The sequence below is a fragment of the Phyllostomus hastatus genome, unplaced genomic scaffold (assembly GCF_019186645.2).
Source record: "Phyllostomus hastatus isolate PE091 unplaced genomic scaffold, TTU_PhHast_1.1 phas_contig_699, whole genome shotgun sequence".
Classification (NCBI taxonomy): domain Eukaryota; kingdom Metazoa; phylum Chordata; class Mammalia; order Chiroptera; family Phyllostomidae; genus Phyllostomus; species Phyllostomus hastatus.
This window is the reverse complement of record NW_025333941.1, coordinates 659,312-803,490: the sequence shown is the minus strand read 5'-3', so window position 1 is coordinate 803,490 and position 144,179 is coordinate 659,312. Positions and strand designations below refer to the sequence as shown.

General features: G+C 39.1%; 1 protein-coding gene across 1 annotated transcript; it reads right to left on the bottom strand.

Annotated features, from left to right (window-relative positions):
- Positions 1 to 47,205: 47,205 nt before the first annotated feature.
- On the bottom strand, positions 47,206 to 131,719 carry LOC123825902 (carcinoembryonic antigen-related cell adhesion molecule 1-like). The gene is made up of 5 exons (XM_045849553.1): positions 131,620 to 131,719; positions 113,297 to 113,650; positions 110,098 to 110,343; positions 50,990 to 51,343; positions 47,206 to 47,504 (listed from the first exon to the last, which is right to left on the bottom strand). Exons 1-5 carry the CDS (start codon positions 131,717 to 131,719, stop codon positions 47,206 to 47,208), a joined length of 1,353 nt encoding a protein of 450 aa, XP_045705509.1.
- Positions 131,720 to 144,179: the final 12,460 nt, after the last annotated feature.

The following is a 144,179-nucleotide window of genomic DNA, read 5'->3' as shown; positions in this document are numbered from 1 at the left end:
TGCTGGATTCAAGAGTTGGGAGAATGCAAAACAGGTTAAATTTCTTGGGTTTGATGAAAATTAAAACAATAGACATAGTGCTTTTTTTTTTTACATTGATGGGTACAGGATAGTTAGCAGTTGATTAATATGATAACAATAACAATGAAAATTTATGTAGTCTCTTCTCTGGTGCAGTGAGGTTTCTAGAGAAACATGTCATTCTGACATTTTAAGGTTCTATTATCAAAGAGATGCAAAAGACACTAGACAAAACAAAGACTGATGCTTTTTATAGAAGAATCCAGAAGAAAACATGTCTACCTTCCATGATTCAGTTTCATTTACTAAGTTTTAATTTCCGACCATTTTATGTAGTTACTTTAGGTCTCGGTGTTCATAAGGTTCACTGCACAGGCCTCCACTGAGGTTTTCAGATTTAATATATGTATTTTTATTCATATACTTAAATTCTCCAAGATCTTTAAAAGGTAGAGGAGCTATAAATAATTAATATCGTCAATGATTTATTCAATCATAACAACAAGAAGAAATCTCCCAGAAATGCCACCCCTAAACATAAGGATCACGGAGTTTCTCAGAGGGTGGGGACCAGGGAACATATGGAAGCTCCATCACTCTCACCCAATGCCTACCTAGCCCACTGTGTCTCTTCCACGTTGCTGATCCTGAGTGACGTCTTTATAATAAACTAGTAATAGCAAATAAAGCCTTTTCTCATTCTGTGTGTTTTTATAGAGATTTATAATACCTAAGGGGAAGTAATAACAATTCCCAAATTTGTAGTTGATTAGTCAGAAATGTGGGTAGCCTGGGCACCCTACTTGCAATTGGCATCAGCAGTAATGGCAGTCTTGTGTTACTGAGTCTTGAATCTGTGGGGTCTGCATGCACTCTGGGTACTCAGTGTCAGAACTACATGGAATTGTAGGACACGCCATTGGAGAATTGATTGTTGATGGAAGATGAAAACCCTTTATCTCACAGGAAAAAACATGGTTGGTGTGAGGCTAGAATTGATTGAAAGAATACAATCTGCCTATATCAGGTGCTCAGGGAATTTGGTAAGATTTTCTGTTCACTCCCCTCTCTCCCTGAGAAGCCACACTTTAAGAAGCCACATTTACTTTATTATGTTCTCTGTTTTCAGAGCAAGGCCTGAGGCAGTGTGCCCCCACCCAGGAGGAATGGAGGTACAGGCCTGTAAACCTGTACACACTGTTGTCTACCCTGAAGTGGGGCTGTTTGCCTGATTCCTAAAAAGCCAAACACACACACACACACACACACACACACACACACACACACACACACCCAACAAAAGGGTTTCAGGTTGCAATGAAAGGAATAAAAAACATGCGAGTATACCAGAGGAACTTTGAAATAATGGGTAGCTAAAACTCTTAAAAGAGAACTGCCCAGTGATTCCCATTTAAGGTCATTTAACAGAATGAAGTGAAAATAATAATAAAAAAACATGATTGGGGGTTTCAAAAACATGGGATATAAGAATTTATCAGTAATAATATAAATTTGTGATGATCCTTTAATTTGAATTATTTATTCCCTGGCATCAATTCGGTTTGGGGCTTACTGATTATTGGAGTTGGAGGTCTTTTTTCTTTCCAACAACACAAAGTTCTGCCATCAGTTTGGGGGCTGTGCTGGTGATGTTAATTTAAGAGCAGAAAACAGATCTATCCACTTTGTGTTTAGCAGGCTACGTCCTTTTCTTATCTTAAGGAAAATATCTCTTGCAACCTGTTTTTCTGATAAGTTTCTACGTTTTTACTCACAGGGACCAGGTTGTTTTTCTTTTACCTTATATTTTTAATTGATTGATTGACTGATTGATTTATAGAAAGGTGAAGTGATGGAGAAAGAGAGAGAGAGTAACACTGATTTGGGAGAGAAATATCGATGGCTTGCATCCTGCGTGGACCCTGACATGGACCAAACTTACAACACAGGCATGTGCCCTGACCTCTAATCAAACCAGGGACATTTTTTGCTCTGTGGGACAATGCACAAGCAACTGAGCCATGCCAGTCACATTCCCATTTTTTCTTCAACTAGAGATCATGACAGCCAGCTGTGGGAGCAAATATGTTTTTTCTCTCATCATTTCAATTCCTCTATTTTAGCTATTAATCAGATTAGCAGAGACGGATTAACAGAAGACAAGGTACAAAGTGTATTATACTAATGGATATTCTGAAGTGGAAAATATAGAAACCCAACAAAATATTCAATAATTAAGACTTATATGCTATCTTGAAGATAAAGAACAAAAAGCATTGTGAACAGACTTTGTAACCAGAAAAGAAACCAGCGTTCGGGCTGCCTGTCACTACCAAATGCAGTAAGCAATGACAGCCATTGAATCTTTTATGGTCTCCTTTATTCAGATGCCCAGTGATCTGAGAGGATGGTGGGTTCATACCCTAACAGACCATTTTGTCTTTTCTTTCCAGGCCAGACCTTTTATAAGGCGCATGGGGTGGGGGTTGGTGATAAACAAGGTGCCATGAGGGCTTTGTAATTCAGAAACTGCAACATTCCTGTTCTAGGCAGTTAGCTGTCCCCAGGGGCAGTGGTGTCTGTCTCTCCCTGGAACAGGAAGGCCAGGATACATCCAACTTGTCCCCAGGTGGTAATCTCTAGCAGTGCCCCAGGAGGTGGGCTGTTTTCCCAGGCGCCAGAACTGGCCTTATCTGTAGTTTCTGAAACAAAAGCTTTAATATACACATTACTTGCTAGACTTATAACTTTTTACCTTAAGCTAAAATTTTCCAAGTCTTGAGTCCCCTATCAGCTTCAAAATGGAAAAAAAAAAAAAGCTATTTGCAGGGAGATTCCAAAGCAAGTGAATGGTAAATAAATATTAAAATATTAGTTTGGCATTTGCATGTCAGTGTTCCTCCTTCAACTGGCCCTCCATCTAAATACTTTCTAGGAAGTTAAGAGGAGAGTTCAAAGTTTATTTTATTTTTTCTGAGCCTTGTGTTTCCCAATAACAAGATCAGAATCAATATTCTAAAAAGACATCTGGCGTGACAACTATGCTGCCCTTCACAGCAGAGCCATGACCCTGAAGCTGGTTTAACGTGACTAACTGAAAACTTAATTCTACTACACCTAGTCATTTAATTAAAGTCATTGAGTCCCTAAAGTATTACCAAACAAGATAAAATACTGAAACATAGTTCATCCAACTTAGTGTATCAACTTTGGATTACTTATTATAGAAAACTTAAAACATACATTTAAATCTGCAAATAAAAAAAAATCTGTGCTGTGGTGTTCACAGCTTCCTTTTGTGGGCATCTTAATTCCTGGAAAGTAACTCAGTGTGTGCTATGATGTACACCCACTGTTCACAGCTATTATGCACAGCTGTTATGCATAGCTGTTCAGGAAGAAATAGGAATCCTGTTGAAACTGGAAAAGACACTGGTGTTTAGGCTGCCTGTCACTACCCACCCCAATAAGCAAGGACAGCGATTGAATCTTTTATGGGTGCTTTATTGAGATTGTTGGTGGTCTGAGAAGATGGTGGGTTCATGCCCTAACAGACCATCTTGAGTTTTCTTTCCAGGCCAACATTTTTATACCAATGAATACACAAGGATAGGTGAGGGGTTTTGAAATTCAGGAAGGATTAGGTAGAAGAAGCATCAACATTCCTGTATTAATCAGTTAACTGTTCCCAGGGGCAGGTGGTCATCTGTCACTCCCTGAAACACAAAGGCCCTGATGCCTCCACTTGCCCCCAGCTGGTAATATTTAGCAATGACCCAGGAGGTCGGCTGTTGTCCCAGGAGCCAAGATGGGCCTTATCTATCTTCTGTAGTTTCTGAAACAAAAGCTTTAACATACACATTACTTGCTAGGCTTATAAATTTTTACCTTAAACTAAAATTTTCCAACTCTTGAGTCACCTATCACTATGACCCCAACTCATGTCTCAGTTTAGTCTTTATGCTATCAGTACTTATGGCTGAATAAGATCTTTTGTTGTGTTTCAGTGTCATTCAAGTACTTTTACGTTTAACTTAATTTAGTTCCTAAATTGCCTACAGCAGGAATACTCCAGAAAGGTCCTGCTATCACTACAACAATGGGTTTATAAGGGCCCCTGCAGTCACGGTGACTTTGTGGAATTGATAGGGTACTCAAGACTTGGAAAATTTTAGCTTAAGGAAAAAATTATAAGTCTAGCAAGTAATGTGTATATTAAAGCTTTTGTTTCAGAAACTACAGATAAGGCCAGTCCTGGCTCCTGGGAAAACAGCCGAGCTCCTGGGGAACTGGTAAAGATTACCGCCTGGGGTCAACTGGAGGATCCAGACTTTTGTTTTTGAGGGAGAAACAGATGACCACCACCCCTGGGAACAGCTAACTGACCAGGACAGCAATGTTACAGCTTCTATCACCAAATCCTCCCTGAATTTCAAAGCCCTTACCACACCTTGTTTATTACCTGGTATAAAAACTCTGGCCTAGAAAGAGAAGGCAAGATGATCTTTTAGGGTATGAACCTGCCATCTTCTCAGATCACCAGACATTTCAATAAAGCACCCATAAAAGATTCAATCACTATCATTGCTTATTGGGTATGGTATGACAGGTAGCTCAAACGCTGGTATCTTTTTCAGTTACAGAATTGCAGTATTTTCTTGGTCAATAAGAAATATTGTGTATGGGTGTTCAGGAGACATTTTGATTGTTCATTACTTGTTCATTTGTAGATTTTGTAAATGTGTAATGAACTCATAAAATAAACTGAATGAGATGTTTGTTGGGAGCAAGAAAATTAGGAACTAAATGTGACCTTAGTAAACAGGAACCACATAGTAGCTAAAGAGAACTAATAAGGGAGACAGAGTGCAGGATGTAGTTAAGCAAACATCCTATGTCGGGCAGATGCTCTCCCCTGGGTATGCTAGATAAGCAATGCTTTGTTCATGTGTTGAGCAGATGCTCTCCCCTGGGTAGGCTAGATAAGCAATACTTTGTTTAGTTTTAAAAATATGAATTTTACCCTGTTCCCACGCACGGTCTCTATAAGCAAATAGCTAACTGCCACATCAGCTTCTGTGATAACACTTGCTTGCTTGCTCGTGCCAAAAACCCTATATAAGGGCCTAACTATAAGCTCTCAGGATGACTCTTGTCTGCAGCCTTTGTGGGTACTGTGTCTCCGGACACTCTGAGAGTTCGCCCCTGCGCAGGTTAAAACTTGGCCAATAAAGTAACATCTTTGAAACCCTGAAAGTCTCTGAAATTTGTTCTCGCCTTCGCTGGATGCTACAATGTTGAGCTAGAAGTCCCTGAAAATGGAGAAGTCCCCTACAAACCTGATCAGGTGGACAGAAATCTAACCACACCTAAGTAAGAATCAGGAAGAACCAAAAGAGGCAGAAGGCTCTGTGAGAGATAGTGAAACTAGAAAAACTGACTTTCATTTTTCTTGTCACTTACCGAACCCAATCTGCAGAGACAGGGACTGAATCTTTATAGGCCCTTTATTCTGATGGCCAGTAATATGAGAAGACAGTTGGTTTATATGTTATCTGACAATCTTACATTTCCTTCCAAGTCAGCCTTTTTTTGTAACAGAGAACAAAGTATGGTGAGGGGTTTTGAAATTCAGGGAAAATAAGATTAAAAACTGCAGTATTCTCACTCAAGGCAGTGAGCTGTTCCCAGGGCTGAGTCCTCCTCCATCTCTCCCTGGAACACAATGGCTGGGATGCCTCCACTTATCCCCAGGAGGTGATCTTTAGCAGTACCTCAGGAGGTCTGCTGTTTCTCCCAGGGGACAAGATGTACCTTGTCTGCAGTTTCTGAAACAATGGATTTAACATTTGCATTACCTACTAAGCTTATTAACTATTTACCCTAAACTAAAATTGTCCAACTCGAGTCCGATATTGCTAGCCTACATTATTATGGTCGCTGTTGTTTGCGTTATACTGTGACCCACCCACTGGCAAGTCAGGCCTATGAGGACTGAGATTATGTCTGTTTTCTTTACAGTGACTGCAAGAGAATCAACTAGATGGTCAGCACAAGGCTGGTGTTCTTTGATAAGTGAGTAAAAAACTACAAATGTGATCATGGTTAAAAGGGTAAAATATGGAGCATGATGACCTCACATAACAGGAACTTCAAAATGAAGGACCAGTTAAGGTTTTTTAAAGTGAAATATAAAATGGAGAATGAACCCAGGCTCATGAGTGGCAACAATGACAGGTCCAGGCAGTGGGTACCATGTACAAAGGACAGGAAACAGGGACATTTAGTGAAGTAATGAATTTTACTGATTCATTTTGTTGGTTAAGAGAGCTAATACAATTCAGGCACCTTGTACACAGTGACTGCTGAAAAGGGATCACTATTATCAATATTGTACTCCCATGGGTACCCATTTCAGATCTACCCTCTTGAGAACAGCAGTAATAAGAAAACACTACCTTCTCCTCCTGACCACACATGCAATTCATGACATTAAGTATAGATTACAGCTTGACTGATGTGTAAGTGACAGACAATAAACCAGAAATATGTAAAGTGTACAGTCTGATGAATGTTGGCATGTGTACACACACCATGTGAATCCATTTCATCCAAAAGTTTCTCACAAGCCTTTGTAATCTCTTCCTCTTCTCCACACCCAATCTCCAGAGTTTGCAGGGAATTACACATTTTCCTTCTTTCTCAATAAATAAGTTTGTATTTTCTGAAGTTTTATATAAGTAAAACTATGTAGTATGTTTTTCTTTTAATATGGCTTCTTTAATTCAGCATAATTATGTTATGAGGTAAATTTTACACAATAAATTTAATAATTATAAAGTGAAAAATTCAGTGTCATTTACTGTAGTCACATGTTGTATAGCTATCATGTCTACCCAGTACTGAAATATTTCAAAAACATACAACACTATACCTGCCACTACCAGTGTGGATAGAGCTGTCAGGTCCCGAGGGAAGGTGACAGGGGATTGAGAAATAAAGAGACAAAGTCTAAGCGGGGTCAGGTGGAGTCCCTTCTCTGGGATGCAGAGGAGGGAACTGTTTATTGGTGAAGTCAGGCTGTGTATAATGAGCCAGCTTTGAAGCAGAGGATGAGAAAGACAAACTGCAAGGCTAGATCCAATGTATTTTTCAAGAACATTTGCTGCTCCTTCTCAGTACAGTGACAGCAAGCAGCCAAGTCATTCTTTTCTTACAACAATCTATCAGGTAGTCTCTTGTGGCCTGGGGAAGCTATGCTGAATCTGAGGTCTGCTTCTAACTCCCTTGCACACATTATCCTTCTTGACTCTCCTCAATACCCATTGAGAGATTGCTCCCTATTACCCCATACCCTAATTCATGGAAAGTACCAACCTTAATTCTGTCTTTGTCCACTCTTCATTTTCTGTCCCATACACCCCGTGTCAGGACCCCTGCCAACTTGTACATCTGGTGCTCACACTTATCCCAAAATCAGGAAACTAATTTGAGTCTTCAAAACATTGTCCTTTCTCCCAACTCTGTGTCTTACCATTATGCTCATTCTACTCTTAAAGAAAGGCATTCCCCCTTTTCTACAGGAGCTCCAGTGTCTCTCCCTGAACAGGTAGGTCAGACCCTCACTCATATTATTCAGCTTCATTCTGAGCCTCCAGAACAAAGTCTCCTGGATGACACCTGTAGGGCCCCTTGAAACCTTAAAATGCCTAGTACCTTAACACATCCCAGCTTTTACAATTTCTCATCCTGACTCTGAGCAGACTCCAATCCTCCGTGACTTTGATCTGCTTACACACAATTCACTTCTGGCCTGGTCCCCAAGGATCTCTTAAATATACCAGAGGCCACCAGGATCTAGAAAGGAAATAGAACTAGAAAAGAGATTTCTCATTTCTCAATTCTGGTTGCAAGCTCTTTAAGGACAGACACATGGAATTTGTAAAAATAATAAAGAGAACAAAGAATGAGGACAGTGATGTCTGCCCTGAGCTGCATGTCAAAGTGAACTTGAAAGAGGCTCATTCAGCACATGTCTGTGGGTAGCTGATGTCAGGGAGACCTGCGTGTTCACTAGAGTAGTTGAGGTTAATGTCAAAATCTTTTAAAATCTCTGTGATCTTGTTTCTTGAAGGTGCAGAGAAAATGTATGTGTAATAAGAGCACACTTGATGGTAAGGGTGTTGTGGAATTGTTATCTTTCATGCTGGCACGTCTTCATGGATTGTGAGGAAAGCTGCATGAGGCAACCTGGGGCCCCATGAGGATTTGGGAAGTCAGATCATCTCTTACTGTGAATATCAAGTCAGAAGAGAGGGGGAAAATGCAAACCTTTTTTTTTAATTACAAGAAAAGAAAAAATTGGAAGATTTAAAATATGTTAAGGATCAACACTTAAAGTAAGATGACATGATTAGCTACTTACTAGGAAGTTATATTAAAGTAAAACATGTATTAAACAGGTTTAAAAATAAAAGTAAGACTATATTAAAGACCATGTGTTAGGGCACTGAGACAGGATTCAACACCCCTGATTAAAAGGCTGGAGAGATTTTAGAACAGAAAGGTCCATGGGCATTTTTGTTTGCTAATTGACTTTATACAAAAGAAAAACAAGACTTTTAATAGAATGCTGACTGGAGGTCCTCACACTTTGTATGAAAAGGTCCTGGAACAAGGTAGGTTTCTACTCTTCCTCCAGATGGGGCAGAGATACACCAGGAAGATTAAAATTCAAAGCAATAGGTCCAGGTATTTGAGACAGATAGTCTTTGGTGCTTAACACTGTCAAAAGGTGTTGATAAAGACTTGTATATATTTCATAACACCAGATAAAGAATCAGGAATTGCAAACTGCAATCACATTTCTAAAGGAATTATCTCAAAAATAGATGTCAGAGGCCTATAGTCAGAAAGAACCTGTCTAAAGGTTTCTGACTGTGGAAACATTAAGGCCTTTAAGTCATAACGAAAATCCTTTCTTCACAGTGGAGGGAACCACAACTAAATCCCTTTCAGTGAAGGCCAAGTTTGCATTTCCATCAGGTCCTGCAGTAATGGAGGGGAAAGAGGGAAGGGTTTTCAGGAACAAGTATAAAGGACACATGGAGAAAAACAAGTGGAGTAGGGTCATGGTGGAAAGTGGGGATGGCTGGAGTTGCAGTGGGAGTGGTAGGGGGAAAATGGAGAAATTGTACTTGAACAACAATAAAAAAATGTGAAAAAAAAAGAGTTGTCAGTTCCTAGCAATGTAGACACAAGTGCAAACTTGCTAAGAATCATTGAATTGAGCCAGGATTGCATGAACCAGGAGGCTGTGCTTTTCTCTCTCTCTGCAGTCACCTTTCATTTTTTTTTCACTAAATATCATATCAACCAAACAAGTGTATTCTATATTCTATGACATGACTACTGTGATTTGCATTGCCCTGATTAGTTACTGAAGTGCACAGAAGCTGACATTCACCACACAGTTTGCTCTGATGAACTTTTAAAAAGTAAAACCTAAGATGGGAGTTTAAACAGCCTCTTTAAGTTAATAGGCTTCACCTTCACACTTTACCAACAGTCTTCCTAGATTTGGGTGATTCCTTCTTCAACAAGAAATATCAAAATAACCTTCAGGTCAAAGGTAGCTTCATAAAGATTGTGGTTATTTCTAATTCTGTGGACACCAGTCTGAACAAGGACATTTGATCCAAAACCATGTTTGTATTACCAATAATTCCAATTATATTCTATTGATAAAAGGGAGAGAGCCATGCTAAATTTATGCAAATGAGCTTACTTCCATGAAGCTAAGACACTAAAAAAGACATTAGAATTTATGGAAAGAAGTCAAACAGAGAGAAAGAGATCAGAGTTACTACCCACATATTTGTCTTTTAGCAGCTTCTTGTTGTTCACAGCAGTGTCTAGATGCCCTCCATACAGCCCCTGGAATAAGGACAGAAATTAAATTTATACAAATCTATCATTTGCTTCCACTGGAAACCACATGACAACTGCCCATACTTTAGGGACACTCTGTCAACCACACTGTAGAGATGATGCATGTGAGACCCACCAATGGTGAAATCTGGTGTAAAATGCAACCTTAAGTCAACCACAATGACAATGTCACCTTTTATTATTGAACATTTATGACTCATTGCAAGTCCTCTAACAATTCTCCATTTTTACAGCGTATCTACTTGAAAAATACAAAAGATTTATTCAAAGTTTAATAACAGGTGAGGAAAAAAAGAGTTACTCATATTTTACACCCATATTGAGGGTCTCACTTTCAAAGAAACTATGGTTTTCATGACATAAAACTGATCATTCCCACATCTTTTCTCCTGACAAAGTCCATGGTGAAAGTTCTGTAGCCACAGGAGTGCTTCATTTTTTAAAACAGCTTTAGGTTCTCCCTATTGTACAACGACTGAGTGGAAGTCACACTTGTATAGCAACCAGCACCACAGTGTCCTCATGTTGCATGACTGGTGTTGTTGACTGGAAAGTTAGCACACTCACAACTTCTGTGGGAAACAAAGGATGGGACAAAGAGAGAGAGTGGACTTGGGACCAAGGCCACTATGTACCTCCTGAAATATCAGTCACTCACTGTCCATATTTAAGTTTGTAAATGTCACTTGAGGATGGTCCTAATATCTGCAGAAAAATAATAGCCTTTGATGAGATGACAATGTGTAAAGGGAGGGCTGGACATCTTCTCTGACCCCAGATTACCCCAGAATGAACCCTGAGATGTTCTCATGGACATCTCAATGTTCTCATGTCCTATAACCTAATCATTAGGTGAAATTTTCTTCTCTGGAGATTGGGTGGGGAAGAGAGGAAGGGATTTCAAAGCCATGTGAGAAACTTTTGGGTGAAATTGATACACGTGGACTGTGTAGGTATGCCAACACTCATCAGATTGTAAATTTTACATATATGTGGTTTATTGTCGGTCACTTATACATCAGTCAAGCTGCAATCAATGCACGATGACATGAATTGCTTGTATCCTCCTTCCGGAGCATATTGTTTTCTTAATAATGTTGTTTTCACGTGGGCAGACATGGAATGGGTACCCAGAGGAATGCAATAATGACAACACTGGCCATTTTAGTACTGACTATGTATTGAGTACCCCAGGCACATTAGCTCACTGAATCAACAAAATTAATCATCAAAATTAATTTTCTTCACTCAATGTTCCTACCTCCTAGCCTTTGCCCATGCTGTGTCCTCTGCCTGGCATTCCTGCTCCCAACATGAGCACAAAGTTTACCTGGGCTCATTTATATTAGATGTTTCTTCATAAAATAAATAAATAAATAAATGCCTGGTCTTCAACAGGTCAGAATTGCATTTCTGTGGGGTCATAATGTTCTATATTTTACCCTTTTAACTATTATTATATTTGTTATTTCTTTACTCATTTATCAAAAAACACCAACACTCTCCTCACCATCTACCTCTTCTAATCACAAGAAAGAAAACAAAATCTTCATCCTCATAGACCTGACTTGGCAGTGAGGGAGTCACACAATAATCCAAACAACAGTGACAACAAAATTGTATGACAGTGTGTAAGAATAAAGTAAGGCATACTTGGGGTGATATTTTTTGTCCAATTCAAATGTGTAGGCTCAGCACAGAGGATGAGAACTTATTGGAGCAGAGAGACCAGAAAATAATGGTATATGAAGTCATAAATAATGAAACCAGCAGCCAGAACTTTGGCTTTGCTCTGAGTGAACTGGGGAGACACTGGAAGGTTGAAAAAAAAAAACAACAACAACAAAAAAACACAGATGTGAGTAATCTGTGTTTACGGAAGGAAATGAATGTTTTGCCACCCTGAAATTTTGTTTTAAAGATATAGCTTTTAAGCTGTTTATTAGGAAACAAAACTTAGAGACAACTGTTGACCCTCTTGATATTTGTGCCAAGTGATTCAGAATGAAATTATGCATCATGAGAAAAATTGCTATGTTCACTTTAGGTTAGTTTGATTACATATGGGAAATAAAATTGCTTCAAGAAAGCACCTGTAGGCTAGGTAGCCCCTGTGCCCTAATGATTCTGAGTTGCCCAGAAAAAAGTCCGTTGCCATGTAGGGTCTAGTCTTCTCAACTACCTGCAAAGCACTCATTCTGACTTCTGAAACAAAAGACCCCTTTTTCCATTTTTCTCCTTGGTCCAGAATGTTTATAACTCAATTTTTCCTTACAGTCATTGGGGTTTTAATCTTCTTTGAATTCTCTATGATTATTTATTAAAAACTTTATTTCCTTCTGCTAATTGTCCTCTCTTAGTTTGATGATTAGGTCAACCAAAAAAACTTAAAAATTTGGAGGGACTGTAATCCTATTTTTAGCCAGGATTTGTGAGGCTGCTGGGTTGCAAGCAGGGGGTTTGGTGAGAAGACATGTATAGTCATTCAGGTAACAGGTGAGGATAGTTGGAGCAGTGTGAAGAAAAAAGTGTCAGTTTCTGGATTTATTCTCAGCACTGAGTCAAAGAATTTTCTGAAGAATTTAATGTGGGTTGTAAGAAAAAGTGAGGGGTGATGAAAATACACAGATTAAGAAAAATTCTCCAGGAGCACATTCAGGTCAATGATTTGCCTGGGATTACAAACCCTCAGACATTCTGAAGTAAGTGCCTTTGAAATATTAGTTGTCCAGTAAATAGTTGGTCATCAATAATCATGTCCAGTTCATCTCTATAATGCACTACCATGCCCCAAGTGCCTCAGACAGTGCCTGAAAATTTTAAAGTATGAGTTCATTACATGTTTACAGAATCTGCAAGTGAACAATCAAAGTGACTCCTGAACTACCATACACCACATTTCTTATTTACAAGGAAAATACTTTAATACCACAGTTTTACCATTAGAACAGGGGACCCTTATAAATTTATTTGTTGATGTCAATCACATGAAGACCTTTCTTGAGCATTTGTACTGTACTTACTTTTGGAAATAAATGAATTTGAACATAAAAGTACTTCAGTGACATTGAAACTGAACAGGCACCCTTTTAGGAGAATTCTTGGGCCCTTTTTCTCAACAATGGAAATGAGACTGGAGTCTTTCAGGCAACAACAAGCTCAGCAAATATTAATTGAAATTAGGAACATGTAAAAACAACAACACAAATTATTAGGCAGTAGTTAATTATAAGATGTGTTTACTTCATTTTATTCAATATGAATATCTTTTATTTCTTTTCCTTGTCTGATTTTTGTGGCTAGGACTTCCTATACTATGTTGAATAGAAGTGTTGAAAGCCCACAGCTTTGTCTTGTTTCTGATCTTTTGGGGAAAGCTTTCAGTTGTTGCCCATTCAGTATGATGCCGGCTCTGTTTCTCATACATGGCCTTTATTTTGCTGTGATGTGATCCCACTACTACAACTTTGCTGAGTGTTTTTTTTTTTTTTAATCATAAGTGGATGATGTACTCTTGTTACAGAGTGCAGCCTAGAGGGGGGTCCCAAATGGGCATTTGAAGTGGGGTCCAGAACTTAAAGTGTCCAGAAGATTTTAAGATGTCTCAATCCCCCCACCCAAGGTGTGGGTTGGGGGAAGGGACAAATGGAGCAGGGCCATTGAGAGCTGTTTTGCATAGCAACAGCCTTGCAGCTACCCTCTGGCGTGGTCATTTAACATATCTATAGCTTTTGGCTGGTCGCTTAGATATGTTAAATAGCTGTGATCATCTCTAAGCCAGGGGAATGGAAGTAACTTCCCCACCAAGACGTGACTGGGGGCAGATCCCCCAAGCTACAGCGCCTGCATGGGAGCTCGGAGAAGATTGGCTCCAGGACACGGGGCCACACCTGCCCAGACTCATGATGGCAGCCCAGTAAAGCTGGAAGGATATGAATTCTGGCATGTGAAGCCGAGTGTGGGAGGAGTGGGAAATGAGGCTGCAGAGGAAGATTGGCTGCGGGGATTTAAAATCCAGACTTGGCGGCCATTGAAAAAGAGAACCGTGCTGCTTTAGGAGAGAGAACGGTGGTGCTAATTTAGGAGGGAGAACCATGCTGCTTTGAGAAGGAGAGCCATGCGCAGCCCTGAGAGAAGAGAGAACTATACGTCTTTAACAGAGTGGAGAACCATGCGCAGCCCTGAGAAGGAGAGAACCACGCGGCTTTGGCAGAGTGAGGACTCTCCCTTCCCACAGCCACAGGAGAGAGAACCACACGGCTTTGACGGAGTGGAGACTCCTGCATCCCAGAGAGAACCGTGCTGCTTTAGGAAGGAGAACCACACAGCTTTGGCAGAGTGGGGACTCTCCCCTTCCCGCAGCCCTGAGAGGGAGAACCACGAGGCCTGGACAGAGTGGGGACCCCCACAGCTTTAGAAGGGGAACCACCACCTGGTTTTAGCAGAGATCCTGGCGACTCAGCGGAGGGTGCCGGGAACCCAGGGAGGTCTCCCAGTCGAGAGGGAGTACTAATTGGGAAGAGCCAGAGGACTGCCTGAGCTGTGGACTTCTATTTCCTTTCCTGAGATATGGTACTCTGGACTGGGCAAAGGGGGAAGGAAGGAAGGACTGTGACTGTGTTTGTGGGTGTTTTAAGGGACTTTGGGATTTTGATAAAGACATTGGGTCACTACTTTAAGTTAGTATAGCATTAAATAAACATTTCCTTTCCTTTTCACGAATCTCTGGCATTGAGAGACGTCTTTCCTCTGGCAGCGGACATAACGGACCCAGGGCCTTCTTTCAATAATAGTATATCGTCCCAGGCCCCCCTTGTCTGTTCTGTAACACTCTAACAAATGCTTTTTTCAGCGTGTATTGGTATACTCATGCAATTTTTGTCTTTCCTTCTGTATATGTGATACATTACATTTATTGATTTGAAAATACGGTACCATCCTTGCATCCCAGGGATGATTCCCAAATGACCATTGTGTGTAATCTTTTTTATTGTATTTCTGGTTGTGGCTTGCCAATATTTTGTTTAAGATTTAGCATCTTGTTGCGTGGGTCACCGGCCAGCAGTGATCACGGAATGCTGCAGATGGCTCGACGATAAACACGTGAGAAAAAACATGCACAAACAAAACTAGTTTCTGTGGAGAAGTAGGGACGAAATGGCCACCCCTTCTAGTGAGGAGCGCACCGATTTACAGTCCATACCTGCTTTTATTGGGCTCATTCTGCATAATAATTCAGGTAAAGTACAGTACTCATTAGGGGGAAGTAAGGAACTATAGAAAACAAGGAACTCTGCTGGTCTATTTTGAGTCGGGGTCAAAGAGCTGTAAGACTGTGAGAAACAAACTAACTTCCTCCTTGGACCCCTCTCATTCAACTGAGAGCATTCTAAACAAAGAAGGTTTCACAGTAATTTACATGTTCTTTCTTAGGCCTGATCACCCGGGGAATCCGCCCTTTTCAGCACAGAGCTGCACCACCCTGTCATTGTTTCAGGCTTAGCACGGGAACTAAGGCAACCAAGAGACAAGGAGATTTAAATAAGGAGATTTTCTCCCAGATGATGAGGACTCAGGCTATGTCAAAGCTGAGGAGCGAGGGTCCATCACCCCCTTTTGCTGCAGCCCTCCAAGTCCTTCTTTTGGGGGGCTCCCAAAGTGATTGTGCCTGTCTTAGGTCTTTCCCCCCTTGGGGAATCTTACCCGTCTTTGGCTAACCGACCAAGCTTTTTGGGGTTCAGTTATGAATAAAGCAGCAGAAGCAGCATTCCTGCGAGGGAGATAAGCTTTTGTCTCCTTGCTGGCTTACGCCCTGGTTCCAAGGGTGTTCCCTTAGCCTTAGCCTAGGCGGGGGTTTCAGCTTCTGATACCAGTCAGGGCAGTTCCCAACAGCATCTATGTTCATAAGCAATATTAGCCTTGATTTTCTTTCTTTGTTGTATCTATATTTGGCTGGAATTAAGCTGATCTGGCTTCATAAAAAAGACTTTGGGAGTTCTCTGTTATCTGGAATTTTTTAAATAGTTTGAGGAGAATAGGGGTTAGCTCTTACTTATTTATTTATTTTTTGTAAAATTCTCCTGTGAAACTGTCCTATCTATGGCCTTTGTGTGCCAGCAATTTTTAGCTTACTCCATCAATTTCACTTACTGTTATTGGTATTTTCAGGCTTTCTGCTTCTTGATTCAGTTGTGGAAGATTTTATGTTTCTAGAAATGTATCCATTTCACCAAAATTTTCAAATTTCTTGGCATACAGTTTTCATAATTTCTTACAATCCATTGTATTTCTCTGGTATCGAGTGTAATCTCTCTGTCATTTCTGATTGTGTTTATTTGGGTCCTCTCTCTTTTTGTTTTAATGAGTCTGCTTAAAAACTTACCAGTTTTCTAATGTTTGGAAAGAACCAGCTCCTGCATTTATTGATCCTTTAAATTGTTCTCTTAGATGCTTTGTCATTTAATTCTGATCTGATCTTGATTATCCCATCTCTTTTACTGACTCTGGGCTTTGCTTGTTGTTGTTCCTCCAGTTCTTGTAGATGAAGGGCAGGTTCTTTATGAGAAATGTTTCCGTCTTTTTTAGGTAGTCCTGGATTGCTAGGAACTTCCCTCTCAAGACTGTCTTTTATATGTCCCCTAGGCATTTAGGCTGTTATGTGTTGATATTCATTTGTTTCCAGAAACTTTTTGACTTCTTAATTGATCTCATTGTTAACCCATTAATTGATTAATAATGTGTTATTCTGTCTCCATGAGTTTGACTGTTTTTGAGTTTTTCCTGTGTAGTTGCTTTCACATTTCAAGTCATGTGGTCTGAAAAAATGTCTGATGTGATTTCAATTTTCTTGAATTTGTTGAGGCTTATTTAATGACTCATCATGTGGTTCATCTTTGAAAATGTTTCATATGTGTTTGAAAAGAATGTGCATTTTTCTTCCTGGGGATGAAAGGTTCTACATATATCTAGATTTTGAAGATACACATCTTCATTTTGAAGATCTAGTCATTGTTGACAATGAGGTGTTAAAACCCCTAAATGTGGCTGTCTATATCTTTCTTGGGGCTCTCCAAGATGTTTGTAATAAATTTGCATGCTCCAAAATTTTGTGCATATATGTTCACAATGTTTATTGCCTTCTTGATTGATTCTGCCATTGAATAGTTTGATATATCCTTCTGTGTCTTTTATTATTGCCTTTGTATTGATGTCTATTTTTTCTGATTCAAGTATTGCTACCCTGGCTTATATTTTCTGTCCATTTGCTTGGAATGATTTACTCCAACCCTTCACTTTCAGACTGGGTAAGTCTTTTCTTCTCAGGAGGGTCTCTTGCAGGCAGCATAAGTGTGGGTTATGCTTTTTTATCCATTCAGCTACCCTATGTCTTTTGATTGGTGCAGTTAATCCATTGATATTTAAGGTTATTATTGATAGGCACTCATTCATTTCATTTACTCCCTCTGTACCTTTGTTCCTCTCTCACTCTTTTTCTTCATCTTCATTTTTTAAGATATTTTTTTAATTTATATTTAGAGAGGGGGAGGGAGAGAGAAAGTGAGGGAGAAATCATCAATGTGTTGTTGCCTTTTGCACGCCTCCTACTGGAGATCTTGTCAGCAATGCAAGCATGTGCCCTAGCCTTGGAATTGAACTGGTGACCCTTTGACTCATGGCCAGCACCCAAATGCTGAGCCACAGCAGCCAGGGCTTTCTTCATCTTCTTAAATCCATTGCTGTGAATATCTTGTCATGTTGGTTTGGTAGAGATGTATTCTTTTAGCCTTCTTTATTTCCTTGGAAAGGCCTCATTTCACTTTCCTTTTTAAATGAGAGCCTTGCTGAATAGAATAGTGTTGGTTCCAGGCCTTTGCTCTTCATTACTTGCAGTTTCTTGCCATTCCCTTCTGGCTTTTAGTTTTCCTATTAAGAAGTTAGCTGCTAAGCTTATTGGAGCTCCCTTGTATGTTACTTCTTATTTCTCTCTTGGTGCCTTTAAGATTCTCTTTTTGTCTTTGACTTCTGCCATTTTCATTATGATGTGCCTTGTAGTGGGCCTCTTTGCATTGCTCTTGATTGGGACCCTCTGTGCTTTCTTGACTTGTGTGGCTTTTTCTCTCATCAAATTAGGTAAGTTTCCCATGATTGCTTTTAAAAAGAGGTTTTCTATTCCTTGCTCCTCTTCTTCTCCCTCTAGTATACATGTTTATAGATATTTTTATGTTTCATTTTGTCCAGCAGTTTCCTTAGTCACTCTTCATTCTTCTGGAGTCTTATTTTCCTTTTGTTTCTCTTTTTGGTATTTTTTTTCTACTTTGTCCTCCACCTTGCTGATTTGATCCTCTGTTTCATCTAGCCTGCATTTGACATCTTCTACTGTAGAGTTCATTTTAGAAATTGTATTTTTCATTTCTTCTTGTCTCTTGTTGATTACTTTTATATCCTTTACATGTTGATATACTTTGAAGTAATTTCCTTGTAGTTTCTCCCTGTGGTTTTTGGTAAATCTCTGTGATCTCATTGATCTTCCTTATAACCACTATTTTGAACTAAATATCTGGTAGTTGACCTGCCTCTATTTTATTTAATATTCCTTCTGAGGATCCCCCCCCTTTCCTTCCAATTTAGGGTTGTCTTCCTGTTATTTGTTTGACCCTTTCTGTTTACTTCTACTTTTTAAATTGTTCTGTTTTGACTTTCTGACTTTGTGATGAGAAGTTCAATGTTAGGAGGCCTGTGCCATTCAGTTGTACAGTTTCCTCGGATCACCTGAACTAGATGCTCTCGGGATGCTCTTTATGCCTGTTATGTTGGTTCTCTGGATGTAATTGAGTTTTTATTGTTTTGGGGTGTTTCTTTGGTGGGTGCTTTCCTCCAGCTGGTTAACTAAGGGTCACTCCTCCTGCCACATGTTATATGCTATTGTGAAGGTACTGCCAGAACAAAACCACAAGGCCAGGAAACAAACCTACACCCACAAAACAACTACCCCCCACCATCCCTCTATCAATAGTAAATGAACTAGTACCATTATTTTCAAACTATAAGACACACATCCCCCCACTGAATTTAAGAGAAATAATGGTTGTTAATGATGCTGTTCAGTTCTGTTTACATTTACATGGATGAAATCTTATGTTATTTTTGTTATTAAATACTTTACCACATATTTATTCACATTTCCCCCCTTTTCCCTCTAAAACCTAGGTGCATCTTATGGTCTGAAAAATATGTTATATAAAAGGGTATAAATAGATGAAGACCGTTATAAGAAATGAGAGGGGATATGGGGTGACTTACTGAAAGAAAAATTATTTTGAGAAGGTAAACGGAGGAACACTAATAAGAAATAGGAGTTGGAGCAATGAAAAGAGAGGAAGTAGAATTTACATCATGAACTGAAAAGGGAATGAAAATTCCACAATGGAATATGAGGGGGGAAGTGTATACTATTAGGTTTAAAAAGAAATTGAAATAATATTATAAAGTAAGAGAAAGAAAAATGGGAGGAAGTATTAAATAATTAATAAAAATATTGGAGCCAAATTGAAGAGAAAGATCCACCACAGTACTATCAACAGAAAATGAGGTAAAACTGATATAGGTGGTATGGGAATAGGAGGGAAAAAAGAAACTAAAAAGTTTAATACATGTCTAGATGAATGGGAAATGATTTTGAAATGATAGAGGGAAAGGGAATCCTTTTCATGCCCTCTTGTGATCTCTTTATTCTTCATCTCTCTACCTCCTTTTGTAGTGTTAATAAAACTCTCATCAGCTTCTTTTATAATAATTTCATATACATTTTAAGGATTTTCCAAATGTTTAATCATGAAGTATGTAATTTGAGGCCGAAGTTGGCTTCTTGACTCAACAAGATTATTTTGGCATAGCTCATTCTATTTGAATTCTAGTTATCTGTCATTCTAAGGATGCATTAGTTTTTTTCTTCCATTCACCCTTTATGGACATTTGCATTGTTTCCAATTTTGGGCTCTTACAAGTAAACCTACCATGTACATGAATGCAGAAAATTCTAGAAGGCAAAGAATTAGTATTTGTAAAATAAATTAATAGCTAGAGAAATAGAAGTTAGGATGTTACCACTGGAAGTCTGGTTTCAAGGTCCCACTGCGACAACCCCACCCAGAGGTAAAGAAACACCTGCTTCTTCACGTAAAGCTGTGTCTGCCACAGGCTGCCCATCAGTCAACACAGTAACAAAAATAATGGTTCCATCTCAGTTCCACCTTCTAAATTATGAACCAGTGCACCTCAGAAACTACATTTAATTCACATCTGGATTGTCAATCACTAGGAGTAGGGGAAAGGTAGTGTTTAACTTTTAGTCCCTCTGATATAAAAGGAAATCTAATAAAATGAAGGACATATGCCAAGTGTAACATGATATTTCTGAGCCCACCTGCAGGCTGTGTGACTCTGGGTGAGTGACCCCACCTTGACAAGAGTCACTTCTTTCATGTGATGTAATAAAAATATGTTTAGTCTTCTTTCTTGGATTTTAGAAAAAGACATCTAAAACTCCTAGAATTTTGTAAGTTACATGGTTGGTAAGTTGACTTTTGTTGTGATGACACAATTCCTGGCTGTCCTCTGGATAGTTGCAATGAGGGCAGGTCACCAGAAAGACCAAGTTCTCATAAGAAGTTTGGGATTTTCAGCTGTCAATGTAAGAAATGTTTCAACTTGAAAAGCATTTTTAAGAGTCTTTTTGATCCAAACATGACGATACTTGCAGGAAGCACAATGGACTGAGAAAATGTTCTGAAGAATGACAATTTGCCTCTTAGTTCATACTGTACCTTCAAAAGCTGGGGCCTAAGGGGTTACATGAAATCCATTGACAATAGATTAGAGATGTTGGAGAAGGAAAAGTGTAGGAATTTCTGAGATTGTTAAATACTAAAATGAATAGACACAATTTTGAGGTTGGTCATACTGGAAAGTCAGCAGTTAATGATGAACACAATAACAATAGTAATGAGAATGTCTGTTGTCTCTGCAATGGTGCAGTGAGGTGTCCAGAAAACAGAAAATTACTCTGACATTTTAAAGGTATATTATGTTTGAGGCAAAAAGACAATGAACACTCTTAGTTAAGGTAAAGATTGACTTTTGTCAGAAAAGATACCAGGCTAGGATATGACTACCCACCACGGCTCACTTTGGTTAAGAGTTTTAATTTCAGACCAACCTCTGTGGTTGCTTAAGTTTATGTGTTTCACATCCTGCTATGCAGGCCTTCTCTGAGCATGTCAGATTGAGGATGTGGCCCCTTTTTTGTCCACACTGCTTTGGTTATAATTCAGCCTAAACACTGCATTGGTGACTGATCTTTTGGTTAGTCAAAATTGTCTCAAGTGCTAGGAAAAGATTTTTAGGAAGTCTTACTGTCAGTGTTTGTCTTGCTGAACAATAAACCATCTTTGATGCAGCAAGTCATTAACCTTGGATGGAAGTGAAAGTCAAATGATCTCAAAAGAGAAAAGCAGGTAAATGGGAGTAGTCAGTCCCACAGGTCTTTATTAGACAAACACTCTGGATCATTTCTAACCTATAAGCTATGATGATCTCAGTTTTTGTGTCTCATTTCTCTGTATTTTGCGCCTTGTATAACATTTACTTACAGTTTGAGGGCACACTATAGACCAAAGCACTTTTCACAATCTGACCATGTGATTGGTTATTATCTACTATGGCACACCTATTATTAATTATTAATTAGTTAATATAAATTTGATTTCTGCTACTTTTACACTTCAAAGCTGTAACCTTAAGGCTTTTTTGTGAACCAGGTTGTGAGACATATTTGTATTCTTGAGAGGGTAGCATTTAAATAAAATTCAATTACCACATTTTCAGTGGATCTGAAGAAAGTGGGAAATTTTGTGGGTCTAGTTGAATGATTTTCCAGTGTCATATTTGGACAGATAGAACATCTGCTACAGACTTTATGAGCTATAGTAAGAGGTTTCTGGTAATATTGTTTACTTCCTGGAATCATATTTTAAAAAACCCAATGTGTTAACTCATGCACATGTTAATGTGTCAGTGATTGAGTCCCCTCAGGTAAGACTGGTTTCTGTTTGACAACATATATGTTTCCCTGGTTCCAAGTTGCACCATTAGTTGTCAGACCCCCCTGCTTTTTCTGCAGTGGTCCACTAGAACTGTGAAAGAGAGTCTTTCATTGGTTTAATAGGAAGCAACACACATTCTCAGGTCAGAATAATTTAGCTATTTAATATTCCCAAACTAGCTGCATCATCAGATGATTGAATTCCTTTTGCTTTTGTGGTAGCGGTTTTAGAAGTCTTCAAATTCTGATAATTGCCCATTGTTTCCATATCTGTATAACATCTAACAATTCTGCTACCTATTTTCTCTCTTTAAAGTACTTCCATGAAAAAGTTCAGAAGACTCGCTGCTTCCACAATATCGAGAGTTTTATACCACATCAAGGTCGAAGCTACTATTAGTGCAATTATGGGGAATTTAATTTTTTGAAAAATGACAAGACCAAGTTAGAACAATCTTTTTTCAGATCGTTTGGAGTTTCTTACTGAAGGAAATAAAAACTTCTAGTCATGTTGATCATAGACGTTATTGCCTATCTGTCTTACTCATATTACTGTTCATCGTTCACATATTCATATGTAAAGCACATCAGCGAGGAGTTTCCTGTGAACCATCCCTGGAAACAAAGAGATGGTCAGAGAATAAAATGCAGCCATGGATGTCTTTATTCTGCAAGGAAGGCAGCAAACTTTCTGTGATAATACTTTTACATCAAGTTGAAAACAATAGGTGCAGAAAGTGAGACACTTACGGAAGTGTTGAGTATGGTGGGAATTCAGTGAAGATTGAAAAGAATGAAAAGATAAAAATGGAGAGCCCATAGCTATCTTTTCTGTTTGTTCACATAATGTGTTGATAGCAGAGATGACTGTCAAGCAAGGAAAGATCTATTTTTGCTTCTAAGTCTAATTGCTGCCAATTATATCCTATAGGTCTATGGTACTCTCTATGTATTATAGTTAAAACTTTCTAAGTGTTTTAGTATAAAAATTGAGAAAATTTGTACTAAGTATGTGTCAGAATGTGTGCTTTAGATAATTATTTAGACATTTTACATCTTGCTTTCCTTTGTGGAGGGGTAGTGGGAGGCAGATTCTATGAATTAAATAAGGTCAATTTGACTTTGATGAAACATATAAAAACTGGAAAAAAATTTAAACTTATGTAACAATACCCAATGACATGCAGGATCCTCTAAATTTCTTTCCCTATGAAAAAAGAGGGAAAATAGATTCCATTGAGTCTTTCCAGGATAATTAATATCCATCTTTAGTTATGAGATGGTCAATCTATTTCACTTGAGGTTGCAGAATGAAAGCTTATCCTTTGAGATCTGATGTCCTTTCCTTGGGAGCTGTTGTAATAGGAAAATTGTGTTCTTCTGTAAGTGTAATAATTTCTAACAGCATAAAAGAAAATGAAATTGTAATATCTGGGAGAAATAGGTGGGGTTCTCTGTATTTCCCTGAGGCATTTTATTTTAAGTAAAATTGTCAATCTTCCCAAGTGAAGGCAAATGTTTGTACATTATTTTTTACTGAAGTCATGAACAAGGTACTACATAAATGTATTACCTAAAATATTTGCAGTCCTCAGGAATGGTTGATAATAAAGTATGTGGATTTGGAATCACAGGATATCTGGAAATAACTATTTTATTTATAGCTCTGAGATTATGTACAAACTCCATCCTTTTTATTTGATTTATTTACTGACAAGTTGGGATAATTACAGAAACTTCTATATAAATTATGTCTCCTTTTAAAGTAATTTGATATAATGGGCTTCATTCCAGCTAGTGCATCAGGTCTTCAAGTAAAATGGCATATATTAGGCAGAGGCAATGTATCATCAATAGTTACTTTACTAGGAGTGGCTGATTGATCTCAACAATATCTATACTGGAAAAAATCCAAAGTTCCATTGAAACATCCTGAAAGAAACTTTTAGTCTCAAGATTTCTTCTCTTCTTGTGGATTTTTTTAATAATTATTTTCCCAAGTGTTTCAGTATTCAAATGCATTTTATGCTTCCAGGAACAAATATGTGGGTGCCATGAGTTTAAACAAAATCTCTCTGTTAGGTAAACAGCCTGATTAGACTAATAAAGTCATAAGGTGCCTCATAAAATTTGTAGTGGTAAAGGGACAGGTGGTGATTTAAGAATAGTAGCCCTGGCTGGCGTAGCTCAGTGGATTGAGCACGGGCTGGGAACCAAAGTGTCCCAGGTTCGATTCCCAGCCAGGGTACATTCCTGGGTTGCAGGCCATAACCCCCAGCAACCGCACATTGATGTTTCTCTCTCTCTCTCTCTCTCTCTCTCCCCCTCCCTCCCTTCCTTCTCTAAAAGTAAATAAATAAAATATTAAAAAAAAGAATAGTCATTAGTTGAAAAGATATCTCTGCCACTGGCACCGAAGCTTCACTCTTAATTGGATGTTGTTAAGAACAAATAAATGAGTTCTAGCACCTAAAAGGGCCTTAGGAACTTCCCTTATGATAGTGATGTTATTTTCTTTTTGACTGTTACTAAGGAGAAAATGAAACACCCTTATAGTCCTCTGAGCAACCTTATGCTTGCGTTTATGTTTTTTATCCTGTTTTCAATTGTTTTAAAGTTTTCTCTATCCCTTTTTAAAGTGAACAGACTTCTCTACAGGAGTTTCCTAGTGAACGTTATTTGGTGAATCTGTTGCTTTACTCATAGGAACCCATAGGTGCATTCACTGGAGGAGGTCAGAATAGCAGTGATCTTGTGTCCCAACAGTTAAGTTAGAATTTTTTTACAAACCCATCAGAGTCCTAGAGAAAATTTTTCAAAATTTTAGGTGGATTTTTATATTCTGTTCTAGTTTTAGGAATATATATATATATATATAATCCCTCACTACTTTCTGAATAAAATGTTTTATTTTTCTGTTTTCTGAAGTGGGTTGATAAAATTCCTGGATTAATTTTTGTCTAAATTTCTAGTGTTATTTTGTTGAAGATTATTAGGGAATGGTAGTGGACAATGTATAAAGGAGATAAAAAATAAAATAAGAAATAAAGAGGGCAATATGGACTAAATTAAAAAAAAAAAAACCTCAGAGGCAAAGAATATAGTGAAGGGACTTATAGAAGGAGGAGGTATGTGGTGCTGGCATTCATTAGCTATTGGAGCTTTTCTTAGTTCAGAGAAAGTCCCTAAAAAAATTTATTGCTTTTTTAAAGACAGGACTTACGTGTGTTTCTTCTAGAAGCTTCTAATTTCCAATAAAGATATCCTTGCTATTTATTCAGTTAAAATTTAGAGCTCTATTTTTTCTTCATTTTGGAAGCCTAAATTAATTAAATGTCAAAAGATTTCTACTGTGGCCCTCCTAAATTAATAATTCTTCTAATAAAGCCTTTATTTTTGTGTAAGTACATACACAATAAATAAATCTTCTTTTATTTTGTTCATCACCAGAGTAGTGACAAAGGGGCTGGGGCTGAAAGTTTGTAGCTTTGGAGACTTGGTTTCCCACATCCATTTTACTATTTTTATTATCCATTAGCTTTTATTTATTATTCTCCCCTGGTATCATTCTTTTGGGGTTATTGGTTACTAGAGTCCAGAGGTCTTCCAGCATGCAGACAACACAAAGTACTGCATCCAGTTTTGAAACTGTATTGGTGATGTTAATTTAAGAACAGAAAACAGATCTATACACCTTGTGTGTAGTAGACTACATCCCTTTTTTGCTTGTCAATATACCTTTTGCAACCTGTTTTCTGACAAGTCTTGATATTTCTACTTACAACTCCCAGGTGTTTTTCTTTTGCTTTTTAAACTTTTAAGAAAACTATTTATCTGTTTGCTTATTGATTGATTGAGATTGATTGATTGATTTATAGATGGGGAAGGAGTAGAGAAAGAGACAGAGAGAAACACTGATGTGGGAGAGAAACATCACTTGGTTTTCTATTGTGTGAACCCTGACAAGGGACCAAACATGCAAAACAGGCATGAGCACTGACCTCTAATCAAACCAGACACATTTTTTGCTCTGTGTGAAAATGCCCAACTAACTGAGCCTGAGCAGTCAGGTTTCCATTTATTTATTTTCCTGTGCATTATTTTTTTATTTTAATTGTCCAAGTACAGTTTTCTGTCTTTTACTCCCACCCCAGCCCACCCCCTTGTGCTCACCACCTCCCTCCCATTTCCACCCCCACCCCTAGTTTTTGTCTATGTGTCCTTTATACTTGTTCCTGTAAACCCTTCCCCTTTTCCCCTGAAATTCCCTCCCCTCTCCGCTCTGTTGATTGTCAGCCTGTTCCCTATTTCAGTGCCTTTGGTTATATTTTGCTTGTTTGTTTGTCTTGTCGTCTAGGTTCCTGTTAAGGGTGAGATCATATGGCATTTGCCTTTCACTGCCTGGCTAACTTCACTCAGCATAGTGCTTTCCAGTTCCATCCATGCTGTTGCTAAGTGTAGGAGCTCCTTGTTTCTTTCTGCTGCATAGAATTCCATCGTGTAAATGTACCATAGTTTTTTGATCCATTCATTTACTGATGGGCACCTAGGTTGCTTCCAACACTTGGCTATTGTAAATTATGCTACTATGAACATTGGGGTGCATAGATTCTTTTGGATTGGTGTTTCAGTGTTCTTAGGACATAATCCCAACAGTGGAATTGCTGGGTCAAAAGGCAGATTCATTTTTAGTTTTCTGAGGAAATTCCATACTCTTTTCCATTGTTGTACCAGTCTGCAATCCCACCAACAGTGCACTAGGGTTCCCTTTTCTCCATAAACTCTCCAACACTTGTTATTTGTTGCTTTATTATGGCCATTCTGACTGGTGCAAAGTGGTATCTCATTGTGGTTTTAATTTGCATCTCTTTGATAGCTAGCGATATTGAGCATCTTTTCATGTGTCTCTGGATCCTCTGTATGTCCTCCTTGGAGAAGTATCTGTTCAAATCCTTTGCCCATTTTTTAATTGGGTTGCTTGTCTTCTTAGAGTGGAGTCATGTAGGTTCTTTGTATATTTTGGAGATTAAACCCTTGTCTGAGGTATCATTGGCAAATATGTTTTCCCATGCAGTTGGTTCTCTTTTTATTTTAATGCTGTTTTCTTTAGCCATGCATAAGCTTTTTATTTTGATGAGATCCCATTTGTTTATCTTTTCCTTTATGTCCCTTGCTCTAGGGGACATGTCAGTAAAAAAGTTTCTGTGTGAAATATCTGAGATTTTCCTACCTATGTTCTCCTCTAGGACTTTAATGATGTCCTGGCTTATATTTAAATCTTTATCCACCTTGAATTTGTTTTTGTGTAAGCTATAAGTTGGTGCTCGAGTTTCATTTTTTTGCACATAGCTGTCCAGTTCTCCCAACGCCATTTGTTAAGGAGGCTATTATTACTCCATTTTATGTTGCTGCCTCCTTTGTCAAATATTAATTGACTGTACAGACTTGGTTTTATTTCTGAGCTCTCTGTTTGGTTCCATTGGTCTATGTGTCTGTTTTTATGCCAGTACCAGGCTGTTTTGATTACAGTGGCCTTGTAATAGAGTTTGGTATCAGGTATTGTGATCCCTCCTACTTTGCTCTTCTTTCTCAAAATTGCAGCAGCTATTTGAGGTCATTTATGGTTCCATATAAATTCTTGAAGTGTTTGTTATATGTCTGTGAAATATGCCATTGGTACTTTAATAGGTATTGCATTGAATGTGTAAATTGCTTTGGGTAGTATGGACATTTTGGTGATGTTAATTCTTCTGATACATGAACATGGTGTATGTTTTCATTTGTTTGTGTCTCCCTAGATTTATTTCCTCAGTGTTGTGTAGTTTTCTGCACACAGGTCTTTTACTTCCTTGGTTAGGTTTATTCCTAGGTATTTTATTCTTCTTTTTGCTACATTAAATATGATTTTTTTCTTGATTTCTGCTTCTGCTGTTTCATTGTTGGTGTACAAAAATGCCTTTGATTTCTGGATATTGACTTTGTATCCCGATTTTTTGCCAAATTCATTTATTAAGTCAAACAGTTTTTTGGTGGAGTCCGTAGAATTTTCTATGTACACTCTCATGTCATCTGCTAAAAATGACAATTTTTTTTCCTCCTTTCCAATTTGGATGCCTTTTATTTCTTTTTCTTGTCTGATCGCTGTGGCTAAAACTTCCAATACTATATTGAATAGAAGTGGTGAAAGTGGACAACCTTGTCTTGTTCCCAATCTTAGTGGAAAACATTTTAGTTTCTGCCCATTGAGTATGATGTTGGCTGTAGGTCTCTCATATATGGCCTTTATTATGTTGAGGAATACTCCTTCTATTCCCACTTTCCTGAGTGTTTTTATCATAAATGGGTGCTGTACCTTATCAAATGCTTTTCCCCATCAATTGATATGATCATATGTTTTTTGTCTTCACTTTTGTTTATGTGATGTATTACATTTACTGATTTGCAAATATTGAATCATCCTTACATCCCTGGATTGAATCCCACCTGGTCCTGGTATATGAGCTTTTTAATGTATTGTTGGGTTCGTTTTGTCAATATTTTGTTTAGGATTTTAGCATCTATGTTCATCAGAGATATTGGCCTGAAGTTTTCTTTCTTTGTTGTGTCCTTATCTCATTTGGAGATTAGGATGATGTTGGCTTTATAAAAACAGTTTGGGAGTCTTCCATCATTTTGGATTTTTTGGAATAGTCTGTGAAGGATTAGCATTAGCTCTTCCTTAAATGTTTTGTAGAATTTTCCTGTGAAACCGTCTGGTCCAGGGCTTTTGTGTGTCAGGAGTTTTTTGGTTACTGCTTCAGTTTCATTTGCTGTTATTGATTTGTTTAGGCCTTCTGCTTCTTCTTCATTGAGTTTTGGAAGATTATATTTTTCTAGAAATTTGTCCATTTCACCTAGGTTTTCAAATTTCTTGGAATACAGTTCTTCATAGTAATTTCTTACAATCCTTTGTATTTCTGTGGTATCAGTTGTAATATCTCCTCTTTCATTTCTGATTGTGTTTATTTGGGTCTTCTCTCTTTTTTTCTTCATGAGCCTGCTTAAAGGCTTGTCAATTTTGTTTATCTTTTCAAAGAACCAGCTCCTGGATTCACTGATCCTTAGAATTGTGCTTTCAGTCTCTATGTTATTTAATTATTTTCTGATCTTGGTTATTTCCTTCCTTCTACTTGGTCCAGGCTGTCTTTGTTGTTGTTCCTCAAGTTCTCGTAGGCTTAGGGTTGGGTAGTTTGTTTGGAATGTTTCTATCTTTTTTAGGTAGGCCTGTATGGCTATGAACTTCCCTCTCAGCACTGCCTTTGCTGTGTCCCATAAGTTTTGGGTTGTTGAGAGTTCATTTTCATTTGTTTCCAGGAACTTTTTGATTTCTTCCCTTATTGCAATCTTGACACATTCATTGTTTAATAACATGCTATTTAATCTCCATAATTTTGAGTGTTTTGTTTTTTCCTTGTGGTTGGTTTCTAGTTTCAGACCCCTGTGATCCAAGAAAATGCTTGGTATGATTTCAGTTTTCTTGAATTTGTTGAGGCTTGCTTTATATTTTATCATATGGTCTATCTTTGAAAATGTTCCATGTTCATTTGAAAAGAATGTGTATTTAGTTTCTTTGGGATAGAGGGCTATATATATCAGTTGAGTCCATTTCATCTAGGGCATTGTTCAATGCCACAATATCTTTGTTGATATTTTGTTTGGAAGATCTGTCCATTTTTGAAAGTGGGGTGTTAAAATCCCCCACTATAATTGTGTTGCTGTCAATATCTTTCTTGAAGTCCTCTAAGATTTTCTTTATGTATCTGGGTGCTCCTATGCTGGGTGCATATATATTTACAATGTTTATGTATTCTTGGTGGATTCTTTTCTTGAGTGTTATGAAGCGACCTTCTGGGTCTGTGTTTTTGGCCCTTTTTTTTTTTTAAGTCTATGTTGTCTTATATGAGTATTGCTACCCAGGCTTTTTTTTTTTTGCTGTCCATTTGCTTGGAAAATTTGTTTCCAGCCCTTCACTTTCAGCCTCTGCAGGTCTTTTATCCTGAGGTGGATCTCTTTTAGGCAGCATATGTGTGGGTCATGCTTTTTTATTCATTCAGCTATTCTATGTATTTTGATTGGAACATTTAATCCATTTACTTTTAAGGTTATTATTGATAGGTACTTATTCATTGCCATTTACATACATGTGATCCTGTGTCTCTCTCTCTCTCTTCCTTACTTTCCTTAAAGCAGTCCCTTTAGCATCTCTTGCAGAGCTGGTTTGGTGGAGGTGTATTCTTTTAGACTTCCTTTGTCTGGGAAGCTTCTTATTTGGCCTTCTGTCTTGATTGAGAGCCTTGCTGGGTAAAGTACCCTTGGTTGCAGACCTCTGGTTTTCATTACTTGGAATATTTTTTCCCATTCTCTTCTGGTTTGGAGCGTTTCCATTGAGAAGTCAGCTGTTAGCCTTATTGGGGCTCCCTTGTATGTTACTTCCTATTTCTCCCTTGCTGCCTTTAAGATTCTCTCTTTATCTTGAAATTTTGCTATTTTAATTATGACGAGTTTTCAGGTCGGACTCCTTGGGTTCCTCTTGTATGGGACTCTGTGTGTTTCTTGGATTTGTGTGAATTTTCCTCTCATGAAATTAGGGAAGTTTTCCATCATTACTTTTTCAAATATGTTTCCTACCCCTTACTCTTCTTCTCCTCCTTCTGGTATCCCTATGATATGGATATTATTATGTTTCATATTGTCTTTCATTTCCCTTAATCCTTCTTCATTCTTTCTGAGCCTCTTTTCCTTTTCTTGCTCTTTCTGCATGTTTTTTTTTACTTTGTCCTCTAATTCACTGATCCAATCTTCTGCTTCATCAGTTCAGCTTTTGATTCCTTCTACTGTGTTCTTCAATTCAGAAATTGTATTCTTCATTTCCTCTTGGCCCATGTTGATATTTTCTATTTCCTTTCTCATGCTGATATAGTTTGCAGTGAGTTCATTGTAGTTTCCCTGTAGTTTCTGGTAGCTCATTGTGAGCTCATTGAGCTTCTTGATAATCATTGCTTTGACCTCAATATCTGATAGTTGAGTTGCCTCTATTTCATTTAGCATTCTTTCTGAGGCTCCCCCCTTTCCCTTCATTTAGGGGTTGTTTCTTTGTCTTCCCATTGTTCATGAGACTGTTCTTGTTAGCCTCTGCTTGTTAAATTGACCTGTTCTGGCTCCCTGTGTTTATGGTGTGAACCTCTGTGTTAGAATACATGAGATTCAGTGGTTTAGTCTCCTTGGGGTATCCTGGCATTCACAGCTTCCACCTATTCTTTTTTGTGATTAATTGAAGGGGGAAGGCAGAATGGTTTAAGACAGCAAGAGAGTATTCTATGATATTTGCATTAGCAGCCAGTAGAGAAGAAATAGGAGATCCTTTGGCTATGTATAGAGTTAACCGTGATCTTCCACCCAACTAGCCACTATTTAGAAAGGATGGAAAGAAGATAAGGCTCTTGCTAAGGAGGGAAGGATTGTGACTTGGGTCTAGAAAGCAGTGAGATTGTGGGAGGTCGGATTTTGAGGTAAGGTGAGTAAAGGATAGTATATAGGTATAGTGTGTGAGAGAATATAGTTAACCTCTATAGTAACAGAGTTCAGAAAACTGTGAAGAGAACTAAGATCTGGGTGGAGTATTGTGAAGTATTTACACTTGTGTGGAACAACTATTATTTACAATAATATTTTGAGCAACAATCATATGACAGAATCTATGTGATCTGGGTAACAAGAATAGGGAGTATAGGACCTTAAGTAGTGTGCTGAAGGAACACAAGTAATGTGAAGGACAGTAAATTTGCAATACACTATGAAAGCAAGAACAGGGGAAACCTGTAAAATGATACAATATAATCAGCCAAGCAATGAAGAATCAGAAAGAAGAGGAGTACGGAAATACTATTAAAATAAAAGATGTAAAAATAATGAAAAATAATAATACAAATATGCAATAACTTGCAGGTTCTCTGTAACAGCAAAGCGAATTTTGTCTCACTGTCTCAACTGTTGGGATGCCCCCTGTTTGGGTCCAACTCTGGTCTTTTCACAGTTTCAGGTTTTTGTTGTTGTTGTTTTGTCTCACTTGTGGCTGTTTAAAAAAAAAAGGCAGACAAAGGGAGAAAGAATACATAAAATGGGAAAGAAAGGAAGAAGAAATAAAACAAGAAAGAAGGAAAGAGGAAGTGTTGAAAGATAAAACAATAATAAAAATGTAAAAAAATGAAATACTTCTTAAAAACAAAAACAAAAACCTCTTGTTTGTTTCAAACTGGCCAACCCCATTTTTCTGGTCTTGCTGGCTGAGGGGCAATTGGTATGGCTTTTCTCCCTTCCTGTTCTACACTCAGCCAGTCTTGTGCCTACTCTTCCCAGAGATAGGCTAACGCCTCTCCCCAGAGCCTTGGATGTAGGATTCAGGTCTTCCTGAGAGTGCTCTTCCTCCCGGGGTTACTGCTGTGGACTGGGGTGCAGCACCCTCTCACTGGGTCAGGCTGTCTCAGTGCCCCAGGCTCAGGCACGGACCCTTAATGGTATGGAGGTGAACAGGGTCTTCTGCACCATCTTCCCCACCGCATTGGGATCACTGCCCTGCTAGTTGGGGATGAGGCCGAGTGTGTTGGGAACCTCCCTGGCTGGTATCAGAAGCTGAAACCCCCGCCTAGGCTAAGGCTAAGGGAACGCCCTTGGAACTGTAAGCCAGCAAGGAGACAAAAGCTTATCTTCCTGGCAGGAATGCTGCTTCTGCTGCTTTATTCATGACTGAACCCCAAAAAACTTGGTCGGTTAGCCAAAGACGGGTAAGATTCCCCACGGGGGGAAGGACCTAAGACAGGCATGATCACTTTGGGAGGCCCCGCAAAAGAAGGACTTGGGGGGGGGGCTGCAGCAAAAGGGGGGTGATGGACCCTCGCTCCTCGGCTTTGACATAGCCTGAGTTCTCAGCGTCTGGGAAAAAACCTCCTTGTCTCTCGGTTGCCTTAGTTTCCTTGCTCCACCTAAGCCTGAAACAATGACAGGGTGGTGCAGCTCTGTACTGAGAAGTGCGGATTCCCCGGGGTGATCAGGCCTAAGAAAGAACATGTAAATTACTGTGAAACCTTCTTTGTTTAGAATGCTCTCAGTTGAATGAGAAGGGTCTTAGGAGGAAGTTAGTTTGTTCCTCAGTCTTACAGCTCTTTGACCCTGACTCAATAGACCGGCAGAGTTCTTTGTTTTCTATGGGTCCTTACTCCCCCCTAATGAGTACTGTACTTTACCTGAATTATTATGCAGAATGAGCCCAGTAAAAGCAGGTATGGACTGTAAATCGGCACGCTCCCCACTGCGGGGGGGGGGGGTGGCCATTTCATCCCTACTTCCCCACAGAAACTAGTCTGTCTCTGTGCATGTTGTTTTTTCTTGTGTGTTTTTCATCGAGCCATCCACAGCGTTCCGTGGTCACTGCTGGCCGGTGACCCATGTGCAACAGCTGGCGCCCAACATGGGGCAGCGATTTGGGACCACAGAAGTGTGGGACCCCATTCGCGACCAACTTGGAACCAGCGGCTACGAGCCAACGCTGTGGACAACACATCAACTTTGGGTGGATTTGCGTGCTAACAGCGCAGGTAAGGGCCGATGACCTTGTACTCTTTCTCGGGCACGTCGCAGGATGCGTTGAATTTTCAGGGAAGTAGGTCTTTCTTTTCTAGGTTGTTTCTCTCTTTGCGACCACCTATAATTGGGTAAATGGTAATTTAATTCTCAAGTTTGGAAAAACAACCAATTTGCCTTGAAAAATGTAATCAGGTGATTTATTTTGGCCAATTAAAAGTAAATAAAAGTAAGCTTTTTCTTTAAATAAAAGAAGGAAGGTAAACATAGGTTGTAACTTATCTAAAGGGCAGAAATCTTTTCTGCGTATATTACAACAAGTTCTTAAAGAAGCAAGGTATAAGGTGAAAGAAAAGCATCTGGTTCAGCTTTTCCAATCTATAAGAAAATATTGTCCTTCATTTCCTGATAGAGGGATGTTAGACATTGATGTTTGGGAAAAAGTGGGTGAAAGGTTGAATTCTTTGCAAAACAGTGGTATATCTATTGGTGTACACACCTTTGTAACCTGGAGGCTTGTCAGGGATTCTCTTGAGTTCATTTGGACAAAGAAAACAGAGCTAGATGATGAGGAATCTGATTCTGACAGTGAAACGGTGTGCAAATTGAGTGAGCAGATCACGGAGGCCCCACCTTCACCCCCACAGAGAAGGATGGATTTTGCTCTGTATCTGCTCTGAAAAAGAAATTGAGGATTCCAGGGAAGGTTGAAACTTCACACTGTAGGAATGTAAATGGGAAACTGTAAAGATAAATGGAAAAGTAAAAGTTTTAGGAAAGAAGTTATGTGATGTTAGTTAATAATTGAAGGTATAAGGCATGGAAATGTAATCTTGGTGGATATCAGAAAGTATGGAAAAAGGAACAGAAGGTTTGTGAATGTTGCAGAAAGTCTTTGGAAGTAAATGTTTTAAGAAAGAATTATGTGGTGTGCATTAGTAATGGAAGGTATAAGGCATGAAGATGCAATCTTGGTGGATATCAGAAAGTGTATGAAAACGAATAGAGAGTTTGTGAATGTTTCAGAAGGTCTGTGGAAGTGAAAGTTTTCAGAAGCCTTGTAGATATCAGAAGGAAAAGGATTTTCCTTCACACTTTATATTTTTCTCCCTACCTGATCCCTCCAGAATTTGGCATTCTAAAGGAGTAAGTAATGACATAAGGTTTCTTTGCATAAATCTAACAAGACCAGTCGTTAATAGTGGTTATGATTTAATTGTGCCTTCCAACTATTTCCAAATCTGTCATCTCCAGAACATGACCAGAAAATGAATGAATCCAAATGGCATCATAGCATTTAACAATGCACTGCCCTCCTTATGAGTCCGACAGTTTGTTAACACCTGGTTGCACTTATTGTTTAATCAATGCTACTTCAGAATTAGTCCAACAGGCTCAAATAGATCAGGAGATCCTGACCCGCCTTTCTGCAGTTGAATCAGCACTGGACTGGACCGGTGAATGCCAGGACACTCTCATGACTCGTCAGCACCTAACCTGTGACCCTGGTTTCTCCAGACTGTGCGTCACACCGCTACAATGGAATTCCAGCCAACATACTTGGGCTGATATACAACATCGCTTGAGGGGAGCTTTCTCCACTAACTTAAAAGGACAAATTGATAAATTGCAGTTGGAGTTACACCAGCAGCTGCAGGACATTCAAGGTTTAACCAAACAGGACATTTTTCGAGCCCTTAATGAAAATATTAATTGGCTGAATCCTAAAACATGGTTTGATGGAATTAATTTGAGAATTTGGGTTTTTGGAGCTGCTGGTTGTTTACTGATTTTAATATTGATTTGTGTACTTCGGTGTATTTGCAAATTGTTTTCCCAGGGTTGTATCGGAGACCAGCAAGTAGCCACCTTTATGGAACCCTTAGCAGTCCTAACTGAAAACAAGGGAGAAGGTATGAGAAACCACTCCAGCAGGAGTAAAATTAAAACTCAACATCCACGTAAGAAAGTAGGTGATGAGTCAGTGCGCAGAACTGTACCTGTTAAGAAATCCTCTCGTAAAAGGTCAGGCTTGCATTATGTTCAAACTACCATGTGATTTGCCTTTCCTGATATCTATGTAATTTCTCTCAAAGATTGAAATGTAATCAGACCTATTACTTTTGTTTTTCCCTTAATATGTGTTCTTGCACTGAATTTAGAAATTTAGGTATTCACAACCCATAGAATTTAGTTTCTGCTTTAATTTCTATTATTGCCTTATGATGTATGTAGATGTTGCTTTTCTTCTGATTTGCATTCGAAAACAGCAAAAGTAGGTTTCACAGGCTTAACAACCACAATTGATTTTAAAAACTAAAAAAAAGGGGAGATGTTGGGAACTGCCCTGACTGGTATCAGAAGCTGAAACCCCCGCCTAGGCTAAGGCTAAGGGAACGCCCTTGGAACTGCAAGCCAGCAAGGAGACAAAAGCTTATCTTCCTGGCAGGAATGCTGCTTCTGCTGCTTTATTCATGACTGAACCCCCCAAAACTTGGTCGGTTAGCCAAAGATGGGTAAGATTCCCCACGGGGGGAAGGACCTAAGACAGGCATGATCACTTTGGGAGGCCCCGCAAAAGAAGGACTTGGGGGGCTGCAGCAAAAGGGGGTGATGGACCCTCGCTCCTCGGCTTTGACATAGCCTGAGTTCTCAGCGTCTGGGAAAAAACCTCCTTGTCTCTCGGTTGCCTTAGTTTCCTTGCTCCACCTAAGCCTGAAACAATGACAGGGTGGTGCAGCTCTGTACTGAGAAGTGCGGATTCCCGGGGTGATCAGGCCTAAGAAAGAACATGTAAATTACTGTGAAACCTTCTTTGTTTAGAATGCTCTCAGTTGAATGAGAAGGGTCTTAGGAGGAAGTTAGTTTGTTCCTCAGTCTTACAGCTCTTTGACCCTGACTCAATAGACCGGCAGAGTTCTTTGTTTTCTATGGGTCCTTACTCCCCCCTAATGAGTACTGTACTTTACCTGAATTATTATGCAGAATGAGCCCAGTAAAAGCAGGTATGGACTGTAAATCGGCACGCTCCCCACTGCGGGGGGGGGGGGTGGCCATTTCATCCCTACTTCCCCACAGAAACTAGTCTGTCTCTGTGCATGTTGTTTTTTCTCGCGTGTTTTTCGTCGAGCCATCCACAGCGTTCCGTGGTTACTGCTGGCCGGTGACTCACGCGCAACATGATTGGCTGATGCTGGAGTATTCCCCAAACAGGTTTTCTTTTTGTGAAATTGCTCCTACTCATCCTGTGGCTCCTTAAAGCCCAATTCTCCAGCCAGACCAATGATTATCCTGGTCAGTTCTCGTTACTGCAGGACTCCCAACTCTCCCAAGCCAGCGTCCATAGACTCTGCCAGTGACCCCCTCTCTGCCACTTCAAGCAATCAGGTGTCTCCCAGTGCTGTTTAAACCTTTATTGGCAAGGAGGGAGGGACCAGTTGACCTGGCTCTCTCCCAAGAATTCTGCAGCAGGACCAGTGGTGGGCACCGGGCCTGGGGCCATGGCTTCCCTGTTTCCGGAGCTGGTCCCGCAGACCTTATTGATCTGAAGCACTCTCCTTACCATCTGATCTGTCAGTGTCTGCTACAATTTCTGGTCTCTTATTTTCATATGCTAGGGTACTGTTTGCTGTTTGCTCTGTTCCTCTGTAGATCAGCTAGGTTTTTTTCCCCTGTATAGGAGGAAGTGGAATCTGCTCCCTCCTACCAGGTCGCCATCTTCCTCCATCCCTCATTTATTCTTCAACTAGAAATCATGACAGTCAGCTGTGGGAGCAAGAGATTTTTTTCTCTCACCTTTCAATTCTTCTAGCTGATCTAATAATTAATTACTAGAGGCAGATTAAGAGGAGACAACGTGCAGAGTTTATTACTCTAATACATCTTCTGAAGTGAAAAACAGAGAGACCCAAAAAAGTATTGGATAGTTAAGACATATGCTGTTCTGAAGATAAAGAAAAAAAAAAGCATTGTGGTTTGAAGCTTCAGGACACACACACACACACACACACACACACACACACACACACCATAGCATGGAGATTCCAAAGCAAATGAATAGTAAATAAATATTGGCTTGGCATTTCCATGTGAATGTTCCTCCTTCAGCTGGTTCTCCTTCTGAATACTTGCTAGGTTGTTAAAAGGAAAGTTGGAAGGAGTTTTTGAGCCTTCTAGTTCCCAATAGCAAGATCAGAATCAATATCATAAAAGGCACATCTGTGGTGGCAGCTATGCTTCCCTTCACAGCCCAGCCACTACCCTCCAGCTGCCTTAACGAATCTAACTGATAGCTCAATCCTACTACACCTAGGCATTAATTAAAGTCACTATGTACCCAAATTATTATCAAATGAGATAAAACGCTGACATTCTTTTGTCATCTAAATATAGCAACTTTTGACTTCTTGTTACAGAAAATTTAAAAGATACATTTGAACCTACTAATAAAAAATATTCCTAGCTTTGGTGCTCATCACTTCCCTATCATGGGGACCTTAATTCCTGAAAAGTAACTAAATATATGTGTTGTAATATTATCTACAGCTGTTCAGGAAGAACCAAAAGTCCTGTTACCCTGACTCATGTCTCAGATTAGTGTTCATGCTATCATTATTTATTACTTTATCAGATCAGTGGTTTTTACATGTCCCTAATTTAATTATTTATTTTCATTTTTATTTACATTGTATCGTTGTTCAAGTACAGCTGTCTCCATTTTCACTGTTCCCCATATTCCTGTCCTACCCATCACTGCCTCTCACTCTGAAGCCTACCCTCTTTGGCTTCTTCCATGTGTCCTTTCTACATGTTCCTTGATGACGCTTTCCCTGTTTTCCCACATTATCCCTCTTCCCCATACCACTCTTGTTACTATTAATTATTCTTTGTTTCAATATTTCTGATTATACTTTTTTGGCTTTTTTTTTATTATTAGGATTACTGGTGGGCACTTAGGTTACTACCAGAACTTGGTTGTTTTAACTCATGCTGCTGTGAACATTGGGATGCGTAGGATCTTTTGAATGGATGTTTCAGGATTCTTAGGGTATAATCCTAGCAGTAATAATGCTGGGTCAAAAGTCAGTTCCATTATTAGTTTTCTGAAGATATTCCACACTGTCTTCCACAGTGGCTGCACCAGTCTGCATTCTTACCAACAGTTCACTAGGATTCATTTTTTTCTACAACTTGGCCAGCACTTGTTTGTTCCTTTGGTTATGATGATCATTCTGACCAGTGTGAAGTGGTATTTCATTGTGGTTTTAATTTTCAACTCTCTTATGGCTAGTGGTGCTGAACATCCTTTCATATGTCTCTGGGTCCTCTTCATGTTCTCTTTGAAGTGTTTGTTCGGGTCCTTTTCCATTTTTTAAATTGAGTTGTGTGTCTTCCTGGAGTGGAGTCAAATGAGCTCTTTATGTATTTTGGAGATCAAACCCTTCTCTGAGGTATCATTTTGAAAGTACATTTTGCCATATGGTTGCTTCTCTTTCCATTTTGCTGATGTTTGCTTTAGCTATGCAGAAGATTTTATCTTGATGAGATCCCATTTGTTTATTATTTCCTTTATGTGCATTGCCTTAGAGGACATATCAGTGAAAATATTACTGCATGGAATATCTGAGATTTTCCTGCCTATGTTCACCTCTAGAACTTTTATAGTATCCTGAATTAATGTTTAAGTTTTTTATTCATCTTGAATATATTTTTGTTTATGTTGTAAGTTGGTAAACAGGTTTCATGTTTTTGCACATAGTTGTACACACTTGTCAACACCATTGCTGAAGACAGTATTTTTATGCCATTTTAAACATCCACCTATTTTGTCAAATATTAATTGACCATAGAGACTTGGGTATATTTTTGGGCTCTTTTATTCTCTTCCATTGGTCTATGTGTCTGTTCTTATGCCAGTACCAGACTATTTTGATTGCAGTGGCCTTGTAATATAATTTGGTTTCAGGTGTTGTGATCCCTCCTACTTTGCTCTTCCTTCTCCAAATTGCTGAGGGTATTTGGGGTAGTTTATGCTTCCATATAAATTTTTGAAATGTTTGTTCTGTACCTGTGAAATATGTCATTGGTATCTTAATAGTATTTGTGTTGAATCTATAAATTGCTTTGGGTATTATGGACATTTAGATGATGTTAATTCTTCCATTCCATGAAAATGGTATATGGTTCTATTTATGTGTTTCTTTCATAATTTCTTTCTCAATGTTGTGTAGTTTTCTGAGTATAGGTTTTTTACCTGCTTGGTAAGGTTTATTCCTAGATATTTTATTTTTTGTTGTTATAGTAAATGGGAAACTTTTTTTTCTATTTTCTGTTTCTGATCTTTCATTGATGGTGTAAAAAGATGCCTTTGCTTTTTGAATATTGACTTTGAATCTGCTGTTTTGCCAAATTCACTTACTACATCATGTAGTTTTTTGGTGGAATCTATAGGGTTTTGTATGTACATGATCATGTCCTGTGCAAACATTGGCAGTTTTACTTCCTTTTTTTCCAATTTGAATGCTGTTATTTCTTTTACATGTGTGATCACTTTGGCTAGGACTTTCCATAATACTTATAATAGAAGTGGTGAAAGCAGACATCCTTGTCTTTTTCCTGATCTTAGTGGGACTAAGATCTTAGTGGGATCTAATATCTTAGATCTCTGAAAGACACAAATTCAAGGCTGGAGAGATTTCAGAACAAAAGGAAACATGGGAATATGTGCTTCCTAAAGGACTTTAGACAAAGAAAAGCTAAACTTTTCATAAACCATGAAAAGGGGGTCATTTTATGTTTTGGTTGTAAAGTTACTCAAGTATGGTAGGGTTCTACTCTTCTTCCGAGACTGGATCACCAGAAATATTAAAATTCAATGTAATGAGCCCAGTACTTGAGTACATATTCTTTGGTTCTTAATACTGACTAGAAGCTTCCAAAAATACTTAGGTATGTTTCAAAAGGCCAGATAAAGGGTCAGCCATTACCAAATTATAATGATATTTTCAATAGATTGGTCTAACAGATATCAGAGGCCTGTAGTCAGGAACAAACTATATAAAGGTTCCTGACGGTGAGGGAACATTAAGTCCTCTAGATCATAACATAAATGCCTTCTTCACAGTGGAGGGACCCACAACTAAATCTCTTTCATCCAAGAGCCAGTTTGCATCTCCTTCAGTTCCTGAAGTTTATAAAGAGGTGTCAGTTCATAGCAATGTAGGCACAGGGGCAAAATTGATGAGATTCCTTGAACGGTCCCAGTATGCTTTACTTTTTTCATATTTCTGCTCTCACATTTTATTTTTTTCTCAAACATCATGTAAAATGAACAAGAGTATTCTTGATCCTATAAGATGGCTCAGGTAATTTACTTTGTCCTAATTAGTTACTGAAGTGAGGAGAAACTGACATTAATTACATAGTTTGCTCTGATACAGATTTTCCTATATAACATGGCAGTATTTTAAATTTATTTATTTTTTATTTTTTATGTTATATTTTTCTATTGTGTTTTTCCTGCTTTTTTCTGCATTGCTCACCCCAATCCCATCCTCCTCATCTCCCACAGTCATCCGCCACCATGGTCCATGCCCATAAAATCTCTATTTGTGTTCCTTTACTTTACTTGTTTCTCCATTTTTCCCTTCCTACTCCCCTCTGGTCACTATCATTTTCTACGTTTGTTAAAAATGCCTGGTTCTATTTACCTCATTTGTTTGTTTTGTTGATTAGGTTATACTTAGAGAGGAGATCACATGGTATTTGTCTTTTACCACCTGGCTTATCTCACTTAGCATAATGCTGTCCAGCTCCACATGCTGTCATCAATATTGGGAGCTCCTTTTCCCACTGTCTAGGATTCCACTGTTTAAAAGTACCATGGTTTTCTGATGCACTCATTTACTGATGGGCACTTAGGCTGTTTCCAGCACTTGGCTATTGTAAATAACACTGCTAGGAACATTGGGGTGCATAGGTTCTTTGGAATTGGTGATTCTGGATTCATAGAGTCTAGTCTCAGCAGTGGGATTGCTGGATTGAAACGCAGTTGCATTTTTATGCTTCTGAGGAAATTCCATACTATTTTTTACAGTGACCACACTAGTCTGCATTCCCATCAACATTATATTAGGGTACTCTTTTCTCCACAACCTCGCCAGCATCTGCTGTCTGTTGATTTATTAATGATGGGCATTCTAACCATTGTGAAGTGGTATTTCACTGTGTTTTTTTTTTAACTGTTTTGATTATTGTTCAGTCCAGTTGTCTCCATTTCCCCCACCACTCCCTCCACCCCAGCAATCCACACTTCCCACACTCGATTCTACCCCCATCTGGTTTTGCACGTGTCCTTTATAGATGTTCTTTAAAACCCATTCCCCTCCACAACCCCAGTATGCCCTCCCTTCTCCCCTCTAGTTACTGTAAGTTTATTCTTAATTCCAGTATCTCTCTAGTGTCTGCTCATGCTGAGCCCTCTCTCATATGTCTGTGTTCCCTCTGTATGTCTTTCTTGGAGAAGTGTCTGTTCAGATCCTTTGCCCATTTTCTAACTGGATTGCTTGTCTTCTTGGTGTGGAGTTGTGTGAGTTCTTTATATATTTTGGAGGTTAAATTCGTGTCTGAGATATCATTGGCAAATATGTTTTCCCATACAGTTTGTTTCCTTTCCATTTTGTTGTTTCCTTTAGCCATGCAGAAGCTTTATAGTTTGATGTAATCCCATTTGTTTATACTTTCCTTTCAATCCCTTGTCATAGGGGATGTATTAGTGAAACTATTGCAGGCTAGGATATCTGAAATTTTCATGCCTAGGTCTTCCTCTAGGACTTTTATGATGTTATGACTTACATTTAAGACTTTCATCCATCTTGATTTTATTTTGCTGTATGTTGTAATTTGATGGTCTAACTTCTTTCTTTCTTTCTTTCTTTCTTTCTTTCTTTCTTTTCTTTTCTTCTTCTTCTTTTTTTTTTCATGTACTAATCCAGATCTCCCAACACCATTTACTGAAGAGGTTATTTTTACTTTTTTATTTTCCTGCTCCCTGTGTCAAATAATAATTGACCACATAGACATGGATTTATTTCTGACCTGTCTATTCTGTTCCATTGGTTATGAGTCTGTTCTTATGACAGTACCAGATTGTTTTTATTACAATGGCCTTGTATTATAGTTAGATATCAGGTATTGTGATCACTCCTACTTTGATTTCTTTTTTCTCCAAATTGCTGAGACCATTCAGATGTATTTATGGTTTCATGTAAATTTTTGAAATATTTTTTCTATATCTGTGAAATATATCATTAGCATTTTCATATGGATTGAATTGATTCTATAGATTGTCTTTGGTAATATGGACATTTTAAGGGTGAAAATTCTTCCAGTCCATGAACATAGTATGTGCTTCAATTTATTTGTGTCTTCATTAATTTTTTTCTTCAGTGTTGTATAAACCTCTGAGTAGAGCTTTTTTACCTCTGTGGTTAAATTCATTCCTTAATATTTTATTTTTCTTTTTGCTATAGTAAATGGAATATTTTTGCTAATTTATATTTCTGATATTTCACTGTTAATGTACAAAATGCCTTTGTTTTTTTGAATGTTGACTTTGCATCCTGATATGTTGACAAATTCATTTATTAGATCCAGTAGTTTATTGGTGGTGTTCATAAGGTTTTCTATTTACATTATCATGTCATATGGAAACAGAGAAAGATTTACTTTCTCCTTTCCAATTTGGATGCTTTTCATTTCTTCTTCCTGTAGGAGCACTGTGGTTAAAGTTCTAACACTATGTTGGATAGAAATGGTTAAAATATACACCCTTGTCCCTGATCTTAGTGGGAAAGCTTTTGTCCATAGTATTTTCATATGATCCTCTGTATTTCTGTATTGGTTGCAGTTTCACCAGTTTCATTTCTAGTTTTATTTATTTGAGTCATACGACTTATTTTGTTGATGAGCCTGGTTAAAGGCCTGTTGGTTTTGTATGTCTTTTGAAAGAACTAGCTCCTGGATTATTTTTTAGTTTCTATTCCATTTAATTCTGCTCTATCTTGATTATTTCCTTCATTCTGCTTGCTTTGGGACAAGATGGGAGTTTTACCAGCCACTCAGTATTAGGAACATTCACCATCATACCACATCTGCATTCTACCTAGTTTTGCATGGTTCTCTGTTTTCCTTGGTTTTGGTACTTCCATAGACTGTGATTTTCTGGCAGTTCTGGTTGTATTTTGGTTTTACATTTCTTGTTACTGTCCTTATGTTTGTGTGAGGAGACAACATGTGTATATCTACACCTCCTTCTTGGCCAGAAGCCCAAAAGGAAGCTTTTTAACTAGAGTGGCTAACAGGTTCGCTGATGGGAAGAGCACCCACCCTTCCATCTCTTTTGAAAAGGTTTTGCCCTGGCAAATACAAACTTCAAAATTCTTTTCTAAAAATTAATGAAAAGTTTAGTATTATGAATGAATAAATTAATCTTATTACAACAGTTATATTAATGTGTTTTTTGCATTTTTATATCTGGGTCATGGGTAAATTTTTATTTATTTATGTTATAAAATATATTATTAAGGCTTATTTAAGTAAGTATCCTCTGCATCAGCTATAGTTTAAAAGCAGTTACATGTGTGTGATTTGAGAAGAATGATGTATATTCAATAAGACTCCCCTGAAACCTTTCTTTTATGGACATTCCGTCTTTCTAGTTAGCAATACAAGATAGTCTTCAGTTCATATGAACAGCATGTTAGTATATAAATAGCACTAGGCATTTCCTAAATAAGTCACAGGTCAATAAGTTCAATTGTGCAGTTGTGAAGTATAATGTGAAAGAGGTTTTGAAACCTTAACGCTAGGTAATCTGCTATGTTTCCAACATGTTTTTGGCTGCCTGAAGAGAGTGGTTTCCTTCTTATCTGCAAAATGGTAAACTCTGCTTCTTTGACTAGCTGCCCAATTAGCATATTTTATGTTGTACTTTTTTTTTTTTTGCTTTTGCACTTGCTTTTGAATTAGAAGCAATATGGCTTGCTCATATGTCTACTATGTAAAGTCCAAACAAACCTCTCAGATTATTGTTGTTCAAATTGTGAAAAATATGTTCTTAAAATTAAAATGTTTCCAAGTCCACCTAGGGTATATTTAACCTCATCATACTGCTAACCGTATAAGTGGCTGTGTCAAAACATCATCATAAGCTTCTCTGAACAAAATGTTGCTTTAACAGAGTCACATTCAATGATATAAAGCCCTGCAAGTTCATGCCAAGCTGCTTGTTCACAGTAAGTTGTCTCAGACCCTTATTCAGTTCATGACTGGGGTCTAAACTTTCCCCCTGAGCATTTCCTCTATGGCATTCAAATATAAATATTATTTTATGAGATTTCTTTTCTCTATATTTTAACTTTTTCTTGAATTGTTTCTTGAGACATTGGAAAGCCCTGAGACCTTCCTAATATTCTCAGAATGTTAATTGGTTTTAAAATTAAACAATCAGGTCATTGGTTGTTTCTCCCTGTATAGATGTCTTTAATGTCCACCCCTTCAGGAAATAATTAGAATTTGTTCATATAATTTTTTCTACTTTATTGGCTCACATAAATTAAAAATATAACAAAAACTAATCCAATTTCTAGTTCATTAGTGGCCAATATTTTTGCATGAATAAAATTATGTTATTTTTTACTAAATCTCTTAATAACATATCTAAAGGATGAGTCAATGACATCATAGTATTGATGTGCACATATACAATTGGAGTGCTTGTTTGTTTCTAATGAGAATGGTATGGTACCATGCAATAGGCTTTATTGTTCACATTACAAAAAAAAATATCAAATATTTCTTTAAGGAGACACTTCATAAACTAAGTGTGCCAATGTGGTTTTAAAAAACTAAATATCTATAATGGATAAATTGCTTGCCTTTCTCCATCCTAATTGAAGGAATTGTAATTATACATTGAAAATATTTGTAATTCAAAAATTACTTTGACAACATTCTATTTACATAGCATCCAATGTAGTAGATAGAACAAATAAGAACATAACAATTAAACAATATTTTTAAAGCCTCAGTAGTATATGACCTGTTTCTGTGAAAAAAATCTGTGTGATGTCCTGCCCAGGGTCTGTGCCTTGGGCCCCACAGGATAGCTAAGGTAGTTGAAAAAAGCCCACCACATGAGGTGGAATTGGGAAGCGAATATCCCTGCAATAGAACAGCTCCCCAACCAGGCACTTAAAGCTGGATTGATAATAGGAAGAGGTAAGGGTGGGGGAAAGTGCATTCCCAATGCTAAAACTGTAAACTTAAGAGCCTGCATGGCTTTGCCAATGAACTGCTTCATAGGACAAAGTCCAGGGAGGTTGAGTCCACACTGTGAATGGTTTGAAGGGACAAAGGCTCACCTGAGGGAGGGACATGGAAAGAAATCAGAGTAGAAATGAAATCTTACTGGGTAAAGCAGTTGAATGACTAAATCCAAGAGAGACCTCCCAAAGCTTTCTTTATAGTGATAAGCCCTCTAAAGAAGAGCAAGGTGGGAAGCAGTAGAGAGAGTGGATGGGTTGCAGGGTTTACTCTCTCATGTACTATGGTCAGGGAAAACATCCATGTCTCTGTGACATTTGAATGAGACCTAAACAGAAGTAGAGGGGGTTATGGAGGACTTAAACCCATCTGAGGTAATGGCTGGTGACACCTGATTTGGCCTGATTAGTTACCTAAGTGCAGAGGAATTCACTTTCACCACATATTTTTCTCTGGTGGAGTTTTTTTCTATAAAAGATAAGATGAAAGTTTTAACAGTCACCTGAGTTCAGAAAGCTTCACCCCGAGAATTCACCTGCATTATCTCTAGATCTGGGTGGTGTCCTCTTCTCCAAAAGATCCCAAAGAACCAGGAGGTCAAACTTAGCTTCATAAGGTGTGAGGTCATTTCTAATTCCATGGACATTTGTCTGAACTAAGAAAGATGACCTTTAGTGTTGGTTTTATTACAAGAGCTTCTAAGTAGATATTACTAACAAAAAGAACAGAAATGTATTGAAGTTATGGAAATAATTTATTGACATATAAATAAGAATAATCAAGGCTTTAGAAATGTCTTAAAAGAAATAGAAACACAAAGATCAGTGTTAATACTGACAGAAGTGTCCTTTTGTCCATTCTCATTGTCAACAACAGTGTCCACGTGCCCTCCACATGTTTACATGAAGGATAGAGCTCAGATTCTATGAGCTCATCACCTGCTGCCACTGTATCACAGGACCAGTGCTCACCTTGTGTAGGACACAATGTCACCTCCACTGTGGACATGGTACAAATGAGACCAACCCACCGAGATGACAGTTGTTTGGAATATGACCTTAATGCAATAATAATGACAATGTCTGCTTACATTTTTGAGTGTTTATTGATTCAATGCAAATCTTTTAAGAATTATTCATCTTCAACAAAACCTATTATAATGCTGCAAAATATTTTATTTATAATTTAATAACTTATGGCAGGAAATGAGTGTCACTCAATTTCACATGCAACACAACAGGAAAACTTGTAGTAGACATGATGGGGTTGAAAACTTCACACTGGTAAGTCCCAGCATCTTCCCTCTTCACAGGGTCTATGGTGAGGCTTTGGTGGACTTTTGACACCTTCATGCGCTCATTGAGCTCCAGATTCATGCCATTGAACAACCACTGAATGGAGAGTGCATTTGTGTTGCAGGTCAAGACCACAGTATCCTTATTCTCTGTGACTGTGGTGTTGCTGGCACCCAGGGAGACCATTAAATCAGGTTCTGTGGAGGAACAGGGAATGCGATGGATTGAGAATTGGCTTGAAACATGGAACCATCCTACTTACTCAGATCTCAGCCACTTACCATCCACAGTGAGCTATGTAAGGCTTACCAGAATATGTTCCTGACATTTGCAGACAGATAATTGTCTAAGTTCATGTGAAATTATGTATGGAGACAGCTGCAGCTCCACTCTGACCATATATAATCCCAGGGTGATTCCATTCATATTCCCTCAATCATCTTCATTAGCAGCTCTCAAAATCCCTTTGCAACCCATAGGTGCTATAACCACATTATCAGATAGAATTTTACTCTCTTGAGCTTTCATTGATCTTTTCCTAAAACATTTTTTTCCCTCAAAACATTAGATCCTAGTCCTTATGCGAACTTTTGTCCATGTTGTGGAAGGCAGGCTTACCACTTTGTCTATCTCTGGAGCCAAGGAAAACTACAGTAAGCAGAAAAACATTTAGCTTTTGTTAAATAATTTACTAGGTGATAAAGACTATTCAGTGGAGAAAAGATAGTCTTTTCAACAAACAGTGTTGCACAGCAATATTCACATGCAAACAAGTGACAGGGGTCATTGTCTGACACCGCACACAAAAATTCAATCAAATAGATCAAATTCTTGAGGTTAGACGCCAAACTATAAATGCTTAGAAAAGTATGGGGAGAAGCCTTATGGCATTGATTTGGCAATGATGTATGAATATGACACTAAGAACACAAGAAGAAGATAGACAATTTGGATTTTGTCAAAATGAAAATTTTTTCTTCATGAAAAATATAAAGAAGTTGAAAGGTGTCCTATGAAATGGGAACAAATATTATGCAAATCATATGGAAAATATAAGGTTAATGTCTAGAATATACAAAAGGTTTTCTAAAATTCAACAGCAATCACAAAAGACATGTAAAGTGACTTAAAAATGAACAAAACACTTCAATAGACATTTTTCCAGAGAATATATGCAATGGGCCAAAAGTCACAGAAAAAATTCTCAACACCACTGCTATTCACAAAAATGAAAGTCAAAACTCCCCAGGTTGAATACCTTGCTTGTGATGTTGGTATGGTTAACTTTGCTCTGCAAGTAAAAAATAAAAATTGCCCTGTGTAGTACCTTTCCTTTCTCCAAAAGCTTCTTCAACCAGAGTTGGCACCTCTCACATCTCATCTCAGTCAACTTGGGTCTTTGAAAGCACCCAGGACATCTGTGAATCACTAAAAAATGCATTGGAATCTGGGTGCTCAGAGAATGTATGGCCTCCAGCTATATGTATGGGGAAAAGTACCAATTTTCTCAGGTGTCATTTAAAATTCAATGTTTGATTAAGGAAAGACATAAGATTGCGAGTCAGATATACCCCTGTAATTCTGGTTGTTCACAGACCACCTGACTGTCTGGTTGACAAGAATTGTTTCCTTTTAGCTGCACAGACTTCTATTGCTCAACTGAAGTGTGTTTCTATGAGGTATCATTTCCCAGGACACCCTGGAGACTGTGGTTTGTGCATATATAACACAGAGAGAGCAGGGACAAGTGAAAGGTAAGATGACTACTCAAGATTCTGGGCCAAGAGTTGGGTCAGGTATTTTAAGGTGAGTGTGAACCGAATTAGTCAATGAGCCCAATGGGTCAGTGGGCCACAAAATTATTGAGCAAAATCCAAGAAGTGATTTAGGAAAGAGGAAAAAGGGCAAGCAGAAGCTGATTAAGGCAGCAGAATCAAGTGTTCTGCCTTTGACCTTTAAAGTCATTCTCTCTCCCCTGTGGGAAGGTAAAGACTGGTGCAAATGCAAAACAAGGATCTTATAGAAAGTGGTGTCATGGACTTGCTGAAATTTTGACCTTGTGGACAATATGTGTCAGGTGTCTATGAGATAGAAATTTGGAAAAAAAAACTTAAAATTCTTCTGTATGTAAAAATTATTATTAACAGCCCATGGCCTTAGAGGTATTGCAGAAAGACTATTTTATTAGAGAAAAATAACTGATCTGAGATGATGGTCTCAGTTCCTGGAGGAACAGAAAGCTTGTCCCTCATGTCAAGAATTTAAAAGATTCTGAATCCAGGTTCCAGGATCTGAAGTGATTTTGGATAATTCACTCATTCATTCACTCATTTTATCACCATTTATTTCTTCCTAATTCAACAGCAACTGAATGTTTGTTACATATTGGTCCCTGAGTTTGTTTCAGGCATAGAGTGTGGAGTGAAAAGGCAAAGTCCTTTCTTTATACCTTCATGGGGTGACTATACCAAAAACAAAAAGCAAGTAACTAAGTGATGTGAAGTCCAGTGGCTGAAGGTGTAGATAGGCCATGTGAGGGGGACACCTGTGCAGTGATTCTGATTGTTACTACAGGTAATTTGTTCTAGAGTAAAAATACATTATTCCCCCTTTTTGTCACTACACAGGCCAAAAGGTACTCCTGTGAGATAAGCATGCTTAAGACAAAAGAATCTGTACCAACTTGTTAGTGTAAAAATCCAAAGACACCCTCATATGGTCTCTAGGGTAGAGAAATTAAATCTGAGGCCACAGTCTCACTTTGAGAGACTCTGATCAGCTGTTCATGGTCTATGTGACTCTGCTGTAATGAATGTATCTCTGGGTTCCTCTGTTTATCCACAAGAAATATTTGGCTGCTAAGTTGTGAGTGTACAAACTGTACAATATTTACAGCATCTGACCTTAACCAGGGAAAGAAGAGCTGTTCAATTAAGGGACATCTCTTATTGATCAACTCCAAGAGAGAATCTCCTAGTCTGATCCCTGGTGAAAAAGGAGCTGTCAAGAGCATCTTTTCTTCTCAGTTTCTTTCTGGGGATGCTGACCTTCTTCTGAACCTTTCTAAGATCCCCAGGACAGTAGGTTATACTGGGACATTGCTTAACTGTGCTCTCCACATACAGACTCAAATGATACCAAACTCCATTTTTGCCAAAATGTGACTCTTGGTCCTGAGTTCTGACTGGTGACCAGATCAAAATCTGTGTGTCTTGGGAACCCATTAAACCCTTTGTCATTTGGCCTTTCCCAGGAGCTCAAACACAATTTGGCACAGGCCCACCACAGTCCCTGGGTTCCAGATCCCTAAGACAAGGTTCTAGGGAGGAATTTCTGAGCTGATCTCTATAAGAATTTCAGGGGGCCTCTCAGACCATGCTTTGATCTAGTACATCAAAGTCATTCACAAGGTCAAGTTTATAGGCAGGTGCTCAGGGGGGCTGAATGAGATGGGACTCCCTCTGCAGAGTAATTTCCACCACAATGATCCTTCTGTCTGCAGTGACTGTCCACAGGGGTACAATTTGAGAAGGGAACTGATAGCTTAGGAAATTTGTCTATACAAAATCCAACCTGGAACAAAATGGGGAGAGAATAAAAGCAGAATTCAGGGTTGTCTGTCCTGGGTATGAAGAAGAATCCACCCCACCCAATACCGAGTGTTCAGAGAGTAATCACTCACCATATACGATAAGCCGCCCCGATCCAATTTCTTTTATTACATCTGCAACGTAGACTACCACGGTGTACATTCCTTCATCTTTTATGTAGACATTATCTATCAGCAAGGATCCATCAGCGTTTATTCTCTCCCGTCCACTGTATGCAGGACCTTTTATGTCATATCTTAGGTATGTTACAAGAAATGCAATCATATGACTTCTATCAGTCTTTTGCCCCCTGTACCATACGTAGGCTGTAACATTGGGAGGTGTATTGTGGAGAGGTAGAAGCGCAGCTTCCCCTTCAGCAATAGAAGTCGGTACAATAGAGACTTCAGCTGTGGTGGGCTGGCACCAGAAGTGGAAGAGTGAGACTGGGAAAGAAAAAAAAAAATATGTTTGTATGTATACATTGTGATGGATAGATGAGTCTGAATCCTGAGAAGGTTTCTTTATTTCTGAGCCTTGGTCTACAGGTGAGTGTGTGTCTCCCAGGGTCAAGATCCACAGCATGGCCACCATTATTTCAGCACCTCTGAAACTGTTACTTTTTTTGGTTTCAAGCAGTCTTCTCTAGGTGTTTTCGTGCTCATCCCCTCATTATGCTCAGACTCTTTCTTATATTCAGGGCCATTTTTTGGAAGACACTATGCTGACAACCTTCTCTAAAGATTCTCTCTCTTTGCTACTTTTTTCCCATGGGTCTTATGCATATGTCACATAACATCTAGGTCTTTCCTTTTCCCCCCTCTACTCCTGAACATGGCCTCAAATTAAAGCAGGGCCTTGTTGGATCTTGTACCTCCAGGGACTAGACAGGCTGCAGGTACTTGGACTAGAATGAAAAAGCAATCTCAGGGTTGTACCATGTAGGGTATATTTGAGCATTTGTCAGGTTGGTGGTAAAGACAATGCCTAGCACCCCTGGTTAAGATTTTATTTTTTATACTCTTCCCTGACAAAAATTATTATTATTATTATTATTATTATTATCATCATCAGTTTGTATTATTCATACTCAATGATGAATAACAGGAAAAGAACAGCAATTGAGGTTTTCCTGCTTCTCACCACTTCTAGATTACGAGATTTTTCTCTTTCTGACCCCTTTCCTAATCCTACTCTGCTACTTGTCCTTCACCCTCAGGAGCAAACCAAAGCCTTCCCTCTTTTCTCTGAGGACTGGTCTCTCAGCAGATCCCAGGCAACCTCTGTGTCAGATCCTTAGTCTACACCAAGGAATTGTCACCTACTTACCAACCAGTAGGAGCCCTTGCCAGTGGACATGTCCTCTGTAGGTAGAAAATGATAGGGATCCCATGGTGTATGTTGTCTGCTCTGAGTTGCCTCCTAGAGAAAACCTGAGGTTCTGTAAGGCTCACAGGCACCTCGGTCCTGAATGGTGCAATCTGCTGTGTGTCCTGTTTGTAGGCTGAGCTTTATTCTGGGGCATGTTTACTATTCTTGTCATGTGGGCTGGGGGCTGGGTCTCTGCACAGGATCATCTCACTCCCTGCCTTCATTATGCCTCCCCAGTCCCTGCTTACCAGTACTGCTCCTCTGCATTTTGGTTCCCTGAGAAGTCCTGCAGTTTCTCAACACCACACACATGCACACATGCATATAAACCCACACATAAACACATACTTTCATGCTGTGTGTGAAAAGTAATAGACTAGGTTGCCTGTATTTCAGACATTCCCAAGAACTTTCTGTCAGCTGCACATAGGCCTTTCCCTCAGCCCTCTCCCTATCACATTTGAGTTTTCTTTTCAGAGCAGGTGTTCTGAAGCTAGGTCAGAAAAACCTGTCACAACCATATCAACCCAGCTGTGCATAAGATCACCTGTGAAACTTAGTGAAGATTACAATGCCGAGGTGACACCTTAACAATGCAGCTTTGTCAACTGTACAGCTAATGTGGGTGTCCATTCAAAATGAGATGTCTTCTTGTGAAGGTTGAACCACTTTTGATGTCCTCTCCACAGAGAAAGTCTCCAGATTCTGTTAAATTACAGATTCTAAAGGGGAGGAAGTGGGCTAGAGATTCTGCATCTGACAAACTCTCAGGAGACGTAGATCTTCCTGCCCTGTATGTTGCACTTGCAATAGCAAGGCTAATGGGAGCAATTTTACCCCTGAGAGGAGGACCCACTCATGCCAGCACTGACTTGCGCTGTGTCTTAGTCTGTGGTCTCTCAGCAGAGAACAGGGAGTCCTTGCTGTCCTCAAAATATGGGGATCATTTCTGTTTGTGACACAGAAACTCAGGTGGGAATCCAGTCTTCCTTATGTTCTCAAATTCTCTGCTCTGAGAAGCTTTTCTTTCTTCTCAGCAGGAAGGTCACAAAAATGAGTCTGGCAGTGATAAGGGTCAAGTATGGTGATATTTACATAGAGGACCCTTCTTCTATCTCAGGTTGTCACCAGACTGGATTTTGCTTCTAGGGACAAAGATTCAAAGACAGAAGTCTCAGTAGGATCTGCAGATTTTTAGGAGTGAATTGTTAGGTGTCCTGTGTGTCTCATGAAGAAAGAATTGTGGGGAATGATCATGTGCCTGTGGGTTTCCTGGTATTCCAAAGAGTTTCATGTGTCTCCATGTCTGTTTATTGGACCTGATCTTGTGTTTCTGACTGTGGGACAACCTCTGATTTCTGCCTGAGAGGTCAACAGACCTCTCTTCTTGTGGTCAACAGACTTGACCATGGATGATGCCAGACATAGTAGAGATAGCAGCACAGAAACCCCTGAGGGAGAAGGTGATCCCAGGCCCTGTCAAAGTAAGAAACTTCTAAACCTGAAAGCAATGCAATGTGTTTATCTGAGCAAAACTGACTTCATACACCTGGGAGAAAGGACTCAAATCCTTTGAAGAAAGGCAATTTTGCAGCTTGTTTTGTACATGATAATCAAAGTACAAAGTGAAAATATTGCATAGGATGCATTAGAAGTTGAGAGATAAAATAGCAGGGAAATCTCCAGAGTTGGAAAAAAGCAGAAAAGGGACACACATACTTTTTACATCAATGGATACAGATTACTCAAATTTACAAGATAGAGAGAAGGTATTTAAAATACTGGATAACATAAAGGGTTCTGTGTTATACTTTTGCTCCAGATTCTGTCAGTTTGATTGGTCCAGCAAAAGATATCATTGTGATCTGTCAAAGTTATCCTCTCCAAGATGCAGAAAAAAAGGATCAGGGCTCACTCAAGCAGAATATGGAACTTGCCTAAGGAAAATATAGGCCTGGGATGTGGCAACCTGCGATCACCTACTAAGCTAGAAATTTCTGATTAGAATATCCTGAGAGGCTTGTCAGGCCTGCCATGTGGCCCCCTAAGCTTCTCAGGGTTTCCACAGAGCCCCTTTCTGTAAATAGTCTCTAGAAGTAGCAGGCGGGACAGAGCAGTCAAGAGGGAGGGCCCAAGAAAAGATCATTGAATCAGGGCATGAAAATCATGCTCCTTCTCCATCTTCTTAACCAAAGCCAGGTCCCTGTGTTTATTTCCTGTGTGTCTCAATGTTGTCCCCTAGAGGACAGAAGTAGAACTGCAGCCAATGTCAGGGGCTTTACAGGGATCCTGATCAGTGCAGGGTTAGCCCAGTGAACAGGCAGGCATTATTGAGAGTACTGTGAGTCCAGTGTCAAGAGAACTGTCCCACCAGGGAAATGTGCTGTTTCAGACAGAGCTCTCTGTTTTCAAATGTTCAAAGGAAAGTCCTGGTGAAGGTCCTTAAGACTTTTGGAGAGGGTCCTGACCTGGAGGGTTGATCCCCAAAATGTCCTGTGTGTTCGCCATCACTACTTTGGGATGTTGCATATGAGTAATTTCTGTGTCTCTGTCTTCCCACAGGGCCTAGGAGCTGGAGCATCTCCATGTGCATACTCAGCCAGGGCCCTGTGTGTTGTATTGTTAGGAGAAGAGAGGTTCATGTTGAACCCTCAGCTCCTCTGAGATGGAAGCAAGAATAGATTCGGGGTTCCCTTGTCCTATTCTGCACAGGAAATTGCCCTTGCTCCTCAGGGCATCATGATCTAGACAGATGTTTTCAGAAACAACAGTCTGGTTCTCCACAGAGAGGAATTTTGGGAATGAAATGTCATCCCTGATTCTTATAAGGTAAGTGTATGTTCTTTCCTCCCCTGGCAGTAACTCTTCCAGAGGTAGAGTATCCTGAGTTTCTGTTAGGTCAGGTATCTGTGAGAACAGGAAAAACAGAGGCCCTGGGTGATGAGACATAACTCACAAGGTGGGCCTGTGGAGGGGTGTGATTTTGGAGAAGTAATATGTGTTCCAACCTGTCACTGTTAGGAGGATCCTTTCATTCCTCCTGAATGGTGAGAAGTGAAAGCCTGACCCGAGGATGTCCTCAAGGAGGCTGTGGCCTCCTCTCATGCTGACACCAACTATTTGGGTTTTTAAGAAATATAATGTGACTACAAGTATCACACAAACTGACAGGCTTCCATTGTGCAGTTTCCCTTATTGATTTAATGAGTGTTTAAAGAGCATCTGTCATGTGTCAGGCTGTTGACTGGGCCCTGGAAACTCAAAAGAGAACAAGAAATGTGTGGTCACTGTGCTTTTTGAGTTTACCTTGTAAGAACAACAGGCTCTCTGAATTAACCATAAAGAAGTGAAGGGTTATAATGGAAAACTTCTGGAGCATTTACAACACATACTTTAGTCTCAGCTGGTTTTGGGATGACAGAGAGCACATCTGTGAAAGGACTCTTAGCTGAGACCTAAAGAGTTAGTAACCATTTTCTACTTGAAAAACAGAGGGTGTTAAAAAAAATTGCCTGACAGGGACTAACCTTTGATGGACTGACCCTAGCCTGGTTGCAGGACAGGACACCATTCACGTGGGGAGCTTGAAGAGTCAGGGAGACTGTGAATGATTGATACTGGCGAGGTTGGTCCCTGCTGGGCTGTGGGTGCTGGTGACCTGGGGAGATCAGCCATGCCCAGAAAGGCTCCAGCCTGTAGAATAATTCTGCTGCCCCTGCTGGACACACAGACAAATGGGGAAGAAAATACGTTATTGTTTGGTATTTTTTTGTTTGGTTTTGCACATTCAATTCAAATTATACTTCAAGCTATATTTAATTTATGTATGGATAATTTTAATATATTTATTGACTTATAGTTGAATTGAAAGTATACAGTTTATGAAGTATTTCACATGCATGCACCAGAGAAGTTGTACAATGAAAATAAAGACCATGTGTCTTGCTATTAGAGTCTACTCATGTTCTCTTGCAATCTCCTTTTTCTTCACCTTTGCACCACTTTTTTCAGTGTTAAGGAAATTATCAAAGGCTGTTTTCTTATTATAAGTGCTTTTGCACTTTCTGGAATTTTCAAATGTTTATCATAAAGTATATAAATTTAGGCTGAATTTGTCTTCTTGGTGCAACACAATTATTTTGACATAGTTTTTTCCTTTTATTCTCTAGTTTTATGTCATTCCTGGGATGCATTAACTTTACCTATTCACCCCTTTATGGACATTTACGTTGTCTCCAATTTGGGACTATTAAACTAAACCTTCCATGAACATGAATGTAGAACAAACTTTAACACATAGAGCACTGTTTTCAAAACCTTAACACATTAGAGGAATGGAAGGTAGGGAGTTGCCACAGGGAGTATGGTCTGAAGGTGGCACAGCCACAGCCCCACCCAGAGCTACAGAACCACCTGCTTCTTCACATAGAAATGTGACTGCCACAGCCAACCATCAGTCAACACAGTAGCAAAATTAAAGACTTCATCTACATTTCAGCTCCCAAATGACACACAAGTGCACCTCAGAGGCTGAATTTAATTCACTCTGGATTGTCCATCCCTATGAGCAGGGGAAATGTTCTGTTTAAACTTTTGATTCCTCTAATATAAACTAAAACCTAAAAAAAATAAGCATGTTGTAAATTGTGCTGCTATGAAAGACCAATACCATACGATCTCATCTATAAATGGAATGTAATCAACAAAACAAACAAACAAGAAAAATATAACCAGAGATAATGAAATTAAGAACAAACTGATGGTGGCCAGAGGGGATGCAGGAGGGAGTAGTATTAGCAGGGAAAGGGAGGAAGTGTTTTCAGGAACATCCATAAAGTGCACTTGGAAAAAGTCAAAGAGGGGTAAGATAAAGGGTGGGAATTAGGGATGGCTGGGGTTGTCAGGGGTCAAAGACAGGTATATTGAACAACAATTAAACAAGTAAAAAACAAGTTAAGCATACATGCCTAGTATTAACAGAAAATACACAGAACGTCTGAGTCTATTTGCATGCTGTGCAATTCTGGGGTTGACCTACACCCAAGAAGCCTTGATTCTCTCATTTGATATCATAGAAATATGGTTGACCTTCTTTCTTGGATTTTAGAAAGAACATCTAAAACACTGGACATTTTCTAAATATTTAGGGTGATAAGAATTTCTTTTGTTTTGATGAGGCAATTCTTGGCAGGCCTCTGGATGGTGGCACAGTGAGGGCAGGTCACCAGAAAGACCAAGTTCTAACAAAAAGCTTGGAATTTTCCGTTGTCAATGTAAGAGATGTTTCAAACTGAAGTGTATTTTTGTGAGTCTACTTGAACCAAACATGATGATGATTGTGGGGAAGAAAAACCTCAATGAATTGAGAAAATGTTCTGAAGAACAGCAAATCTGCACCATATTTTGTACAGTACTGTCACATCCAGGGGTCTATGGGGTTATGTGATGTTTATTGACAATAGATCAAGGAGGTGGGAGAAAGCAAATGCAGAAATCTCTGACTGGGTAAAAAGTAGAACAAATAGACACATATATTTGTTAACTTGGTTGGTATAGGAAAGTCAGCATTAAGAATTAATACAATAACAGCCCTGGCTGATGAAGCTCAGAGGGTTGAACACAGGCCTAGGAACCAAAGGATTGCCAGTTTGATTCCCAGTCAGTTCACATGCCTGGGTGGTGGGCCCAGTCCCCAGTGAGAGGCAACCACACATTGATGTTTCTCTTCCTCTCTTTCTCCTCCCTTTCCCTTCTCTCTAAAGATAAATAAATAAAATCCTAAGAAAAAGAATTAACTCAATAACAATAGTAATGAAAAGATATGTGGTCCCAGGTCTCTGCTTTGCTGCAGGGAAGGGTCTGAGAAAAATAAAATTACCCTGACATTTTAAAGATAAGTTATGGTAAAGGGAAAAGATAATAAACACCCTCAGTTAAGGTCAAGATTGACGTTTGTCAGGAGAGAGAGCAGCTTAGGATATGACTACCCACCATGACTCACTTTGAATTAAGAGTTTTAATTTCAGACCATCTTCTGTGGTTATTTAAGTTTATGTACGTTGAAAGTCCCACCATGCAGGCTTTCCCTGAGCTTGTCAGGTTGAATATTTGGCCCCTTTTTATGTCCGCACTGCTTTGATTATGAATCAGCTGAAACAATGCATTGGTGACTGATGTTTCAGTTAGACAATATTGTCTCAAGTGCTAGGAAGGGAATCTTAGGAAGTCTTACTGTCAGTGTTTTCCTTGCTCATTGATAAACCACTGGTGATGCAGCAAGACCTTAATCTTGGATGGAAGTCAAAGCTTCTGAAAAGAGAAAAGCAGGTAAATTGGGGGCAGTCAACCCATAGACCTTTATTAGAAAAGCACTCTGGATCAATTTGAACCTATAAGCTATCACAGACTAAGATTTGCTATTTCATTTTTCTGTGTTTTGCATCTTGAATAACATTTTCTTACAGTTCGAGGGTGCACTATGTGTTAAACCACTTTTAAGAGTCTGACCACGATATGGAATCTTATTTGCTATGAGGTACCTATTATTATTAAGTGTTCATTTTTAATCTGATGTCTGCTAGTTGTACACTTGGAAGCTGTCACAGTAAGGTTTATTTGGGGCCAGGCTGTGAGAACACAATGTAAATTACAATTACAGTCTGAAAGTTCAACAGGTGAGGAGGTCAGCAGGAGTTTCAGAAGTACCGACCTCTGCTTCAGGATCAGATAGAAGGGCTGTGTTTTATAGCCCCTTCAGCTCTCATTTGAATTAACATAGTTAGTAGTCCTTTCTGTGTTTGGGTGTAAGGACATTCACATAATTTTGTTTTGGCATTTATTTATAAAACTCTTCTCTCTATATTTTCATTCCAGTAACCTTCTACCAGTTTCCTTGATCTTAGTTTGCCTCTTTTTCCTCATTCAGAAATAAATAATTTACTAGAAGAAACTACATAATTTTTACCTCTTAAAACACATCCATCACTTCTTTTTGAAGTTGCATTTCTTTTCAATTTCAAAATGTTACGAGAAATGGGGACTAGCACAGGGCAGGTTAGCCAAAAGGTTTCCAGTGGTGATGACTTCTTGACTTTGTGCAGGAAGAATTCCCCAAAATAAGCACAGGTAATTTTGAGAATATGTTTATTAAACAGGGAGGCAGTCAAACAAGGTTAAACCTAGTTAAAAATATTAGCAGAAGAAAAACTGGGTGGGGCTACTGTGGCTCTATTACCACATTATGAGAAGGATGTGAGACTAGGAGGGACTGCTCTCAGCTTACACCTGAATCACAGAGAAGGGGATTTGTGAAAAGGTTTTGGGGAGTTTGCCTAGGGTAAGCTGCCCATTGCTCCCCTGGTTGCAAATCTTGTTTAGGACCCCTCAGAGATTGGAAAAAGAAAGTTAACTGAAAAAATCAGTTGATGTGGTTCCAAAAGGGTGCACACTGGATTCTTTTTCTTGAAAAGTTTTATTCCTTTCCAAAGGTAAAAATTTTAAGTGAGGTCTCACAAAGGTATCAATACAATATTCACCAGCTTTTTCAGATGTGCCCTTGCAGGGCTGTGATCTCCACTAATTAGTCAGTACCAGGGCAGAAGGTCTAAATTACATGACCAGCTGTATGCCAGGCATGGAAACTACAACCTGAAACCAAGGTCTAGCATATGTTTTCTTCATTGCCAGGCACCCAGGACTTCTCATCCTGGTGGCCTTGGTATCTGGCTGTAAATTGCTCTCCCAGTTTTTTTGGCCATCTTTCTCAGTTTCCCAATTTCACTTGCCAATGAATATTCCTAGACTCTTACTACCCTGTGTGAAAAAAAAACATGAAAAGGATATTTTTAATAATATAAAAATTATCTTATACACCTTAGAAATTATTAACAGTTGTGCTATGTACACACTGAGAAAAGCTCAAAGAAAAAGTATAATTATTTTTATGACTAATATTATCAGACAGATAAACACATTAAAACTTATAATATTGATCATTAATTTCTCAATTTATAAATTTAATGTTGAATTCAATGAAAGTATTGCTTCTTGGAATATCTGAGATTTTCCTGCCTATATCCATCTCTAAGACTTCTATAGTGTTGTGACTTTTTAAAGTCTTTTATCCACCATGAATCTATTTTTGTGTGTGTTGTAAGTTGGTGAACAAGTTTTGCTTTTTTGTTTTTGCATGTGGCCATGCAGACCTCCCACATCATTTGTTGAAGAGGCAATTTTTACTCCATTTTATCCTTCTGCCCACTTTGTCAAATATGAATTGACCATAGAGACTTGGGTTTATTTCTGGGATCTCTATTCTCTTGCATTGATCTATGTATCTGTTTTCATGCCAGTACCAGACTATTTTTATTTCAGTGACCTAATAATAGTTTGGTATCAGGTATTGTGATCCTTCCTACTTTGTTCTTTTTTTCTGCAAAATGCTGTTTGGGGTAGTTTATGCTTCCATATAAATTTTTGAAATGTTTGTTCTATACCTGTGAAATATGTCATTGGTATTTTAATAGGGTTTGTGTTGATCTATAAGTTGCTTTGGCTATTGTGGACATTTAGATGATGTTAATTCTTCCCATCGATGAACACAGTATATGCTTCTATTTATGTGTTTCTTAATTTCTTTCTTCAGTGTTGTGTAGTTTTATGAGTATAGGTCTTTTACCTCCTTGGTAAGGTTTATTCCTAGATATTTTATTTTTTGTTCCTATAGCAAATGGGAATTTTTTCTCTCTGTTTCTGCTATTTCTTTCATTGTGTTAAAAATGCCTTTGTTTTGGAATATTGACTTTGAATCCTGCTGTTTTGCCAAATTCACTTACTACATCATGTAGTATTTTGTTGGAATCTATAGGGTTTTCTGCATACATGAGCATATCCTGTGCCAACAGTGAGTTTTACTTCCTCCTTTCCAATTTGAATATTTTTATTTTTGTGTGTGATCACTGTGGCTAGGACCTCCAGCATTACTTAGAATAGAATTGGTTGAAAGCAGACATCTTTATCTTGTTCCTGGTCTTAGAGGGAAAGCTTTTAGTTTTAGCCCATTGATTATGATGATGGCTGTTTTTTTTTTTCATACATGATCTTTATGAAGTTGAGGTGTGCTTCCTCTACTCTCGCTTTGCTGAGTGTTTTTATCATAAGTGGGTTCTTCCCCTTATGAAGTGTTTTTTCACACCTCATGATAAGATCCGGAGATTTTTTTTTCATTCCTTTGGTTTGTGTTGTCCTGTGTTCATTGATTTGTGCATATTATACTATTCTTTCACATGTCCCTGATTTTAATTAGTATTTTCTGAGCTTGTTGCTGCCTGAAAGACTCCAGTCACATTTCTATGGTTGAAAAATTGGAATCAGAAAGGAATTCTTATTGGAATCAGAATTGGAATCAGGAGTTGGAATCAGAATTGGAATGAAACTTGTGGATTCTAGGTGCTCAGAACAAATCCAGAAACTGTAACTTCTTTTCACACTGGTCCAACCATTCTTACCTGTCACCTGGATGATGCACTTGTGTTATTACTGAGCTTTCTGCTTGCAATCCAGCAACCTTACTTATGCTGCCTAATTTGGAGGCTAAAATATAATAAAATTGTCCCTTCCATCTTCTAAATATTTTAGGATTGCCTAAGCATAAAACAAAAACAAAAACAAACAAACACAGATTAGCAGAAATAAATAAAGTTTTTAACATATGGTCATGGATAATTCACATAAGCTTGAACATTGCTATGACTGTAAGGAAACATTGGGTACATAAACAAATTTGAAAAAGGAGGAAAAAGGGAAAGTGGTGTCTTATATTTCAGAAGTCTGAGAGTGCTTTACAGGTAATAGAGAAGAGCAGAAGCAAACAGCAAGAAAACTTGGGGGCAACACAGAATCATTGGGACAGAATGGGTATCTAGACAACAGATGCCTTCCCCAAAATCCTCTCATGTACCACACATAGTCAAGTAGCCTAAAGTGAATTCTCCTGAAGCACTTTTTATGTCTGAATCCTTGGCAGAAATGTAAAGAGGGTCAACAGTATTTTCTATGTTTTATTTCCTAATAAATAGCTTAAAATCAATATACTAAAACCAAATTGGCAGGGTGACAAAATGTTGGTTACTTTCAATAAACCAGATTACTCACATGTCTTTTTTTTTTTCTTTCAACATTCTAGTAGCTCCCCACTACACCAGAGTGAAGTCAAGGTTCTAGCTGATGGAATCTTTATTTCTGACTTCATCTGCTCTCATCTTCTGATTTCTCTGTTCTAATAAGTTCACATCCTCTGTGCTGAGCCAACATATTAGAATTGAATGAAGAAATTTACCCAAGTATACCTTACTTCATTCTAACATACTGTCAAACAATATTGTTGTCACTGTTGTTTGGATTATTGTGTGACTCCCTCACTGCCAAGTTTGGTCTATGAGGTCTGAGATTTTGTCTATTTTCTTTGCAGTGATTAAAAGACTTCCAGGGAGGCCCTGGTTGACGTAACTCAGTGGATTGAGTGTAGGCTGCAAACCAAAGCATCACAGGTTTGACTCCCAGTCAGGGTACATGCCTGGGTTGCAGGCCACGGCCCCCAGCAACCATACATTGATGTTTATCTCTCTCTCTATCTCCCTCCCTTCCCTCTCTAAAAATAAATAAATAAAATCTTAAAAAAAATAAAATCTTAAAAAAAAAGACTTCCAGGGAGATGGTGAGCAGAGGGTCAGTGTCCTTTGATAAATGAGTACAAAAAATATAAATGTGGTAATGTTTAAGATGATAAAATGTGGACAATTATGATCTCACATAACAGGAATCATGGCCTAGGTAAAAGAACACTGAACATATTTTTCAAAAGAGGAACATCTAATAGAGAATGAGTCCAGGCAAACCTAGAGCTAGTGAGGTGGTAGGAATGAGAGATCCAGGCAGAGGACACAGCATTTGCAAAGGCCAGAAGGTAGAAAAGTTCATTGAACTAAATGAATTTTGTCATTGAATGAGCTAATGTGCCTCAGGTACAGAATACAGTCCTTACTAAAAAATTGCCAAAGCTCTTATTGTTGCACTCCTCTGGGAAGCATTTCCAGGTCTGCCCACTTGGAAACAGCACTAATAGAATAACAATACACCCACACCCTGATGACACAAACAATTCATGATATTAAGCATGGATTACATCTTGACTGATATACAAGTGACAGGCAATAACCCACATATCTGCAAGGTATACCATCTGCTCAGTGTTGATACTCACACAAATTCCGTGTGTTTCCATTCACCCAAAGCTTTTCACTTGCCTTTTTAATCCCTTCATTTTCTTCCCCACAACCACAAGACTTTTCAGGTTATTACTCATTTTCTTTCTTTCTGGGTAGATTCATTTGCATTTTCTGAAATCTTACATAGATTGAGTCATGTAGTATGTTCTCTCTCTTTTTTTTAATATTTTATTTATTTATTTTTTAGAGAGGGAAGGGAGAGAGAGAGAGAGAGAGAGAGAGAGAGAGAGAGAGAGAGACATCAATGTGCGGTTGCTGGGGGTTATGGCCTGCAACCCAGGAATGTACCCTGGCTGGGAATCGAACCTGGGACACTTTGGTTCCCAGCCCGCGCTCAATCCACTGAGCTATGCCAGCCAGGGCTGTATGTTCTCTTTTTAATCTGGCTTTTTAATTCAGCATAATTATTATACGAGGCAAATTTTACACAATAAAAATTGAAAAATCAGTGGCATTAAGTTTAATCACAATTTTGTGCAACTAACATGTGTACCTGGTACTAAAATATTTTAATTACTCTTAATAAACATTATAGCCATTGAATGATTGCCCCCCATTTCCTTGTACACTAACTTGTGGAAAGTACCAATCTTTAATTTGTCTTATCCTCCTCCTTTTTTTCTGTCCCATGTATCCTGTCCCTTGACCCCTGATGACTTGTGTATCTGATGGTCCCACTAGTTCCAGTGTCAGGAAACAAATCTGAGTTTTCAAAACATTATCCTTCCTCCCCTCCCTATGTCTTACCCTCATGCCCATCCTAATGTGGATGAATGGCAACCCCACTTCACCTAACCAGCTCCAGTTGCCCCTCATACAACAAGTAGGTCAGCCCCTCACTCATATTATTCAGCTTCATTCTGAGTCTTCAAACTAACCCTCCTGCATGGAACCTTAATTCTCTTTGAAAGATATAATATCTAACACCTTCACAACTCCCAGCCTTCACAATTTCTCATTTGACACTGGGCAGACCCTATTCATGATTTTGCTCTGCATTCACCTCTGCTTACACACAATCCACCTCTGGACAGGTTCCCAAGATTCTCAATCCAGCACACCAGAGCCACAGGGAGCAGAAATTGAGTAGAACCAGAGAAGATATTTATTTATGATTTCATAGTTCTGGATGCAGGCTCTTTAAGGATAGGCCTGTGGAACTTATAAAAACAAAAAAAGACAAGGAATGAGGAGAATGATGTCTACTTTGAACTGCAGGTCACATGGGGCTTCAAAGTGGCTCATTCAATGCAGGTCTGTGCATGGCTAACATAGCAGAGACCTGAATATGTACTAGTTATTTGTGTTTTATGATAGGGTGTCTTTTTTTGTGTCTTGAAGGTACAATGACAATGTATGTGGAATGAATGCACTGTTGACAGGTTGTTGCAATATATCCTTTCTTGCCAGCATAGATTCATGGATTCTGTCCCATGCTCCTTTTGAGGTCACCTGTGGACCTAGGAAGAACTGTAAACTCAGGTCTTCGCTAGCTTTGAACATCCAGTCAGAAGAGAGGTAAGACAATTGCAAATATTTTTTTTTTTTTAGTTAAGTAGGTAAGTAACATTTTGGAAGATTTTAAGATGTATTAAGAATTGATCCTTTGAGTAAGAAGCCATGGTTAGCTAGTTAAAGGGAGGTTATGTTAAAGAAACACATGAATCAAGCAAGTTTAGAATGTCAGTGGCTTAGATTCAGAAATAACCCATGTAGGGTTACATTCACCCTCCACATCATAACAAAAATGCTTTCTTCACAAGTACTGCCAGAACAGAACCACAAAGACCAGAAAACAAACCCACACCCCCAAAAATAACTACCTCCCACCATCCTTCTATCAACAGAAAATGAACTAGTACCATTATTTTTAGACTATAAGACATACATCCCACCCCCCAAATTAGGAGTAATAATGGTTGTTAATGCTGCTGTTGAGTTCTGTTTACATTTATATCCATTAAATATTATCTTATCTGTTATTAAATATTTTACCAAGTCTCTGCTTCATTTTTTTCCCTATTTTCCTCCTCTAAAACCTAAGTGCATCCTATGTTCTGAAAAATATGGTATATAATAAGGGTATAAAAAGATGAAAACTATTATAAAAAAGAGAGGGGATATGGGATGACTTACTGAAAGGAAAATGATTTTGAAAAGTTAGAGGGAGGAGCACTAATAAAAATGGAAGTCGGAGCAATGCAAAGAGAGAATGTACAATTTACATCATGAATTAAAAAGGGAATGATGAATATGCAATGGAATATGAGGGGGGAGCATATAATATTAGGTTTAAACAGAAATTAAAATGATATAAAAAATAAAGTCAGAGAAAACAAGAGGGGGCAATATTAAATAATTAACAAAAATATAGGAACCAAATTGAAGAGAAAGATCTACCACAGCACTATCAACAACAGATGAGGTAAAATTAATATAGGTGGTATGGGAATAAGAGGGAAAAAAGAAACAAAATTTTTAATACTTGTCTAGAGGAATGGGAAATGATTTTTTGAAATGATAAAGGGAAAGGGAATATTAAGAGTGAGGAACAAAAAGCAGTCTAATGCAGAGAATAATTAAAATTTGGGATGTATGAAAAAAGAATAAAAGGAAAAGGAGAATGAAGAAAAATAAAAAGGCAGGATCAAAGAAAAGTAGAAGTCAAAAATAGGTAAAGACAGTGCAGAATTAAACATTTTAGAAGAAAAAAAAGAGAAAAGTGAAGGGACCAGTGAAATTTGATATTTGAACCACAAAATTAGTGAAGATCTCAACATAAAATTGAAAAAAATGTGGAACAACAACTATCCTACCTACCACTAACTAGCAAAGATTGCTAAAGGTGGAGAGAGAATGGGGGCATTTTAAGAAGGAGGGGAAGGAAGCGAGATGACCATTGACAAGAAAATTGGTTTCAAGCCCTGGCTGGCATAGCTCAGTGGACCGAGCATAGGCTGCGAACCAAAGCATCACAGGTTTGACTCCCAGTCAGGGTACGTGCCTGGGTTGCAGGTCATGACCCCCAGCAACCGCACATTGATGCTTCTCTCTCTCTCTCTCTCTCTCTCTCTCTATCTCTATCTCTATCTCTATCTCTATCTCTATCTCTATCTCTATCATCTCCCTCCCTTCCCTCTCTAAAAAAATTAATAAATAAATAAAATCTTAAAAAAAGAAAAGAAAAGAAAATTGGTTTCCTGTGTCTGGATGGGGGATAAATATTAAGAGTGTGGAATGGAAACAAGTTGTAGAAAGAGAAAAAGCAAAATTTGAAATGAAAGTAGTGTGAGGAAAAAAGGAAGGTAAATGTGGTGAGAGACAGGAGGGGAAAATATATGAACTGAAGTTAAACTATAGGATAAAATCTGGTAACTTCAATATGCACAATCTTACAAACCTTCATTGCTCTTCAGACTCCTAGACCCCAAAGGGATTCTCATATCCTTCTTTCCCTTGATTCTTATCCCATATACCATGTTTCAAAGCTGTTCTTGCCTAGTGCACCTGGTTACCAGAACATTGATATTTAGTGAGATCCATCTCACAGGAGGTACAAAACAAGGTCTTCCAGTGCACACTTGTGGGGGGCTGATGTGACAGAGACCTGCATGTTTACAAGAGTTTCAGAGTTTCACGACAGGATATTTTTATAATCTCAGAAACTTGTTCCTTGAGAATGAGAGAAAATATATGCAGAATGAGAACACTGATGTTGGTTAAGCTGCTATAGAAGTGCAGTGTTTTATTTCTTTTTCTCAGATTCTAAGACAAAGGTCATTTTACTCAACCTTGTTCCCAGAACAATTTAGGTAGTCAGGTCACCTTATGCTGTGGACACAAATTCAGGGTGGAGGCAGGACAACAGGAAATATGTATTGAAAATTTTCAGCCAGATTAAAAAATATTTGGTATATTTGAAAATATAGTAAGGATGGGCAACTGTAAGCAAGATGACAGGATCAGGTAATTATAGGTACCAGTAGGAGATGTCAGAGTGAAACATGCTTCACACAAACTTAAGAGAAAATATATACTTAATTAAAAACCATGCATTAACATAGTGATCCAGAACTCAGCACCCATGAAACAGAAGGCTGTGAAGATTTTAAGAACAGGTGAAAGAATCAAAGTCATCTCTTTTTGCTAATTGGCTTTACAGAAAAGAAAATTGAAACTTTTCATAAAATCTATATTGGACATCATTTTGCCTCCTGGTTTTAAAGGTTATTGCCCAAGTTAGGCTTCTACCTCCCACAGAGACTTATACACAGGCTCAGGAGGATTAAATTTTAAGAGCTGGATGCAGGACTTTGCGACAGATACTCGCTAAATCATAACACTGGCAAGACAATTTTAAGGACTCTTGTGTATTTCAAGTGGGTAAAATAAGGATTTGTAATTACAAGTTGCAATTACATTTCTACAGAAAATGCTCTAAAATATGGGGGTCGGAGGCTTGAGATAAGAAAGGACCACTCTATTCTATGCAGCATAAAGAAAAAGGAGCTCCTACCTTTTGTGACAACATGGATGGAACTGGAAAATATTTGCTAAGCAAAATAATCCAGGTGGTGAAAGACAAATACCATATGAACTCACATTTAACAGGAACCTAATCAACAAAACAAACAAACAAGCAACATATAACCAAAGACACTGAAATAGAGAACAGGCTGACAGTGACTAGAGGGAAAAGTGGAGGAAATTTCAGGGGGAAAGGGGAAGGGTTTGTAGGAACAAGTATAAAGGACACATGGAGAAAAACAAGAATGGTGGTGGAAATGGGAGGGAGGTGGGAAGGGCTTGGCGGGTAGGCTTGGATGGGAGTAAAAGGCAGAAAACTGTACTTGAACAATTAAGAAAAAAAAGAAAGGACCTCTCTGAAGGTTGATGACTCTGAGGAAACATTAAGGCCTCTAGGTCACAATGAAACCAGAAAAGACCCTAATGTTCAGGCTGCCTGTCAGTACCAAACCCAATAAGCAATGCCAGTGATTGAATCTTTATGGGCACTATATTCAGATGGCAGGCTATCTGAGACTATGGTGGGTTCCTACCCTAACAGGCCATCTTGTCATCTCTTTCTATGCCAGACATTTTATAACGGGGGAATAAACAAGGTGCAGTGAGGGCTGTAAGATTTAGAGGCTGCATCATTCCTATCCCGGGCAGTTAGCTGTTCTCAGGAGAGGGTGGTCGTGTGTGTGTGTGTGTGTGTGTGTGTGTGTGTGTGTGTCTCCCTGAAACACAAAGACCCAGATGCCTCCAATAGTCCATAGGGGATTATTTTTAGCAGTACCCCAGGATTTCAGCTGTGTTCACAGGAGGCAGGATGGGCTTTACTGTAGATTCTGAAACAAAAGCTTTAACATACACATTATGTGCTGGACTTATAACTTTATACCTTAACCTAAAATTTTCCAAATCTTATTGATGAGTCCTCTATCAATATAAAATCTGCTTGTGCACAGTGGAGGGATACACAACTATATCTCTTTCAGCCAAGATCCATTTTGCATCTACATCAGTTCCTGCAATTTATAAACAGGTGAAAAATAACTGAGACTCCCTGAACAGAGCCAGGATTTGATCTCCCAGAAGGCTGTGCTTCTAAAGTTTTCCATTCAGACATTACATTTATCTCTACTGTCACTTCCCTGTTCATCAAAATTAATCACCAAGGAAGAATTCTGTTCTTGATCCTCCAACATGGCTGGTGTCACCTGATTTGTCCTGATTAGTTAACTAAGGGCAGAGAAACTGACACTTACCAAATAGTTTCCTTTGGTAAAAGTTTTTCTATAAAACATATAACAGGAACTTAACAGCCACTTGAGAGTAGGAAGCCTCACCCTCATACTTCACCTCCATTTCTCTAGGTTTAGGTGGTGTCCTCTTCTCTAAGAGGTACCAAAAATCAAAGATGTCAAACTTAGCTCTGTAAACTGTGAGGTCTTTTCTAATTCCATGCACAAGGTTCTGAACTAGGACATTGGAGCTAAAGCTTTGGTATTATTGCCACAAAAGATAACCCATTATATCTTTTTAATAAAAACAACACAAATGTACTGGACTCATAACAATAATTTTATAGATATATAAGCAACAGAGACTTTTAGACACAAGCAAAAATCAGTGTTGCTACTCACATAGGTATCATCATGTCCATTCCCATTGTCTACAACTGTGTCCTGGTGCCTCTATGTATTTGCATGGAGAAGAGACACTGCTCAGATTCTCTAAGCCCTTCACCTGATCCCATTGGTTATCATGTGACCACTGTTCATCCTCTGAGGGCCACAGTGTCAGCTACACTGTGGACATGGTACACATGAGACCAAACTGGTGGTAGGTTTGGTCTGAAATGTGACTTTAAGTCAAAAATAATTACAATGTTAGCTCAGATTGTTGACTGTTTATTGACTCAGTGCAAATTTTACTCTTCACCTTCGGAATAAATCTATTCTAATAATGCAAGAAAACCTCTTATTTAGAGTATACCAACATAGAGGGGGAAGGGAGAGTCATTCAACTTTCACATCCAGCTGAAGGGCCACACTTGCAACAGAACTAATGGGGTTGGAGACTTCACACCAGTAATTCCCAGCATCTTCCCTCTTGACAGGATCTATGGTGAGGCTTCCATGGTCCTTGGACAGCTTCATTCACTCTGTGGACTGCAATTCTGTGCCATTGAACAACAACTGGATGATGAGCTCATTTGAGTAGCAGGTCAAGACCACAGCATCTTTATCCTCTGTGACTGTGGTGTTGTTGGCTCAGAGGGTGGACACTCTGACATACCCTGTGGAGAAACAGAATGTGACTCATTGAGAATGGTCTTGAGACATGGAGCCATGCTGCTTACTCAGAGATCTCAGTCACTCATAGTCCACAGTGACTTAAATAAAGGTCACCAGAGTAAGGTTCTGACATTTGCAGAGCATAATTGTGCATATTCAGGTGACAATAAGTAAGGAGAGAGCTGTACCTCCTTTCTGACCCCATATAACCTTCAGGTGATTCCTTAAGTGTTCTTACAGACATCTGTATCACAGCAACACACAGAAACCCTTCCCAGTTCATGTGTCTTATAACCTTATCATCAGTTACAATGTTTCTCTCATGAGCTTTTCTTGATCTTTTTTGAGAAATTTTTTGATTTCAAAAAGCATCCTACTACTTACATAAGACTTTATGTGTGTTGGTGAAGGCAGGCTTACCAACTTTTTATTCCATCTCTACAGCCAAAGGAAGATTACAGTAAGTGGAAAAGAATTTAGCTTTTGTTAAACAATTCATTAGGCAATAAAAATGGCCCAAACCAGTCTTCATAACTGTAGACCTTAAGGATTTCTGTCTAAAACACTTTTAATTCTGAACAAGATTTTATTTCCTGGCCTACTCATTCAATGTCATGTTGAAATGAATCTCTAGAGGGAAGTGGTTATGGTTTTAATGAAAAGCACTGACTGTAGGTATAGAAGAAAACTACACACTGTAATAAAGGCCATACATAAAGGCCCAGAGTTAACATAATATTCCATGGATACAGTAAAAAAAAATAGTAATATTATGAACAAGAAATAGATGCTATATTTTTCCACATATTAAACAGAGTACTGGAAATTTTGACTACAACATTTTTTCCAGAAGATGAAACAACTCGTATCCAAATTGGTAAAAAAATATATCATTTTTTAAAAGATAGAACAATTTTGTATGTAGAAAACCATAAAGTTTCTGACACAAGAAAACATACACACACATTTAGAACTAATAAATAAGGCAAAATTGCAGGAAATAAAAATAAACACTTAAGATCACTTTCTTTTCTTGCAACAACAATAAAGAATTTGAAAGCAAAATTAAGAAAAAATATTCCATTTTCTATAGCATCAAAAGACTAGTATACAAATGAATAAACTTAATTAATAAGGTAGAAATTGTATACAGTGAAACCTACCAAACATTTTTCAAAGAACTTAGACACAAATAAATGGAAAAACATACATGTTAATTTATTGGAAGACCCCAAACTATCTACATATTTTACACAATCACTATCAAAACCTCAAGATCTTCCTAGCAAAAATAAGAAAATTCACCCTACATTTCATAAGGAAATTCAATGAACCCCAAATTGTTTAAATGGTGTTTAAAAAAGAATGCAATAGAAGGTCTCATGTTCCCTAAGCTCAAAACTTACTGCAGAGCAAAGGTAACTAATATAGTGTTACACTGGCACAAAAACTTCTGTTGATCAAAGACACACTCAAATGGTGTCAATGAAAAGTCCTAGACTATTCAATGGGGAAAAGATAAACTTTTTAACAATGATGTTGAAAAGGAATATCCACATGCAAACAATTGACATAGATTGTTATCTTATACTATACACAAAAATTAGGTCAAAATAGATCAAATTGTAAAGGTTAGACCTAGAGGTTTAAAATGCTTAGAAAAAGTACAGAGAGAAGCATTATGACATTAAGTTGGCAGTGATTTTATGAGTATGATACTAAGAATACAGGCAAAAAATAGACAATTTGGATTTTGTCAAAGTGAAAAATTATCTTCACAAAAAGCACAAGAGATTGAAAGGTGACCTATGAAATGGAAAAAGTATTTTGCAAATCCTATGGAAAATATAAGGTTAATGTCTAGAATATACAAAACATGTACAACTCTACAAGGACAAAATGAATAATCTGATTTATAAAGGGACAAAGCACCTGAGTAGAATTTTCTCCAGAGAATATATATAAATGGCCAATAGTCACAAGAAAATATGCTCAAAACACTATTATTAAATAAAATGAAAATCAAATCTGTCAAGGTCAAATTTGTTCCTTGCGATGCTGGATGTGGTTAAGTTTACTCTGCTTAAAAGAGGAAAAAATGGCCCTGTGTGGTATTTTGATATCTCCAAAAGCTTCTTCAACTATAGTTGGCACTTCTCATATCTTAATAACTTGACTCTTAGAAATAATAAGGCAGATCGATGTATCACAAAAAATATTTGGGAATCTGAATGCTCAGTGAATGTATGGCCTCCAGCTATACATCTGGGGGAAATACAGACTTCCTCAGGTGTTAGTTTAGTATCAGTGTTTGGTTATGGAAAGACATAGGAATGGGAGTCAGTGATACCCCCGCACTTCTGGTTCTTCACTGATCACTGACTGACTGCCTGGCTAAGAAGAAACCTTGCCTTCCAGTTGCACAAATTCCTATCACCCAGCTGAGGTGTGTTTCCATGAGGCACTATTTCCCAAGCCATCTAGAGACTGGGGTTGGAGCAGAAATAACACATAAGGAACAAAAACAAGCCAGTGGTAATTTGACTACTCAGGCCTCTGGGTGAAGACTTGGGTCAGGTTTTTCTAAGTGAAGGTGAATGAAATGAGCCAGTGAGCCAATAAAAAAATAGAGCAAATTTCAATAAATGATTTGGAAAGAGGAAAAGGGACAGATAGAAGCTGATTATGGCAGCAGAATCATGTGTTCTGCCCTTGATCATTAAAGTCATTCTCTCTCCTCTGAGGGCAGGTGAGGACTTGGGCAAATGCAAATGGTGTAAGTTATAGCAAATGGGGAGAACTGACTTCCTGAAATTCTGGTGCTAGTAGGCATTTTTTGTTAGGTGACTCTGAGATGGAAATTTGAAGAAAACTTAAAATTCTTCTGTATGTCATTATTATTATTATTAATATCTTGGGGTCCAGGACCAATTGCAAAAAGATCTATTTTATTAGATAAATGAAAAGGATCTGAGATGATGGTCTTAGTTCTTGTAGGCACAGAAACATTGTCCCCTATGATGAACATTCCAAGGACTCTGAATCCAGGTTCCAGCTCTGCAGAAATTTTGGCTCATACATTTATTCATTCAATCACCATTTATTTCTTCCTAATACATCAAAAGCAACTGAATATTTGTTACATGTTGGTGCTACACTGATTTCAGGGGTAGAGTGGTGATTGAGAAGGCAAGTCCTTTCCTTTATATCTGGTGGGTTAGAATGCACCACAATGGGAATCAAATAAGTGATGTCAAGTCCAGTGCAGGGAGTGTGGCTGGGCCACCTGAGGGGGAGGCCTGGGTAATCTATGCAGTGACTCTGACTGTGACTGCAGGTAATTGGATTCTGGAGTAAAATAGATTATTTCTTCATTTTGCTCAATCCACAAAACAAAGGGTATTCCCATGATCAGAGGAGGCCTAAAGAAAAAGTATCTGAACCAATTCATTTGTTTAGGAACCCAAGGAGTCCCTCATATGTCCCCTGAGGTAGAGAAATCAAGTTTATGACTACAGCCTTCAAAAGACTCTGAACAGCTGCTCATGGGTTGTGTGTCTGATTTACTGACAGTACCTTCCTGTTTCTCAGTTTATTCTCAATGAATATTTAGCTGCCAGGTTGTCAGTGCAGCAACTGTCAAATATTTACAGGATCTGACCTAAATCTTGAAATAGAAGAGCTGCTCAAATGAGACACCTCTTACTGATGGACTTCAAGACAGAATCCCCTGGGCTTATCCTTGGTGAATGAGGACCTTCCAGGAGTATCTTTTTTTCTCAGTTTCTTTCTGGGGATGCTAATCTTTTTCTGAAACTTCCTAAGTCCCCCAGGAGAGTCAGCTAATATCCAGAAATATTGTCTGACTGTGCTCTCCACAAACAGACTGAGGTGACACCAAACTCCATTTCTGCCAAGATCTGATTTTTGTGCCTGAGCCAGAACTGGTGACAGGCTCAGGAGCCTTTTGACTTGACATCCATCACATACACATTCTTCCCTTTCAAGGACCACAAACCCAAACTGGCACAGCCTCTGCAGTGTCCCTGTAATCAAGATGCCTGGCACAGTATTCTGGGAAGAGTTATTGAGTTGAGCTCTGTATGAATGTCAGGAGGCCTTTCAGACCATGCCCTTACCTAGTATTGCAGGGTCAACCTCAGGTCAAGTTCATAGGAACATGCTCCAGGGCCTGAACTGAGACTGGGTTCCCTCTGCTGAGTTACTCTCATTAGACTGACCTTTCTATCTGCAGTGACTGTCTGCAGCGCTGCAAGTTGGGAAGGGAAGTGAGATCTTAGGAAGTTTGTCTACACTCTGTGTGTCCTGCAATAGATGCCAAAATCCAGCCTGAAACAAAATGCAGAGGGCAATGGAGGCAGAATCTAGAAATATCAGTTCTGTGCTGGAAGTGGAATTCACCCCACCCGACACATAGAGGTCAGAGAGCAATCACTCACGGTATACATTGAATTGTCCATATCCTATTAATATTTTGGAATTTTGTTCTTTCAGTGGGATGGTGTAGATTCCTGTGTCTTTCATGGTGACCTTCCTTAAGTGCAAAGACCCATCATAGTTTATTGTCACTCATCTATTTGGTGGACCTCTTATATGGTAGTTTGCAGTTTATGCAAGAAATGCAATTTTATGATTGTTGTCCAAAACTTCCCCTCTGCACCATACAAGGTGTGTAGCATCAGGATGCTTGTTGCAGATACTTAAATGAACATCCTCCCTTTCGGCAGCATTTTTCAACCACATATCCAGTTGGGCTACGGTGGACAAGCACCAGAAGTTTAAAAGTGAGACTAGAAAATAGGAAAAAGAAATTGATCAATATTTGTATCTTTGTATTGAGTTGGAAAGATGGGGCCCTGAATCCAGAGCAGGTCTCCTTATCTCTCAGCTTTGGTCTGCTTTAGAGTGTGTGTCTCCCATGGTCAAGGTCAACCGCATGGCCCCCCATTACTGCTGAATGTAACTTCAAGTACCTCTGAAACTGTTACTTCTTCTGTTTCAAGTACTCTTCTCTAGGTGTTTGTTTCACTCACCCCTTCACTATAATTAGAACATTTCTGACGATCAGGAGTATTTTTGAAAGACACCTTTGCTGACCATCTCCTCTAACGTATCTCTGCCTTCATTTTCTGACTGTCCTCCTGTTTTTTTTTTTTTCATGACTGTTGTGGGTAACTGACCTCACATTTAGACCTTTCCTTGTCCTGCTCTCATCCGTAGATCATGGACTTGATGAGAGCAGGGCCTCTCGGATCTAGTACTTCTAGTGACTCCAACCACCTAGAAATACATGGGGTTGAATGGATGAGCTTTCCTAGGGTCCTCTAAATCATGGGATGCATTTACTGATTTCTGAGGTTTGTGGTAAAGATAATGCCTAGCATCCCTGGATGATTTTTTTCTGCTGTTCCCTGACATATATCATTATTATTACCACTTTGATAATTCAATACTCAGTGATGAATTGAACAGGAAATGAATAGCAATCCAGGTTTTCCTGCCTCCCACCACTTCCAGATTATGAGATTTTCCTCTTGCTGAGCCCCCTTCCCCATCCTACTCTTTCCTTTTGTCCTTTACACTCAGGTCCAAACAGAAGACTTCCCTTTTTTTCTCAGAGCACTGGTCTCTCCATCAGATCCCAGCCAGTCTCTGTGTCAGATCCTTAGTCTATCTCAAGGAATTGTCTCCTACTAAGAACCACCAGGAGCCCATGCCAATGGATAAGTCCTCTGTGGGTAGAGACTGAAAGTGACCCAATGGTGTATGTTGTCTGCTGAGTCTTTCAGAAAAGCCTGAGGTTCTGCAAGGCTCACAGGCACCCCTCTCCAGAATGGAGCAATCTGCTGTGTGTTCTTCCTATAAACTGAGCTTTATTCAGGGACATGTTTACTGTTCTTGTCATGTGGGCTGGGGGCACGGTTTGTACACAGGACCCTGCAAGCCTCGCCTTCAGTTTTTTCCACCCTTGTCCATTCTGACCAGTGCTGATCCCCTATATTCTGCCTCCTTGAGAACACCTGAGACTTTTCAGAACCACACAGACACCCACAAGCACACATGCATATAAACACACACACCCACACACACACCCTCATGCTGTGTTAGGAAAAGCACAGGCCTGAGGTGTCTAGCTTTCAGGGTCTTCACACAGCTTCCTGTATGTTGCCCAGTAGTCTTTCCCACAGCCTCTCTCTTTCACACTTGACTTTTCCCTCCAGAGCAGGTGTTCTTGAGCTAAGTCAGAAAAACCTAAAACAGGGATATTACCCCTGCTGAGCATTGGATCACCTATGAGACATTGCAAACATTGCAATGCCCAGGTGACACCTTAAAAATGCAGCTTCAGCAGCTGTCCAGCTAATTTGGTTGTCCAATCAAAATGAGGTTTCTTCATGGGACGGTAGAATCTTTTCTATTGCCCTTCTGTGCAGAGGGGATATCTTCAAGATCCCTTTAAACTGCCAGTTCTGACTGGGCTGCAGTGGGTCAGAGACTCTGCATCTGACAAGCTCTCAGGAGAGGATTGTCCTACTGAGCTGTAGTGTACACTTGCGTTAGCAAGGCTGATGGAGCACATACATCCCTGAAAGGGTGAGACACTCATGACAGCATTGGACAATGCTGTGTCTTCTTGGTCTTTGCTCTGTCATCACCACACAGAGAGCCTCTGGTGTCCTGAAAATATCTGTAATATTTCTGTTTGTGAGACAGAAACCAAACTGGGCAGCAGGTCCTCCCCATGTTCTCAAGTGCTCTGACAAGCTTTTCCTTTCAGCATGAATGTCACAGAGATGAATCTGGCAGTGAGAAAGGTCAGCCTTGTGAAAATTTCAGTGGGGACCCTTCTTCCATTTCAGGTTGTCACCAGACTAGATTTTTCCTCTATGGACAAAGATTTAAAACAAGAACTCTCTGTAAGATGTGAAGATTTGGGGTGTGAAGTGGGAGATGTCCTGAGTGTCCCATGAAGAAAGGCCTTTGGTGAAAGGTGAGGTGCCTGTGGGTTTCCTGGTTCTCAGGGATCAGCTTAATGTAGACCTCACACTGCACATGTGGTCGTTGGACCTGTTGTTGCGCTCTCTGGCTGTTGGGATGACATCTGAGTTCTGCCTGGTTGGCTTTCTTGTGGTCACTAGATGCCCATGGATGAAGCCAGGCATGGGGTAGAGAACAGCACAGAAACCTCCGAGGGAGGAGGTGCTCCCAAGCACTGTAGAGAGAAAAAAAAAGTCCAAACCTTTAGAGCAATTTAATGAGATTATTTGAGCCATAATGATCACATATGCTGGGCATGTAAGTCTCAAATCCTGTGAAGAAAGGAAGTTTTGCAGCATTTTGCAGTTTATACATTATAATCAAATTAGAACTTGAAAAATGTTGCATAAACTTTCTTAATAGGTGACAGAAAACATAGTGGGAAAATCTCTAGCATTGGGTGGGGGGAAGGCAAAATAAAGAAACATATATTTTTTTACATTGGTGGATAAAGAAAAATTCACATTTACAGGACACAGAGAAGGTGTGCAGGGGACCAGATAACATAAAGGATGTTATGAAAAGAATAAAAAGTCATCCCTGATTCCTATAACGTCAGGGTATGCTCTTTCCTCCCTCCTAGTAACTCTACCAAGGATTGAGAATCCAGAGTTTCTGTCAGATTGGCTATCTGTGAGAAGAGGAAGAATACAGGCCCTGGGTGATGAGACATAACTCACAAGGTGGATCTGTGGAGGGCTATGATTTTAAGGGGAATAAAATAGACTTCAACCCCCACTGTTAGGGGTATCTTGTCCTTCCTTCTGACTGTACGAGAAGTAAAAACCTGAACCTAGGATGTCCCCAAGTAGGCAATGCATTCCTGTCATGCTGACACCAATGCCTTTGTGTCTATGGAAACATAATTTGACTACAAGAGTGATGTGTGCTTCCCCTTATTGATTTAATAAGCATTCACAGAGCTTCTGTGATGTGTCAGGCTCTAGGATGGGCCCTGGGAACTCCAAGGAGAATAAAACATGTGTGGGCCTTGTGCTTATCAAGTTTGCTTGTAACAGAGACAAGGTCTCAGACAAATCATGGCTCTAGGGGATTAGTTATATTTCAGTGAAGGGGCATGAAAGAAACCCTGGGTGCACACACAGCATGTACTTGAATCTTCGCTGGTTTGGGGATCATCAGGAGAACTTTTGACAAAGTGTCCTTTTTGCTGACACCTGAAGGATTTGTGGACTTTTTACCCTTGAGGAACAGAGGCTGTTAAGGGGAAAAACAAAACAAAACAAAACAAAACAAAACAAAAACAAAAACAAAAAAAAACAGCTGCCTGCAGAGGACTGACCTTTGGTGGGCTGATATTTGGCTAGATGAAGGAGTGTACAGAGTTGGCTCCCCTAGATGAGGAGCTTGAAGAGTTAGGAAGAATGTGTAATAACTGATATTTTGAGGTTGGCCTCTGCTGGGCTGTGGGTGCTGCTCTGTTGGGGTCAGCTGTGCCCCAGAAAGTATCCAGCCTGCAGAGTAATTCTGCCACACCCTGGTGAACAAGCAGTAAAATGGGCAAGGAGATATCATATTACAGTTAGTTTTCTTTTAGTTTTGTACTTCCTATTCAACTACACTTTAGAAAATATTTCAGGGGTATATATAATTTTAATATATTTTTAAATTATAGTTGAATATAATAAGCTTAACATATTGAAATCATACAATTTATATTTTTCCAGATGCATGCACCAGATGATTTATAATAATTAAAGATCATGTCTCTTGCTATTAATGTCTTTTCATGCCCTCTTGTGATGTCTTTATTCTTCATCTCTCCATCTCCTTTTTGTAGTGTTAATAAAACTCTCATCAGCTTCTTTTATTAAAAAAAATCATATACATTTTCAAGATTTTCCAAAGTTTTATCATGAAGTATGTAATTTTAGGCCGAAGTTGGCTTCTTGACTAAACAAGATTATTTTGGCATAGCTCTTTCTTTTTAAAATCTAGTTATCTGTCATTCTAAGGATACATTAATTTTGTTCTTCCATTCACCCTTTATGGACATTTGCGTTGTTTCCAATTTTGGGCTCCTACAAGTAAGCCTGCCATGAACAAGAATGTAGAAAATTCTATAAGGCAAAGAATTAGTATTTATAAAACAAATGAAAAGCTAGATAAATAGAGAGTTACTCCTAGAAGTCTGATTTTAAGGTCCCACTGCGACAACCCTACCCAGAGGTAAAGAAACACCTCTTTCTTCACTTAAAACTGTGTCTGCCACAGCCCACCCTTCAGTCAACACAGTAAGAGAAATAATGGTTCCACCTCAGTTCCAGCTTCTAATTTATGAACCAGTGCACCCCAGAAACTACATTTAATTCACACCTGGATTGTCAATCACTAGGAGTAGGGAAAAGGTAGTGTTTAAGTTTTAGTCCCTCTGATATAAAAGGAAACCTAATAAAATGAAGGATGTGTGCCAAGTGCCTCATGACATTTCTGAGCCCAGCTGCAGGCTGTGTAACTCTGGGTGAGTGACCCCACCTCGATAAGAGTCACTTCTCTCATGTGATGTCATAAAAATATGTTTGGTCTTCTTTCTTGGATTTTAGAAAAGGGTATCTACAATCTCTGTATTTTTGTAACTGATGTGGGTCGTAAGGGCACTTTTGTTGTGATGATGCAACTCCTGACATGCCACTGGGTACTTGTAGAGTGAGGGCAGGTCACTGGAAAGACCAAGTTCTGATAAGAAGTTTGGAATTTTCTGCTGTGAACTTGAGAAATGTCTTAACCTGAAAATAATTTTTAATAGTGATTCTGAGCCAAATATGCTGATAGTTTCAGGAAGCAAAATCACAATGGACTGAGAAAATGTTTTGAAAAATGGCAATTTGCCCCTTAATTTATACAGTACCTTCAAAGGCTGGGACCTGAGGGGTTATATGAAATTCACTAGTAATAGATTAGAAATGTTGGAGAAGGAAAAGTGCAGGAATCTCTGAGATTGTTAAAGACTAAAACGAATAGACACTATTTTGAGGTTGGTTCGTACAGGAAAGTCAGCAGTTAACAATGAACACAATAGCAATAGTAATGAGAAGGTATGTTGTCTCTGCTTTGGTGTAGTAAGGTGTACAGAAAACAGAAAATTACCCTGACATTTTAAAGATATGCTTTGTTTGAGGCAAAAAGACAAAGAACACTCTCAGTTGAAGTAAAGATTGACTTTTGTCAGAAAAGATACCAGGCTAGGATATGACTACCCACCACGGCTCACTTTGGTTAAGAGTTTTAATTTCAGACCATCCTCTGTGGTTGCTTAAGTTTATGTGTTTTACATCCTGCCATGCAGGCCTTCCCTGAGCATGTCAGATTAAGGATGTGGCCCCTTTTTTTTCCACACTGCTTTGGTGATAAATCAGCCTAAACAATTAATTGGTGACTGATCTTTCAGTTAGTCAATATTGTCTCAAATGCTAGGAAAACATTTTTAGGAAGTCTTACTGTCAGTATTTGTCTTGCTGAGTAAACCATCCATGATGCAGCAAGCCCTTAATTAACCTTGGATGGAAGTCAAAACTGAAAGATCTCAAAAGAGAAAAGCAGGTAAATGGGAGCAGTTGGTGCCACAGGCCTTTATTAGACAAACACTCTGGATCATTTCTAACCTGTAAGCTACTATGATGTAAGATTTTCTGTCTCATTTCTCTGTATTTTGCACCTTGTATAACATTTACTTTCAGTTTGAGGGCACACTATAGGCCAAAGCACTTTTCACAATCTGACCATGTAATTGGTTCTTATTTACTATGGCCCACCTGTTATTAATTATTAATTAGTCAATATAAATTTGATTTCTGCTAGTTTTACACTTGGAAGCTATAAACTTAAGGTTTATTTAGGGGGTTATTATTTAAGGTTGTGAGACATATTTGTATTCTTGAGAGGGTGGTATTTTAATAGAATTCAATGACCATATTTCAAGTGGGTCTGAAGAAAGTGGGAAATGTATATGGGCATAGTTGAATGATTCTCCAGTGTCATATTTGGACAGACAGTACATCTGCTACAAACTTTATGAGCTATAGTGAGAGGTTTCTGGTAATATTGTTTACTTCATGGAATCATACTTTTAAAAACCCAATGTTTTAGCTCATGTACTTATTAAAGTATAAATGATTGAGTCCCTTCACATAAGGCTGGTTTCTGTTTGACACCATGTATTTTTCTCTGGTTCCAAGTTGTCCCATTAGGAGTCAGACCCCCTTTTGCTTTTCTGTGGTGGTCCGCTAGAACTGTGAAAGAGAGTCTTTCATTGGTTTAATAGGAAGCAATAAGCATTCTCAGGTCAAAGTAATTTGGCTGTTTAATACTGCCTGCCTAGCTGCAGCATCAGATGAGTGAATTTCATTTGCTTTCATGGTAGCAGCTTTAGAAGTCTTCAAATTCTGATAATTGCCAATTGTTTCAATATGCGTATAACATCTAATAATTCTGCAAACTATTTTCTATCTTCAATTCACTTCCTAGAGTAAATTCAGAAGTCTCTCTGCTTCCACAACATCAAGAGTTTTGAGCTACACCAAGGGCATAGCTACTATTAATGAAAATATGGAGTATTTGATTTTTTGAAAATTGACAAGCACAAGTTAGAAAATTGTTTCAGATTATTGAGAGTTTCTTAATTGGGTAAATAAAAATCTTTAGTTGTGTCCATCATGGAAGTTATTGGTAACATTAATATTAACAATAATTATTCAGCTTGGTACCATTATTGTTCATTGTTCACAGATTCATATGTAAACCACATTAAGTCAGTATCAGCAAGGAGTTTCCTGTGAACCATCCCTGGAAACAAAGAGATGGTCAGTGGGCAAAATGCAGCCATGGATGTCTTTATTCTGCAAAGAAGGCAGAAAACTTGCTGTGATAAGACTCTTACATCAAGTGAAAATAGTAGGTACAGAATGTGAGACACTTACAGAAGTGTTCAGTATGATGGGAATTCAGTAGAGATTCAAAAGAATGAAAACATAAAAAATGGAGAGCCCATAGCTATCTTTTCTGTTTGTTTGTATAACATGTCTAACTGTCATTCAGGGAGTGAGCTGTTTGGCTTCTGAGTCTAACTGCTGATGTTAAGATCGCATGGGTCAAAAATAATGTCTCTCTTTGAGTTAAATCTACCTAAGTATTTTTGTATGAAGAGTTAGAAAATTTTTACTTAATATGTCTCAAAATGTGGGCTTTAGATAACATTTTAGAGATTTTCATCTTGTTTTTTTTTGGGGGGGGAGGGGGCAGATTCCTTGAATTTGACTTTAATAAAACATACAAAAACTGGAAAAATTGTTAATGCAATTGTGACAATAGCCAGTAAAAGCCAGCATCCTCTAAGTTTCTTCCTCTGTTTTAAAAGAGGAAAAATAAGATTCCATTGAATCTTTTGAGGCAAATTAATATCCATCTCTAGGTATGAGTTGTCAATCTATTTTATTTGAGGTAAACAAAATGGAAGCTTATCCTTCGAGACCTGATCTCCTTTTCTTGCTATCTGTTCTGAAAAGTAAATTGTGTCCTTTTTAAATCTTTTTAAATTGTGTCCTTGAGCACAAAAGTAAATCAAATCTTAATCTGTGAGAAATAGGTAGGGCTCTCTGTATCCCTGGGACATTTTAGTCCAAGTAAATTGGCAATCTTCCCAAGTGAAGGCAAAGAGACATTGAATGTGCATTATTTTATACTGAAGTGCTGAACAAGGTACTGCATAAATGTATTACTGAAGACTTCACAGTCCACAGATGTGAATGATAATAAGGTATGTGGATTTGGAATCACATGATATCTAGAAATAACTATTTTATTTATAGCTCAGGTTATGTACAAGTCTTCATCCTTTTTATTCAGTTTCTCCACTAGCAAGTTGGGAGAATTACAGAAGCTTCTATATAGATTATGTCTCCTTTTCAAGTAATTTGATATAATGGGCTTCATTCCAGCTAGTGCATCAGTTCTTCAAGAAAAATGGCAAATATTAGGCAGAGGCAAAGTATCATCAATAGTTATTGTAATAGAAGTGGCTGATTGATTTCGACATCTGTACTGGAAAGATCTCAAAGTTCCATTGGAACATCCTGCAAGAAACATTTAGTCTCACGATGTGTTTTTTCTTCTTGTGGAAATTCCTTTATAATTATTATTTTCCCCATTGTTTCAGTATTCAAATACATTTCACCCTTTCAGGAAAATAATATGTGGGTGCCATGAGTGTAAACAAAATCTCTTCCTGTGAGGTAAACTGAGGCTGCTTAGACCAGTAAAAGTGTATGTTACCTCATAACATTTTATAGTTGAAGCAGACAGGTTGTGACTTAACAACATACATTAGTTGGTTAGATGTCCCTACAATCTGCACCAAAGCTTTACTCTTAACTGGGTGTTGTTAAGAAGAGACAAAGTAGTCCCAATACCTACAAGGGCCTTAGGGATTTCCCCTGTTATAGTAATTTTAATTTCTTTTTAACTGTAAGTAAGGAGAAAAGGAAAGATATTTGTATTTCACTGAGCAATCATATGCTTGCTTTTGTATTTTTTTCTTGTTTTCAATCTTTTTTAAAGATTTCTATATCCTCTTTTAAAGTGAACAGACTTTTGTACAAGAGTTTCCCAGTGAACATTATTTGGTGAATTTGTGGCTTCACTCCCAGGAACCCATAGGTGCATTCAATAGAGGAGGCCAGAATAGCTGTGACCTTGTGTCCAAACAGTTCAATTAGAAGTTTTTGCAAAATCACCAGAGACCTGGAGAAAGTCTCAAAATTTTTAGGTAGATTTTAATACTCTTATTTAGTTTTAGAAATATATATAATCCTTCACTGCCCTCTACATAAAACAAGGTTTTATTTTTGTCTGTGTGTTTGTTCATTTTGTTTTTGGTTTTGTTTTTGTTTTTGTTTTTGTTTTCCTAAAGGGAGCTGCTAGAATTCCTGGATTATTTTGTCTAAATCTCTATTGTCATTTTCTCTAAGATTATTAGGGAGTGGTAGTGGAACAGATATAAAGGAGAAAAAAAAGGATAAAATAAAAAAGAAGGCAATTCAGACTAAATCAAAAAGTAACTCAGAGGCAAAGAATACAGTGAAGGGACGATGGAAGGAAGGGGTATGTCGTGCTTACATTTACTACCTATAGGAAAATTCTTTAGTTCAGAGACAGTCACTAAAAGTTTTTGTTATTTTTAAGAGGTGATTTATCTGTGCTTCTCCTAGAAGCTTCTAATTTCCAATAAAAAATACTGGCCATTTATTCAGTTAAAATTTAGAGTCCTGATTTTTTAAAATTTTGAATGTCTAGATTAATTAGATGTCAAGAGATTTCTACTTTGGCTCTCCTAAATTGACACCTCTTCTAATAAAATCTTTTCATTTCTCTAAGCACTTGCAAATAAAGTCTTTTTATTTATTGTCTATCTGCTAGAGCAGTAATGAGAGGACTGGTGCTGAGTGATTTTAGCCTTGGAGGCTTGGTTTCCCACATCCATTTTACAATTTTTTATTATCTTTGAAAGCTAAATTGTTTCTCCCTTGACATCATTCTTTGGGGGTTATGGGTTACTAGAGTCCAAAGGTCTTACTGCTTTCAGATAACACAAAGTCCTGTACCCAGTTTTGGGATTGTATTGGTGATGTTAATTTAAGAGCAGAAAACAGATCTATCTACCTTGTGTTTAGCAGGCTTCGTTCTTCTCTAATTGTCAATGTATCTCTTGAAACCTGTTTTCCTGACAAGTTTCCACATTTTGACTTACAGCTGCCAGGTGTTTTCCTTTTACCTTTTATTCTCCTATAAAACTTTCTTTCTTTCTTTCTTTCTTTCTTTCTTTCTTTCTTTCTTTCTTTCTTTCTTTCTTTCTTTCTTTCTTTCTTTCTTTCTTTTCTTTCTTCTCTTTCCTTCCTTCCTTCCTTCCTCCCTTCCTTCCTTCCTTCCTTCCTTCCTTCCCTCCTTCCTTCCTTTCATTTATAGAAGGAGAAGAAATGGACAAATAGAGGGAGAGAAACATTGATATAAAAGCAAAACATCAACCAGTTATGCCTCCTGTTGACCTTGACAAGAGACCAAGCCTGAAACACAGGCATGTGCTCTGACCTCTAAATAAACCAGAGACATTTTTTGCTCTGTGGGACAACCCTCTGAGCCACAACAGTCAGGTTTCCATTTATTATTCAACTAGAGATCATGACAGCCATCTGTGGGAGAAAATGATGTTTTTTTCTCTCACCTTTCAATTGCTCTATTTATCCAATAATCAAATCAATAGAGGCAGGTTAGTATAAGACAATGTACAGAGTCTGTTTTACTAATGAATATTCTGAGGTAAAAAACATAGAGATCCAAATAAGTGTTTGTTAGTTAACACATGGTGTTCTGAAGATAAAGAAAAAAAGTATTGTGGTTCGAAACTTCAGCACACACACACATACACACACACACACACACACACACACCCCATAGCATGGAGATTCCAAAGCAAATGAATAGTAAATAGATATTGGCTTGGCATTTCCATGTGAATGTTCCCTCTTCAGCTGGTCCTCCTTCTAAATACTTGCTAGGCAGTTAAGAGGGAAGTTCTCACTGTTTTCTTTCTTTTTTTTTTTTGAGGTTTCTGGTTCCCAATAACAAGAGCAGAATCCATACTCTAAAAGGCACATCTTGGGTGGAAACTATTCTTCCATTCACATTCCAGCCACTACCCTCCAGATGCCTTAACAAATCTAACTGAAAGCTCAATCCCACTACACCTAGGCATTAATTAAAGTCACTATGTACCTAAATTATTATCAAACAAGATAAAAATACTGACATTCTTTTGTCAATCTAAGTGTAGCAACTTTTGACTTATTACACATTATTTAAAATTACATTTGAACCTGCTAATGAAAATATTCTGAGATTTGGTGTTTCCCCTGATCCCCTGTCCATAGGGAAAGGCTCCAGATGTTGTTAAATTGCAGATTCAGTGGGTCAGAGACTCTGCATCTGACAAACTCTCAAGAGAAAGTGATCTTACTATCCTAAATGGTACACTTGCAATAGCAAGACTAATTGGGGCTCATTTACCCCTGAGAGGAGGACCCACTTACGCCAGAATTGATCACAGCAGTGTTGTGTCTTGGTCTGTGGGCTGTCAGCATAGCACAGAGAGCTCCAGGTGTCCTCAAAATGTGGGGATTATTTCTGTTTGTGACACAGAACCCCAGGTTGGAATTCAGTCTTCTTCATGTTCTCAGATGCTTTGAGAAGGTTTTATTTCCTCCCAACAGGAAGGTCACAGAGACGACAATGAGGGTGAGAGGTGTCAAGCTGGGTGATACCCAGGGATGGAACCCATCTTCCATCTCAGGTTGTCACTATACTGAACTTCGCTTCCAGGGACAAAGATTCAAAGACAGAGTTGCAGTAGGACCTGCAGCTTTTGGAAGTGAAGTGGGAGGTGTTCTGTGGGTCCCAGGAAGAAAGGACTGTGAGGAAAGATCAGGTGTCTGTGGGATTCCTGGTCCTCCAAGGAGTTTCATGTCTGTTAATTGGACCTGTCTTTGTGCTTCTGGCTGTGGGACAACCTCTGCCTTTTGCCTGAGAGGTTTTCTTGTGGTCACCAGACTTGCCCATGGATGATGCCAGGCATAGGGTTGAGAGCAGCACAGAAATCCCTGAGAGAGAAGGTGCTCCCAGGCCCTGTCAAAGTAAGACACTTTCAAACCTGAAAGCAAGGCAATGAGTTTATCTGAGCAAAGCTGACCTCATATGCCTGGGAGAAAGGACTCAAATCCTTTGAAGAAAGGCCATTTTTCATATTATTTTGTGCATTATAATCAAAGTACCAAGTGAAAACATTGCATAGAATCCATGAGGAGGTGAGAGATAAGATGGAAGGGAAATCTCAAGAATTGGAATAAAAGCATAAGGGAGAAACATACCTTTTACATTGATGGGTACAATATTATTAATGTTTACAAGATAGAGAGAAGGTGTGCAGAGGACCAGATAACATAAAGTGTTCTGTGTTATCTATCATACACTTGGTTCAGATTCTGTGCATTTGAATGGTCTAGCAAAAAAAATCATTCTGATCTGTCAGTTATCCTATCCAAGCTGCAGAAAAATGGATCAGGACTCACTCAAACTAAAGACTGATCTTTCCCAGGGAAAGCATTGGACTGGGATGTGCCAGCCTGCCATCACCTGTCCAGTTAGAAATTTCTGATCAGAATATTTTGTGAGGATTGTCAGGCCTGCCATGTGCCCCCCTCCCCCCACCCCCGAGCTTCCCAGGGTTGCTGTCCAGCCCCTTTTTGTTAACAGTCTCTAGAAGTAGCAGGTGGGACAAAGCAGTGAAGAGGGAGTACCCGTGAAAAACCTGATGAAGCAAATGAACAAAATCAAGCTTCTTCTCCATCTTCTTAGTCAAAGCCAGATTCCTGTGTCAATTTCCTGTGTCTCTCAGTGCTGTCCCCTAGAGGACAGAGTAGAACTGCAGCAAATGTCAAGGGTATTACAAAGACCCTGTTTAGTGAAGGCTGAGCTCAGTGAACACGCAGGAATTATTGAGAGTAGTGTGAGTCCACTGTCAGGAAAATTGTCCCACCATGGGGATGTGGTGTTTCACACATTTCTCACTATTTTCAAATATTCAAAGGAAGGGCCTAGTGAAGGTTCTCCTGAGGCTTGAAGAGGGTGTTAGCCTGGAGGTTTGTTCCCAAAAATGTCCTGTGTGTCCTCCACCACTACATTGAGATGTTGCATATGAGTCACTTAGGTGACCCTATCTTCCCAAGTGGCCTAGGAGATGGAGCATCTGTTTGTGAACACTCAACATGAAGCCTTTTGTGTTGTTTGTTGGGAGAAGGAAGGTTCTTGAAGAACCTCAGCCCCTCTGAGATAGAAGCCACCACTGATCCTAGGTTCCTCTGTCCCATTGTGCAGAGAAAGTTTTCCTTGTTCCCCAGGACATCATGACCTAGACAGATGTCTTCAGAAACAACAGGCAGATGTCCCACAGAACAGGAATTTTTGGAATGAAGAGTCATCCCTGATTCTTAAAAGGTCAGAGTGTGCTCTCTCCTGCTGTTACAGAAACTCTTCCAGGGGTTGAGGAAACTTAGTTTCTGTCAGTTCAGGTGTCTTTGAGAACAGGAAAAACACAGGCCTTTGGTGCTGAGACATAACTCACATGGTGGGACTGTGAAGAGCTGTGATTTTGGAGGAATAACATGCAGTCCAACCCCTCATGGTTAGTAGATTCCTTTCATTCCTCCTGAATCTATGAGAAGTAAGAACCTGACCCTAGGATATTCCCAAGGAGTCAGTGGCTTCCTCTCATGCTGACACCATTGCCTGTGTGTCTATAAGAACATAATTTCACTGCAAGTGCCATGCAGAGTGACAGGTTTCCACTGTGCAGTTTCCCTCATTGATTTACAGAGTGTGTATAGAGCATCTGATATGTTTCATGCTCTTGGCTAGGCCCTGGAAACTCCAAAGAGAATAAGACATATGTAGGACCTGTGCTCATTGAGTTTACCTTGTAACAGCAACCAGATCTCAAATAAATCATGACTGTAAGGAATTAATTATAAAATAAGAGAGTGGTCATAAAGGAAAACTTCTGGAGCATTTACAGCACAAAGGAAAATTTCTGGAGCATTCACAGCAGGTACTTGAGTCTCAGCTAGTCTGGGGATCACAGAGAACACATCTGAGAAAGACTCTTGGCTGAGACCTAAAGACTTAGTAAACATTTTCTACTTGAAAGACAGGGTGTAAAAAAAAATTGCCTGCACAAGACTAACCTTCGGTGGGTTGTCATTAGCCTGAAGGGAGGAGGGGACACAATCCAGGTAAGGAACTTGAAGAGTTAGGGAGACTGTGGAATGATTGATACTAGTGAGGTTGGTCCCTGCTGGGCTGTGGCTGCTGCTGATTCAGGAAGATCAGTGATGCCAGAAATTCTCCTGCCTGCAGAGTAATCTGCTGCCCCCTGCTGCACACACAGAAAAATGGGCAAGAAAATGCCATGTTACTGTTAGATATTTCTTTGTTTGGTTTTGTGCTTTCCATTCAACTTATACTTTAGACAATATTTAATTTATGGATGGATAATTTTAACATATTTGTTGACTTATAGTTAAATATTATAAGCTTAACTTATTGAAAGTATCTAATTTATATAGTGTTTTCAGAAGCATGCACCTGAGACATTGTAGAATGAAAATAAAGACCATATCCTTTACTATTAAAGTCTTCTCATGTCCTCTTGCAAGCTCCCTTTTCTTCATCTCTGCACCACCTGTTTTAGCGTTAATGAAACTCTCAAAGGCTGTTTTCTTTTTATAAATTCTTTAGCATTTTCTGGAATTTGCAAATTTTTATCATAAAGTATATAAATTTAGGCTCAGATTTTCTTCTTGGTGCAACACAATGATTTCAATATAATTCTTTGTCCTTATTCTCTAGTTATATCTCATTCCTGGGATGTATTATTTTTTTCTATTCACTGTCTTATGGACATTTGTGTGTTCTCCAATTTGGGACTATTAAATTAAACCTGTCATGAATATGAATGTAGAAAACCTTTATACATAGAGCAGTGTTCTAAAATCTATGAGGAGCTAGAGGAATGGAAGGTAGGGAGTTGCCACATGAAGTCTGGTCTCAAGGCCTCATGGCCACATCTCCATCCAGAGGTACATAATCACCTGCTTCTTCACATAAAACTGTGTCTGTCACAGCCTATCATCAGTTAACACAGTAGCAGAAATAATGACTCCATCTCCCTTCCAGCCTCCAAAAGACACACAAGTTCATCTCAGAGGCTGAATTTAATTTACATCTGTATTGTAAATCACTATGAGTGGGAGAAAGCTTCTGTTTAAGCTTTCAAACTCTCTAATAAGAAAGGACACCTGAAAAAATTAAGCATATTGTAAATTGTGCTTCTATGAAAGACAAATGCCATATAATCTCATCTATGAGTGGAACTCAATCACTAAAAATAAACAAGCAAGAAAAATATAACAAGAGATATTGAAATTAAGAACAAACGAACAGCTACAGGGGAAGCGGGAGGGGATACTATTAGGGGAAAAGGGGGGAGTGGTTTTGAGGAACATGTATAAAAGGCACATGGACAAAATCAAAGGGGGTTAGGATTAAAGGTACAAATTGGGGGTGGCTGTGGTTGGGGGCACAAAGACAAGTATATTTGAAAAAAAATAAAAATAAAGTCACAAAAAAGTTAAGCATACATGACTAGTGACAATAGAAAATGCACAGAAATTTTGAGTCTGTTTGCAGGCTGTGCAACACTGGGAGTGACCCACACCAGAGAAGCCTCTGAGTCTCTCATGTGATGTCATAGAAACATGCTTGATCTTCTTTCTTGGACTTTAGAAAGAGCATCTAAAATGTTTGAAATTTTCTAAGTGATGAGGGTGATGAGTGTCTTTTTTCGTGATGAGGCAACTTTTGAAAGGCCTCTGAATAATTGCAGATTGAGGGCAGGTCACCTGAAAGACCAAGTTCTAACAAAAAGCTTGGAATTTCCCCTATCAAGGTAAGAGATGTTTCAACCTGAAGAGTATTTTTGTGAGTCTACTTGAACCAAACATGACCATGATTGTGGGGAAGAAAAATCTCAATGGATTGAGAAAATGTTCTGAAGAATGGAAAATCTGCATCATATTTTATACAGTGTTGTCACATCCAGGGACCTAAGGGGTTATGTAATATTTATTGATAATAGATTAGGGAGGTGGGAGAAAGCAAAATGCAGAAATCTCTGTGACTGTGTAAAAAATAGAACAAATATAAAAATACATTTGTTGACTTGGTTGGTATAGGAAAGTCAGCAGTTAAGAATTAACACAATAACAGTCCTGGCTGGTGTAGCTCAGTAGATTGAGCTCCAGACTACAAATTAAAAGGTTGCCAGTTCAATTCCCAGTCAGGTCACATGCTTGGTTTGTGGACCCGGTCCCCAATGAGAGGCAATCACACATTGATGTTTCTCTCCCTTTCTTTCTGCTTCCTTTCCCTCTTTCTATAAAAATAAATAAATAAAATCTTAAGAAAATAATTAACTCAATAACAATAGTAATGAGAAGATATGTGGTCCCTGGTCTCTGCTTCACTGCAGGGAAGAGTCTGAGAAAAGTAAAATCACTCTGACATTTTAAAGGTAAGTTATGGTAGAAGAAAAGACAATAAACAACCTCAATTAAGGTAAAGATTGACCTTTGTCAGGAAAGAGACCAGCCTAGGACATGACTACCCACCATGACTCACTCTGGGTTAAGAGTTTTAATTTCAGACCCTCTTCTGTGGTTACTTAAGTTTATATGTTGTAAGTCCCACCATGCAGGCCTTCCCTGAGCTTGTCAGGTTTAGTATGTCACCCCTTTTTATGTCTGCACTGCTTTGGTTATGAATCAACCTAAACAATGCATTGGTGACTGATGTTTCATTTAGACAAAATTATCTCAAGTGCTACGAAAGGAATCTTAGGAAGCCTTAGTGCCAGCATTTGTCTTGATGAATGATAAACCATTGGTGATGCAGCAAGACCTTAATCTTGGATGGAACTCAAAGCTTCTGAAAAGAGAAAAGCAGGTAAATGTGGGGAAGCAAGCCCACAGGCCTTTATTAGAAAAATACTCTGCATCATTTTGAACCTCGAAGCTATTAAGTATTGCTATTATACGGTGCAACCAAGAGGGGGACCCACATAGGGATTTGGAATGGGGCCCAGAACTCAGGGTGTCCAGGAAATATTAGAAAGACATATAAGATGTCCTCACCCCTTCCCCTTCAGGTGTGAGTTTGCGGAAGGGTCAAATGGAGCAGGGCCATTCAGAGCTGTTTCGCATAGCAACAGCTTTACAGCTAACCTCTAACATGGTCATTTAACATATTATAACCTTTAATTGGTTGCATAGATATGTTAAATAGCTGTGGCTATTCTCTGAGCCAGGGGGATGGAAGTAACTTCCCCACCAAGACCTAACTGGCAGGTCTCCTGAGTTACAGTGCCTGCATAAAAGCTTGGAAATGATTGGCTCCAGGACATGGGCCATGCCTGCCCCGACTCATGATGGCAGCCCAGTAAAGCTGGAAGTTATATGAGAGTATTGGCAAGTGTATCCAATTGTGGGAGGAGTTGGAAATGGGACTGCAGATAAAGATTGGCACAAGGATTTAAACCCAGACGTGGCAGCTGTTGGAGGGAACATTACAGCCAGTGCAGAGAGAGTGTCACTCAGTTTTTAGCAGAGTGGGGACTCCTGCAGCCCTGTGAGAGAGAATCACCATGCCACTTTAGCAGAGAACCGCCACTTGGCTTTGGCAGAGTGGTGACTCCCCTCCTTGCAGCCATTGTGGAGAGAGAACCATGTGGCTGTAGCAACAGAAAGGAGAGAACCACACGCTTCTCGCAAGAGTGGGGATTTCCATGGCCATTGTGCAGAGAGGACCACGTGGCTGTGGCAGTGCAGAGAGCCATGTGGCTTTGCCAGAGTGGGGACTCCTGCAGCTTTAGTAGGGAGAACCACCACCTGGCTTTAGCAGACATCCTGGTGACACAGCTGACAGTGTCAGGAACCAAGGGAGGCCTACCAACTGAGACAGATTACTGGGAAGAACCAGGGGCTGCCTGAGTCAGGGACTTTATTTCTTTTCCTGAGATATGGTACCCCAGACTGGGCAAAGAGGGGAGGAAGGACTGTGTTTATTTGTGGGTGTTTTAAGGGACATTGGGATTTTGATGAAGACATTAGGTCACTACTGTAAGTCTCTATAGCATTAAATAAACATTTCCTTTCCTTTTCACATATCTCTGGCATTGAGAGATGTCTTTCCTATGAGGCAGCAGACATAACTAGCTTAGTGGGGGGTCCTTGAGATAACAGTATAACACCCTTGGCCCCATTTGTTCTATAACATTGCTGTCTCATTTCTCTGTGTTTTGCATACTGAATTACTTTTCCTTATAGTTTGATGGCACACTATACAACAGACCACTTTTAACAATCTGATCATGAAAAGGAATCTTGTTTGGAACAATTGTTACAAAGGGACAATTGCTATAAAGGAACAATTGTTAATTGTTCATTTTCAATCTGATGTCTGCTTGTTGTACACTTGGAGGCTGTCACCATAAGGTTTATTTGGGGCCAGACTGTTAGAACACAGTGTAAATTACAGTTATAGTCTAAAGATTCCACAGGTGAGTGGGATGGTAAGAGTTTCATAAGTAACTGCCCTCTGCTTCAGGATCAGATATGAAGGACTGTGTTTTATAGCCACTTCAGCTTCCATTTGTATTAATATAGATAGTAGTCCTTGCTGCATTAAGGTATGATGACATTCACATAATTTTGTTCTAGCATTTATTTATAATTTTTCTCAATATTTTTGTTCCAGTATCCTTTTACCAGTTTCCTTTATCTTAGTTTGCCTCTTTTTACTCAGAAATCAACAACTTCTTAGAAGAAACAACATGATTTTTTCCTCTTAAAACACCGTCAAATGCTTTTGCATTTGCATTTCTTCTAAATTTCAAAATGTTACAAGAACTGGGGCCTAATCCAGGGCAGGTTTGCCAAAGGTTAGCCAGTGCTGCATTGATTCTTTATTTTGTGCATGAAAAATTCCCCAAAATAAGCCCAGGTAATTTTGAGGGTATGTTTATTAAAGTGAGTTGGGGCCAGTGAAACAAGGTTAGGCCTAGAATAAAAGGAGTAGCAGAAGAGAAACTGGATGGGTAGGGCTACTGTGACTCTATAACAACATTATGGGAAAGAGGTGAGACTAGGAGGGGCTGCACAATCATAGAAGAAGGGATTTGTGGAAATGTTACAGAACAAACAAGGGGGGCCTGGGACGATATACTATTATTGAAAGAAGCCCCCAGGTCCGTTATGTCCGCCGCCCGAGGAAAGAAGTCTCTCAATGCCAGAGATTCATGAAAAGGAAAGGAAATGTTTATTTAATGCTATACAAACTTCAAGTAGTGACGCAATGTCTTTATCAAAAATCCTAAAGTCCCTAAAAACACCCACAAACAGACACAGTCCTTCCTTCCTTCCCCCTTTGCCCAGTCCAGAGTACCGTATCTTAGGAAAGGAAATAGAAGTCCATGGCTCAGGCAGTCCTCTGGTTCTTCCCAGTTAGTACTCCATCTCGACTGGGAGACCTCCCTGGGTTCCCGGCACCCTCAGCCGAGTCTCTGGGATCTCTGCTAAAACCAGGTGGTGGTTCTCCCTTCTAAAGCTGCGGGGGTCCCCACTCTGGCAAAGGCACATGGTCCTCTCTCCCAGGGCCATGGGAGTCTCCACTCTGTCAAGGACGCATGGTTCTCTCCCTCAGGGCCGCAGGAGTCTTCACTCTGCTAAAGCTGTGTGGTTCTCTCTCAGGGCTGCGGGAAGGGAGAGTCTCCACTCTGTCAAGGCCCCGTGGTTCTCCCTCTCTCAGGGCTGCGGGAGTCTCCACTCTGTCAAGGCCGCATGGTTCTCCCTCTCTCAGGGCTACGGGACGGGAGAGTCCCCACTCTGTCCAGGCCACGTGGTTCTTTTTCTCAGGAATGCGGGAGTCTCCACTCTGCTAAAGCTGCGTGGTTCTCTGTCTCAGGGCTGAGCATGGTTCTCCTCTTTCAGGGCTGCACATGGCTCTCCTCTTCTCAATGGCTGCCGTGTCTGGGTTTAAATCCCCGCGCCAATCTTCATCTGCAGCCACATTTCCGACTCCTCCCACACTCGGCTTCACATGCCAGAACTCATACCCTTCCAGCTTTACTGGACTGCCATCATGAGTCTGGACAGGTGTGGCCCCATGTCATGGAACCAATCTTCTCCAAGCTCCCATGCAGGCGCTGTAACTCAGGGAACCTGCCCCCCACTTACACCTTGGTGGGGTAGTTACTTCCATTCCCCTGGCTCAGAGCATGGCCACAGCTATTTAACATATCTAAATGACCAGCCAAAGGCTATAGATATGTTAAATGAGCACACCAGAGGTTAGCTGCAAGGCTGTTGCTATGCAAAACAGCTCTCAATGGCCGTGCTCCATTTGTCTCTTCCCCCAACCCACACCCTGGGTGGGGGGGTGGAGACATCTTAAAATCTCCTGGACACCTTAAGTTCTGGACCCCATTTCAAATGCCCATTTGGGGTCCCCCCTCTTGGCTACACCCTGTGACAGAAAGATTGTAGGGGGTTTGCCTAGGGTGAACTGCTGCTACCCATTGTTCCCCTGGTTGCATGTCCTGTTTGAGACCCCTCAGAGATTAGAAAAAGAAAGTTAATAAAAAAAATAAGTTGATGCGGTGCCAAAAGGGTGCACACTGGATTCTTTACCTGGAAGACTTTTATCCTTTTCCTTCAAAGGTAAAAATTTTATGCAAGGTCCCAGGGAAGATCTCAATACAATATTCATCACCTTTTTCAGATGTGCCCTTGCAGGGCTGTGATCTCCACTAATTGGACAATAACAGGGCAGAAGATCTAAATTACATGACCAGGTATATGCCAGTCATGGAAAGGCCAGTCTGCAACCAAGGTCTAGCACATGTTTTGTTGGTTGCCAGGCACTCAGGTCTTTTCACCATGGTGGCCTTGGTATCTAGATGTAAATTGTTCTCCCAGTTTGTTCAGCAATCTTTCTTTGTTTCCCAATTTCTCTTGCCAATGAATATTCCTAGACTCTTATCACCCTGCCTCAAAAGAAAAACCATGAAAAGGGCATTTTTGATCATATAAAAGTTATCTTATACACCTTAGAAATTATTAACAGTTGTACTATATACACACTATTTGAGAAAAAAACAAAAAAGAAGTATAATTATTATTATGACTCATATTATCAGACAGGTAAATACATTAAAACTTGTAACATTATTCATCAGTTTATGAATTTATACATTTAACATTGAATATTGATGAAAATATTGCTGCATGGAATATGATATTTTCCTGCCTATGTTCCCCTCTAGGACTTTTATAGTGTTGTGAATTTTTTTAAAATCTTTTATTTACCTTGAATACATTTTTCTGTATGTTGTAAGTTGGTGAAAGGGTTTCTTTTCTTTTCTTTTACTTTTGCTTTTGCATGTAGCTGTGTAGACTTCTCAACACCATTTGTTGAAGAGGCTATTTTTACTCCATATTATGCTTCTGCCCACTTTGTCAAATATTAATTGACCATAGAGACTTGGGTTTATTTCTGGGCTCTCTATTCTGTTCCATTGGTCTATGTGTCTGTTCTTGTGCCAGTACCAGACTCTTTTGATTACAGTGGCCTAATAATATAGTTTGGTATTAGGTGTTGTGACCCCTTCTACTTTGATCTTCTTTCTCCAATTGGTAAGGCTATCTGGGGTAGTTTATGCTTCCATATACATTTTTGTAATGTTTGTTCTATGTCTGTGGAATATGTCATTGTTGTTTTAATAGTGTTTGTGTTGAATCTATAAATCGCTTTGAGTATCATGGACATTTAGATGATGTTAATTATTCCAATCCATGAACGTGGTATAGAACGTGCTTCTATTTATTTGTTTCTTCCTTAATTTCTTCAGGTTTGTGTGGTTTTCTGAGTATAGATCTTTTACCTCCTTGGTAAGGTTTACTCCTAGATATTTTATTTTTTGTTGCTATAGTAAATGGGAATGTTTCCTGTTTCAAATATTTCACTGATGGTGTAAAAATACCTTTGATTTCCTAATATTGACTTTGAATCTTGCTGTTTTGCCAAATTCAGTTAGTACATCATGCAGTTTTTCGGTAGAATCTATAGGGTTTTGTATGTAAATGATCATGTCCTGTGCAAATAGTGACAGTTTTACTTCCTCCTTTCCAATTTGAATGCTTTTTATTTCTTTTTTAAAGTACTTTTTATTGATTATGCTATTACAGTTTTCCCAATTTTTCCTCCTTTATCCCCCCATCCACCCTGCCTCCCAGCACTCCAGTATCCCACCCCCTGCTTTGTTTATGTCCATGGGTTGTACATATAAGTTCTTTGAGTCCTCTGTTTCCTATATCATTTTTATCTCTCTCCACATATTTTATAACTACTAATTATGCTTCTTCTTCCCTGTGCCTTTTTCCTGCTATTCCTCCATTCCCCCACTCCACTGAACTCCCTTTGTGTGGTGGCCATTTCTTTGATTCTGTTCCTGTTCTGGTTGTTTGCTTAGTTTTTGTTTTCTTTGTTTTTCCTTTCTTTTAGGTTCATTTGTTGATAGTTGTGAGCTTGTTGTCATTTTATTGTTCATATTTTTTATCTTCTTTTTCTTAGATAAGTCCCTTTAACATTTCATATAATAAGGGCCTGGTGATGATGAACTACTTTAACTTGACCTTATCTGGCAAGCACTTTATCTATCCTTCCATTTTAAATGAAAGCTTTGCTGGATAGAGTAATCCTAGATGTAGGTCTTTGCCTTTCATGACTTCAAATACTTCTTTTCAGCCCCTTCTTGCCTGTAAGATTTCTTTTGAGAAATCCACTGATAGCCTTATGGGAACACTTTTGTAGGTAACTGTCTCCTTATCTCTTGCTGATTTTAGGATTTTCTCTTTGTCTTTAATCTTGGGTAACTTAATGGTGATGTGCCTTGGTGTGTTCCTCTTTGGGTCCAACTTCTTTGGGACTCTCTAGGCTTCCTGGACTTCCTGGATGTCTATTTTCTTCACCAGATTGGGGAAGTTTTCCTTTATTATTTGTTCAAATAAGTTTTCAACTTATTGCTCATGGTCTTCTTCTTTTTTCTGGCACCCCTACTATTTGGATATTGGAATGTTTCAGGTTGTCCAAGAGAATCATCAGCCTCTCTTTATCTTTTTGGATTCTTGTTTCTTCATTCTGATCCAGTTTGTTTCAAATTGTTGCTTTAAACCCTGGTTTCCTTCTTGTCACTGTTGGTTCCCTGAATATTTTGCTTTATTTCATTTTGGGTATCTTTCATTTGTTCTTTTATTTTTTAACCAAGCTCAGTCAGTTCTGTGAGCATTTTGACTACCACAGCTTTAAATTTTCCATCACATAGGTTGGCAATTTCCTCATTGCTTAGTCCTCTTTCTGAGGTTTTGCTGTGTCCTTTCATTTGGGCCATATTTCTTTTTCTTGGTGCAGCTGATAGGTTGTAAGGGAGTGGGGCCTTAGGTATTCACCCAGGCAGGGGACCCTCTTTGTTGTGCTGCCTGTGTGGGAGGGGCCAGAGAGGGAACATTGAAGCTGGTCTGCTCATCTCTAGTGCACTTTCCAACAGACTCTTGTGTCAGACTGGAAGTATCACTCACCATGGCAAACCCAGCCTTATCCCTCAGTCAGCTCTGATTCTCAATGTTCCCCTTAAGTCAGTCCCTCCCACACTGCTCTGCTTAGCTTGGCAGTCAGCCCCACCCTTCAACCACCTTGCTGTGATTTTTCTGAGTCAACCTGTGTGGTCTGCCTTACTGGTCTGGTTGTTCTGGTTGATTTTTTTTCCTTAATCCTTTGGTTGTTGGAATTCCGTGCAGTTTGATTTTCTTGTGATTTTTATTGTTTATTGATTTTAGATTGGTTGCTATCCTCCTTTTGGTTGTGAAAGGAAGTAAAGAGTTTCTACCTATGCCTCCATATTGGCTGGAACTCATCTCTAGTGCACTTTCTTTTTATTTCTTTTTTTTATGTGTGAACACAGTGGCTAGGACTTTCAATACCACTAGAATAGAATTGGTGAAAGCAGACATCCTTGTCATGTTCCTGACCTTCATGGGAAAGCTTTGAGTTTTAGCCCATTAATTATGATGTTGGCTGTTGTTTCTCATACATGGCCTTTATCAAGTTGAGGTATACTCCCTCTACTCCCACTTTGCTGGGTGTTTTTTTTTTTTTTTTAATCACAAGTGAGTGCTGTATCTTATGAAATGCTTTCCCACGTGTAGGTATAAGATCCTAATATATTTTTTTTTCTTTCCTTTTGCTTGTGATGTATTACCTTTATTTATTGGTACATATTATCCCATCCTTGCACATGTCCTTAATTTTAATGAGTATTTTCTGAGCTTGTTGCTGCCTAAAAGACTCCAGTCCCATCTCTATGGTTGAGAAATTGGGATCAGAAAGTGTCCAAGAGGGGAACCTGCTCAGTTTCTATATTATTCAAGTACTTTCATGTTTAACTTAATTTACTTACAAAAATGTACACAGCATGAATGCCCACAAAAGGTCCTGATGTGACTTATAACAACTAATGGGTTTATAAGGGCCTTCTGCATTCATGGTAGCTATGTGGTATTATTGTATTTTCTCGGTCAAAAAGCAATATTGTGTGTGGGTATCCATGAGACATTTTTATTGTTCATTGCTTGTTCATTTGGAGATTCTGTAAATGTTTAATGAATTCAAACTGGAAACTTACCAGTCACTGTCTGAGGCACTGGGAACACACTAGTGGTTGAAGAAGACAAACTGGACATGATTGTTCATGTCTAAGTACTTACATAACCACTAATATTTAAAAGGCACTTCAGGGTGCCTTAAAATTTTAATCCCATCCAAATAATTGACCTCAATGTGCTTCTCCAGAATTTTTCTGAATCCCTTTTTATTTTCACAAGACCTCTCTTCTTACAACACACATTAAATTCATCAGAAAACTCTTTGACTCTAGATGCTCAGAACAAATCCAGAAAACAGTAACTTCTTTTTGTGCTTGTATAACCAAGCTTGCAGGTTACCTGCATGATGCACTTGACTTATTACTGAACTCTTTGCTTGCAATCCAGCAGTCTTACTAATTCTGGCTAATTTGAAGAATAAAAAATAATAATATTGTTTATTCCACCTTCTAATTATTTTTGGCTTTCCTAATCATCAAAATAACAAACACAGATTAGCAAAAAGAAATAGTTTTTAACATATAATCATGGGTAATTCAGATAAGATTAAATATTACTATGACTTTAAGGAAACATTGGGTACATAAAAAATTTTTGAAAAAGGAGAAAAAAGGGAAAGTGGTGTCTTATATTTCAGAAGTCAGAGAGTGCTTTGCAGGTAATTGAGAAGAACAGATCCGAATGGCAAGAACAATTGGTGGGCAACTCAGAATCAGTGGGACAGAGTGGGTCTCTAGACAACAGGTGCCTTCCTGAAGCCCTCTCATGTATCACATGTAGTCAATTACACTAAAGAGAATTCTCCTGAAGCACATTTCCTGCCTGAATCCCCTGGTAGAAATGTAAAGAGGGCCAACAGTATTTTCCTCTGTTTTATTTCCTAATAAATAGCTTAAAATAAATATACTAAAACCAAATTTTCAGGTTGGCAAAATGTTGGTTACTTTCAATAAACACAGACTAGCCACATTTGTTTTTTCTTTCAACCTTCTAGTGATTCCCCACTTCACTCAGAGTAAAGTAAAAATTCTGGCTGATTGATTTATTATTTCTGACTTCATATACTAACATTTTCTGGTCTTTCTGTTCCAATAAGTTCGCATCCTCTGTGCTGAGCCAACATGTTGGAATTGAACAAAGAAAATCACCCCAAGTATGCCTTACTTCATTCTAACACACTGTCATACACTATTGTTGTCACTGATGTTTGGATTATTGTGTGACTCCCTCACTGCCAAGTCTGGTCTATGAGGTCTAAGATTTTGTCAATTTTCTTTGTACTGATTGGAAGAGTGTCAGGGAGATGGTGAACAGAAGGCAAGTGTCCTTTCATATATGAGCACAAAAATTACAAACGTGATGATGTTTAAGGGGGGTAAAATATGGACTATTACATTCTCACATAACAGGAATTCTGACTTAGGTAAAAGACCAGTTAAAACATTTTTAAAAGAGAAGAATCTAATAAAGAATGAGCCCAGGGAAACCTAGAGCTCATTAGGTGGCAGGAATGAGATATCCAGGGAGAGGATACAATGTGTGTAAAGGCCAGAAGGTAGGAAAGTTCATTGAACAATCCTAGGTTCCCAGGGTTCTCAGTCCAACACACCAGAAGTCACAGGGAGCAGAAAATGAATAGAACAAGTGCAGAGATTTGTTTCCCATTTCCTAATTCTGGATGCAGGCTCTTTAAGGACAGGCATGTGGAAATTGCAAAAAGAACAAAGAAAACAAAGAATGAGGATAGTGATGTTGTTACAAAACAAACAAGGGGGACCTGGGACGATATACTATTATTGAAAGAAGCCCCCAGGTCTGTTATGTCCGCCGCCCGAGGAAAGAAGTCTCTCAATGCCAAAGATTCATGAAAAGGAAAGGAAATGTTTATTTAATGCTATACAAACTTCAAGTAGTGGCCTAATGTCTTTATCAAAAATCCTAAAGTCCCTAAAAACACCCACAAACAGACACAGTCCTTCCTTCCTTCACCTTTTGCCCAGTCCAGAGTACCGTATCTCAGGAAAGGAAATAGAAGTCCATGGCTCAGGCAGTCTCTGGTTTTTCCCATCTAGTACTCCATCTTGACTGGGAGACCTCCCTGGGTTCCCAGCACCCTCAGCCGAGTCTCCGGGATCTCTGCTAAAACCAGGTGGTGGTTCTCCCTTCTAAAGCTGCGGGGGTCCCCACTCTGGCAAAGGCACATGGTCCTCTCTCCCAGGGCCATGGGAGTCCCCACTCTGCCAAAGCTGCATGGTTCTCTCTCTCAGGGCTGCAGGAAGGGAGAGTCCCCATTCTGTCCAGGCTATGTGGTTCTCCCTCTCAGGGCTGCGGGAGTCTCCACTCTGTCAAGGCCGTGTGGTTCTCCCCTCAATGGCTGCCGTGTCTGGGTTTAAATCCCCATGCCAATCTTCCTCTGCAGCCCCATTTCCAACTCCTCCCACACTCGGCTCCACATGCCAGAACTCATATCCTTCCAGCTTTACTGGACTGCCATCTTGAGTCTGGGCAGGTGTGATCCCATGTCATGGAGCCAATCTTCTCCGAGCTCCCATGCAGGCACTGTAACTAGGGGGACCTGCCCCCCAGTCCCATCTTGGCGGGGAGGTCGCTTTCCATCCCCCTGACCTTGAGCATGGCCATAGCTATTTAGCATATCTAAGTGACCAGCCAAAGGCTATAGGTATGTTAAATGACCATGCCATGGATTACCTGCAAAGCTACCCTGCATGTTCTTGCTCTGTGTGCCCCTTCCCCCAACTCACACCTGTGGAGGAAGGGGTGAAGACATCTTAAAATCTCCTGGACACCTTGAGTTCTGGACACCATTTCAAATGCCCATTTGGGGTCCCCCCCCTTGGCTGCACCCTGTAACAATGTGTGCCCCGAGCTGCACATCAAAGAAGGCTTGAGAGAGACTCATTAAGTACATGCCTATGGGTGGTTGACGTCACAGAGACCTGCATGTTTAATAGAGTGTTGAGGTTAAATGAGAGAATATCTTTTAAAATCTCTGTGATCTCATTTCTTAATGATGCAGGGAAAATATATGTGGAATGAGTACACTATTGATGGTCAAGGTGCTGTCGAAATATGCTCTTTCATGCTGCTATGTCTTCTAAGATGCTGAGCAAAGGCTGCTTTAAGTCAACCTGGAGACTCAGGAGGATCTGGGAAGTCAGTGTGGGAGGTTGTTCTGCATGGCGTGGGCCCAGCTCCCACTGGGAGTTGCACAGGACCCATACTCATGATAGTTTTTCCTGTGGGGAATGAGGCCTGAGATGTACCTAGGTTGCTATTAGTCTTGCTTTTTGCTAAAACTCCCTCACCCTGAATTGAAGACATTTACTGCAAAGCAACTTCCTAAAAAACATGCTAAACATTCCAAGGATGAGTAACCTGGTCCAACTACTTTTGCCTTTTCATTTGCAAATGTCCCTCTTCTGTGATATAATTACCAGGATGCTCTTCTTTGTTTTCTGTATCAGGAAACCACCTAAAGTGAACCTGTGCATAGTTAATGAGGACTTTCTTGTAATGTGCCCAGTAAGACAATAAAAGATCATTGGAGCCAAGGCCAAGGATTTTGCTCCCCTTGAGAGAAGAGCCATCCCATCCCTGTTCTTCCACAGGACTTAGTAGGCCCTCTGAGTTTGTCTCATATTTCATCCATAATGACATGGACCCCAGGAGCTGGGTCTGAATCAAGTCAGGTCATCTACTGATGTGAACATCAGGTAAAAGAGAAGCAAGACTATTGGAAACTTTCTTTAAATCAGCAAAATAAGGAACATTTAGAATATTTAAAAATATGTTAAGGATAGAGACTTTGAGTAAGACCACATGATTAGCTAGTTACAGGGAGGTTATGTTAAGGTAAAACATGTATTCAATAACTTTAAAAAGAAGAGAAAGACTTTGTTAAAGACCATGAAATAGGGCAGAAAAGCAGAATACAACTCATCTGAGACAAAGGCTGGAGAGATTTCAGAAGAGAAGAGACCATGGGAAGGTGTGTTTGCTAATTGAGTTTACACAAAAGCAAAGCAAAACTTTTCATGAAATTCTGATGGGAAGTCCTTTTACATTTTGGCTGTAAAGGTCCCCAACAAAGGTTTGTCTCTGCTGAACAGCAGGAAGATTAAAATTCTAAGTAATGGGAGCAGGATTTTGAGACAGATAATCTCTGGTTCTTAACACTGGCAAGAAGCTTTCTAAAAGCCTTCTGAATGTTTCAAAGGAACAGATAAAAGATCACCAATTATCATATTGCAATTACATTTTTAATGGAGTAGTATAAACAGTAGATGTCAGTGGCTTAGATTAAGAAAGAATTCATGTAAAGGATCCTGACTCTGAGAGAACTTTAGCCCTCCAGATTCTAATAAAAATGCTGTCTTCACAATGGAGGGACCCACAACTGAATCTCTTTCAGCCAAGTCTCAATTTGCATCTCCATCAGTTCCTGCATTTTATAAAGAGGTGTCAGCTCTGAGTGATGTAGGCACAGGGGCAAAATAGCTGAGAGTCCTTGAACAGAGCCAAGATTTCATCTCCCAAGAGAGAATGTTGAATGTCAAGTGTAATTCTAAAATTTTTAAGAAAAGTAAGCTTCAACTTCAGTGAATAAAAGGGAAACCAATCTTAGCTCAATGCCTGTTGAACAACAAGTGCCAGTCTGGGTTTTCTTCAGCAAAGAGGTCCCCTCAGTTACAGAGCCCTGAGAAATAGTTCAGTTTTAAAGGATCGGACAGCTTTTATTGCTGGTCTGATTTCACAGAGTGGAGCATCGATGATGGTATTTGAAGACATCTGCCTAAACACAGAGTGTGTGTTCTCTGAACTGCAGCATGTTGTCTCTGCTGGTACAGTTAAAGCTCAGTCTTTTGAAAACAAAATAAAATTTGGCTAATCTCTAGAGAGATGTGATATGGCAAAAAAGAGAAGTGGCTTTCCTTTAAAAAAATACCCAGTTACAATAATTGACTTACTAGTAGACCAAGTGCCCAACTACCAGAGACAGATTAGAACCAACATCGTGTGAGCACATCAGTGGTTCTGATGTGAGCAGTGCACCCAAGGTGAACGAGGTGAGCAAGCTCAAGTCAGTAGTTCTTTCTCTGGGTGGTGGGAGCAGGGTGACCCATTCCTAAGACGATTTTTAAAAGACTTCTCATCATATTCAACACCTTAAAGAAAACCAGGACATAAACACAGCCTGTATTGCCTAATTCTAAACAAAAGAGAAATGGGAGAAGAAAGATTTTTTTCAAATATTTTATTTATTTATTATTTAGAGAGAGAGGGGGAGGAAGGGAAAAAGAGGGAAAACACATTAATGTGTGGTTGCCTCTCAAACACCCACTACTGCTAACCTGGTATGTGCCCTGACTGGGAATGAAAACAATAACACTTTGGTTCAGAGGCCAGCACTCAATCCACTGAGCCTCAGCCACAGGGCAGAAAGATTTTTAATGAGTGTCTCAAACATTCACTTACCTAAGGAGCACACTGCCTTCCAGCTCTTTGACAAAATTATTAAAATAGGCAAATTCAAATCTTAAAAATCTTCTCTAAATATTAATAGAAGTTTTAGCTATATGAATGAATAAATTCAATTTATTCCAGTTATTATAAATTAATGCTTTTTTGAACTTTTGTACCTGTGTCATGGCTAAATTTTTTTTGCTTATGTATTTTTAGAAACAAATGATTATGGTTTATTTAATGAAGTAATTTCTGCAACAGACTATAGTTTAAAAGCTGTTATATGTTTGTGATATGAAGAGAATGATGCACAATAAATAAGATTCATCTTATATCTTTATTTCAAGGACTTTTCCCATCTTTACACTTAGCAATAAAAGGCATTTCATATTGTTTAGAAAAAATATGGAATATTTTTCTACAAAAAGAAGGCACAGCATTTATAACTTGGACCAAGAACTGAGATGTTTGGATTTTCTTAAACAAATCTTAACTGGTGTGTAAGGACCAGAGAGGACATATATTTTCTGAGTCAACACCTAAACCCTTAAGTAGATTTTGACTCCCACTTAATTTGAAATATTAAATAATTTTGTGTTTGATATTCATTCTGTGAACATCGCCATTTCCCAACTACCTTATGTTCAATGTCATTTCTTGTATTTGTGACAACATAAATTACATGTTGTTGTATTTCTCCCTCAATTTAGTTAATGTTAGAAGAAAGAAAGGTGCTTTATGAACCCTCTAATTTGACCTAAAAAGAGAATGACATTCAGAATTCTAGGCTTCAGGGCAAGGCCAAGCCTTCTACAGCAATACTGCAACAGCTCCTGACTGGCTTTTAACTCCCAGAGGAGTCAGATTGCCAAAATATGGGCTGTAATGTGACAAGGTAGCCAGATCTCCTTAGATGTGGTTTCTATGGCATGCACGGATGTTCAATTCAAGTAGGAAAAGCAGCATCCATTACAAATAGAAGTGATAGATCTGGATTAGACAGGGACAGGTATCCCAGACCATTAGCACTTACTGCTTCAGCAAGTGGCCTGTCACATATCTTTCACCATGAAATCACAGGAAGTTCACCATCACCTTCAACAAAGAAGGCAACATTCATTCTGGTCCTCAATTCCCCCTCCCAAGTGCACACACAATCAGCCACTATTTTTGCTTCTCCCCAGCCACCTAGTCAACCTACTGACACACAAATCCCCTAAAACATGGCTAACTTGTTGAGTCAGCTGATGGGACTCAGCTTCTTGACTTGGACCAGATTATGGGATTGAGTTTTAGTTGTACTCAGTTCTCTAAGGCCATGTGGAAATGGTGGCTCTCAGAGCACACCTTGAGAGTCTGCTCCACACGTTTCCACTGGGTCAGAATAGAGACTGGACACCATTGACCTTCAATTGTGTCCTCATCCTCAAGCCTTTCCTGCATTCCCCACCTTTGCCACTCTCCATTACAACCCTTTTGCTACTCTGACTACCACACCCTCCAACTCCCTTCCTGATTAAAATTTATGTATTCATGTTGTCCCCAGTCTTACAAACTTTCATCTCTCTTCAGACTCCTAGTCCCCAACAGTATGCTCATCTCATCTCTCCCTTGATTCTTCTTCCATGTCTCCCGTTTCATAACATTTGTTGCCTAGTACATCTGGTTATCCCTCTTATACTAATCTTAGAATACTGATCTGCACCTTCAAAACCTTACTCTTTTGGCCAACCCTGTGTCTTTCCCCTCATAGACATCTTAGTCTGGGAGAATGGCTCCCCTTTCTTAACTGCACCAGCTCCAATAACCCCTCCCTCATCATGTAGGTCAGCCCCTTACTTGTATGCCTCAGTCACATCCTGAGCTTCCTTAACAAAACCTTCCTTCATCACCTTCTTATGTCCTCTTTGATACACATAGTGCTTAATACCCAAAACCCATATGCTTTATATTTTCTCATCAGGACTTTGAGCAGATCTTTTTGAGTGCCCTGTATGCACAATTCTAGCTACCTACAATCCACCTCTGACCAGAGGATTTAGTCCAATACCTCAGATGACCCAAGTAGGATTAAAAAGTAGACCAGAAAAGAGATTTATTTCCCATTTCCCAAGTTCTGATTGTAGACACTGAAGGTAGAGGTGTGGACTTTGTTAACATAACAGAGAAATAAAAAAATAAAGACACTGATTTGTGTCCTGAGTTCCAGGTCACAGGAGGCACAAAACAGGGTCTCCCAGTACAAGCCTGTGGGGGCTGATGTCAAAGAGACCTACATGTTTATTAGACTTTCTGGGGATCATGGCAGCATAATTTTCAAACCTCCATAAGCTTTCCCTTGAAGGTGAGTGGAAATGTATGTACAATGCAAACACTGTTGATGGGTAGGCTACTGCCAAGTTGCAGAGGTTCACACCTGTCCTTTCTATCAGATTCTAAGACAAAGGCCACTTCAAGGCAAACTCATCCTGAGAGAAATCTGGGCCATCAGGTCATCTTTGGCTGTGGACACCAATTCAGAAGTAGGGCAGGACAGCTAGAAACAGTTATTTGGAAAATTGCAGCCAGATTTTTTAAAAATGGAAGATTTGAAAATAAGGTAAGGATAGGTACTGTGAGCAAGGTGAAAAGATCTGATCATTAGAGGTAGGTGATGCCATAGTGAAAGATACATCATACAAGTTTAAAGAGGCAAGAGAGACTTTATGAAAGGCTGTGCATTACCATAGTGAGAAAGAATGCAACACACTTGAAAGAGAAGACAGAAGATTTTAAGAACAAGAAAAAGAATCATACACCTCTGTTTCTTATTTGGCTTTACAAAAAAGAAATATAAAGTAAAGCATTTCATGAAATCTTGCCAGTATGTCTTTTTACCTTGTGGTTTTAAAGGTCTTCACACAACTTAGGTTTCTGCTCTCTCAGAGAGATGAGACATAGACACCAGGAGGATTGAATTTAAAGTCACAGATATATGCCCTCCTGACAGATACACTTTGACTTATAACATTGGCAAGAAGATTTTAAGGAGACACATGTGTGTTTCAAATGGGCAATAAAAGAATCTGAAATTACAAATTGCAATTCTATTTTTGAAGAAAATGCTCTAAAATATGGAGGTCAGGGTCCTGCAATTAGGGAGAACCTGTGTAAAGGTCACTGATTCTGAGGAACATGAAAGCCTCTGGGTCATAATAAAAGTGCTTTCTGCACAGTGGAGGGAAACACAACTACATCTCTTTCAGCCAAGACCCAGTTTTCATCTTGATCAGTTATTGCAATTTATAAAGAGGTGCAAATTACCAGTTATTTATAAACAGGTGCAAAATAGCTGAGTTTTCCTGAACAGAGCAAGAATCTGATCTCCCAGAAGGCTGGGCTTCTGGAGATTTCCATTTAGCCACTACATTTTTCTCTACAGTAACATTCCCTGTCATCAAACATAATCCCTAAGGAAGAAGTGTGTACTTGATCCTAGGACATACCTGGAGTCACATGGTTTGACCTCATTAGTTACCTAAGTGCAGAGGAGCTGAATTTTATCACTTGGTTTACTCTGATGAAGGTTTTTCTATAAAACATATGATGGGAGTTTTGTCACCTGAGGTCAAGGAGCTTCACCCTCATACTTTGCCTTCAGTCTCTAGCTTTGAGTGATGTACTCTTTCCAAGAGGTACCAAAAGAACAGGAGATCAAACTTAGCTTCATAAACTATGGGTTCATTTTTAATTCCATGGGTATTTGTCTGAACTAGGGCATTTGAGCTAAAGTCCTAGCTTTATTACCAAGGTTTCCAATTACATCTTATTAACAAAAAGACCAGAAATGTACTAAACTTATTCAAATAGTTTTTTGTCGTTGTTGTTTTTTTGTTGCCCAAGTACAGTTGTCTGCTTTTCTCCCACCATCCCCATCCCCAACTCCACCCCAGCCATCCCCACCTTCCTCTCCTGATCCCATGCCCTCTTGGTTTTGTCCATATGTCCTTTCTAATTCTTCCTGAAAACCCTTCCCATTTTTCCCCCATTATCCCCTTCCGCCTCCCCTCTGGTTACTGTCAGTTTTTTTTTTTTTAATTTCAATGTCTCTGGTTATATTTTGCTTGCTTTTTTTTTTTGATTAGGTTGCACTTAATGGTTAGATCATATAGTATTTGTGATTCACTGCTTGGTTTATTTCACTTAGCATAATACTCTCTAGTTCCACCCATGCTGTCACAAATGTAAGAGCTCCTTCTTTCTGCTGTGTAGTATTTTGTTGTGTAAATGAACCATACTTTTTTGATCCATTCACAAATAGTTTCATTGACATATAAATAACAATACTGGAGACTTTAGAAATCTTTTGAAAACTATCTAAGATAAAGATTAAGATCAGGGTTGCTACCCACATGGGTGTCCTCTTGTCCATTCCCATTGTCTACAACTGTGACCATGTGCCTCTTCATGTTTGCATTGAGAAATGACAGAGCTAAGATCCTGTGAGCTCATCACCTGCTCCCACTGACTATCATACAATCACTGCTAATTCTCTGAGGGACACAGTGTTAACTCCACTGTGGACATGGTACAAATGAGACCAAACCAAGGCAAGTGTTAGTCTGAAATGTGACCTTAAGTCAACAATAATAACAATGTCAGCTCACATTTTTGAGTGTTTATTAACTTAGTGTAAATATTTTAAGAATTATTCACCTGCAGACAAATATATCATAACAGTGCAAACAAATGCAATTTAAAGCTCAATAACACAGAGGAAGAAAGGAGGGTCAGTCATAATGCACATAAAGTTCAAGACCCTGACTTTCAGCAGACATGATGGGGTTGAACACTTTACACTTGTAATCCCCAGCATCTCCCCTCATAACGGGTTTTATGATGATTCTTCTGCCATCTGACTTCAGCTTCATTCTGTCTGTGAACTTCAGATCCATGCCATTTAAAAACCACTGGGGGAATTTTCCATTTGTGTAGCAAGTCAAGACCACACGATCTTCATTCTCTCTGACTACATAATTGCTGGCTAGGAGGATGGGCACTCTCAGATACTCTGTGGAGAAACAGAGAATGTGAATCTTTGAAAATTTGCTTGAGACATGGAGCCATGCTGCTTCCTCAGAGATCTCCACCACTCACAGTCCACAGTGAGCTATGTAAAGGTCACCAGAATATGGCCCTGGCATTTGCAGAAATAAACTTGTTCAAGTTCAGGTGATAGTATGTAAAGTGAAAGTTACACCTCCTCTCTGAGCCTATATAACTTCAGGGGGATTCTGTACCTATGTCCTCACTCTTCTCTGTAGTAGCAGTACACAAATCCCCTTCCCAGTGCATATGGCTCATAACCTCATCATCAGGTACAATTTTTCTCTCATGAGCTTTATTGACATTGCCCTAGAACTTTTTTTTGACTTCACAAGACATCAGATTCCACTCCTTATGTGAATATTTATGTTTTGGGGAAGGCAAGCTTACCACCTTTGTCCATCTCTGGGGCCAAGGGAAGTTTACAGCAAGTGGAAAAGCATTCAATTTTTTTTTGTAAATTTTATTTATTTATTTTTAGAGAGGGAAGGAAAGGGGAGAGAGAGAGAGAGAATGAGAGCAAGAGTGAGAGCGAGAGTGAGAGCGAGAGAGAGAGACATCAATGTGTGGTTGCTGGGGGTCATGGCCTGCAACCCAGGCATGTACCCTGACTGGGAATTGAACCTGAAACACTTTGGTTCGCAGCCCATGCTCAATCCACTGAGCTATGCCAGCCAGGGCTTAGCATTCAATTTTTGTTAAAACAATTATTAGGTATTAAGGATGGCCCAAGCCAGTGTTCATGGATCACACCTTGATGATTTCTATCTAAAAGCCTTCTCACTCTGAACAAAAATTTATTTCCTTGCCAACTGAGTCAATATCATAGAATAGTTAATCTATAGAGGGAAATAGTTAAGGTTTTAATAAAACACATTGACTGTAGAAATAGAAGAAAACTATTCATGTAATAAAGGTCATACATAACATCCCAGAAATAACACAATATTCCCCAGACCACCTTACTTCCTGGTTGACCAGAAGCCTTTCCTTGCAGACACACAGACTTCTGCGACCCAGCTGAGGTGTATTTCTATGGGGCACCATTTCCCAGGACATGCTAAGGGTTTGAGTGGAACAACACATAAAGTCCAGAAACAAGCAATCTAATAATGGCAACAGAATCATGTCCTTTGACCTTGACCATTCAAGTCATTCTGTCTCCTCTGAGGGCAGGTAAGGACTTGTGCAAATGCAAAATCAGTGTCATACAGCAAGTGTGGAGCATAGACTTGCCAAAATTCTGGTCCTTGTGGAAATTTGTGTTGGGTAGCTATGAAATAGAAATGTAGAACAACTTAAAATTATTTTGCATGTGAAAATAATGATTAATACCCCAGGGCCTGAGACTAATTGCAAGAAAGACTATTTTATTAAAGAAAAAGAAAAAAAAGGACCTGAGATGATGGTCTTAGTTCCTGCAGGCACAGAAAACTTGTACCTCATGGCAAGAATTTAAAGGACTCTATATCCAGGTTCCAGACTCCAATGTGATTTTGGATCATTCGTTCATTCAGTCATTCACTCATCCCCCTTTTATTTCCTCCTAATTCATCAACAGCAACTCAGTGTTTGTTACTTATTGGTCCCTGGACTGGTTTCAGGAGTAGAGTGAGGAGTGAGAAGACAAAGTCCTTTCATTTATATCTGCTGGGAGAGACTGCACCAAAACAGGAAATAAATAAGTAATGTCAAATCCGGGTCAGGGAGGTATGGATGCACCTCCTGAGGGAGATGCTTGGGTAATGTATACAGTGATTCTGATTGTTACTGCAGGCACTTTGGTTCTAGAGTAGAAATATGTTATGTCTCAATTTTTTTTCACTCCAAAGAGCAAATTGTATACCTATAAGCTGAGGATACTTAATACAAAAACTTTCTGAGCCATTTTTTTTTGCTTTAGAATCCAAAGACCCTCTTCTACGGACCCTGTGGTGGAGAAATTCAGTCTATGGCTACAGATAGCCCAAGAGCGACTCTGATGAGCTGCTCATATTCTCTGTGACTCTGCTGCAGTGAGTGTATCTCCCTGTTCCTCAGTTTATTCTCAGTGAAGAAAGTTGTCAGTGTGTTAGCTATAAAACATTGTCAGTATGTGACCTACATCTTGAAATGGAAGAAAGAGCTGCTCAAATGAAGCGTCCCTTATTAATGGACTCCTAGATCTCTTATTGGTCTGGGCTGATTCCTGGTGAATGACAACCTTCCAGGAGCATCTTTTTTCTTCAGTTTCTTTCCTGGGATGCTGACCTTTCTCTGAAGCTTCTTAAGTCCCCCCGCCCCCCACCCCAGGACAGTCTGCTATATCCACAGACATTGTCTAACTGTGCTCTCCACACACAGACTCAGGTGACACCAAACTCCACTTCTGCCAAGATGAGTCTCTTGGGCCTGAGCCAGGAGTGGTGACAGGCTCAGGAGCCTTGTGACTCAGGCCCATTAAACCTTTACACACTGAGCCCTTTTGAGGACCCCAAACCCAAACTTGCACAGGCTGCCTTGCATCACTGGAGTAAAGAAACCTGACACAGAGTTCTGGGGAGTGGTTTCTGTGCTGAGGTCTGTATGAATATCCAGAAGCTTCTCAGACCATGCTCTGACCTAGTATAGCGGGGTCAGCCTCAGGTCAAGTTCATAGGAACATGCTCAGGGGGTAGAACTGAGATATGTCTCCCTCTGCTGAGTTACTCTCATCAGACTGACTTTTCTGTCTGCAGTGACTGCAGGGCTACAAGTTGGGTAGGGAAGTGAGATCCTAAGAAGTTTGTCTACACTCTGTGTATTCTGCATTAAATGTCAAAAATGAACCTTAAACAAAATGCAGAGGGGAATGGAGGTATTTTCCAGGGCTGTCAGTCCTGTGTGTGAAGTAGGAGTCACCCCTCCCAACCCCCAGTCATCAGAGAGCAATCACTCACCATATACGTCAAGTTGTCCAAACCCTATTTCTTTTTTTGAATCTGGAAGGTGGGCCACTATTGTATATGGTCCTGCGCTCTCCATGGTGACCTTCTTCAACAGCAAGGATCCATCATTGGTGATCATCTCTTCTCTAATGTTTTCAAGACCACTTAAATGAAAACTTAATGTCATAATAAAAAACGCAATTACATTATTTTTGTCCACGCCTTTCCCCTTATACCACACATAGACTACAGCCTCAGGAGGTTTATTGCGGATACGCAGAACCACATCCTCCCCTTCGGTACAATAGGTGGACACAATACTGAGTTGAGCTGTGGTGGGCAGGCTCCAGAAGATTAAGAATGAGACTAGGAAAAAGAAAAAAAAATGATCAGTATTTGTATCTATGTATTGGTACCTGAATTCTGAACAGGTATCTTTATCTCTCAGCCTTGGTCTGTAGGTGAGTGTGTGTCTCCCATGGTCAAGGTCAACAGCATGGCCCCCATTACTTCAGCACCTGTGAAGCTGTTATTTTTGTCTGTTTCAAATACTCATCTCCAGGTGTTTATCTAGCTCACCTCTTCACTGTGCTTAGAGCCCTTTTGAAACTCAGGAACAGTTTTGAAACACATTTTTCTGACCACCTTCTCTAAAAATTATCTGCCTTCACTTTGTGGCCTGTCTTACTCTGTTACTTTCATGGCTGTTGTGTGTACCTGACCTCACATCTACACCATTCTTTGTTCCTCTCTCCTCTATAGAACATGGACTCAATGAGAGCTGGGCTTGTCTGATTTTGTACCTCCAGTGACTACAACAGCTTGGAAATATATGGGAATGAATGAATGAGTCCTGTACCTCCTAGGGTTTATTTGCCCATTTTGGGGGTTTGTAGTAAAGACAACATCTAGCACCCCTGATTAAATTTTTCTAGTGTTTCCTGACATAAATCATTATTATTGTTATCAGTTTTCATAATTCAATACTCAGTGATGAATAACAGGAAACAAACAGCAATCCAGGTTTTCCTGCCTCTCACCACTTACAGATTATGAGATTTTCCTCTTGCTGGGTCCCCTCTGTTGGGGACCACCCTGCCTGGTCTCAGGAAACTGTAACTCCCCATGACTTAGGCTGAGTGAGAGACCTCCAGAGCAGGAGCCATTAAGGAGACAAAACTTATTTCCCTGGCATGAACGCTTCCTGTTCTGTGCCTGACCTCCTAAGCTTGATCAGTTAGCCAATGACAGGTAAGATTTCCCACAGAGGGAATTTCCTAAGACAGGCATGATCACATGGAGGCTTCTGGGAAGAGACTCAGGGCTGTGGAATTGAAGGGGTGATGGATATCAACCCCTGCCCCCTTGGCTTTGTCAAAGACTGAGTCCTTGTTCTTAGATGTGAGAAATCCAAGTCTCCTGGCTACTTTTGTCTTCTCTGTAAACTCAGGCCTGTGGAAATAGCAGGGGCGGTGCACCCTAGTCCAGAAATGGCAGACCCCCAAGCTAATCAGGCCTGGGACATAGAATATGCAAAATCTTGTGAGAACTGTTTGCTAGAGGATGTTATTAAATTAGAATATGAAGGCACAGACAGGAAACCAAAACTAGCCCTTTAATCAATGTGTTAAAACTCCAACCTCTACCCAGAATCACAGCGGGGGTTCTGTCTGCATCTTTGTAAGTCACCTACTTCTTTTGATATTTTCTGCCAGACTGTGAATCCACAAACTAAGTCGGTATTCTCAGTAAAAATCTGCTTGGGAATGGATATGGGTGCTCCCCAATAGAGAGAGTGGCTGTTCCGTTCCTACTTCCCCACAGGACCTGGTTGTCTCTCTGCATGTTTTTCTTATGTGTCAATGAGCCATCTGCAATGTTCCTGCTCACTGTGGGCTGGTGAGCATACTTCACCCTTCCCCATCCTACTTTTCCCTTTTATACTTTACACTGAGATTCAGACAGAAGACTTCCCTTATTTATCAGAACAAGGTCTATTCAGCAGACCCCAGGAAGTCTCTGTGTCGGATCCTTAGCCTACTCCAAGGAATTGTCTCATACTTACCAACCAGCAGGAGCCCTTGCCAGTGGACAAGTCCTCTGTGGGTAGAGACTGAGAGGGACCCCATGGTGTATGTTGTCTCTTCTGTGGCTGACTCTAAGAGAAGTGTCAGGTTCAGTGAGGCTCACAGGCACCTCTGTCCAGAATGGTACAACCTGCTGTGTGCCTTACCTGTGGGCTGAGCTTTATTCAAGTTTAAGATTACAATTTTTGTCATGTGAGCTGGGGGCAGGGTGTATGCAGATTACCATCCAACTGCCTGCTCTAGTTATTGCCACCCTTTGCTATTCTAACCAGTAGTGCCCTGCTATAATTTGGTTCCCTGAGAACTCCTGAGGCCTCTCAACACCACACACACACACACACACACACACACACACACACACACACACACCACACAAACACTCACTCTCATGCTGTATTTGGAATAGCACAAGCCTGGAGTTTCTGGATTTCAGGGTTTCTCCACAGCTTCCTGTCAGGTGTCCAGCAGTGTTTCTCACAGCCCTCTCATAAATTTGACTCTTCCCTTCAGAGCAGTAGTTCTTGAACTAAGTCACAGAAACCTGTCACAAAGAAGTCACTCCTGCTATGCATCAGATCACCTGTGAAACCTTGTAACATTGCAATACCCAGGTGACACCTAAAAAATGCAGCTTATGCAGCTGTCCAGCTAATGTGGGTGCCCATTCAGAGTAAGATCCCTGGATGTGAAAGAAGAACCACATCTCCTGCTCTTCTGTGTACAAGGGAAGTCTCCAGATCCTGCTATACTGCAGATTCTAACTGGGTGCAGTGGGCCAGAGATTCTGTATCTGACAAGCTATGAGGGGAAGTTGATCTTAATTATGGCCTCCGGAGCTCACTTGCAATAGCAAGGCTGAGAGGGACACAGGTGTCTTGAGAGGATGACACACTACTGGCAGCATTGATCTCTGCTATGTCTTTAGCTTGGGTCTGTCAGCACTACACAGAGTCCCACATATCATCAAAAAAGGGAATTATTTGTTTGTGACCCAGAAACCCGTCTGGGTACCAGGTCTTCCCCATGTTCTCAGAAGCTCTGTGGTTTTATTTTTTTTTCCCCTATGAAGGTAACAAAAATAACTCAGCAGACGAGAAATGATCACACTTGGTCATAATTGAAGAGCGGACCCTTCTTCTATCTCAGGTTGTCACCAGATTGGCTTTTGCTTCCAGGAATACAAACTCAAAATCAGAATTCTCAGTAGGACAGACAGTTTTGGGTGTGAAATAGGAGATATCCTCTGTGTCCCAGGAAGAAGGGACTGTTGTAAAAGGTCAGGTGGCTATGGGCTGCCTGGTTCTCAAGAGACAGTTTCAGGTAGACCACTCCTCTCCAAGTCTGTTTGTAGGACCTGTCCTTGTGCTGCTGGCTGTTGAGACAGCCTCTCAGTTATCCCTGGGAAGATTCCTTTTGTCACAAGACTTGCCCATGGATGATACCAGGCATGGAGTAGAGAGCAGCACAGAAACCTTTGAGAGAGGAGGTGCTCCTAGGCTATGTCAAGGTAAACAACAACAACAACAACAACAAAACCAACTTCAAATTTATTCAGCAATATAATGAGATTATCTGAGCCAAACTTAGCTCATATGTCTTGGAGATAGGACTCAAATCCTTTGAAGAAAGGCAGTTTTTCAGCTTATTGTATACATTATCATTCAAGTAGAAAATGATAAAATTTGGTTAAAATCCAGAAGGAGGTGAAAGAAAATACAGCAGAGAAATATCCAGAATTGTAGAAAAAGGTAAAATGGAGAGACATACATTTTTTTACATTGGTGAGTTAGAGGATAATTAGAATTTACAAGACACAGAAAAGGTGTGCTGGGGACCAGATAACCTAAAGGATGCTGTGATCTCATACACTTGTCCCAGACTGTGACATGAATGGTCCAGCAAAGAAAATCACTCTGATGTGTCAAAGTTATGCTCTTGAAGATGCACAAAAATGGATCAGGGCTCACTTAAGTTAAACACAACCTTTCTTAAGGAAAATACAGGCCTGTGATGTGATAACTTGCTAAGTTAGAAGTTTCTGATCAGAATATTTTGTGAGTATTTTCAGGCCTTCCATGTGGCCCCCCGAGCTTGCCAGGGTTATGTCACAGTCCCTTTCTGTTAACAGTCTCTAGAAGTAGCAGGTGAGACAGAGAAGTCAAGAGGCAGGAACCAAGAAAGACCTGTTAAAGCAGGGGATGAAAATCAGGCTACTTCTCCATCTGAACCAAAGCCTGGTTCCTGTGTCTATTTCCTATGTATATCAAAGTTGCATCCCAAATATGTCTTGTGTGTCTTCCATCACTACATTGGGATATTGGATATACCTCATTTCTGTGTCCCTGTCTGCCCACAGAGCCCAGGAACTGGAGCATCTCCAGGTCAATACTTAACTAGGGCTCCCGTTTGTTCTTCTTTAGGAGAAGAGTGGTTTTCTTAGAGCCCTCACCCCATTGAAATAGAAGCAACTACAGATTCTGGGTTCTCCTGTCCCATTCTGACATGAAGTTTCCCTTGTTCTCTAAGACATCATGAACTGGAGACATGTCTTCAGAGACAACAGGCAGGTGTCCCACAAACCAAAAATTTTGGGAATGAAAAGTCTTCCCTCTTTCCTATATGGTCAGGGTGCATTCTTTTTCCCCTGGCAGAAACTCTTTCAGGGGTTGAGGATCCAGTGTTTCTGTCAGTTCAGGTATCTGTGAGAACAGGAAAATGATAGGCCTGGTCTGATGATACATAACTCACAAGGTGGGGCAGTGGAAGGCTGTGATTTTGGAGGAATAAAATGAAGTTCAACCCCTCACTGTTGGGAAGTTTCTTTCATTCCTTTTGACCATATGAGAAATAAAAACCAAACCCTAGGATGTATCCAAGCAGGTGGCATCCTCCTGTCATGCTGACACCAGTGCCTTTGTGCCCATAAGAACATAATTTGACTACGAGTGTCACACAGTGACAAGCTTCCACTGTGCAGTTTCCCTTATTGATTTAACAAGTGTTTGTGGAGCATGTGTCAGGGTCCTGGCTGAGCCCTGGGAACTTTAAACAAAATAAGACAAGTGGACCCTGTGTTGCTTGACTTTACCTTGTAACACAGACAGGCTGTCAGGTAAATCAAGGCTCTAGGAACTTAATTATAATTCGGAAAAGGGCCTCAAAACAAAACTTCTGGTCCCTCCAGAGTATGTAATTGAGTCTCAGCTGGTCTGGGAAACACAAAGAGCACTTCTCAGAAAGTATCCTCTTGGCTAAAACCTGAAGAGTTAGTGGACATTTACTCCATAAAGAACAGAGGGTGTTAAAAAAATGTTTCCTCAAAAGACTGACCTATGTAGAGGTGATGCTTGGCTGGATGGAAGAGTAGACAGAGTCCACTGTGGAAGCTTGAAGAGGTAGAAAGACTGTGGAATGAGTGAAACTGTTGAGGTTGGTCCCCTGCTGCACTATGGCTGCTGCTGAGGTGGTGTCATCAGTGTCCCAGAAAGGTTCCATCTGCAGAGTAATTCTGTCACACCTGTGGACAAGCAGAAACACGGGCAAGAAAATGTCATGTTACAGTTGAGTGTCTTCTTTTTTTTTTTTTAGTTTTTTACTTTGTATTGAACTTATACTTTAGGCAATATTTCATAGATGTATATATAATTTTAATATAGTTGTTGAATTATGATTGAATATAATGAACTTAACATATCGAAAGTATGCAATTTCTGAAGTGTTTCCGGATGCATGCACCAGAGAAGTTGTACAATGAAAATCAAGACCATGTCCTTTACTATTAAAGTCTTTTCATGCCCCCTTATACTCTTGTTCTTCACTTCTCCACCTCCTTTTTTTAGTGCTAAGAGAATTCTCCATTTTTTAATTATTATTATAAATTCATTGGCATTTTCTGGAATTTTCAAAATTTGTATCATAAAGTGTTTAATTTGAGGCCCAATTTGGTTATTTTATATATTTATTTCTTTTTATTCTCTAGTTATATCTCATTACAAGGATGCATTAATTTTGTCTATCTATTCACCCTTTATGGACAATTGTGTTGTTTCCAATTTTGGGCTCTTACAAGTAAACTTTCTATGATCACACATGCAGAAACATCTTCAAGACAAAGAATCAGTGCTCATACAACCATCAATAGCTAGAGAAACGGAAGTAAGGGAGCTGCCCCTGGAATTCTGTTCTCAAGGTCTCACAGTCACAGCCCCACCCAGAAGTACAGAAAGAAACACCTGCTTCTTCACATAAAGCTGTGTGTCTGCCACAGCCCACCCATCAGTCAACACAACAGCAAAAATAATGGTCCAATTTCCCTTTAGTTTCTGAATTATGAACCAGTGCACCTCAGAAACTGCATTTAATTCATATTTGGATTCTCAATCACTAGGAGTAGGGGAAAGGTAGTGTTTAACTTCTGAATCCCTTTGATATAAGATGGATCACCCCTTAAAAGAACCATATATGCCAAGTGCCCCCTGATAATACATAGTATGTCTGAGTCCACCTGCAGGGTGTGTGACTCTAGGTGAATGAATCCACCTCAATAAGCCTCAGCTCTCTCATGTGATGTCATAAAAAATATGTTTGGCCTTTTTGTTGGATTTTAGAAAACAGCAGCTAAGTCTTTTGGAATTTTCTAAGTGATGTGGGTGATACAGTGTCTTTTGTTGTGAAGAAGCAACTCTTGGCAGTCCTCTGGATAGTTTCACAGTGAGGGCAGGTCACAGGAAAGACCAAGTTCTCATCAGAATCTTGGGATTTTTAGCTGTCAACATAAGAAATGTTTCAACCTGATGGGAATTTATATAAGTCTACTTGGGACAAATATGACAATAATTGTGGGAAGCAAAACCACAGTGGATTGAGAGAATGTTCTGAAACATGGCAGTGTCACCCTTTATTTTATACAATACAGGGAAAGCCAGAGGCCTGAGGTGTTACACAAAATCCATGGGCTATCCATTAAGGAATTAGAGGATGCAAATTAGAGAAATCTCTGAGACTGGGTAAAAAGTAAAACAAATAGACACAATTGTTATGTTGGTTGGTACAGGAGAGATAGCAGTTAACAAAAAACACAATAACCATAGTAATGAGAAGGTATGTGGTCTCTGCTATGGTGCAGTGAGGGTTGTGGGAAAAAGAAAATTACTCTGACATTTTGAAGGTATGTTATGGTAAAGGAAAAAATAAAAACAAAATAAACACCTTATTAAGGCAAAGATTGACTTTTGTCAGGAAATAGATTGGCCTTCGACATGACTACTCACCATTACTTGCTTTTTGTGAAATTTTTAATTTCAGACCATCCTATGTAGTTACTTCAGGTCTCTGAGTTTGTGACTCCAAACACACAAGCCTTTCCTGAGCTTGTCAGGTTCAGTATGAGGCAACTTTTTCTTTTTGTCTACACTGCCCTCTTAGGTTATAAATCAACCTAAAAGATGCATTGGTGACCAATCTTTTGGTTAGATAATATTGTCTCAAGTGGTAGGAAGGGATTCTTAGGGAGTCTTAGCATTTGTCTTGCTGCATGATAAACCATTGGTGATACAGCAAGAACTTCACCTTGGGTGGAAGTAAAAGCCAAATGTTCTCAAAAGAGAAAAGGAGATAAATGGGAAGAGTCAGTCCCACTGGCCCTTACTAGAAAAACACTCTGGTCTTTTTGAACCTATGATCTATTATGGACTCAGTTGTGATGTCTCATTTCTCTGTGTTTTGCATCTTGTATAACATTTACTTACAGTTTGAGGGCAGACTATACACCAATCCAGTTTACCCATCTGACCATGGAATGGGGTCACATTTACTATGGCCCACCTATTATTAATTGTTAATTATTCATTATTACTCTGATTTCTGCTAGTTGTACACTTGGAAGCTGTCACCTTCAAATTTATTTGGGGATCGGGCTGTAAGAACACAATGTTGTAAAATACAATTACCTTTTAAATGTTCTACAGGTGAGGACAGTAAGAATTTCATAAGTATATGTCCTCTGCTTTAGCAGCAGGCATGGAAGGCTGTGTTTTATAGCCACTTCAGTTTCCATTTGAATAATACAGTTAGCAGTTCCTATTGAGTTAGGGTATGAGGATATTCATATAATTAGGTTCTAGCATTTATTCATAAAATTCCTTTCTTGATATTTTTATTCCAGTAACCTTCTACAACTCTCTTTGACCTTAGTTTTTCACTCAGAAATAACCAACTTAGTAGGATAAACTACTTACATTTAAAAAAAAAGATTTTATACATTCATTTTTGTAGAGAAGGGATGGGAGAGAGAAAGAGGAGAGAAACATCAATGGTGTTTAACTGTGACCTGCCCCCTACAGGGCATTTCCCTAAATGGGAATGAAACTGGCGACCCTTTGCTTTGTTGGCTCCACTGAGTTTACTGTGCCACACCAGCCAGGGATAAACATCTGACTTTTAAGCTCCCACACACATCACTTTTTCTCCTTTTGCAATAGCATTTCTTCTAAATTTCAAGATGTTACCAGAATGGGGGCCCTACCAAGGGTAGAATTACCTAAGCTTGACCATTAATGCATGGATTCTTGATGTTGTCCGGGAAGAAATTCACAAAACAAGCCCAGGTAATTTTGAGGGTATATTTATTTAAGCAGGGGACAGTGACACAAGGCCAGGCCTAGAATAAACAGAAAATCAGAAGAGAGACTGGGTGGGGCTGCTTTGATTGTCTTAAAACATTATGGGAAAGATGTAAGACTAGGAGTGGCTGCTCTCAGCTTATTGCAGAGTCACAGAAAAGGGTCCTTGTGGAAAGGTTTAGGGGGGTTGCCTGGGACAAGCTGTTGTTGCCATGCTCCCTTACTGCAAGCGTCCTGGGAACCTCTCACAGATGACAAGAAAGGAAATTTGCACTCCTCTAAAGACAGAAAAACAATTCAGTAGGTGTGCCTCAAGAAGTTTGCATGCCACCCTGGCTGATTAGTTCAGAGGACTTAGGCTGTGTTTCAGGCCAGGTCGCCTTTTGAGAATGTGCAAGAGGCAACCTATCTATCTTTTCCTCACATATTGATGTTTCTCTCTCATTCTATCTCATCCATTCTCTAAAAAAAATGAATAAATAAAATATTTAACAATAAAAACAAGAGTGCACACAGTTTTATTTGTGTTGAGAAGTTTTGTTGCTTTCAAAAGGTGAAAAATTTAGGCAAGATCTCAGGAAGATCTCAAAATAATATCCATCAGCATTTAGAGATGTGCCCTTTCAGGGTTATGGTCTCCATTAAATAGTCAGTACCAGGATAGAAGGTCTAAATTTCATGAGAAGCTATATATATGCCAGAAGAGGAAAGGCCACACTGAAAGCAATGTCCAGCACATTTCATTTATTGCTACAAACCTGGGTCTTTTCACCTTGGCAGACTTTTGTATCCAGCTGTTAACTGCTCCACTAGTTTGTTCAACCACCTTTCTCAATTTCCCCATTTCACTTGCAAAAAAAATATTTCTAGCTTCTCATTAACCTACTTCAAAAGAAAAACCATACAGGAGCATTTTTGGTAAAATAAAAGTTATCACATACACCAAAGAAATTATTAACAGTTTTGTCACATACACACTGTTTGAGAAAGGCTCAAAAAACAACTATATGTATTATTAGGATTAATTGCAGCAGATAGATAAATGCTTTCAAACTTATAATATTCAACATCAGTTTGTAGTTATAAAGCATTTGTCAATGTCTTGGCATAGCTGTCTGTCTACGACACCAGCAACTTCTCATCCGTGAAATATGTTTGATTATGATGAGTAGAAGCAAGCATCAGAGATAGGGACAGGTGTACTTTGGCTGTTGGTCCCCTGATCAGATTTTTTCCAACAGTGGTGGTGAGTGTCTTTAACCGATGTTTCCTCCATTAGACAAAATGTGTCATGGTTTGAATTTGTCATCATTGTCTAGCAGTGCACCTGTGAAATGGATATCACTAATTTATCATTCATTATAAGTTGATTAATAAGCTGCGATAATAATGTAGAATGTCTCATTTAGTAAGGTTGCTCTATATGTCCCTCTGTTTAGATGTATAGGGTGACCAGTGACTATTGAACGAGGAGAAAAGTTCGGTGTTTATCAAGAGGAGTAAATTTTAGGTTAAAAGGCTTTTTGGCGAATGGGGGTTAAATGATTCTAAAACTTTATTTAGATAAGTTTTAATTGCACATTTTGTATGTTTCTCTAATCCAGACAATCACGGTGATGGGCACAATGAGGATATTATAAATAGGCCATTTATTAGAAATGTATTTTATTGTTTGCCCAGAGAAATGAACCCCTCAGTCACTGTAACTCAAGGGAGTATTCCATAATTGGTATTAATATCTCCCAATAATAATTTAAAGTTTTTGAGGCTGTTTTTCTAATTCAAGAAAATGCTTCAGGACAGTTGAAAAATATATGCAGTTTAAAACTAACATATGTTTGTATTCTTGAGATGGTAGCATTCATATAAAATTCAATTTCCATATTTCAAGTGGGTCTTGAGAAAGTGGGCAATGTATATGGGCCTAGTTGAATGACTTTCCAATGTCATATTTGGACAGATAGAACATCTGCTGCAGACTTTATGAGCTGCATAAGAAGTTTCCAGTAATATTTTCACTTCAGAAAATCATGTTTTTAAAACCCCAAAGCATTAGTTCCTGTACATGTTAAAGAATCAATAATTGAGTCCCTATAGATCAGACTGGTTGCTGTTGGACTCTGTATATGCCATTCTTCTTCAAATACCCCTTTTTCTTGTCAGGCCCCCTTTTATTTTTCTTCAATGGTCAACTAGAACTGTAAAAATAGGCCTTTATTGATTTAAGAAGTAACAATCATTCTCAGATCAAAATAAGTTGGCTTTTTAATACTTCCCAGCTAACTGCAGGATCAGCTAAGTGAATTTCTTTTGCTTTCATGGTAGCAGCTTTAGAAGTCTTGAAATTCTTTTATTTTCTCTAGTAATTTTCTTGTTAAAAAATATTTTATTTTTTGTTTAATTACAGTTGTCTCCATTTACCTCCCAACTCCACCCCAACCATCCCCAGCTCCTTCCCTTACTTCCACCACCCCTTTGGTTTTCTACATGCATCCTTTATAGTTGTTCCTGAAAATCTTTCCCCATTTCCCTCCATTATCCTCTCCCACCTCCCATCTAGTCACTGTCAGATTGTTCTAAATTTCACTGTTTCTGGTTACATTCGGCTTATTTACTTGTTTTGTTGATTCGGTTCCTGTTAAAGGTGAAATCTTATGGTATTTGTCCCTCATCACCTGGCTTATTTCACTTAGCATAATGCTCTCCAGTTCTGATAATTTTCAATCATTTCAATATCTGCATAAAATCTAATAATTCTTCAACCTATCTGATGTATTCAATGTCCTTGCGTGAGCAAGTTCAGATGGCTTGGTGCTTCCACAACATTTTAATATTGTGAGCTATGCCAAGGTCTTGGCTACTGTTAGTACAAATGTAGGGTTTTTGATTATTTTGTCATGACAAGCCTGAGTTAGAACAATTAATTCTGATTGTTGGGACTTTCTTACTGATGTAAAAATGAACACTTTTCAGTGTGTACTTCATAGAAGTTATAGCCTATTCAATCTGGTAATATCACTGTTCATTTTTCATGGATACATATGTAAACCAAATTAAGTCAGCATCAGCAAAGAGTTTCCTGTGAACAATCCCTGGAAACAAAGAGATGGTCAGTGGGCAAAATGCCATCATGGATGTCTTTATTCTGCACAGATGGCAGCAAACTTGCTGTGATAAGATTGTTACATCAAGTTGAAAACAATAGGTTCAGACATCAAGAAACTTACAGAGGTATTGAGTATGATGGGAATTCAGTGGAGATTCAAAAGACTGAAAACATAAAAAAAAGAGAGCCCACACCTATTTTTTGCATTTGTTCACATAATGTGTCTAGAGCACAGATGACTGTCATGCAGGAAGGGAGGACATTGGCTTCTGAATCTAATTGCTGATGACAATTCCCTATAGATTTATGACAAGCTCTATATTTTTGAGTTAGAACTACCAAAATGATTTTGTATAAAAAGTTAGAAAGTATATACCTATTGTGTGTCATAATGTGAGCTTTATATAATTCTTTAGAGATTTTACATCTTGATTTTTTTGGTGGGGGGGGGGCATTTCATGAATTTAGTCAGGTCAATTTGACTTTAATAGATCATATAAAAACTAGAAAGATTTTAAACCGAATTGTGACAATATCCTGTGAGATCCAGGATCCTCTAAGTTTCTTTCCCTATTTTAAAAGAGAAAAAAAATAAGATTTCTTTGAGTCACTAGTATCTATCTTTAGATATGAGATGGTCAATCTATTTTCCTTGAGGTTGAAAATTCAAGGTTATCCTTTGAGACCTGATGCCTGTTTGTTGTTAGCTGTTCTGACAAGTAAAGTGTGTTCTTTTTAAGCCTAGCACTATCCTAAAACATAAAAGTAAACCATCCACATATTGGATCAAAGTGAAGGCTTTAAGAAATTTAACATTATTTAAATCAGCTTTTAATATCCAGGAAAATAGGTGAGCTCTCTGTAAATCCCTGGGGAATTAGTGCAAGTAAATTGACAATTTTCCCAAGTGAAGGCAAAGAGATATTGACTGTGCATTATTTTTTACTGAAATACTGACCAAGACACTACATAAATGTATTACTGAAAAATATTTACAGTTCATAGAAATGGCTGATAATAAGGTATATGGATTTGGAGCCACAGGTTATCTGGAAAGAACTATTTTATTTATAGCTCTGAGAGTATATCAAAGTCTCCATCATTTTTTATTTGGTTTCTTTACTGACAATTTGGGAGAATTATAGAAACTTCTATGTAAATTATGTGTCCTTTTCAAGATATCTTGTATAATAGGTTTAATTCCAGAATGGTCACCAGATCTTAAAGAATAATGGCAACTATTAGGCAGAGGCAAAGTATTATCAAGAGTTATTTTGACAGGAGTGGCTGATTGATCTTGCCAATATGTGTACTAGAAAGGGCTCAAAATTACATTGGCACATCTTGCAAGAAATATTCAGTCTCAACATATGTTTTCTTCTTGTGGAAGTTCCTTTATAATGATTATTTTCCCAAGTGTTTCAGTATTCAAATACATTGTACCCTTCTAGGAAAACAACTATGTGGGTGCCCTTTGTTTCAAAAACAATCTCACCCTTTCAGGTAAACTGAGGCTGATTAGATCAGTAGAACCCTACCTTACCTCATGACATTTTATTGTTGGAAGGAGACAGGTTGTGATTTAAGAACATTCATTAGTTGATTACATGTCCCTGACACTTGCAATGAAGATTTTCTCTTAGTTGGGTGTTGGTAAGAACAGATAAACTAACCTCAGTACCTACAAGGGCCTTAGGAATCTTCACCATTGTAGTAACTTTCATTTATGTTTAATTATTAGTAAGGCAAAAAGGAAACATCCTTATAATTCTCTGAGTAACCATGAGCTTGCTTTTGTATTCTTTTCTTCTTCTAAATCTTCTTTCAGTTTCCTATAAACTGATTAAAGTGAATAGGCTTCTCTACAGGACTTTCCCAGTGAAACTCATTTGGTAAATCTGTTGCTTTACTTCCACAAACCAGTAGGTACATTCATTGGACCAGATCAGAATAACCATGATCTTGTATTTTAACAGTTAATTTAATTTTTTTGCAAAGCCATCTGTGTCCTGGAGGAAGTCTTTGAAATTTTAGGTAGATTTTTATGCTCTTTTTTAGTTTTAGGAATGTGTGTGTGTGTGTATGTATGTATATATACATACATAAAATCTCTCATTCTCCTCTGGTTAAACCTTGCTTTCTTTTTCAGAAGGAAGCTGCTAGAATTCACTGTTGTCTGCGTTCTATTCTCATTTGATTAAAGTTTATTAGAGAGTGGTATTGAGGAGATATAAAAGAAATAAAAAAAAGGATAAAAGAAGAAAGAGGGCAATTCCAGAACAACAAAAGAATTCCTCTAAGAGCAAAGACTATAGTGAAGGAAATGTAAAAGGAGGAAGAATGAGATGCTGTCATTTATGAGCTACAGAAGACATTTTTAGTTCAGACAGAGTCCTTAATTTTTGTTACTATTTTTTGAAGAGAGGATTTATCTGTGCTTCTCTTAGAAGTTTCTAATTTCCAAAAGAGATGTGCTTGCCATTTATTCAATTCAATTTTAGAGCTGTCCTTTTTAAAAATGTTGCACCCAGAAATTAGTGAAATGGTGAAAAAGTTCTACTTTGGCCATCATAAATTGATACCACTTATATTAAAATCTTCCCATTTATGTAAGTATTTGCAGGTAAAGTCTTCTTATTTATTGTCTATCTGCCAGAGTAGTAATCAGGGGGGTGGGACTGAGAGCTTTTATCCTTGGAGTCATGACTTTTTACACCAATTTCCCTTTTCTTTGGATATTTGCAGAGTGTGAGTAAGTTTCTAGGGATGCTGCATGGTAGCTTTAAGTGGGCTGCTTATGGATTTGAGCTCCAAGGTGCTGTCACTTCCTGAGTTGCATCAAACTCTATCATGTGTCTCAGTTTTCCTCCCAGGTATTAGGTAACAAACCTTTATGTAAGCATCCTTTTTCACATCAATTATTTCATTACAGTTGAGATGGAATTCTCTATGAGGTCCTGCACATTTTTGGGAACTCTCTCAGACACGTGCACAGAGATTCTTAGTCAACTAAGAATATCCGAGATTGGACCTTGAGGGAGAAAGTGCCTTTGGTCTTCAAAGCCAAACAACTCCAGTCTCTCATTTGTCCAGCACAATGTTTTGTTCAGACTCTCAAAGAGAAATTCCAAAGGAAAGCCATGGTTAAAATCCAAGATTCCTCTGTGTGGGGACCAGGTTAGGGAGAGTTCAACTCCTGTGGTTAGCCTGGTTTTTCTCAACTCTTTACCTTTAAGATCACTTTGAGAACTTAAAACAGTAGCTCAAATAAATTCTAGCGTTTTACCTTAAAACAGGGAGGTCCATTATTCTGAGAAAAACTTAAGCAAACTCACTTGATACACTACCAAGATGGTGAGTCACAGTGGGTGCCCTGCTTGTACCTAATAATGGGGTCCGGCCTGAGCTTCTTTGGAATCCTGCCACACTGTGCCAAATAATTGTCAAAGTTACAGATATGTAAACATGTACAGAAAATGTAGAAGTTAATTTTAAATAGGAAACAATATTTCAATAAACTGAAAAAGTGTTCCAGAGAATGACAGTTTTCACCTTATTTTATAATTAAAATCAAAGGAAAAATTATGGAGGTTGCATAAAACTTATTGGTACTGGATTAGAGTTGGAAGATGCAAAACAGGTGAAATTTCTTGGGTTGGATGAAAATTAAAACAATAGACATAAGTTTTACATTGATGTGTACAGGATAGTTAGCAGTTGATTAATATGATAACAATAACAATGCAAAATTATTTAGTCTTTTCTCTGGTGTGGTGAGGGTTCTAGAAAAACATATCATTCTGACATTTTAAGGTTCTATTATCAAAGATGCAAAAGACACTAGACAAAACAAAGACTGATGTTTTTTATAAAAAAAAAACGGACTAAAACATGACTACCTGCCATGATTCAGTATCAGTTGCTAAGTTTTAATTTCCGACCATTCTGTGTAGTTACTTTAGATCTTGGTCTTTATAAGGTTCACTGCACAGGTCTCCACTGAGGTTTTCAGATTTAATATATGTATTTTTTCCATGTACTCCAATTCTCCAAAATCTTTAAAAGGAAAAGAGCTACAAATAATTAATAATGGTCAACTATTTAATCAATAATAACAACAAGAAGAAACTTCCCCAATAATCACCCCTAAACATAAGGATTGCGGAGCTTCTCAGAGGGTGGGGACCAGGGAACATATGGAAGCTCCGTTACTATCACCCAATGCCTCCTAGCCCACTGTGCCTCCTCCCCATTGCTGATTCTGAGTGATGTGTTTCTAATAAACCAGGAATAACAAATAAAGCCTTTTCTCATTCTGTGTGTTTTTCTAGAGATTTGTAATACCTAAAGGGTGGTAATGACAATTCCCAAATTTGTAATTGATTAGGCAGGAATATGAGTATCCTGGGTACCCTACTTGCAATTGGCATCAGCAGTAACAGCAGTCTTGTGTTACTGAGTTTTGAACCTGTGGGTTCTGCATGCACTCTGGGTACTCAGTGTCAGAACTACATGGGATTATAGGACATGCCATTGGAGAATCGGTTGTTGATGGAAGATAAAAACCTTTTACATCATAGGAAAAAATCTGGTTGGTGTGAGGCTAGAAGTCATTGAAAGTATGCAATCTGCCTATATCAGGTGCTCAGGGAATTTGAGAAGATATTATGTTCACTCCCCTCTCTCCATGAGAAGCCACACTTTAAGAGGCCACATTTACTTTTTTTCTTTTCTTTGTTTTCACAGAGCAAGGCCTGAGGCAGTGTGTCCGCTCCCAGGAGGAATGAAAGCACAGGCCCATAAATCTATACACACTGTTGTCTACCCTCTAGTGGAGCTATTTGCCTAATGCCTAAAAAGCCACACACACACACACACACACACACACACAGATTCCAGGTTGCAGGGAAAGACAAAAAAAAAAAAAAACACATGCAAGTATATCAGAGGAACTTTGAAATAATGGGCAGCTAATGCTCTAAAATGAGAACTGCCCAGTGATAAGGTCATTTAACAGAATGAAGTGGGGAAAAAACATGATTGGGGGTTCAAAGACATGGGGTATAAGAATTTCTCAGTAACTATGTAAATTTTTCATGATCTTTTAAATGACTGATTTCTTCCCTGGCATTATTTCTGTTTAGGGCTTACCGGTTATTAAAGTAGGATCTCTTCCTGCTTTCAAACAACACAGAGTTCTGCCACCAGTTTTGGGACTGTGCTGGTGATGTTAATTTAAGAGAAGGAAACAGATCTATACTCCTCATGTTTATCAGGCTGCATCTTTCTCTTATCTTGAGCAAGATATCTCTTGCAAACTGTTTTCCTGACAAGTTTCTACTTTTTTACTCACAGGTACAAGGTTATTTTTATTTTGTCTTATATTCTTTAATTGATCGAGTGATTGAATGATTTATAGAAAGGTGACATGGATAGGTTACATCCTGTGTGGAAGCTTGACAGTGGACCAAACCTGCAACATAGGCATGTGCCCTGACCTCTAATCAAACCAGGGACATTTTTTGATCTGTGCACAATGCCCAACCAACCGAGCCATGCCACTCAGGTTCCCATTTATTCTTCAAATGGAGATCATGACAGCCAGCTGTGGGAGCAAAAATGTTTTTCTCTCACTATTGCAATTTCTCTATTTTAGCTATTAATCAGATTAGCAGAGACAGATTAACAGAAGACAGTGTACAAAGTGTATTATACCAATGTACATCCTGAAGTGAAAAATACAGAAACCCAAAGAAGTATGGGAGTGTTAAGAATTATATGCTATTATGAAGATAAAGAACAAAAAGCATTATGAACAGGCTTCAAAATGCAAAAAAAAAATGCATTGAGATTTCAAAACAAAGGAATGGTAAATAAATATCAGCTTGGCATTTGCATGTCAGTGTTCTTCCTTCAATTGGTCCTCCATCTAAATATTTTCTAGGCAGTTAAGAGAGGAGTTCAAAGTTTCTTTTATTTTTTTTTGATGAGTCCCCCATCACTGTGACCCCAACTCATGTCTCAGTTTAGTCTTTAATACTATCAGTATTTATGGCTGAATAAGATATTTTGTTGTGTTTCAGTATCATTGAAGTACTTTTACGGTTAACTTAATTTAGTTTAAAAATGGCCTTCAGCATGAATCCTCTATAGAGGTCATAATGCCACTACAACAACAATGGGTTTATAAGCACACCTACAGTCACGATAACTTTGTGGTATGGTTGCATTTTCTTAGTCAATAAGAAATATTATGTATAAGTGTTCAGGAGATATTTTGATTAGTAATTACCTGTTCATTTGTAGATTTTGTAAATGTGTAATGAACTCATAAAATAAACTGACTGAATAGGGTGTTGAGCTACAAGTCCCCTCAAATGGAGATGTCCCCCACAAACCTGGCTTGGTGGACAGAAAGCTAACCACACATGAGTAAGAAGCAGAAAGAACCAGAAGAGGCAGGAGGCTCTGTGAGAGATAGTGAAACCAGAAAAACCGGCTTTTATGCTGCCTGTCACTTACCGAACCCAATCAGCAGAGACTGGTATTGAATCTTTATGGGCCCTTTATTCAGAGGGCCAGTGATCTGAGAAGACATTGTGTTTATATCCTTACTGACCATCTTACATTTCCTTCCAAGACAGCCTTTTTATAACAGAGAACAAAGTATGGTGAGGGGTTTTGAAATTCAGGGGAAATTAGTTTAAAAACTGCAGTATTCTTGGCCAGGGCAGTTAGCTGTTCACAGGGGTGGGTCCTCCTCTGTCTCTCCCTGAAACACAATGGCCTGGATGCCTCCACTTGTCTCCAGGAGGTGATCTTTAGCAGTGCTTCAGGAGGCCGGCTGTCTCCCCCAGGAGCTAAGATGGGTCTTATCTGCAGTTTCTGAAACAATGGCTTTAACATATGCATTACCTACTAAACTTATTAACTACCCTAAACTAAAATTTTCCAATTCTTGATTCTCCTGTCACAATCATACATTATTAGGGTCCCTGTTGTTTGCATTTTACTGTGATCCACCCACTGGCAAGTCAGGCCTATGAGGACTGAGATTATGTCTGTTTTCTTTTCAGTGATTACAAGAGAATCAACTAGATGGTCAGCACAAGGCTGATGTTTTCTGATACATGAGTAAAAAGCTACAAATGTGATAATGATGAAAAGGGTAAAATATGGAGCATGATGACCTTACATAACTGGAATTCTAAAATGAAGGATCAGTTAAAGTTTTTTAAAGAGAAATATCAAATAGGGAGTGAGCCCAGGCAAACAGAGCTCATGAGGGGGCAGGAATGAGAAGTTCAGGCATAGGACACCATGTGCAAAGGACAGGAAGCAGGGACCTTTAGTGAAGTAATGAATTTTACTGACTCATTTAGGTGGTTAAGAGAGCTAATATAATTGAGGTACCCCATACACAGTAAGCACTGAAGAATGGCCACTATTGTCATTATTGCACTCCCGTGGATATCCATTTCAGGTCTACCCACTTACAAATAGCAGTAATACAAGCCTGGCTGGCATGTCTCAGTGGATTGAGTGCGGGCTGCAAACTAAAGCATCGCAGGTTCAATTCCCAGTCAGGGCACATGCCTGAGTTGCAGGCCACAGTCCCCAGAAACCGCACATTGATCTTTTTCTCTCTCTCTCTTTCTCTCTCCCTTCCCTCTCTAAAAATAGACAGATAAAATCTTTTTTTTTTAAGATTTCAGCCTGTGAATCAAAAGGTCACCAGTGCAATTAATTTTGAATTTTGCCATTTTCATTATAATGTCTCTTGGAGTCTCTTTGCATTGTTTTTGATTGGGACCCTCTGTGCTTCCTGGACTTGTGTGGCTTTTTCTCTCATCAAATTAGGTAAGTTTTCCATGATTGCTTTTTCAAACAGGTTTTCTATTCCTTGCTCCTCTTCTTCTCACTCTGGTGTCCTTATTATATGGATATTATTATGTTTCATGTTGTCCAGCAGTTCCCTTAGCCCCTCTTCATTCTTTTGGATTTTTTTTTCTTTTCTTGCTCTTTCTGAATTTTTTTTTCTACTTTGTCCTCCAGCTTGCTGATTTGATCCTGTGTTTCATCTAGCCTGCTTTTAATACCTTGTATTGTATTCTACATTTCAGAAATTATATTCTTCATTTCCTCTTGGCCCTTGTTGATTGTTTTCATTTCCTTTTCCATGCTTATATAGTTTGCAGTGCATGCCTTGTAGTCTCCCTGTGGTTTTTGGTAAATCTCTGTGAGCTCATTCAGCTTCCTTATAACCACTGTTTTGGACTGAATATCTAATCATTGACTTGCCTCTATTTCATTTAGTACTCCTTGTGAGGACTCCCCCTTTCCTTTCAATTGTGGTTGTTTCTTTCTCTTCCCATTATTTGCTTGGTTCTTCTTGTTTGCTTCTGCTTCTTAAATTGATCTGTTTTGACTTCCTGACTTTGTGATTAAAAGTTCTACATTAGGAGGCCTGTGCCATTCAGTGGTACAGTCTCCTCGAATCACATGAATGAGATGCTCTAGGAATGGTTTTTATGTTTCTTATGTTGGTTCTCTGGGTGTAATTGGGTTTTGATTGTTTTGAGGTATTTCTTTGGTGGGTCCTTCCAACTGGTTGACTGAGTTGACTGGTTGACTGAGGGTCATTCCTCCTACCATGTGTTATGGGCTTTTGTGAATGTACTGCCAGAACAATATCATAAAGACTAGGAAAGAAACCCAAAAGCACAAGAATAACTACCCCCCAGCATCCCACTATCAACACAAATGAATGAATACCACATTTTTGGACTATAAGACACACATTTCCACATCCCCCCAAATTTGGGATGGGTAATGTTTGTTAATGCTTCGGTTGAACTCATTTTACATTTACATTGGTAAAATATTATTTATGTTATTAAATATTTTACCACTTTTTTGCTTCAATTTTTCCCCTATTTTCCTCCTCTAAAACCTAGGTGCATCCTATGTTCTGAAAAGTATGGTATATAATAAGAGTGTAAGTAGATGAAGACTATTATAAAAAAGAGAGAGGATATGGGATAGGTTACTGAAAGGGAAATGATTTTGAGAGGGTCGAGGGAGGAGAACTAATAAGAAATGTGAGTTGGGACAATGCAAAGAGGAAAAGTAAAAATTACACCATAATTTAAAAAGGGAATGAAGAATGTGCAATGGAATACAAGGAGGGAAGCATATAGCATTTCATTCAAACAGAAATTAAAATAATATAAAATAAAATAAAGTCAGAGAAAGAAAAATGAGGGGAAAATATTAAATAATTAACAAAAATATAGGAACCAAATTGAAGACAACAATCCACCACAGTACTATCAACAACAAATGAGTTAAAATTAATGTAGTTGGTATGGGAATAAGAGGGAAAAAAGAAATAAATACAGCTCATTAAATGTCTAGAGGGATGGGAAATTATTTTGAAATGATAAAGGGAAAGGGAATACTAAGAGTGAGTTACACAACCCAGTCTAATACAGGGAAAAATTAAAATTTGGGATGTATGGGAAAGGAAAAAAAAGGGGGAAAAAAGGAGAATGAAGAAAATAAAAAGGAAGGGTGAAAGAAAAATAGAAGACAGACAGACAAAAACAGGTAAAGATAGGGCAAAATTTAAAATTTTAAAGGAGAAAAAAAAGAAAGAGAGGGGACCAGTAAAATGTGATATTTGAACCACAAAATTAGTAAAGATCTCTACATAAAATTGAAAAAAAATGCAACAACAACTACCCTACCTACCACCAACTAGCAAAGATGGCTAAATGTGGAGAGAGAGCGGGGGCATTTTAAGAACAGGGGGAAAAGGAAGTGAGATGACCATTGACAAGAAAATGGGTTTCCTATGTCTGGATGGGGGAGAAATAGTAAGAATGTGGAATGGAAACAAGTTGTAGAAAGAGAAAAAACAAAATCTGGAATGAAAGCAATGAGAGGAAAGAAGAAGGTAAATGGGGTGAGACAAAGGAGGGGAAAATATATGAATTGAAATAAACTATAGGATAAAATCTGGTAACTTCATATGCACAATCGTACAAACCTTCATTGCTCTTCAGACTCCTAGAACCCAAAAGGATTCTCATCTCTTTCTTTCCCTTGATTCTTATCCCATATGTCATCTTTCATAACTTTTCTTGCCTAGTGCACCTGGTTACCAGGACACTGGGATCCATGGATCTCAATACCTGAGATCCATGTCACAGGAAACACAGAACAGGGTCTTCCAGTGCAGACCTGTGGGGGGCTGATATGACAGGGACTCGTGTGTTTATAGGAGTTTCAGAGTTTCACGACAGAATATTTTTACAATCTCTGTAAACTTGTTCCTTGAGAGTGAGTGAAAATGTATGTACAATGAGAACACAGTTGTTGGCTAAGCTGCTGCAGAGGTGCAGTGTGTTGGTGTCCATCATGCCTGGTCTCAGGAAGTTGTAACCCCCGTGGCTAAGGCTGAGTGAGAGATCGCTGGACTAGGAGACACTAAGAGATTAGCTTATTTCCCTGGTAGGAACTCTGTTTCTGCTCCTTGTCTGTCCCCCAATGCTTGATCAGTTAGCCAATGATGGGTATAATTCCCCAAGGAGGGAATGATGTAAGACAGGCATGATCACAAGGAGGCCCCAGGGAAGGACTTGAGGGGCTGTGGAAAAAGGGGGTGATAGACTCTCGCCCCTCGGCTTTGACAAACCCTGAGTCCTCATTCTGCCTGAGAGACATCCAAATCTCCAAACTGCCTTTGTCTCCTCTGCCTGACTCAAGCCTGTGACAATAACAAGGGGTGGTGCAGTCCACACTGGGGACTGCAAACTTCCAGGGATGATCAGACCTGAAAAGGAATATGTAAATTTCTGCAAAGGCTGCTGCGGAGGATGCTCTTTTTTTTTTCAGATTTTATTTATTTATTTATTTGTTTGTTTGTTTGTTTATTTAAATATTTTATTTATTTATTTTTAAAGAGAGAAGGGAGGGAGAAAGAGGGAGAGAGAGAAACATTAATGTGCACATGCTGGGGGTCATGGCCTGCAACTCAGGCATGTACCCTGACTGGAAATTAAACCTGCAACACTTTGGTTTGCAGCCCGCACTCAATCCACTGAGTTATGCCAGCCAGAGCAGGATGCTCTTAATTAGAATATGAAGGCCTGGGCAGAAAATGAATTTAGCTTCTCAAGTTCTGCAGTTTTTTAGGTGATAAGTTCCCACCTCAGTGGGAGCCCGTTTTAGTTCTTTGAACATTATCTGTTGTTTGATCCTTACTGCCTGAGAGTGATCGATGAACTTTACCTGTATCCCCATGCAAATTGACACCCAGTAAAAACCCTGTGAGGGGAAGGATTGGGGTGCTCTCCTTTGAGAGAGTGGCCGGACGCTCAGAGGCACCCTCCCCTTGAGAGGGTAGCCAGGCCATCCCTTTTCCTCCACACAGGACTCAGTAGTCCGTGTGAATGTCTCATATCTCATCCATGATGCCTCGGACACTGTGGGCTGGTGTCTGTCAGCAGTGTTTTATCTCTACCCTTTTTCTCAGATTCTAAGACAAAGGTCATTTTAATCAACCTTGTTCCTAGAACAATCTAGGTAGTCAGGTCACCTTATGCTGTGGACACCAATTCAGGAGTGAGGCAGGACAATGGGAAATATGTATTGAAAAATTTCAGCCAGATTAAACACATTGGCATATTTGAAAATACAATAAGGATGGGCAACTGTGAGCAAGATGAAAGGGTCAGGTAATTATAAATAGGTGATGTCAGAGTGAAACATGCATCACACAAATTTAAGATGCAAGAAATACTTTATTAAAAGCCATGCATTAACATAGTGATCCAGAACTCAGCACCCATGAGAGAGAAGGCTGTGAAGATTTTAAAAACAAGAGAAAGAATCAAAGGCATCTCTGTTTTCTAATTGTCTTTACAGAAAAGGAAATTGAAACTTTTCATAAAATCTTTACAGGATGTCATTTTGCCTCCTGGTTTTCAAGGTCCTCACCCAAGTTAGGCTTCTACATCCCACAGAGACTTATACACAGACACTCAGGAGGATTAACTTTTAAGAGATTGACACAGGACTTTGTGAGAGATACTCACTAAATCATAACACTGGAAAGAAAATTTTAAGGATTTTTGTGTATTTAAAGTGGGCAAAATAAAGATTCTGTGATTACAAGGTACAATTACATTTCTAAAGAGAATACTCTAAAATATGGAGGTCTGAGGCCTGCAATGAGAAAGGACCTCTCTAAAGGTTGATGCCTCTGAAGAAACAGTAAGTCCTCTAGGTCAAAATGAAACTGGAAAAGACACCGGTGTTTTGGCTGCCTGTCACCACCAAACCCAATAAGCAATGACAGTGGTTGAATCTTTATGGGGACTTTATTCAGATGGCCTGCAATCTGAGAAAATGGTGAGTTCATACCCTAATAGACCATCTTGTCCTTTCTTCCTAGTCCAGACTTTTTATAACTGGGGAATAAACAAGGTGTGGTGAGGGCTTTGAGATTCAGAGGCTGCAACATTCCTATACTAGGCAGTTAGCAGTTCCCAGGGGAGGGAGGTCATGAGTGTGTGTGTGTGTGTGTGTGTGTCTGTGTGTCTCCCTGGAACACAGACACTCAGATGCCTCAATGTGTCCCTAAGGGGGTAATTTTTAGCAGTACCCCAGGAGGTCAATGTGTTCAGAGGAGCCAGGATGGGCTTTATCTGTAGTTTCTGAAACAAAAGCTTTAACATACAAGTTACATGCTGGGCTTATAACTTTTTACCTTAAGCTAAAATTTCCCAAGCCTTGAGTTCCCTATCAATAACAAACCTGCTTGTGCACAGTGGACGAAATCACAAGTACCTCTCTTTCAGCCAAGGTCCATTTTGCATCTACACCAGTTCCTACAATTTAGAAACAGGTGAAAAATAATTGAGACTCTGTGAAAAAATCCAAGATTTGCTCTCCCAGAAGGCTGTGCTTCTAAAGTTTTCCTTTCAAACATTACATTTATCTCTACTGTCAGTTTCCCATTCATCAAAATTAATCACCAAAGAAGAACTGTGTTCTTGATACTACAACATGGCTGGTGTCACCTGATTTAGCCTGATTACTTACCTAAATGTGGAGGAACTGACACTTACCAAATAATTTGCTTTGATAAATGTTTTTCTATAAAACATATAATGGGAATTTAACAGCAAATTGAGGTTAGGAAGCCTCACCCTCACACTTCACCTCCATTTCTCTAGCTTTAGGTGATGTCCTCTTCTCCAAGAGGTACCAAAAGACCAAAGAGGTCAAACTTAGTTCTATAAAGTGTGAGGTCTTTTGTACTCCCCTGCATAAAGTTCTGAATTATGACATTTGAGCTAAAGCTTTGGTATTATTACCAAAGTTTCCAATTATATCTTTTTAACAAAAAGAACAGAATGGTACTAAACTCTTAACAATAATTTTATGATATATAAGCCACAGAGACTTTTAGACACAAACAAAAATCAGTGTTGCTACTCACATGGGTATCCTCATGTCCATTTCCATTGTCTACAACCATGTCCTTGTGCCTCCATATCTTTGCATGGAGAGGAGACATTGCTCAGATTCTCTAAGCACTTCACCTGATCCCATTGGTTATCACATGACCACTGTTCATCCTCTGAGGGACACAGTGTCAGCTACACTGTGGACATGGTACACATGAGACAAAACTGACGGTGGGTTTGGTCTGAAATGAGACTTTAAGTCAAAAATAACGACAATGTTAGGTCAGAATTTTGACTGTTTATTGACTCAATGATAAAAAAAATTAAGCACTATTCACCTTCAGAATAAATCTATTCTAATAATGCAAGAAAACCTTTTATTTAGAGTATAACAGCATAGGGCAGGAAAAGACAGTCACTCAAATTTCACATCCAGCTCAAGAGGCACACTTGCAACAGAACTGATGGGGTTAGAGGCTTCACACTGGTAATTCCCAGCATGTTCCCTCTTGACAGGGTCTATGGTGAGTTTTCGTTGGTCTTTGGACAGCTTCATTCACTCTGTGGTTTGCAATTTTGTGCTATTGAACAACCACTGGATGGTGAGTGCATTCAAGTAGCAGGACTGGACCACAGAATCTTTATTCTCTGTGACAGTGGTGTTGCTGGCTCGGAATGTGGGCACTCTCAGATATCCTGTGAAGAAAAAGAGAATGTGATTTATTGAGAATTGGCTTGAGACATGGATCCATGCTACTTCCTCAGAGATCTCAGCCACTCACAGTCCACAGTGAGCTATGTAAATGCCGCCAGAGTAATGTTCTGACTTCTACAGAAGAATAATTGTGTATATTCAGGTGAGAATATGTAAGGAGACAGCTTTAGCTCCTCTCAGACTCTACATAAGCTTCGGGTGATTCCTCAATTGTTCTTGCAGACATCTGTGTTGTAGCAGCACACAGAACCCTTTCCCAGGCCATGTGTCCTATAACCTCATCATCAGGTACAATTTTCCTCTCATGATATTTCCTTGATCTTTTTCTAGAACTTTTTTTACGTCAAATATAGCCTACTTCTCACATAAAATTTTATGTGTGTTGGTAAAGGCAGGCTTATCACCTTTGTCCATCTCTATAGCCAAGGGAAATTTACAGTAAGTGGAAAAGCATTTAGCTTTTGTTAAATAATTCATTAGGCAATAAAAATGGCCCAATCCAGTCCTCATGACTGTAGACCTGAAGGATTTCTGTCTAAAACACTTTTAAGTCTGAACAAGATTTTATTATGTGGCCTACTCATTCAATGTCATGTTGAAATTAATCTTTAGAGGGAAGTGGTTATGGTTTTAACAAAAAAAAACACTAATTGTAGGAAGAGAATAAAACTATACACTATAATAAATACTATACATAAAAGCCCAGAGTTAACACAATGTTCTGTGGAGAGACTCAAAATATTTTAGTAATATCACAAAGAAGAAATAAATGCTATAATTCCATATATTCAACAAAGTACTGGAAGTTTTGACCACAGCATTTTTGCCAGAATATGAAACAATTTGTACCCAAATTGGTGAAAAAGAAAAAAAAAATCCCTTTTGAAAAGATAATATAATCTTATGTATAGAAAACCATAAAGTTTCTGATACACACAAACATACACACACACTTAGAACTAATAAATAAGGCAAAGTTGCAGGAGATCATATCAACACTTATGGTCACTTTCTTTTTTTCCAACAGCAATAAAGAATTTCAAAGCAAAATTTTATAAAAATGTTCCATTTTTCTATATCATCAAAAGAGTAGAATACAAAGGAATAAATGTAATTAATTAGGTAGAAATTGTGTACAGTGAAAACTACCAAACATTTTTGAAAGAAATTAGGCACAAATAAATGGAAAAACATACATGTTAATTTATTAGAAGACCCCAAACTATCTACATATTTGACACAATCACTATCAAAACCTCAATGCCTTCCTTGCAGAAATAGAAAAAGCCATCCTACACTTCATATGGAAATTCAATAAACCCCAAATTGTTGAAATGGTGTTTAAAAAAGAATGCAATGGGGGTCTCATGTTTTCTTAGCTCAAAACTTACTATAGAGCTAAGGTAATCAAAACAGTGTGACACTGGCATGAAAAATCCTTTTCATCAAAAAGGTATGATCAAATGGTGTCAATGAAAAGATCTAGACTATTCAATGGAGAAAAGATATACTTTTTAACAATAATTTCAGAAAGGAATATCCACATACAAACAATTGACATGGATTGTTGTCTTATACTATACACAAAAATTAGGTCAAAATAGATCAAATGCAAACCATGAAGTTCTGTAAGGCTCACAGACACCTCTGTCAAGAATGGCACAATCTGCTGTGTGTCCTACCTGTGCACTGAGCTGTATTCTGGGGCAAGTTTACCATTTTTGTCATGTGGGCTGGGGGCAGGGTTTGCATACAGGACCCTGAAACCTCCCACCTTCAGTTTTTTCCACCCTTGCCCCTTCTGACCAGTGCTGATCCCCTGTATTCTGCCTCCTTGAGAACTCCTGAGGCTCCTCAGAACCACACAGACACTCACAAGCACAAATACATATAAACACACACACACCCCACACACACCCTCATGCTGTTTTAGCAAAAGCACAAGCCTGAGGTGTCTGGATTTCAGGGTTTTCACACAGATACCTGTCGAGTGCCCAGTATCTTTCCCACAGCTGCTCTCTTTCACACTTAACTTTTCCATTCAGAGCAGGTGTTCTTGATCGAAGTCAGAAAACCCTAAAACAGGAATATTACCACTTCTGTGCATATGATCACCTGTGATTCATTGCAAACATTGCAATGCCCAGGTGATACCTTAAAAATGAAGCTTCAGCAGCTGTCTAGCTAATTTGATTGCCCAATCAGAATGAGAGCCCTTCCTGTGAGGGTAGAATCACTTCTATTGCCCCTTCTGTGCAGAGGGGATGTCTTCAAGATCCCTTTAAACTGCCAGTTCTGACTAGGCTGCAGTGGGTAAGAGACTGCATCTGACAAGCTCCCAGGAGAGGTTGATCCTACTGAGCTGTAGTGTACACTTGCATTAGCAAGGCTGATGGGGCACATATATCCCTGAAAAGGTTACCCACTAATGCCAGCATTGGACACTGCTGTGTCTTGGTCTTTGCTCTGTCAGTCCCACACAGAGAGCCTCTGGCACCATGAACATATCTGTAATATTTCTGTTTGTAAGACAGAAACCAAGCTGGGCATGGGGTCCTCCCCATATTCTCAAATGCTCTGAGAAGGTTTTATTTCCTCCCAGCAGGTATGTCAGAGATGCATCTGGCAGTGAAAAGGGTCAGCCTTGTGAAAATTTCAGTGGGCACCCTTCTTCTATCTCAGGTTGTCATTAGATTGTATTTTGCTTCAAGGGTCAAAAACTTAAACAAGAACTCTCAGCCAGATGTGAAGGTTTGGGGTGCGAAGTGGGAGATGTCCTGAGTGTCCCAGGAAGAAAGGCCTTTGGTGAAAGGTCAGGTGCCTGTGGGCTACTGGTTCTCAGGAACCAGCTCAATGTAGACCACCCACTCCACATGTGGCTGTTGGACCTGTTCTTGTGCTCTCTGGCTGTTGGGACAACATCTGAGTTCTGCCTGGGTGGATTTCTTGTGGTCTCTAGATTCCCATGGATGACGCCAGACATGAGGAGCAGCACAGAAACCCCCGAGGGAGAAAGTGCTCCCAGGCCCTGTCAAAATGAAAAAAAAAATATCCAATCCTTTAGAACAATTTAATGAGATTACATGAGCCATAATGACCACATATGCTGGGCATGCAGTTCTCAAATCCCGTGAAGAAAGGAAGTTTTGCAGCATAGTTTATAATTATACTCAAAGTAGAGGTTGAAAAATTTACTGAAAATACCTTAGTAAGTGAGAGAGAACATAGCATGAAAATCTCAAGAATTGGGAAAAAAGGCAAAATAGAGAAACATGTATTTTTTACATTGGTGGTTACAGGAAAATTCACATTTACAGGACACAGAGAAAGTGTGCAGGGAACCAGATAACATAAAGCATGTTAAGTAAAAGAATGAAAAACCATCCCCCATTCCTATAATGTCAGGGTATACTCTTTCCTTCCCTGGTAGTAACTCTACCAAGGATTGAGGATCCAGAGTTTCTGTCAGATTGGCTATCTGTGAGAAGAGGAAGAATACAGGCCCTGGGTGATGAGACATAACTCACAAGGTGGATCTGTGGAGGGCTATGATTTTAAAGGGAATGAAATAGAGTCCAACCCCCACTTTTAGGAGGATCCTGTCCTTTCTTCTGAGGGTATGAGAAGTAAAAACTTGAACCTAGAATGTCCCCAATCAGGCAATGGCCTCCTGTCATACTCACACCAATGCCTTTGTATCTGTGGAAACATAATTTGACAGCAAGAGTCACACAGAGTGACAGCCTTCCATTTTGTGCTTTCCTTTATCAAATTAATGAGCATTCACAGAGCTTCTGTGATGAGTCAGGCACTTGGTTGGCTCCTGGAAACTCCAAGGAGAATGAAACATGTGTGGGCCTTGTGCTTATCAAGGTTGAGTTGTAACAGGGACAGGGTCTCATATAAATCATGGCTCTATGGGATTAGTTATAATTCAGTGAAGGGGCCTGAATGAAAACTTTGGGTGCACACACAACATCTACTTGAATCTTAGCTGGTTTGGGATCATAGAGAGAAATTTTGACAAAGTGACCTCTGTGTTGACACCTGAAGATTTTATGGAACAGAGGACCAAATTGAGGAACAGAAGCTATTAAGAAAAATCAGCTGCCTGCAGAGAACTGACCTTTGGTGGGCTGATATTTGGCTAGATGGATGGAATGAGGAGCTTGAAGAGTTAGGAAGAATGTGTAATGATTGATAATTTTGAGGTTGGGCTCTGCTGGGCTGTGGGTGCTGCTCTGTTGGGGTCAGTCATGCCCCAGAAAGTATCCAGCCTGCAGAGTAATTGTGCCACACCCTGGTGGCCAAGCAAAAAATGGGCAAGAAGATGTCACATTACAGTTAGTTTTCTTTCAATTTTGTTCTTTCTATTCAATTATACTTAAGACAATATTTCATGGGTAATAATTTTAATATATTTTTGAATTACAGTTGAATATAATAAGCTTAAAATATTGAAAGCATACAATTTATGATATTTTTCCTGATGCCTGCACCAGATAATATGTTATAATTAAAGACCATGTCCCTTACTATTAAAGTCTTTTCATGCCCTTTTGTGATCTCTTTATTCTTCATTCCTCCACATCTTTTTTTACTGTTAATAAGACTCTCATCAGATTATTTTATTATAAATTCATATACATTTTAAAGATTTTCCAAATTTTTATCATAAAGTATGTAACTTTAGGCAGAGGTTGTCTTCTTCACTCAACAAGATTATTTTGACATAGCTCTTTCTTTTTAAACTGTAGTTATCTGTCATTCTAAGGATGCATTAATTTTGATTATCTATTCACCAATTATGGATATCTGTGTTGTGTCCAATTTTGGGGTCTTCCAAATAAACCTGCCAAATAATGAATGAATGAAACCTGCCATGAACA

Bases quoted from the DNA above. Each gene is read 5' to 3' on its own strand.
- LOC123825902 (XM_045849553.1), bottom strand. From the start codon at position 131,719: ATGGTCAGTAAGGATATAAACACAATGTCTTCTCAGATCACTGGCCCT. The intron at 113,651-131,619 runs GTAAGTGACAGG...TCTTTTTCCTAG, and splicing joins GTCTCTGCTGATTGGGTTCG to TCTCATTCTTAATCTTCTGG. The intron at 47,505-50,989 runs GTGAGTGATTAC...GTTCCTCCACAG, and splicing joins GGGGCGGCTTATCGTATATG to AACCTGATTTAATGGTCTCC.